A 144,179-nucleotide genomic window follows, 5' to 3' on the forward strand; every position below is an offset into this window, starting at 1 on the left:
AAATAACAAAACGACCAACACAGTCCCGTCAGGTACTTAGACTCGAACGGAAAACAACTACCCACAACCCCAAAGGAAAAACAGGCTGCCTAAGTATGGCTTCCAATCAGAGACAACGAAAGACACCTGCCTCTGATTGGAAACCATACCCGGCCGAACATGAAAACCAACACATAGAAATAGACAACTAGAACAAACCCACATAGAAACAGAAAACCCCAAATACCTACAAAACAAACCCCCCTGCCACGCCCTGACCACTCTACTATGGCAAATTACCTCTTTCCCTGGTTAGGACGTGACAAATAGCCTCTACTGGTAATCAACCTTTACCATAATTGGTGGAAAAAAATAACAAAATCTCCCTTGTAAATTATAATATCTGCTGGTCATAATTGTTAAAAAAAAAGCCAAGGTTAATTCATATGGAACAGAGATATACACGACCATTCAAAAGCCTTCCCTGTAGCTCAGTTGGTAGAGCATGGTGTTTGCAACGCCAGGGTTGTGGGTTCGATTCCCACAGGGGGCCAGCACAAAAAAAAAAAATTTAAAAAAAAAATGTATCAAGTGAAATGTATGCATTCACTACTGTAAGTCGCTCTGGATAAGAGCGTCTGCTAAATGTAAAATGTAAAATGTAAAAGTTTAGGGTCTCTTAGAAATGTCCTTGTTTTTTGAAAGACAATCACTTTTTTTTGGTCCATTAAAATAACATCAAAATGATCAGAAATACAGTGTAGACATTGTTAATGTTATAAATGACTATTGTAGATGGAAACGGCTGATTTTTTATGGATTATCTACACAGGCGTACAGAGGCCTATTATCAGCAACCATCACTCCTGTGTTCCAATGGCACGTTGTGTTAGCTAATCCAAGTTTATCATTTTCAAAGGCTAATTGATCATTATAAAACCCTTTTGAAATTATGTTATCACAGCTGAAAACTTTTGTCCTGATTAAATAAACAATAAAACTGGCCTTCTTTAGACTAGTTGAGTATCTGGAGCATCAGCATTTGTGGGTTCGATTACAGACTCAAAATGGCCAGAAACAAAGAACTTTCTTCTGAAACTTGTCAGTCTACTCTTGTTCTGAGAAATGAAGATCTCGTAGTTTGAGAAACAGACGACTCGAAAGTACTCAACTGGCAACTTCTTTAAATAGTACCCTCAAAACACCAATCAACAGTGAAGAGGCGACTCCAGGATGATAACATCATAACTATGTAATAACATATATGGAATCATTTAGTAACCAAAAAAGTGTTAAACAAATCCAAATATATTTTAAAATTGAGATTCTTCAAAGTAGTCACCCTTTGCCTTGATGACAGCTTTCAACACTCTTGTCATTCTCTCAACCAGATTCATGAGGTAGTCACATGGAATGCATTTGAATTAACAGGTGTGCCTTGTTAAAAGTTAATTTGTGGAATGTATTTTCTTCTTAATGAGTTTGAGCCAATCAGTTGTGACAAGGAACGGGTGGTATACAAAACATAGCCCTATTTGGTAAAAGACCAAGTCCATATTATGGCAAGAACAGCTCAAATAAGCAAAGAGAAATGACAGTCCATCATTACTTTAAGACATGATGTCAGTCAATCTGGAAAATCTCAAGAACTTTGAAAGTTTCTTCAAGTGCAGTCGCAAACACCAACAAGAGCTATGATGAAACTGGCTCTCAAGAGGACTGCCACAGGAAAGGAAGACCCAGAGTTACCTCTGCTGCAGAGGATAAGTTCATTAGAGTTAACTGCACCTCAAATTGCAGCCCAAATAAATGCTTCACAGAGTTCAAGTAACAGACACATCTCAACATCAACTTTTCAGAGACTGTGTGAATCAGGCCTTCATGGCCAAATTGCTGCAAAGAAACCACTACTTAAGGACACCAATAATAAGAAGAGACTTGCTTGGGCCAAGAAACACGAGCAATGGACATTAGACCGGTGGAAATCTGTCCTTTGGTCTGATGAGTCCAAATGTGAGGTTTTGGTTCCAACTGCCGTGTCTTTGTGAGACGCGGAGTAGGTGAACGGATGATCTCCGCATGTGAGGTTCCCACCGTGAAGCATGGAGGAGAAAGTGAGAAAAGCAGCCAACAAGTGCTCAGCATATGTGGGAACTCCTTCAAGACTCTTGGAAAAGCATTCCTTATGAAGCTGGTTGAGAGAATGGCAAAAACTGTCATCAAGGCAAAGGATGGCTACTTTTGAAGAATCTCAAATATAAAATATATTTTGATTTGTTACTACATGATTACATTTTATACGTTTTGATGTATTCACTATATTCTACAGTGTAGAAAATAGTGAAGTGGTATGTAAAATATTGTATTTTTTTAATTTTAATTTTGCTTTTTTATTCTGCTTTTTTTCCAGGGATGCTGCAGTACCCTCTATGCCTTCATCTATATTAAAGGATATGCACCTTGTGAGCTTTCCTTAGCATATTACAAGCACAGGATCTAACACAGCCACCAAGCCAACCAGCCTTATTTTAACAATGCTCCACTCACTGTGTCCTACAAAACACTTGGGAACACCAAAGTAAATATGATAAGAACACAACAACATTACGCACCGTGCTGGGGGTCGGCACCGAGGCAGAATTAGCACCTGCCTCGTGGAATTAATTAGATATTTTGCGGTGTGAAATGAGAGAGAGATAGAAAGATAGAGAGAGAAAGAGAGCTAAAGAGAGAGAAGGAGAGAGGCAGAGAGAGAGGCAGAGAGAGAAAGAGAGAAAGAGAGAGAGAGAGACAGAGAGAAAGAGAGAGAGGTGGGCAGAGAGACAGAGAGAGCGAAATAGAGAGAGAGAGGCAGAGAGGCAGAGAGAGAGAGAGAGAGGCAGAGAGAGAGAGAGAGAGGCAGAGATGAGCGAGAAAGAGAGAGAGAGAAAGAGAGAGAGAGACAGAGAGAGAGAGGCAGAGATGAGCGAGAAAGAGAGAGAGAGAAAGAGAGAGAGAGACAGAGAGACAGAGAGAGAGAGAGAGAGAGAGAGAGAGAGAGAGAGAGACAGAGCGTGTGTAAGAGAGAGAGTCATCACTAGCGCAGCGAAGCAGCGTGAGGCCAACACATGCCAGATGACTACCAGCACCTGTTATCTGAGACAGAACAGAGCTACAGATCCTCTCAAAAACATCTCTCGCTCTCTTAGCTACACAAAATAACGTTTTTAAATAACTCCTAACTCCAACAGAAACAATCCACATGCAGGAAATCGAAACGTAATTTTAACGCAGTTGTTGAGAGACAAAGATACATTAAATGATAGTCCATCTAAAAGCCCAGATACCAGCAACTGTAGCGTAGTATTTGAAGTTTATTGTACCTGTGTCTTGGCCGCCTAGCCATGCGAAGGTTGGTTTCTGTAGAGAGCAACTCTATGTCCGTGTCCTCTCTGAGCGCTGCGCTGCGGTTCTGTTCTGACTGTCTCTCCTGTCTGCCGAGGAAGAAGGAGCAGGTTGACATTAAAAGAGTGAAGGATCACGCAGGCTTGTAAACAGAGCGGAAAGCCACGAGTCCCGCTATAGCCCCTCCTCCTCCTCCTCCTCCTCCTCACCCTCCTCCTCCTCTTCCTCCTCCTGCAACCCGCTCCGTTTGGCGCCTCGACATAGGCGCGTATTCCTTACCCTTTCCGCGCTAAACTCTGTCGCTACTTTTCAAGAGGTTCATTCTCGTTTTTTCTTGGAGGCAAAAACATAAAAAAAGTAATTTGTGGACAGGGAAGGGGGTTTATTGTATCTGAGGACAATGTAAACAATTGTGGACGTAATGTTTTTGGCATGGAGTTGAGTGGACCTCGTGGTGAAGCAAGGTGGCATGGTGGTTTCTCCTCTCTCTACCTGTTGCTGGGCTGCTGCTGCTGTTGAATACTAGTTTACTACAGTTATTTTACTATTTATCGTGCTACCGAAGTAGGCTACTGCCTCTATTCATATCGATGTCGCGTCGTATTGATAACGCCTAAAATGATTAACCCTGGTGCGTTTTTTTGTTATTGTTGTTGTTGAACGGCGGTCGTACAAAACATTTTGTGTCCTAAATGAAGGATAAAAGTGCTCTTGTATCGTGAGATGAGTCATTCAAGTGAATTTTATGACCGTAGCCTATTCCCCTAGGCTACTGTAACCTATTTCATGTCGCGTATCGATAAGCTAAAATGATCAGTGAGTTTGTAAACAGCAGTGGTCTAACGTCAACAGGGAAAACATTCTCTAGTAATGAAAGGAGATTCATTTCAACTCTATAATTATGAATAATTAGATCGTAGTTACCTATTTATAAACTAGGTTATTGTAGCCGTATCGGGGTATTGATCAAAAATGAGGGAGTTTGTGAAAAGTACTGATAAATTACGTGTGTGACTTTATGTCAGTAGGGAGAGTGTTGTTGTAGCCTAAAGATGAGAAAATTAGTCATCGTTGACTTTCACTTTGAGGTGAAATGACATGCTAATGTTAATTACCTTCAGATAGCACCATCTTCTCATGATCACTCAGGCAACGTGTTTGGGTTAACTTCATGTCACATTGTGGATATTATTTGATCTATATATATGTGTGTGTGTTTTACAGGTCCATTAAAAAACAAGCCAGTCTGGGACAACCGGTTTTTCCTCATAAACACAAAACTAGAAGTCAAGTTTGTTTTTGTAAAGCCACATAACCATGATGTAATCTCAGGGCCTGTCTCTTCAGTGTGGCCTAGAGGAGAGGAGTCCGATGGTCACACTTACTTGTATAAATGTATGTTCTCATAGGTATTGTTCTTCCCGATACACTATCGTATTGTCTCAGTCACTTACAATTACCGTCAATCCCCCCCCCCAAAAAAAAAAAAAAACACGCTATTGTCCCCGGGTCACTCATCCAGGCGTGATGGGGGTCAATTCACCGAACAAAACTTTGCATGCGGCGTGGACAGACACCGCGCACGTAGTTAAACCGTTTTATAGTAGGCAGGTACTCATTAGTCCTGAAATTAGAGAGTTAACATCTTTAAAACACTATTTTGGTATTAAGGTTAGATTGTTTGACACAAGCAAACTTTTTTTTTTAACAAATCTAATTAAACACGTTTACCTTTTATTTGGTCTTTGCTTAGTTTCCTGCATAAAAAGTGTTTTTCTGATTATGTTTATTAAAAAAATGCATCCGAATTATGTAAATGAATAAATTCAAAAAAAAATTCATAGTGTATGACTCATACTGTACCTACAATACATTAACATTTGAGTCATGAAGCAGATGCTTATCCAGAGTGACTTACAGTTCGTTCCCTCATCTTATGATGGGGCTACCTGTTGCCTGGATACATTTCCCTGCAGCACACACCTGAGTGTACCTGTGTGTTGTGAGACACTCAGGTACGGCTTTCTAAGTCAAAGTCTGGTGTTTTTCTTCTCCCTAGAGGGCAGTAGTAAAAATGACATCTTGATAAAGCCCTGACTAACACACACACACACACACTTTCACTCTGGCTCTCTCTCTCACACACACACACTCCCGAGGTAACTCCCTCAGCTCCTAGGGGTTAGAGACAGACCTGTTGTCAAATCTACCACATTAGGACCACTGCAAATAGAAATGTCATGACTAGAACTCACCAAATTCCTTATTTTACATGTTAGGTAGGCATGTTTATTCTATGTGGTATAGTTCTATGACTATGTCCCAAATTGCACACCATGGGCCCTGGACAAAAGTAGTGCACTATATATAGGGAATAGGGTGCCATATAGCTCTGGTCTAAAGTAGTGCACTATATAGGGAATAGGGTGCCATAGGGCTCTGGTCTAAAGTAGTGCACTATATAGGGAATAGGATGCCATTGGGGAGTAATTCTATCTGAACGTTCCACAACGTTTGACCTGGCATGCACAGAGCCTGTCTGTCTGTCTCCTGGCCAGTGGGATGAGGTCATTTGCATGAGCACGATTGGACAGGTTAGTGCTGCCATTGTCAAGGCAGCCCTCTTTGCAAAGCATTGTGTGGTCGGGTAGGGTTATTTGAATACTTCTTAGCCCTGAGATGTTGAGCTATAGTCAGGTTTTCAAAGCTACTGTGAGATATATCATAGGTTGGGGTGAGGAGGGGATGGGAGGGGAGGGAAGGAAAAAAGAGGAGAGGAGAAGAGAGGAGGGGAGAGGAGAGTGGAGGAGAGGGGTGAGGAGAGGAGGTGGGGAGGAGTGGGGGGAGGAGAGGGGAGAAGAGAAATGGAGGGGAGAGGAGATGGGGAGGAGAAGAGGGGAGAGAGGTGAGGAGAGTAGGGGAGAGGAGGGGAGGATAGGTAGGGAGGAGAGATGGGGGAGGAGAGGGGGATAGGAGAAGAGAAGAGAGGAGGGGAGGGGAAGGGAGAGGAGAGGAGAGTGGAGGAGAGGGGCGAGGAGAGGAGAGGAGGTGGGGAGGAGAGGGGAGAAGAGAAATGGAGGGGAGAGGAGAAGAGGGGAGAGAGGTGAGGAGAGGAGGGGAGGATAGGGAGGAGGAGGGGAGGAGAGGAGGTAGGGAGGAGAGATGGGGGAGGAGAGGCGGGGAGAGGGGGGATAGGAGAAGAGGGGAGTGGAGAGAGGAGAGTGGAGGAGAGGGGCGAGGAGAGGAGGTGGGGAGGAGAGGGGGGAGGGGAGGAGAGTCTTTAATTCAGTCTATAATTCAGTTTATAATTCAGTCTGTAATTCAGTCTTTAATTCAGTCTATAATTCAGTTTATTATTCAGTCTATAATTCAGTCTATAATTCAGTTTATAATTCAGTTTATAATTCAGTCTATAATTCAGTTTATAATTCAGTCTATAATTCTGTCTATAATTCAGTCTATAATTCAGTTTGTAATTCAGTCTGTAATTCAGTTTATAATTCAGTCTATAATTCAGTTTATAATTCAGTCTATAATTCTATAATTCTGTTCTGATGAGGTAAAACAGTTGAACTAAACTCATGGGGCATCCCCCCCCAAGCATACAGTGAGACACCCCCCACCCGAGGTGAGTCCGGAGGCACCCGACCGTTTACCTCTGTTTACCCCAACTGTTTACCTCTTCAGATCAGATCTCTCCTTTCTCTGTTTACTCTGTCATTCCACTCCTCTCCCACACCATCTCTCTGCTGTCTCCCAAATGACCCCTACTCCTCTCCCACACCATCTCTCTGCTGTCTCCCAAATGGCTCCATACTCCTCTCCCACACCATCTCTCTGCTGTCTCCCAAATGGCACCATATTCCCTATTGAGTGCACTACTTAAAGAAAGTTGTGCACTATTAAGGGAATAGGGTGGCATTTGAGAGAAAATCATAGGTTAATATGGTGCAGTCCTGCCAGATACGGTGAGCAGCACATCTGTAGTGTATATGAAACCTGAGTCTGAGAATCTATCCTGTATGGCCCTGTCAGATACGGTGACAGTCTGAATCTTCCCTGTATGTGTCACGGGCTGGCTCGAGGAACAACAGGAGAGGTAGAGTCAGGCGCAGGAGACAGAGAGAGTTCGTGACCACCCTTCTTTATTTGAAGCACTGTACGTGGTCGACAAGGTATAGGGGCGCAGCCCTGAACGATTCTGCGGTGGTGTACACAAAATAAAAGAAACCACTGGCAGAAGGAGAAACTAAATACACGTTCTTACGAACACACAAAACCCGGACAAGCAACACAATCACGTACAACCACATACATCCTACGCTAACCTAAATAACCCCCCCTTACTAATGACTAACCCAAAACAGGTGTGTGCCTACCTAGACCTAACCAAACGAAAGTGAAACAAAAAGGGATCGATGGTAGCTAGTAGGCCGGCGACGACGACCGCCGAGCTCCGCCCGGCCGAGGAGGGGCGCCACCATCCGTCACTGTCGTGACAGTACTCCCCCCTGACGCGCGGCTCCCGCAGCGCGCCGACGCCGGCCTCGAGGACGCCCGGAGGGCGAGGCGCAGGGCAATCCAGATGGAGGCTGTGGAACTCCCGGATGAGCGCTGGGTCCAGTATGTCCTCCACCGGTACCCAGCACCTCTCCTCCGGGCCGTACCCCTCCCAGTCCACGAGGTACTGCAGGCCCCTCGCCCGGCGTCTGGAGTCCAAGATGGACCGGACTGTGTACGCCGGGGCCCCCCGATGTCCAGGGGGGGTGGAGGGACCTCCCGTACCTCATTTTCCTGCAGCGGACCAGCTACCACCGGCCTGAGGAGAGACACATGAAACGAGGGGTTAATGCGATAATAAGAAGGAAGTTGTAATCTGTAACACACCTCGTTTATTCTCCTCAGGACTTTAAATGGCCCCACAAACCGCGGACCCAGCTTCCGGCAGGGCAGGCGGAGGGGCAGGTTCCGGGTCGAGAGCCAGACTCTCTCCCCTGGGGTGAACACCGGGGCCTCGCTGCGGTGCCGGTCAGCGCTCGCTTTTTGTCGTACCCTGGTTCGTTCCAGGGATTCCTGCACAGCGTTCCAGGTCTCCCTTGAGCGCTGAACCCATTCCTCCACCGCAGGGGCCTCCGTCTGGCTCTGATGCCATGGCCCCAGGACCGGCTGATAACCCAACACACATTGGAATGGTGATATGTTGGTGGAGGAGTGGCGCAAAGAGTTCTGAGCCATTTCGGCCCATGGCACGAACCTTGCCCACTCCCCTGGCCGGTCCTGGCAGTAGGACCGCAGGAACCTGCCCACCTCCTGGTTTACCCTTTCCACCTGCCCATTACTTTCGGGGTGAAACCCCGAGGTCAGACTGACCGAAACCCCCAGTCGCTCCATAAACGCCCGCCACACTCTGGACGTGAACTGGGGGCCTCGATCTGAGACGATATCCTCGGGCACCCCGTAGTGCCGGAAGACGTGGGTGAATAAGGCTTCTGCGGTCTGCAGGGCCGTAGGAAGACCGGGTAACGGAAGCAGACGGCAGGACTTAGAAAACCGGTCCACAACGACCAGGATCGTAGTGTTGCCCTGAGACGGCGGGAGATCGGTCAAGAAATCCACCGCCAGGTGGGACCATGGTCGTTGTGGAACCGGGAGGGGTTGTAATTTCCCTCTAGGCAGGTGCCTGGGAGCCTTACTCTGAGCGCACACCGAACAGGAGGAGACATAGTGCCTCACGTCCCTCACCAAGGTGGGCCACCAGTATCTCCCACTAAGACCACGCACTGTCCGCTCAACCCCTGGGTGACCCGAGGAGGGAAGCGTGTGAGCCCACCGAATCAGCCGATCGCGAACATCGAGCGGAACGTACTTACGACCCACTGGACACTGCGGAGGAGTAGGCTCCGTCCGTAACGCCCGCTCGATGTCCGCGTCCACCTCCCAGACCACCGGTGCCACCAGGCAGGAGGCTGGAAGTATGGGCGTGGGATCGGTGGACCGTTCCTCGGCGTCATGGAGACGAGACAGTGCGTCGGCCTTAGTGTTCCGGGAACCTGGGATATACGAGATGTTAAACCGAAATCTCGTAAAGAACATCGCCCACCTGGCTTGACGCGGGTTCAGTCTCCTCGCCGCCCGGATGTACTCCAGATTGCGGTGGTCAGTCCAGATGAGAAAAGGGTGACGTGCCCCCTCAAGCCAATGTCTCCACACCTTCAGGGCTCTGACCACAGCCAACAGCTCCCTGTCCCCCACATCATAGTTACGCTCCGCCGGACTCAACTTCCTAGAGAAGAAGGCGCAGGGGCGGAGCTTTGGGGGGCGCCCGAGCGCTGGGACAGCACGGCTCCTACCCCAGCCTCGGACGCGTCCACCTCCACTATGAAGGGCAAAGAGGGGTCCGGGTGCGCCAGCACCGGAGCGTCGGTGAACAAAACCTTCAGACGACTAAAGGCCCTGTCCGCCTCCGCGGACCACTGCAACCGCACCGGGCCCCCCTTCAACAGTGAGGTAATGGGAGCCGCCACCTGACCAAAGCCCCGGATAAACCTCCGGTAGTAATTGGCAAATCCCAAAAACCGCTGCACCTCCTTCACCGTGGTGGGAGTCGGCCAATTACGCACGGCTGAAACGCGGTCACATTCCATCACTACCCCTGATGAGGAAATGCGATACCCCAAGAAAGAGACGGCTGGTTTGGAAAACTCACATTTCTCAGCCTTGACGTATAGGTCATGCTCCACCAGTCGCCCAAGCACTTTACGCACCAGAGACACATGCTCGGCGCGTGTAGTGGAGTAGACCAGAATGTCATCGATGTACACCACTACACCCTGACCGAGCAGGTCCCGTAGAATCTCATCCACAAAGGATTGAAAGACTGCGGGAGCATTCTTTAACCCATACGGCATGACGAGGTACTCATAATGGCCAGATGTGGTACTAAATGCCGTTTTCCACTCGTCCCCTCCTCGGATACGCACCAGATTATATGCGCTCCTGAGATCCAATTTCGTGAAGAAGCGCGCCCCGTGAAATGACTCCATCGCCGAGGCGATGAGAGGTAGTGGGTAACTGAAACCCACTGTGATGGCATTTAGACCTCTATAGTCAATGCACGGGCGCAGACCTCCCTCCTTCTTCTTCACGAAAAAGAAGCTCGAGGAGACGGGTGAGTGAGATGGCCGAATGTATCCCTGCCTCAAGGACTCAGTGACGTATGTCTCCATAGCCGCTGTTTCCTCCTGAGACAGGGGATAAACGTGACTACGAGGAAGGGCAGCGCCCACCTGGAGGTTTATCGCACAGTCTCCTCGTCGATGAGGTGGTAATTGGGTCGCCTTCGTTTTACTGAAGGCGATAGCCAAATCGGCATACTCTGAGGGAATGTGCACGGTGGATACTTGGTCTGGACTCTCCACCGTAGTCGCACCGATGGAAACTCCTATGCACCTGCCCGAGCACTCATTTGACCACCCCTTAAGAGCCCTCTGTCCCCACGAAATCTTAGGGTTGTGAGTGGCTAGCCAGGGAATCCCTAGAACCACTGGAAATGCTGGGGAATCGATGAGGAAAAGACTAATCCATTCCTCATGACCCCCCGCATTACCATGACCAGAGGCACAGTGACCTCCCTGACCAGCCCTGACCCTAGTGGTCGACTGTCTAGGGCGTGCACGGGGAAGGGTTGGTCCAACTGGACCAGGGGAATCCCCTAACTTAGCCGCGACCCCACGGTCCATAAAACTCCCTGCTGCGCCTGAATCGACTAGCGCCTTAAACCGGGAGTGAGGGGAGAAACAAGGAAAGGACACTGACACATACATGTGACGGACAGGGGGCTCTGGGTGAGGCTGGTGCTGACTCACCTGAGGTGTCAAAGGAGCGCTCTGCCTGCCCTCTGGACTCCTAGGGGAGTCTCCCCAGCACCGGTCCACAGTGTGCCCTCTGCGACCACATGAGGTGCAGGAGCGACCTCCCCCTCCAGTCTTCCTGGCTGCTGCCCCCCTATCTCCATAGGCGTGGGAGCAGGAGGACTGGAGGGTGGAATGAGCAGGGCCCGGGTCGGACGTCCGCGGGCGGCCAGCAGATTGTCCAGTCGGATGGACAGATCCACCAGTTGGTCCAGTGTGTGGGTCGTGTCCCGACAGGCTAATTCCCGGCGGACGTCCTCCCTCAAACTACAACGGTAGTGATCTATAAGGGCCCTCTCATTCCACCCTGCTCCCGCGGCCAGGGTCCGGAACTCGAGAGCGAAGTCCTGCGCGCTCCTCGTCTCCTGCCTCAGGTGAAACAGCCGCTCACCCGCCGCTCTCCCCTCCGGGGATGATCGAATACTGCCCGAAAGCGGCGGGTGAACTCTGGGTAGTTGTCCCTGGCTGAGTCCGGACTGTCCCACACGGCGTTTGCCCATTCCAGGGCCTTACCCGTGAGGCAGGAGACGAGACGCTGACGCTCTCCTCCCCCGAGGGAGAGGGACGAACGGTCGCCAGGTATAACTCCAACTGGAGCAAGAAGCCCTTACACCCAGCGGCCGTTCCATCGTACTCCCTGGGGGAGCGAGTTTCACCCCACTGGTACTGGGTGCTGTGGGTGCTGGTGGGGGCGCAGGCTGTTGGCCTGCCGAGTTCAGGGGGCCGAGAGCGCGTCGGTCCCAGCTCTCCAGGCGCGCCAACACCTGATCCATGGCGTTCCCCAGCCGGTGGAGCAGGGTGGAGTGTTGGTCGACGGTTTCCTCCATGGACATGGCTGGCGCTGAAGCTCCTGCTGACTCCATTTAGTTACGGTACGTGATTTCTGTCACGGGCTGGCTCGAGGAACAACAGGAGAGGTAGAGTCAGGCGCAGGAGACAGAGAGAGTTCGTGACCACCCTTCTTTATTTGAAGCACTGTACGTGGTCGACAAGGTATAGGGGCGCAGCCCCTGAACGATTCTGCGGTGGTGTACACAAAATAAAAGAAACCACTGGCAGAAGGAGAAACTAAATACACGTTCTTACGAACACACAAAACCCGGACAAGCAACACAATCACGTACAACCACACATACATCCTACGCTAACCTAAATAACCCCCTTACTAATGACTAACCCAAAACAGGTGTGTGCCTACCTAGACCTAACCAAACGAAAGTGAAACAAAAAGGGATCGATGGTAGCTAGTAGGCCGGCGACGACGACCGCCGAGCTCCGCCCGGCCGAGGAGGGGCGCCACCATCCGTCACTGTCGTGACAGTATGGCCCTGTCAGATACGGTGACAGTCTGAATCTACCCTGTATGGCCCTGTCAGATACACTGACAGTCTGAATCTACCCTGTATGGCCCTGTCAGATACACTGACAGTCTGAATCTACCCTGTATGGCCCTGTCAGATACGGTGACAGTCTGAATCTACCCTGTATGGCCCTGTCAGATACACTGACAGTCTGAATCTACCCTGTATGGCCCTGTCAGATACACTGACAGTCTGAATCTACCCTGTATGGCCCTGTCAGATACGGTGACAGTCTGAATCTACCGTCTATGGCCCTGTCAGATATAGTGACAGTCTGAATCTTCCCTGTATGGCCCTGTCAGATACACTGACATACGGTGACAGTCTGAATCTACCCTGTATGGCCCTGTCAGATACACTGACAGTCTGAATCTACCCTGTATGGCTAAATAAAGAGCAGGCACCTGGTAAACGCTGGAGACCTTTACAATGAACATGCTTCTGTTCCAGGTGACAGTTTGTCAGAAAGTTGCCTAGATATAGAAGGGTGTATCCCAAATGACACCATATTCCCTATATAGTGCACTACTTTAGACCAGAGCCCTATTCCCTATATAGTGCACTACTATAGACCAGAGCCCTATTTCCTATATAGTGCACTACTTTAGACTAGAGCCCTATTCCCTATATAGTGCACTACTTTAGACCAGAGCCTCAGATGGTGCACTTGTGTAGGGTATAGGGTGCCATTCTGGAATCAGACGTGTTCACTCCCTCAACTCAACTCACCCCCCCTCCCCCCCCCACCCACCCCTCGGTGATGGAAATAAAGTGATGTCACTGGGTCCATCTGAAACGCTTTCTCTGTCTGGGTGTTGTGGTCAGGGTGGGCTCACAGGGCTGGGTTGACCTTTGAAGGGTGTGTGTGTGTGTGTGTGTGTGTGTGTGTGTGTGTGTGTGTGTGTGTGTGTGTGTGTGGCTGCACACACACTTCTAGAACACAGGTGGGTCTGGGTTGGAGGCTTTGTTTGTGCATGCGTGTGTGTGTGTGTGTGTGTGTGTGCGTGCGTGCGTGCGTGCGTGTGTGTGTGTGGTGTTGGTATTGTCATACAATTTCCATGCACAGCTTGCGACCCCGTTACATCAAATCTCATTTCTTGAGTCATTGTTCCTAAGCCTGACTTTTAAAACCTGTCTCAATATTGAAGTGTGCAACAAAAAAAAGCAACAACTAATTTGAACTTAATTCTTATCCTTTACATGTAGCTGGTTTTGGTAGATATGTTTATTTTTTATTAAATAGAAGGGGATTAAAGATCCAATGCAGTCATTTTTAATCTCAATATCAAATCATTTCTGGGTAAAAAAAAAGAAGAAGAAGTATCTTACTGTGATTGTTTAAAATAAAATTGTCAAAAACAAAACAAAAATAGCTTCTTAGCAAAATTAAATTACTCAGGCAAGAAATGTTGCTGGGATTGTCGGCCTAATGGGAGAGATGTGTAACCTGAAAACTATCTGTTATTGACAGAGAGGAGGGCAAAACTCTCTTTGTTATTGGTCTAACAACTAATTCTAAAAGTGCATTATCGTCATTTTCACAGTATTATTCCAACCCCATAAACTCCATTCGGACAGGATTAGTTGTACTGGGTGAGGTCAGGTAATTTTAGTCCCGTCCGAATCTGCCATGTCAATCATTTTTACATGGCAGGGGAGTAACAATTCCAGCCAGAATAACCTACGGGTTTTTTTGTCAACTCCAAGGTAACCTCTGATAATGCTAGTAGCAGTGAAGAGGTGACTCCGGGATGCTGGCCTTCTAGTTCCTCTGTCCAGTGAAGCGGGGACTCCGGGATGCTGGCCTTCTAGTTCCTCTGTCCAGTGAAGAGGTGACTCCGGGATGCTGGCCTTCTAGTTCCTCTGTCCAGTGAAGAGGTGACTCCGGGATGCTGGCCTTCTAGTTCCTCTGTCCAGTGAAGCGGCGACTCCGGGATGCTGGCCTTCTAGTTCCTCTGTCCAGTGAAGCGGGGACTCCGGGATGCTGGCCTTCTAGTTCCTCTGTCCAGTGAAGAGGTGACTCCGGGATGCTGGCCTTCTAGTTCCTCTGTCCAGTGAAGGGGTGACTCCGGGATGCTGGCCTTCTAGTTCCTCTGTCCAGTGAAGGGGTGACTCCGGGATGCTGGCCTTCTAGGCAGAGTTCCTCTGTCCAGTATCTTAATCTTTTCTTTTTATTGGCCAGTCTGAGATATGGCTTTTTCTTTGCAACTCTACTACTGCCTAGAAAGCCAGCATCCCGGAGTTGCTTCTTCACTGTTGATGTTGAGACTGGTGTTTTGTGGGTAATATTTAATTAAGCTGCCAGTTGAGGACTTGTGAGGCGTCTGTTTCTCAAACTAGACACTCTAATGTACTTGTCCTCTTGCTCAGTGGTGCACCGGGGCCTCCCACTCCTCTTTCTATTCTGGTTAGAGCCTGTCTGCGCTGTTCTATGAAGGGAGTAGTACACAGCAGAGTACGAGATCTTCAGTTTCTTGGCAATTTCTCGCATGGAATAGCCTTCAATTCTCAGAACAAGAATAGACTGACGAGTTTCAGAAGAAAGGTCTTTGTTTCTGGCCATTTTGAGCCTGTAATCGAATGCACAAATGATGATGCTCCAGATACTCAACTAGTCTAAAGAAGGCCAGTTTTATTGCTTCTTTAATCAGGACAAACGTTTTAAGCTGTGATAACTTAATAGTAAAAGGGTTTTCTAATGATCAATTAGCCTTTTAAAATGATAAACTTGGATTGGCTAACACAATGTGCCATTGGAACACAGGAGTAATGGTTGCTGATAATGGGCCTCTGTACACCTATGTAGATATTCCATAAAAAATCAGCCGTTTCCAGCTACAATAGTCATTTATAACATTAACAATATCTACAGTGTATTGCTGATAAATGTGATGTTATTTTAATGGACAAAAAAAAAGTGCTTTTCTTTCAAAAACAAGGAACATTTCTAAGAGACCCTAAACTTTTGAATGGTAGTGTCACGTCCTGACCATAGAGAGCTCTTATTTTGTATAGTAGAGTAGGTCAGGGCGTGACTGGGGGGGGGGGGTTTATTTAGTTCTATGTTGTTTTGGTTCTAGTTTATTTTTTCTATGTTGGGATTTTTGTATGATCCCCAATTAGAGGCAGCTGGTCATCGTTGTCTCTAATTGGGGATCATATTTAAGTAGTTGTTTTTCCCACCTGTGTTTGTGGGAGATTATTTTGAGTTAGTGCATGTTACACCTCTTTCGTCACGGTTTGTGTTTTGTTTGTAGTTTATTGTTTGTTTTTGTAAAGTTTCACATTAAAATAAAAGATGTGGAACGACACCTTCGCAGCACTTTGGTCTCCTTCCTATGACGAACGTGACAGGGTAGTGTACACATATAGACCTAGTTAGTTATCCGGTGGTGGTGGTAACTTAGCAGTTATCTCATCATCCTCTTCCATTATCATCATCATCATCACCACCGCTTTACATACCATTCAGCCAGGGCAGTGGGTGGGTGTTAGCACCAGATTGGCAGACACACTCAGTTTCTAAAGGGGTTTTGGCTAGATGGAGTTGGACAGAAGCAGGTTAGGAAAAGTAAAGGAGTAGGTTAGGAGAATTAAGTTAAGGTTAGGATAACTAAAGGAGTGGGTTAGGAGAATTAGGTTAAGGTTAGGAAAACTAAAGGACCAGGTTAGGAGAACTAGGTTAAGGTTAGGATAACTAAAGGACCAGGTTAGGAGAATTAGGTTAAGGTTAGGAAAACTAAAGGAGTAGGTTAGGAGAACTAGGTTAAGGTTAGGATAACTAAAGGAGTAGGTTAGGAGAACTAGGTTAAGGTTAGGATAACTAAAGGAGCAGGTTAGGAGAACTAGGTTAAGGTTAGGATAACTAAAGGAGTGGGTTAGGAGAACTAGGTTAAGGTTAGGAAAACTAAAGGACCAGGTTAGGAGAATTAGGTTAAGATTAGGAAAAGGGTTAGGTTTAGCTAAAGTTCTAACCCTAGCCCTAACCCTGCCACGACTCAAACAGGCAACTTTTGGTCCATAGCTGTACTTTTTTCTAGTCACAACCGTCAAACGGGTGGTTTCCAGAAACACAGGCCGAAGCTGCATGAGCTCAGAAGGTGAAGTTTCCTTGGAAAAGGCTACAGAAAACGACCTTCACAGTAATGTGGGGTTTCCTGTTTTTCATAAATGGAAAAAAGAAAGAAAGATGGAGCTGTTTTTTTAAATGATTTGATGAGGGAATATAATTGTCTTTGGAACAGCTTTGATGTTAGAATATTTTCTTCTAATTTTTAATTGATCAAAGTTAAAGTAAATGTTCGTATTGTTGTTGGAATAGATGTATTGTAGCGTAGCCGTAATGCTACTGAAGAGGTTTCACCCTACCGTATTTTAACGTTGCTCTGACAGTGAATCCGGTTTTATCTTTCGCCATGCCAGGATTTCAGTTTAGGATTGGAGCAGTGTGACAGACCCTAGCTCTGCATTTAGAAGTAACTTAAATTACCATTTTAATTTAAAGAGGCTTTATTGGCATGGGATATATATGTTTACATTGCCAAAGCAAGTAAAATAGATCATAAACAAAAGTGAAATAAACAATAAATAAATAAAACAGTAAACATTACACTCACAAAAATTCCAAAAGAATAAAGACATTTCAAATGTCATATTATGTCTATATACAGTGTCGTAACGATGTGAAAATAGTTAAAGTACAAATGGTAACGTCGATGTCACGTAGCAAGCTGCCTCACTGTAACCTCTCTTGTTTTGAACCTCTCAACAGCAGAACCCTCTACTCTACAGTCTGTGCAGAGGTGTGTATCCAGCCAGACATACTGGTTATAATGGGCTTGTTCGACAGTGCAGGAGACTGCCGACTGACTGGTCTACAAATCACCTGGCATTATAAATAACTACTCATTAGATCTACAAATCACCTTGCATCATAAATAACTACTCATTAGATCTACTAATCACCTGGCGTCATAAATAACTACTCATTAGATCTACAAATCACCTTGCATCATAAATAACTACTCATTAGATCTACAAATCACCTGGCATCATAAATAAACTACTCATTAAATCTACAAATCACCTGGCATCATAAATAACTACTCATTAGATCTACAAATCACCTGGCGTCATAAATAACTACTCATTATTATTGGTATCATCAGTCAATCAGTCACCGTTTACCCACAATGCTTCATGGATTTGTATGCTCTCTAAACGCGGCCATTGACTGGACGCCCACGTCTCTGCCCTAATAATGGGATTCGTTGTCCACAGAGCAGGAAGGCTTTTTCCTCTCTTCGGATTGGTGGAATTCCACCCAGCTCACACCAGGCATTATTCTGCACTGTTTTAGTTAAAGTGGTGTCACGATATCTATGAATGTAAACACTTTTGCAGTAAAATAATATTTACACAACCGTCCATTTCACATATGGGGGGGACCTTAGAGATCAGGGAAAACAATTTTCGGTTTGGTTTAAACTCGGGTAGGGGTATCTAAATGGGGTTTATGGCTCTAGGAAAGTCAAAAGATTGTCTATTATATTATAGATATTCGAGGCACCGCTCTAACAATGGAATTACATGTCCGAAAAGATAGAAGGGAAGGCGAGGTCAGGTGGGACCATTCTAGCCAATGAGAGGGAAGATAAAAGAGTGTGAACAACAGGCCATAGAGATAGATAGTTGACTCCTCTTTGTCTCTGTACCATTACAGGGTCTGTGACAACACGGGTAGCGCCATTGACGCAATTTCCATTTTAAAATAGTCACTGTGATTCTTCTTCACTGGCTGATTGCTCTCAACTCGTAGGAGTCTTCACCCAGTTGAATACTTTAAAATAGTGGAAACCCTCAATGACAATGCAAAAACGAGTTATAATCCATTAGGAGTCATCTATCTATCTCTATGACAAGAGGAACTCTAAAATAAAGTCGTCCATTCATAACAATCTAGTCATTACGATAATTCTATTTGATCAAATAATCTCACGTAGCAAATTAGTAATTATATATATTTTTTTGTTGTTGACCAAATTCAACATTTTTTTTTCTCCATTGACCTCCATACAAACTATTCCTCACTTCGTGGCCAGATTTCGAGCGGAGTAAAACCTCTCGCTTCGCCCATATGGACGCATGACATGTTACAACAAACACTGTGAGCCCCCAAAAAACCCTCCTCTACACGGCCGAAAGGACAAGTATAAGGCAACATGTCCCGGCACAGAAATGTCCGAGGATACAACTATGATGAAGGTTAGAATCTGTGAAAAGTGCTAGTGATGAAAAGGCCTGAACTAACCCAACTTGTTATCTAGCTAGCGAGCTAGCTAACGTTAGCCGACTAGCTTGATAAGCGTCGATTTATTTTGCTGTCGTGTCCTATTTGGGCTGTTATATGTCGTAATATTAACATTAAAGGAATATATTTCAGAGAACTAAGTCTAACTATTTAGCTAATTTAACTAAAGCTACTCTATCGCCTGTATGTGTTCATATTATTGTTTAGTTAGCTAGCTAGCTCGGGATACTCATGAGTATCCTACTGGCCAGCTTCAGTGAGTGGAACTTGAAAAGCTAACTAGCCTAGCTAGGATATCGGGATACTCATGAGTATCGGGGCAAGGAAACGAACCATGAAACGTATTTAAAGCTGCGCTATGTAGAAATAGCTCCACCGTTTCCTGGTTGCTAAATTTCTAATAGTTTGCCTTATTTCAGTTAATGTGGCAAAACAAGGGTGTATAATGTAGAGAATCATTCAACCATCTAAACGTCTGCGAAATCTATTTTCCATAACCAAAAGTATAGTATTTTCAGCTGTTTAGAGCTGGTGTACAAAACTTAAAAGTAAAAGAAGCAAAAACGAAACTTAAGAACAGGAAGCGTAGAAATAGCGCACATAGAACAGATCTACCCCTTCTTAGACTTGCTTTCGATGAGAATGACCGATCTATAACTCCCATTTCTATGTGAATTTGGTCGAATTGCCCCAAAATGTTAATTCTATACAGTGCATTCAGAAAGTATTCAGACCCCTTCCCCTTTTCCACATTTTTGTCACGTTACAACCTTAATCTAAAATGGATTAAATTATTATTATTATACCTCATCAATACAATACCTCATAATGACAAAGCGAAAACTCGCTGTTTATTATCTATGCATAGTCACTTTAGAAATTACCTTGACTAACCTGTACCCCCACACATCGACTCGCTACAGGTATCCTCTGTATATAGCCTTGTCATTGTTGTGTAATTTTCTTGTTACTTTTTGATTTAATTATGTTTGTTTTACTTTAGTTTATTTAGTAACTCTTTCTTGAACTGCGCTGTTGGTTAAGGGCTTGTAGGTAAGCGTTTCACGGTAAGGTGATGCACCTGTTGTATTCGGCTCGTGACAAATACAATTTGAGTTGAAATTCGGTTTGAAAACAGGTTTTTAGAACATTTTGCAAATTTATTACAAATAAAAGAACAAATACCTTATTTACATAAGTATGCAGACCCTTTGCTACGAGACTTGAAATTGAACTCAGGTGCATCCTGTTTCAATTGGTCATCCTTGAAATGTTTCTACAACTTGATTGGAGTCCACCTGTGGTAAATTCAATTGATTGGACATGATTTGGAAAGGCACACACCTGGCTATATAAGGTCTCACAGCTGACAGTGCATGTCAGAGCAAAAACCAAGCCATGAGGTCGAAGAAATTGTCTGTAGAGCTCCGAGACAGGATTGTGTCGAGGCACAGATCTGGGGAAGGGCACCACAAAATGTCTGCAGCGTTGAAGGTCCCCAAGAACACAGTGGCCTCCATCATTCTTAAATTGAAGAAGTTTGGAATCACCAAGACTCTTCCCAGAGCTGGCCGCCCGGCCAAACTGAGCAATCGGGGAAGAAGGGCCTTGGTCAGGGAGGTGACCAATAACCCGATGGTCACTGACAGAGCTCCAGAGTTCCTCTGTGGAGATGGGAGAACCTTCCAGAAGGACAACCATCTCTGCAGCACTCCACCAATCAGGCCTTTATGGCCGAGTGGACAGACAGAAGCCACTCCTCAGTAAAAGGCACATGACAGTCCGCTTGGAGTTTGCCAAAAGGCACCTAAAGGACTCTCAGACCATGAGAGACAAGATTCTCTGGTCAGATGAACTCTTTGGCCTGAATGTCAACCGTCATGTCTGCAGGAAACCTGGCACCATCTCTACGGGGAAACATGGTGGTGGCAGCATCATGCTGTGGGGATGTTTTTCAGTTGCAGGGACACTAGTCGGGATCGAGGCAAAGATGAATGGAGCAAAGTACAGAGAGAACCTTGATGAAAACCTGCTCCAGAGCCCTCAGGACCTCAGACTGGGGCGGAGGTTCACCTTCCAACAGGACAATGACCCTAAGCACACAGCCAAGACAACACAGGAGTGGCTTGGCTTCAGGAGACTGAATGTCCTTGAGTGGCCCAGCCAGAGCCTGGACTTGAATCCGATCGAAAACATCTCTGCAGAGACCTGAAAATAGCTGTGCAGCGACACTCCCCATCCAACCTGACAGAGCTTGAGAGGATCTGCAGAGAAGAATGGGAGAAACTCCCCAAATACAGGTGTACCAAGCTTGTAGCGTCTTACCCAAGAAGACTCAAGGCTGTAATCGCTGCCAAAGGTGCTTCAACAAAGTACTGAGTAAAGCGTCTGAATACTTACATAAATGTAGCATTTCAGTTTTAATTTCAATACATTTTCTAAAATGTCTAAAAACCTCGTTTTGCTTCCATCATTATGGGGTATTGTGATGTCATTATGGGGTATTGTGATGTCATTATGAGGTACTGTGTGTAGATTGATGAGGAAAAAAATCAAATTTAATACATTTTATAATAAGGCTGTAACGTAACAAAATGAGGAAAAAGTCAAGGGGTCTGAATACTTTCTGAATGCACTGTAGTTAATTGTTTATTTGCAGCATTCAATTCCAGCATTTTAATAAATGTCTTAATTTCTTTCACTGATGCGTTATCATTTACACTGTCACGTTTTTTTTTATCTTAGTATGCCTAATATATATATATATATTTTTATATGTGTATTTATTCGTTGACAGAATAATTATTCTCCTCTTTGACTAAGCAGTTCAAGGGATCTGTACTCCCAAAGTTGTGCTTGGTAGTTAGTTATCACTTCTCAGCAGCCAATGACTAGCAGTTTCTTACTGGCGATTTAAAAAAAAATGGATGATTGGCATTTTTCCCCAGTCATTACTTAATGTAACAAATTCATGGTAATTCACGGTAACCTGGTAAACAGTTGATTTAGAAATGGCCGTTTATGTGCCATTGCCCGGCTATTAAAAAGGACGGGCGGCTATTAGCAATTTAGTAAAATTTTTACAGTATAGTCATTATTCAATGTTAGGTGATTGTTTCACTATTGAAAGATATTGTTGTGTATCCAGTCCACCAGTAAAGGCCTCGTACGAGCTGTCAGCCAGCCAGGCAGAGTTGCTGACTAGGCCAAGTGATAGGCAGCCATTTCAATGAAAGCATACTGTCTGTGTGTTTGTGTTTGTGTGTGTGTGAGTGATTACGATGTGTGTTTATGTGGGACCTAGCTAGCTACCTGCCACTGTTAACTGTACCACTTTTTCTGGTGTTTCTGCAGACCTTGACGATGACGACATGTATGGACAGTCTGTTGATGATGACTACTGTATCTCTCCTGCTACAGGTCTGTCACACCAATCTAGTACAGTACACAAGTTCTTTATACTGTATCTCTCCTGCTACAGGTCTGTCACACCAATCTAGTATAGTACACAAGTTCTTTATACTGTATCTCCCCTGCTACAGGTCTGTCACACCACCCTAGTACAGTACACAAGTTCTTTATACTGTATCTCCCCTGCTACAGGTCTGTCACACCACCCTAGTACAGTACACAAGTTCTTTATACTGTATCTCCCCTGCTACAGGTCTGTCTGTCACACCACCCTAGTACAGTACACAAGTTCTTTATACTGTATCTCCCCTGCTACAGGTCTGTCACCTAGTACAGTACACATGTTCTTTATACTGTATCTCCCCTGCTACAGGTCTGTCACAACACCCTAGTACAGTACACAAGTTCTTTATACTGTATCTCCCCTGCTACAGGTCTGTCACATCACCCTAGTACAGTACACAAGTTCTTTATACTGTATCTCTCCTGCTACAGGTCTGTCACACCACCCTAGTACAGTACACAAGTTCTTTATACTGTATCTCCCCTGCTACAGGTCTGTCTGTCACACCACCCTAGTACAGTACACAAGTTCTTTATACTGTATCTCCCCTGCTACAGGTCTGTCACACCAATCTAGTACAGTACACAAGTTCTTTATACTGTATCTCCCCTGCTACAGGTCTGTCACACCAATCTAGTATAGTACACAAGTTCTTTATACTGTATCTCCCCTGCTACAGGTCTGTCACACCAATCTAGTACAGTACACAAGTTCTTTATACTGTATCTCTCCTGCTACAGGTCTGTCTGTCACACCAACCTAGTACAGTACACAAGTTCTTAATACTATATCTCCCCTGCTACAGGTCTGTCTGTCACAACACCCTAGTACAGTACACAAGTTCTTTATACTGTATCTCTCCTGCTACAGGTCTTTCACACCAATCTAGTACAGTACACAAGTTCTTTATACTGTATCTCCCCTGCTACAGGTCTGTCACACCACCCTAGTACAGTACACAAGTTCTTTATACTGTATCTCCCTTGCTACAGGTCTGTCACACCACCCTAGTACAGTACACAAGTTCTTTATACTGTATCTCTCCTGCTACAGGTCTGTCACACCACCCTAGTACAGTACACAAGTTCTTTATACTGTATCTCCCCTGCTACAGGTCTGTCACACCAATCTAGTACAGTACACAAGTTCTTTATACTGTACCTCCCCTGCTACAGGTCTGTCTGTCACACCACCCTCCTACAGTACACAAGTTCTTTATACTGTATCTCTCCTGCTACAGGTCTGTCTGTCACACCAACCTAGTACAGTTCACAAGTTCTTAATACTGTATCTCTCCTGCTACAGGTCTGTCACACCACCCTAGTACAGTACACAAGTTCTTTATACTGTATCTCTCCTGCTACAGGTCTTTCACACCAATCTAGTACAGTACACAAGTTCTTTATACGGTATCTCCCCTGCTACAGGTCTGTCACACCACCCTAGTACAGTACACAAGTTCTTTATACTGTATCTCCCCTGCTACAGGTCTGTCTGTCACACCACCCTAGTACAGTACACAAGTTCTTTATACTATATCTCCCCTGCTACAGGTCTGTCACATCACCCTAGTACAGTACACAAGTTCTTTATACTGTATCTCCCCTGCTACAGGTCTGTCTGTCACACCAACCTTGTACAGTAACAAGTTCTTTATACTGTATCTCCCCTGCTACAGGTCTGTCACATCACCCTAGTACAGTACACAAGTTCTTTATACTGTATCTCCCCTGCTACAGGTCTGTCACACCACCCTAGTACAGTACACAAGTTCTTTATACTGTATCTCCCCTGCTACAGGTCTGTCACACCAATCTAGTACAGTACACAAGTTCTTTATACTGTATCTCCCCTGCTACAGGTCTGTCACACCACCCTAGTACAGTACACAAGTTCTTTATACTGTATCTCCCCTGCTACAGGTCTTCACACTAGTACAGTACACAAGTTCTTTATACTGTATCTCCCCTGCTACAGGTCTGTCTGTCACACCACCCTAGTACAGTACACAAGTTCTTTATACTGTATCTCCCCTGCTACAGGTCTTCTGTCACACCACCCTAGTACAGTACACAAGTTCTTTATACTGTATCTCCCCTGCTACAGGTCTGTCACACCAAGCTAGTACAGTACACAAGTTCTTTATACTGTATCTCCCCTGCTACAGGTCTGTCACACCAACCTAGTACAGTACACAAGTTCTTTATACTGTATCTCCCCTGCTACAGGTCTGTCACACCAATCTAGTACAGTACACAAGTTCTTTATACTGTATCTCCCCTGCTACAGTTCTGTCACACCAACCTAGTACAGTACACAAGTTCTTTATACTGTATCTCCCCTGCTACAGTTCTGTCACACCACCCTAGTACAGTACACAAGTTCTTTATACTGTATCTCCCCTGCTACAGGTCTGTCTGTCACACCAATCTAGTACAGTACACAAGTTCTTTATACTGTATCTCCCCTGCTACAGGTCTGTCACACTACCCAAGTACTCTATACTGTCAAATCGAGTCAAAATGGTATTCGTCACATGCTTGGTAAACAGCAGGTCTGGACTAAGAGTAAATGCTTAGTTACGGGTTGTTCCCATCCACGCTGAGAGAAGGAAAAGAGATAAATAATAGAAAAGTAATAGCATGTAATAATAAATACATAATGAGTAACCTTAAATCAGGGATCATCAACTAGATTCATTCATTCAACAGCGGGTTAACTGCCTTGTTCAGGGGCAGAACTACAGATTTGTACCTTGTCAGCTCGGGGATTCGATCTTGCAACCTTTCATATGATAGAAACTTTGGTTTGTGGAGAATTCTTACTTAACTCAACCTTTTAATATCAGATCAGTCAATATGGAAGATGTCTAGTTTACTTAACATTATCATGGGGCGGCAGGTAGCCTAGTGGTTAGAGCGTTGGACTAGTAACTGAAAGGTTGCTGGATTGAATCCCTGAGCTGACGAGGGACAAATCTGTTGTTTCTGCCCCTGAACAAGGCAGTTAACCCACTGTTCCCCGGTAGGCCATCATTGTAAATAATACATTTGTTCTTAACTGACTTGTGACCCATTGTTGACATTCCCAAGCACTGTGATTGGCTCTTGAGTGATCCGTTGTGTGTTCTGTGGTATCCATAGCGGCCCAGTTCATCTACTCCAGCAGGCAGGAGAGGCCCAACGTTGAGCCTCCCCTAGAGGAAGAGGAGATGGAGGAGGCCATACCCACCTCTCCCACCCTCACACACAACCTCAACCCCCTGGACCAAGGTACCCTTACCCCCACCACCCCCCTGGACCAAGGTACCCTTACCCCCACCAAGCCCCTGGACCAAGGTACCCTTACCCCCACAAACCCCCTGGACCAAGGTACCCTTACCCCCACCACCCCCCTGGACCAAGGTACCCTTACCCCCACCAAGCCCCTGGACCAAGGTACCCTTACCCCCACAAACCCCCTGGACCAAGGTACCCTTACCCCCACCAATCCCCTGGACCAAGGTACCCTTACCCCCACCACCCCCTGGACCAAGGTACCCTTTCCCCCACCACCCCCCTGGACCAAGGTACCCTTACCCCCACCAAGCCCCTGGACCAAGGTACCCTTACCCCCACAAACCCCCTGGACCAAGGTACCCTTACCCCCACCAAGCCCCTGGACCAAGGTACCCTTACCCCCACAACCCCCCTGGACCAAGGTACCCTTACCCCCACCACCCCCTGGACCAAGGTACCCTTACCCCCACCACCACCCCTGGACCAAGGTACCCTTACCCCCACCACCCCCTGGACCACCCTTACCCCCACCAACCCCCCAACCTCAACCCCCTGGACCAAGGTACCCTTACCCCCACCAACCCCCTGGACCAAGGTACCCTTACCCCCACCACCCCCCTGGACCAAGGTACCCTTACCCCCACCACCCCCCTGGACCAAGGTACCCTTACCCCCACCAACCCCCCTGGACCAAGGTACCCTTACCCCCACCAACCCCCCTGGACCAAGGTACCCTTACCCCCACCCACCCCCTGGACCAAGGTACCCATACCCCCACCCACCCCCCTGGACCAAGGTACCCATACCCCCACCAACCCCCCTGGACCAAGGTACCCTTACCCCTACCAACCCCTGGACCAAGGTACCCTTACCCCCACCCACCCCCACCACCCCCCTGGAAGGTGACTTTCAGCTGTAACATGATTCAACTCTTATTGGAACCCCTGAATGAACATTGTGTGTGTCTCCACAGGCAAATTGTACTCGTGTCTGGACCAGATGCGTGCGGTGCTGGGTGATGCCGTGCCAGAGTCGGTCCTTACCCAGGCTGCCTTGCGGTGCGCCTTCGACCCTCAGAGAGCCTTGGATGCCGTTCTATCAGACGAGAGCGCCGGGCTGCCGGCCCCCCTGGACGCCAGAACCAATAACGACGCACCACTGCCGCAGAGAGCGAATAAGGAGACGGCAGTTGTACCAAGAGCCAATCAGGAAGCCTCAGCTGCACCGCGACCAGAGAAAGGTATGGTTTTTTACTCCAGGGCCCGGTTTCCAAATGGCCAATTTAGGTTTACAGGGAATATTAACGATGCGTCTTTCCTACAACGGCCGAAGATCAGCTTTTTCAGTTCAAATCTTTCCTTAATTAACTATTTTAAAAAAAAAATGTTTTTATCATTATTTCACAATATTGACGGTGGATCAGCTCCTAGAGATATTAACCTTAGTCTTGTGAACGCGCATCTCCAGTGTCACTGTCCCCAGGCTGACCACTTACAAATACTCCTGCTGTTCTTCGCCCAGAGACAGCAGACACCCCATTCCACTTTCTGGCGGCTTTAGAGAGCCAATGGAAGCCTTAGAAAATGTCACGTTACAGCACAGATGCTGTATTTTCGATAGAGATGCAACAGAAGGACTACAAATTGTCAGACAGGGCACTTCCTGTATGGAATCTTCTCAGGTTTTGGCCTGCCATATGAGTTCTGTTATACTCACAGACACCATTCAAACAGTTTTAGAAACTTTAGAGTGTTTTCTACCCAAAGCCACTAATTATATGCATATTCTAGTTTCTGGGCAGGAGTAGTAACCAGATTAAATCGGGTATGTTTTTTTATCCGGCCGTGAAAATACTGCCACCTATCCCAAACGAAGTTAATACCACCTACAGCTGCAAATATTGATTAGGCTTATTCTAACGCTTAGCCAGTAATAATGCTCTGAATCACAGAGTTGACACATCGTTGCTCACGTTAGGCTACACGTCATGAATTGTATTGAGACCAATTAGACAAGTAGCCTACAAGTAGCAATATGTCAGTATGGTTGAAATAGGCCCCCCACCTAGGTAGTGACAGTGCTGGCAACACTAGCTGCAGTAACCCATGGAGAGACGGAGGGAGGGGGTCACACTAGGACAATCAGAGAGCGGGTATATTATGGTGGCCCTGGTGGCACAATAATAAGCAAATGTGTGATTGTACAGAGGTGCTTAGGGAGATGGGTTGACAACGGGGGGAGCAGCGTGTGTGGGTGAAGAGGGGAAGAGGGGTGTATCTGAACTCCTGTCAGCAAGGACATGACATTGGTTAATCAAATCTCCCCATTCTTGCTCCGTGTCGCATGCCTTCTCAAACAGCTACAACTCTATATGCATTCAAGTCTTCTGTTGAGTTGGGCTCAGGGATGGAACAGCTGTTGAACATCTGAGCTTGTGGTTGTTTGTGGGGTGTGTGTGTGTGTGTGTGTGTGTGTGTGTGTGTGCCGTCTGTTTGGTGAGTGGTCCACATCTGTTGGGATAAAAGTAGGATGAATCACAATTGTTTTCTAAAATGTTTGTAATGCTGATCCTGGTTAAAGGTAACAATCCTTCGTATGAACCGCCAACATTAAAACTCATATTGTTTGTTAATTGTAGAAATAAATTAAGATATGCAAGATTTTTTTAGTATGTACAGTGCCTTCAGAAAGTTTTCAGACCTCTTGACTTTTTACACATTTTGTCACGTTACAGCCTTATTCTAAAATGGATTAAATAAATGCATATCCTCAACAATCTACACACAATACCCCATAATGACATCACAATACCCCATAATGACATCACAATACTCCATAATGACATCACAATACCCCCATAATGACATCACAATACCCCATAATGACATCACAATACCCCATAACGACATCACAATACTCCATAACGATATCACAATACCCCATAACGACATCACAATACCCCATAATGACATCACAATACCTCATAATGACATCACAATACCCCATAATGACATCACAATACCCCATAATGACATCACAATACCCCATAATGACATCACAATACCTCATAATGACATCACAATACCCCATAATGACAGCACAATACTCCATAATGACTACACAATACCCCATAACGACATCACAATACCCCATAACGACATCACAATACCCCATAACGACATCACAATACCCCATAACGACATCACAATACTCCATAAAGACAAAGTGAAAAGTTTTTTTTGCAAATTTATTACAAATAAAAACAAATACCTTATTTACATAAGTATTCAGACCCTTTGCTATGAGACTTGAAATTGAGCTCAGGTGCATCCTGTTTCCGTTGATCCTCCTTGAGATGTTTCTACAACTGGATTGGAGTCCACCTGTGGTAAATTCAATTGATTGAACATGATTTGGAAAGGCACATACCTGTCTAATATAAGGTCCCACAGTTGACAGTGCATGTCTGAGCAAAAAACCAAGCCATGAGGTGGAAAGGAATTGTCCGTAGAGCGCTGAGACAGTGTCGAGGAACAGAAGGAACAATATATCGTTATCTTTTTTAAAACAAGCCATAGAAAGTTGGTTGCAATTTCAGTTTAATACACCAGTAAAGACAGAACAAATATTACGAATAAACTCAAATATACTAATTGATTAAAAAAAATCAAAATAATAATAGTCTTTGTAAATAATATCATAACAGGGACTGGTGGAGTTATGTTACACATGCAGCTAATAAACATATATATATGGAAATGTCTGCTCTACCCAAAATTACAACCAACGAATTGCAGCATTACAGCAGAAATGGAAGAGACAAGTGGAAGGGGGACAAAGTAAGGAACTTGTCTGTCGGCACCAGAAATAAAGACCAAAATTGGTTAAAGAAAATTGTGATAAATTAAAAAGTATTCCAGTTTCATTTAAGGACCAAAAAATGTACAGCTGTGACATGTAGATTGCAAAATAGTAGGGAAGAGATTTTCAATGGCACAACTGGTACACGAAACAACGCTGGATTCAAACCTTTGTTTTCAAGTCAAATTTGTAGAATAATAGTGAAGACATCAAAACAAGGAAAGAGAATGTCAAGAGTGTGCAAAGCTGTCATCAAGAGAAAAGGGTTGGCTACTTTGAAGACTCTAACATCTAAAATATATTTTGATTTGTTAAACACTTTTTTTGGTTACTACATGATTCCATACGTGTTATTTCATAGTTTTGATGTCTTCACTGTTATTCTACAATGTTGAAAATATTGAAAATAAAGACAAACCCTGGAATGAGTAGCTGTCAAATTTTGACTGGTACTGTATGTTTGTTGTTGTTAATTTTTGAGATTTGAGATATGAAATGTAGGCTATGACTCAACTCTAGAATAGTCAATTTCGTTTTCATGCCAATGGTTCGTTTTCTGACTGTTTTATTGGTTCCATTGCTCCAGGCAAGCTCAATCAAGCTCAGATAAAGTATTTGAAATGATTTGAAATAGTATTCAAAGGTCTGGTTGTCAAACAGCAGAGAGGTTCAGTTTGAAATTAAAAGTGCTTGTTAAAAACCTCTATGGGACCCCTTCCCGTTCTCATCCCGGTAACGGGATTGCTTGACAAGATAGCAAAAATCTAATAATTTCAATTTCTCAAACAATCAACTATTTTACACCATTTGAAAGATAAACATCTCCTTAACCTCTCTAGGGCCGGCGGGACGAAATCGTCCCACCTACGTAACAGCCAGTGGAATCCTGTGGCGCGTTATTCAAATACCTTAGAAATGCTATTACTTCAATTTCTCAAACATATTACTATTTTACACCATTTTAAAGACAAGACTCTCGTTAATCTAACCACACTGTCCGATTTCAAAAAGGCTTTACAACGAAAGCAAAACATTAGATTATGTCAGCAGAGTACACAGCCAGAAATAATCAGACACCCATTTTTCAAGCTAGCATATAATGTCACAAAAACCCAGAAGACAGCTAAATGCAGCACTAACCTTTGATGATCTTCATCAGATGACACACCTAGGACATTGTTATACAATACATGCATGTTTTGTTCAATCAAGTTCATATTTATATCAAAAACCAGCTTTTTACATTAGCATGTGACGTTCAGAACTAGCAAACTTCCGGTGAATTTACAAAAAATGTACTAAATTACTCACGATAAAAGTTCACAAAAAGCATAACAATTATTTTAAGAATTATAGATACAGAACTCCTCTATGCACTCGATATGTCTGATTTTAAAATAGCTTTTCGGTGAAAGCACATTTTGCAATATTCTCAGTAGATAGCCCGGCATCACAGGGCTAGCTATTTAGACACCCAGCAAGTTTAGCACTCACCAAAGTCAGATTTACTATAAGAAAAATGTTATTACCTTTGGTGTTCTTCGTCAGAATGCACTCCCAGGACTTCTACTTCAATAACAAATGTTGGTTTGGTCCCAAATAATCCATTGTTATATCCAAATATCCTCTGTTTTGTTCGTGCGTTCAAGACACTATCCGAAAGGGTAAATAAGGGTGACGAGCACGGCGCATTTCGTGACAAAAAAATCCTAAATATTCCATTACCGTACTTCGAAGCATGTCAACCGCTGTTTAAAATCAATTTTTATGCCATTTTTATCGTAAAAAAGCGATAATATTCCGACCGGGAATCTGCGTTTAGGTAAAAAGACGAAAGAAAATAAAGCACGGGGTCGACTCGTGCATGCGCCTAAGCCCATTGTCCTCTGATCGGCCACTTGCCAAACGCGCAAATGTGTCTCAGCCTGGGGCTGCCTCGATATCATTCAGCTTTTTCCCGGGCTCTGAGAGCCTATGGGAGCCGTAGGAAGTGTCACGTTACAGCAAAGATCCTCAGTCTTCAATAAACAGAGACAAGAAGAACAAGATCTTGTCAGAGAGGGCACTTCCTGTAAGGAATCTTCTCAGGTTTTTGCCTGCCATATGAGTTCTGTTATACTCACAGACACCATTCAAACAGTTTTAGAAACTTTAGGGTGTTTTCTATCCAAAGCCAATAATTATATGCATATTCTAGTTACTGGGCAGGAGTAGTAACCAGATTAAATCGGGTACGTTTTTTATCCGGCCGTGTCAATACTGCCCCCTACCCCCAACAGGTTTTAAAGAAACTAGGGATGCAAATTTCGGTCATATTTGGTTCCGACTAACTGACCCTCATTAACCATCAACAAATGGTTAAAAAAAATATTCAAACAGTAAAAGGACGTGACCAACAGAAAATACTGTCAGAGATCTGTATATAATGACAAGATGCTTGTGTTTCAGCCCTAACAATGGGAGTCGTCCGAAGGTGGGAAGGCAGGCGACACTTAGGCCCAAAATAAGCCCATAGAAACGCATTGGATTTATTTCGGAGAGAGTGAATCCTCTCGCTTTGTATCTTCCTCACATTATACATTATACTGCCTCTAGTTCACATTCCATTATACTGCCTCTTGTTCACATTACATTATACTGCCTCTAGTTCACATTCCATTATACTTCCTCTAGTTCACATTCCATTATACTGCCTCTAGTTCATTATACATTATACTGCCTCTAGTTCACATTCCATTATACTGCCTCTTGTTCACATTACATTATACTGCCTCTAGTTCACATTCCATTATACTGCCTCTAGTTCACGTTCCATTATACTGCCTCTAGTTCACATTCCATTATACTTCCTCTAGTTCACATTCCATTATACTGCCTCTTGTTCACATTACATTATACTGCCTCTAGTTCACATTCCATTATACTTCCTCTAGTTCACATTCCATTATACTGCCTCTAGTTCATTATACATTATACTGCCTCTAGTTCACATTCCATTATACTGCCTCTTGTTCACATTACATTATACTGCCTCTAGTTCACGTTCCATTATACTGCCTCTAGTTCACGTTCCATTATACTGCCTCTAGTTCACGTTCCATTATACTTCCTCTAGTTCACGTTCCATTATACTGCCTCTAGTTCACGTTCCATTATACTTCCTCTAGTTCACATTCCATTATACTGCCTCTAGTTCACATTCCATTATACTGCCTCTAGTTCATTATACATTATACTGCCTCTAGTTCACATTCCATTATACTTCCTCTAGTTCACATTACATTATACTGCCTCTAGTTCACGTTCCATTATACTTCCTCTAGTTCACATTCCATTATACTGCCTCTAGTTCATTATATATTATACTGCCTCTAGTTCACATTCCATTATACTTCCTCTAGTTCACATTCCATTATACTGCCTCTTGTTCACATTACATTATACTGCCTCTAGTTCACATTCCATTATACTTCCTCTAGTTCACATTCCATTATACTGCCTCTAGTTCATTATACATTATACTTCCTCTAGTTCACATTCCATTATACTGCCTCTAGTTCATTATACATTATACTGCCTCTAGTTCACATTACATTATACGGCCTCTAGTTCACATTCCATTTTACTGCCTCTAGTTCATTATACATTATACTTCCTCTAGTTCACATTCCATTTTACTGCCTCTAGTTCATTATACATTATACTTCCTCTAGTTCACATTCCATTATACTGCCTCTAGTTCACATTCCATTATACTTCCTCTAGTTCACATTCCATTATACTGCCTCTAGTTCACATTACATTATACTTCCTCTAGTTCACATTCCATTTTACTGCCTCTAGTTCATTATACATTATACTTCCTCTAGTTCACATTCCATTATACTGCCTCTAGTTCACGTTCCATTATACTGCCTCTAGTTCACATTCCATTATACTGCCTCTAGTTCACATTCCATTATACTGCCTCTTGTTCACTTTCCATTATACTGCCTCTAGTTCACATTTCTACTGCCTCTAGTTCACGTTCCATTATACTGCCTCTAGTTCATTATATATTATACTGCCTCTAGTTCACATTCCATTATACTGCCTCTAGTTCACATTCCATTATACTTCCTCTAGTTCACATTCCATTATACTGCCTCTTGTTCACGTTCCATTATACTGCCTCTAGTTCACATTTCATTATACTGCATCTAGTTCACATTCCATTATACTGCCTCTAGTTCATTATATATTATACTGCCTCTAGTTCACATTCCATTATACTGCCTCTAGTTCATTCTATATTATACTGCCTCTAGTTCACATTCCATTATACTGCCTCTAGTTCACATTCCATTATACTGCCTCTAGTTCACTTTCCATTATACTGCCTCTAGTTCATTCTACTGCCTCTAGTTCACGTTCCATTATACTGCCTCTAGCTCACGTTCCATTATACTGCCTCTAGCTCACGTTCCATTATACTTCCTCTAGCTTACGTTCCATTATACTGCCTCTAGTTCACGTTGCAAACTGGAGGGTGACGGTAGGCAGGGTTTTGCATCCGAATGGGAGGCGCGCTTTTCGAGTTGAGATTGAGAAATACATTTCTTTTAAATCGTGGCCACCAAAGTTTTTAACACGCAATTGAATTTAGAATTGTTATTTGTTGCGGAACGGCGGTTTATAAAAGCAGGTTTTACTCCAGTGAGGAGCCACTCTGGCGCTGTCTGAGAAGTGACAAACCAGAAAGCGTGGATAGATGGCAGCATTTGTGCAGAACTGAAAGAGCGAACCACCCCATTTAACCATGGCAAGGTGACTGGGAATATGGCCGAATACAAAAAAGTGTAGATATTCCCTCCGTAAGGCAATCACACAGGCAAACCGTCAGTACCGAGACAAAGTGGAGTCGCAATTCAACGGCTCAGACACGAGTCGTACGTGGCAGGGTCTACAGACAATCACGGACTACAAAGGGAAAACCAGCCACGTCACGGACACCGACGTCTTGCTTCCGGACAAGCTAAACACCTTCTTCACCCGCTTTGAGGATAACACAGTGCCACCAACGTAGCCAGCTACCAAGGACTGTGGGCTCTCCTTCTCCGGGGGCCGACGTGAGTACGACATTTAAGTGTGTTAACCCTCGCAAGGCTGCCGGCCCAGATGGCATCCCTAGCCGCGTCCTCAGAGCATGCGCAGAGCAGCTGGCTGGAGTGTTTACGGACATATTCAATCTCTCCCTATCCCAGTCTGCTGTCCCCACATGCTTCAAGATGTCCACCATTGTTCCTGTACCCAAGAGGGCAAAGATAACTGAACTAAATAACTATCGCCCCGTAGCACTCACTTCTGTCATCATGAAGTGCTTTGAGAGGCTAGTTAAGGATCATATCACCTCTACCTTACCTGACACCCTAGACCCACTTCCATTTGCTTACCACCCCAATAGATCCACAGACAATGCAAACGCCATCACACTGCACACTGCCCTGTCCCATCTGGACAAGAGGAATACCTATGTAAGAATGCTGTTCATTGACAATAACTCAGCATTCAACACCATAGTACCTTCCAAGCTCATCATTAAGCTTGAAGCCCTGGGTCTGAACCCCGCCCTGTGCAACTGGGTCCTGGACTTCCTGATGGGCCACCCCCAGGTGGTGAAGGTAGGAAACAACACCTCCACTTTACTGATCCTCAACACAGGGGCCCCACAAGGGTGCGTGCTCAGCCCTCTGCTATACTCCCTGTCCACCCATGACTGCGTGGCCAGACGCACCTCCAACTCAAACATCAAGTTTGCAGACGACACAACAGTAGTAGGCCTGATTACCAACAATGACGTGACAGCCTACAGGGAGGAGGTGAGGGCCCTGGGAGTGTGGTGCCAGGAAAATAACCTGGAGCTGATCGTGGACTTCAGGAAACAGTGGAGTGCCCCCTTATCCACATCGACGGGACCTTGGCGTACACATCACTGAAATGGTCCACCCACACAGACCGTGTGGTGAAGAAGGCGCAGCAACACATCTTCAACCTCAGGAGGCTGAAGACATTTGGATTGGCACCTAAAACCCTCACAAACCTTTACAAATTCACAATTGAGAGCATCTTTTCGGGCTGCATCACCGCCTGGTACGGCAACTGTACCGCCTGCAACCGCAGGGCTCTCCAACACATCACCGGGGGCAAACTACCTGCCCTCCAGGACACCTACAACACTCGATGTCACAGGAAGGCCAAAAAGATCATCAAGGACAACAACCACCCGAGCCACTGCCTGTTCACCCCGCAATCATCCAGAAAGCGAGATCAGTACAGGTGCATCAAAGCTGGGACCGAAAGACTGAAAAACAGCTTCTATCTCAAGGCCATCAGACTGTTAAGTAGCCATCACTAGGCGGTTTTAGCCCGGTTACTCAACCCTGCACCTAAGAGTCTGCTGCCCCATATAGATAGACTTGGAATCACTGGCCAGTTTAATAAATGGAACACTAGTCACTTTAATAATGTTTACATACTGCTTTACTCATCTCATATGTATATACTGTATTCTATTCTACTGTATCTTAGTCTATGCGGCTCTGACATTGCTCGTCCATATATTTATATTTTCTTAATTCCATTCCTTTACTTTATATTTGTGTATATTGTGTGTATTGTTGTGAAATTGTTAGATATTACTGCACTGTTGGAGCAAGAAACACCCGCAATAACATCTACTAAACATGTGTATGTGACCAATAAAATTTGATTTGGTAGGACATTCCTCTCCTCGAACTAGGCCCTTGAGCTCCTCTGGTGCTGCCTGATAGGTGGTAGGATATTCCTCACCTTTCACCTTTCGACACGCCCTCCCCCCCGACGACATCGTACGAGCCAATCAGAAGAAGGCCTTCACCCCAAGTAGAGGTTGCTAAGGAAGTGGACTGCCTGTTGCTAGGTTACCTCACATGTTCTAGGGAGTAGGGTAAAGACCCCTAGATGCTGATCTGGGGTCAGTTATGCATTTTCACCACTAATGGTTAAGGTTATTGCTTGAGGAAGGGGAAGCTGATACTAGATGTGTACGTAGGGGAAACTTCACCCTGGAGTGTAGGTGCTACGGAAGTGGACTGACTGTCTGACTATAGGCTGCCTCGTACGCCAAGCAAGGAACGTGGATTCATGGATTCAAGCACAACAACATGGATACATTTGAACATCTTGGCCATGGTCTGTCATAATCTCCACCCGGCACAGCCAGAAGAGGACTGGCCACCCCTCAGAGCCTGGTTCCTCTCTAGGTTTCTTCCTAGGTTTTGGCCTTTCTAGGGAGGTTTTTCCTGGCCACCGTGCTTCTACACCTGCATTGCTTGCTGTTTGGGGTTTTAGGCTGGGTTTCTGTACAGCACTTTGAGGTATCAGCTGATGTAAGAAGGGCTATATAAATACATTTGATTTGATTTGATACTCGGCAGTTGTAGGTTTAGAAAAGAAAGTGAATTTCCCAAAACTGCTCTTTTGAAAGTATTCTGAGAATTTTATTGAGAGAGAAAAAAAAAGATTTGGATTGTGTTTTTTTTGTAATTAGGAATAGAGGCTTTTTGTTGGATTTTTGTCTATAATTCTAGCATCTTTTTGAGTGTGAATCTCTTTTACGGTAAGTCTTTTACGGTATCTCTTTTACGGTATCTCTTTTACGGTATCTCTTTTACGGTAGCTCTTTTACGGTAACTCTTTTACGGTAACTCTTTTCAAGAAAGATAAGCGAAATCATCTTCAGAAGGAAAGAATAGTGATATAGGCTAGAGGGGTTGTACAGCTGGAATTGGAAATATGCATCTGTTAACCTTTGTTCTGGCTTACCACCTGTGTGTGTGGTGTGTGCGTGCGTGTGCATGTGTGTGTGTGTGTGTGTGTGTTTGGAGGGGGAGACGTTTGAGTTTACAGGACACCTGGAGTTTTTCCCATGACTGAACACACACACACACACACACACACACACACACACACACACACACACACACACACACACACACACACACAATTGTTTCACTAACCTTGTCGGGACACACAATTTATAACCATTCAAAGTACTATTTTCCCTAACCTTAACCCCAAAACCTAACCTAATTCTAACCCAGATTCTAATTCTAACCCTAAACCTAATTTTAAACCTAATTCTAACCCTGACACTAATTCTAAACCTAATTCAAACCCTAAACCTAATTCTAACCCTGACACTAATTCTAACCCTAAACCTCATTTTAAACCTAATTCTAACCCTGACACTAATTCAAACCCTAAACCTCATTTTAAACCTAATTCTAACCCTGACACTAATTCAAACCCTAAACCTAATTTTAAACCTGACCCTAGCTCCTAACACTAAACCCCCTTGAAATAGTATTTGACCCTGTGGGGACCAACAAAATGTCCCCAGTTGGTCAAATGTTTGTTAGTTTACTATTCTAGTGGGGACTTCTGGTCCCTACAAATATAGTAAAACACGTCCACACACCAGTGGTTTTAAAATACTTTAAAGTACTACTTAAGTAGTTTTTGGGGGTATCTGTACTTTACTATTTATATTTTTGACAACTTTTACTTTTACTTCAATAAATTCCTAAAGAAAATAATGTACTTTTTACTCCATACATTTTCCCTGACAACCTAAAGTACTCGTTACATTTTGACAGGAAAATGGCCCAATTCACACACTTAAATAGAACATCCCTGGTCATCATACTACCTTTGGCCTTAAGGACTCACTAAACACAAATACTTTGTTTGTAAATTATGTCTAAGTGTTGGAGTGGGCCCCTGGCTATCTGTAAATTAAAAAAACAAGGAAATCGTGCTGTCTGGTTTGCTTAATATAAGTAATTTGAAATTATTTATATTTTTACTTTTGATACATAAGTATATTTTCGCAATTACATTTACTGTTGATACTTAAGTATATTTAAAACCAAATACTTTTAGACTTTTACTCAAGTAGTATTTTACTGGGTGACTTTCACTTTTACTTGAGTCATTTTTCTATTAAGGTATCTATACTTTCATCTTTACTTTTACTCAAGTATGTGCACACACATATATATATACACACACACACACACACACACACACACACCACTCTTGAACCTCTTTAATGGTTTGCATGATCGTAAGTATGACATGAAGCACTAATGAAATAAAAATAATGTGTTAAACTGAAGGCCTTTTGTCCATCAAAACAATTAAGCTTTTCACTGTCTTTTAAAGAGGTGATGTCGAGTTGTTTCCATTGACACAAATGGCACCCTAATTCCCTATGAAGTGCACTATTGACTAGGGCCCTTAGGGCTTGGACTATAAGTTATAGGGAAAAGATTTAGTGTAAAATAGTGCATAATATAGGGAATAGCATCCCGTTTGGGACACTCGCAGGCAGACAACGGCTAGGCTACCTGGGGAGACAGGGTAGCCTAGTGGTTAGAGCGTTGGACTAGTAACCGAAAGGTTGCAAGTTCGAATCCCCGAGCTGAAAAGGTACAAATCTGTCGTTCTGCCCCTGAACAAGGCAGTTAACCCACTGTTCCTAGGCCGTCATTATAAATAATAATTTGTTCTTAACTGAGTAAAAAAAAAAAAATTGCTTGAGGTTTGTGTTTTTTAATAACACTGAAATAAAGATGTTCATTTCTGTACTCTGATCAGGCCTCTCTGATCTGGGTGATCAGTCCTCTCTCTCTCTCTGTGATCAGGCCTCTCTCTCTGTGATCAGGCCTCTCTCTCTCTGGGTGATCAGTCCTCTCTCTCTCTGGGTGATCAGTCCTCTCTCTCTCTGGGTGATCAGGCCTCTCTCTCTCTGGGTGATCAGTCCTCTCTCTCTCTGGGTGATCAGTCCAGTCCTCTGGGTGATCAGTGATCAGTCCTCTCTCTCTCTGGGTGATGTGTGTGTATTTGAAATGTTTTGACTGTTTTAAGTACTCACATAATTATTTTTCAGAGTCCTCCAGAACTGGAATGGAAAAATATATATTTTTAGAACACAAAGCCCACACTGGAATTTGTTTTTGCACAGTGTGCAACAATGCCTCATTTATCATAACCGTGACAGATAACACATCTGTCTTATTCAGAGTTATTATCAGAGTGAACATTTTGAAACAGGTCTCAATTGGGTGAGTTAATCACATTTTGTAGCTTGTGTGTCACATCAGATACGTTTTTAATAGGTATTTATTTCTGTAGGCTTACGGGGAGCCGTCAGAACGTAATCGAGTGAGACACGAAGGGGAAAGGGAATTTAGGAAGAACGACTGTGCACAAAGAACATTCCAACAAATAGTTTTTACAGTATTAAGAAAAAGAAACATCTCTGGTTAAAGATTTTGACGTCCGTTAGAGTACGGGATCCCTACTGTGTGTATAACTCGTGTGTTTGTGTGGAAAGTGTGTGTTTTCTCATGGACCACAACAAGGTGTGGCATAGCTGTGCTACCATGGGTTTCCACCCGTTAATTCACTCTAGAAAACATTCTTCACCACTAAAACCAGCTTAAACCTACATGCTACCAGGTGCCGGGTGAAAAACCTGAATACCAGGTGAAAAACCTGACTACCAGGTCGAAAAACCTGACTACCAGGTCGAAAAACCTGACTACCAGGTCGAAAAACCTGACTACCAGGTCGGAAAACCTGACTACCAGGTCGGAAAACCTGACTTACCAGGTGGAAAACCTGACTTACCAGGTCGGAAAACCTGACTACCAGGTCGGAAAACCTGACTACCAGGTCGGAAAACCTGACTACCAGGTCGGAAAATCTGACTACCAGGTTTTTACCAGGTGGAAAAACCTGACTACCAAAAACCTGACTACCAGCTGTCTATAACTAGCTGTATGTCCAGCTGTCTATAACTAGCTGTCTATAACTAGCTGTCTATAACTAGCTGTATGTCCAGCTGTCTATAACTAGCTGTATATCCAGCTGTCTATAACTAGCTGTCTATAACTAGCTGTATGTCCAGCTGTCTATAAGTAGATGTCTATAACTAGCTGTATGTCCAGCTGTCTATAACTAGCTGTCTATAACTAGCTGTATGTCCAGCTGTCTATAACTAGCTGTCTATAACTAGCTGTATGTCCAGCTGTCTATAACTAGCTGTCTATAACTAGCTGTATGTCCAGCTGTCTATAACTAGCTGTATGTCCAGCTGTCTATAACCTCTTACATCTAGACGTTCTGCTAGCGGAACACCTGCTCCAATATCCAATGATAGGCGTGGTGCGAAATACAAACTCCTCGAAAATCCGAAAACTTCAATTTTTCATACATATGACTATTTTACACCATTTTAAAGACAAGACTCTCCTTTATCTAACCACACTGTCCGATTTCAAAAAGGCTTTACAGCGAAAGCAAAACATTAGATTGTCAGCAGAGTACCCAGCCAGAAATAATCAGACACCCATTTTTCAAGCTAGCATATAATGTCACAAAAACCAAAACCACAGCTAAATGCAGCACTAACCTTTGATGATCTTCATCAGATGACACTCCTAGGACATTATGTTATACAATACATGCATGTTTTGTTCAATCAAGTTCATATTTATATCAAAAACCAGCTTTTTACATTAGCATGTGACGTTCAGAACTAGCATTCCCACCGAACACTTCCGGTGAATTTACTAAATTACTCACGATAAACGTTCACAAAAAACATAACAATTATTTTAAGAATTATAGATACAGAACTCCTTTATGCAATCGCGGTGTCCGATTTTAAAATAGCTTTTCGGTGAAAGCACATTTTGCAATATTCTGAGTACATAGCTATTTTGACACCCACCAAGTTTGGTACTCACCAAACTCAGATTTACTATAAGAAAAATTGGATTACCTTTGCTGTTCTTCGTCAGAATGCACTCCCAGGACTTCTACTTCAATAACAAATGTTGGTTTGGTTCCAAATAATACATAGTTATATCCAAATAGCGGCGTTTTGTTGTGCGTTCAAGACACTATCCGAAGGGTAAAGAAGGGTGACGCGCCCGGCGCGTTTCGTGACAAAAAAATTCAAAATATTCCATTACCGTACTTCGAAGCATGTCAAACGCTGTTTAAAATAAAAAAAATTGTGATTTTTCTCGTAAAAAAGTGATAATATTCCGACCGGGAAACCTTGTTTTCGTTCAAAGACTGAAAATAAAAACATGGAGTCGTCTCGTGCATGCGCGCGCCAGTCTCATTGTTCTCAGATCGACCACTTACCAAATGCGCTACTGTTTTTCAGCCATGGCCTGCAAAGTCATCATTCAACGTTCTGGCGCCTTCTGAGAGCCTATGGGAGCGTTAGAAAATGTCACGTTACAGCAGAGATCCCCTGCTTTGGATAGAGATGATCAAGAAGGCCAAGAAATAGTCAGAGAGGGCGCTTCCTGTTTGGAATCTTCTCAGGTTTTGGCCTGCCAAATGAATTCTGTTATACTCACAGACACCATTCAAACAGTTTTAGAAACTTTGGAGTGTTTTCTATCCAAAGCTAATAATTATATGCATATTCTAGTTTCTGGGCAGGAGTAATAATCAGATTAAATCGGGTACGTTTTTTATCCGGCCGTGAAAATACTGCCCCCTATCCATAACAAGATAACTAGCTGTCTATAACTAGCTGTATGTCCAGCTGTCTATAACTAGCTGTATGTCCAGCTGTCTATAACTAGCTGTATGTCCAGCTGTCTCTAACTAGCTGTATGTCCAGCTGTCTCTAACTAGCTGTATGTCCAGCTGTCTCTAACTAGCTGTATGTCCAGCTGTCTCTAACTAGCTGTATATCCAGCTGTCTATAACTAGCTGTATATCCAGCTGTCTATAACTAGCTGTCTATAACTAGCTGTCTATAACTAGCTGTATGTCCAGCTGTCTATAACTAGCTTTCTATAACTAGCTGTATGTCCAGCTGTCTATAACTAGCTGTCTATAACTAGCTGTATGTCCAGCTGTCTATAACTAGCTGTCTATAACTAGCTGCATGTCCAGCTGTCTATAACTAGCTGTCTATAACTAGCTGTCTATAACTAGCTGCATGTCCAGCTGTCTATAACTAGCTGTATGTCCAGCTGTCTATAACTAGCTGTCTATAACTAGCTGTATATCCAGCTGTCTATAACTAGCTGTATATCCAGCTGTCTATAACTAGCTGTATATCCAGCTGTCTATAACTAGCTGTATATCCAGCTGTCTATAACTAGCTGTATATCCAGCTGTCTATAACTAGCTGTATATCCAGCTGTCTATAACTAGCTGTATATCCAGCTGTCTCTCTAGCTGTATATCCAGCTGTCTCTCTAGCTGAATGTCCAGCTGTCTCTCTAGCTGTATGTCCAGCTGTCTCTCTAGCTGTATGTCCAGCTGTCCATCTCTAGCTGTATGTCCAGCTGTCTCTCTAGCTGTATGTCCAGCTGTCTCTCTAGCTGTATGTCCAGCTGTCTCTCTAGCTGTATGTCCAGCTGTCTCTCTAGCTGTATGTCCAGCTGTCTCTCTAGCTGTATGTTTATGCTCTTCAGACAGTGCTAGCGTGGTTTGCTGCAGGAATGCAAATGTCACAGCACACACACACACACACACACACACACACACACACACACACACACACACACAAATTCCTGATCACTTTGCGCTTCTCCTCTCTCTCTCTCTCTTTTCTCTCTTCACCACCTACGTAGGAAAAAGTGATTGTGCGTCAATCACCAGGCCATCGTCATTGGTCTCTGTTCTGCAGTCTTGGTTTTGCAGATAGATGCAGGTGTTGCATTCCTTGTCGCAAGCTTTGACATCATCCCTCAAGGCACATTTCTCAATGCAAACTCATCGACAAGTAGCAAGTAACCTAGCAAGTAGATATTTATAGCCTTTTTATTATATCGTGTAAATAATCAATATTTAGTATTTCTCGTGTGTATTCTTGTTTATAATTTTTCTAATTACCTGGTCTTCCCTGTGGCTCAGTTGGTAGAGCATGGTGTTTGCAACGCCAGCATGGTGTGTGCAACGCCAGGGTTGTGGGTTCGATTCCCACGGGGGGCCAGTACAAAATAAATAAAAAAATACATGAAATGAAATGCATGCATTCACTACTGTAAGTCGCTCTGGATAAGAGCGTCTGCTAAATGACTAAAATGTAAATGTAAATGTAATTCCTGCAGAAAGATGGATGCTGGTGTTGCATTCCTGCAGATAGATAGATGCTGGTGTCGCATTCCTGCAGATAAATAGATGCTGGTGTCGCATTCCTGCAGATAGATGCTGGTGTCACATTCCTGCAGATAGATGGATGCTGGTGTCGCATTCCTGCAGATAAATAGATGCTGGTGTTGCATTCCTGCAGATAGATAGATGCTGGTGTCGCATTCCTGCAGATAGATGCTGGTGTCGCATTCCTGCAGATAGATAGATGCTGGTGTCGCATTCCTGCAGATAGATAGATGCTGGTGTCGCATTCCTGCAGATAGATAGATGCTGGTGTCGCATTCCTGCAGATAGATAGATGCTGGTGTCGCATTCCTGCAGATAGATAGATGCTGGTGTCGCATTCCTGCAGATAGATAGATGCTGGTGTCGCATTCCTGCAGATAGATAGATGCTGGTGTCGCATTCCTGCAGACAGATAGATGCTGGTGTCGCATTCCTGCAGACAGATAGATTCTGGTGTCGCATTCCTGCAGACAGATAGATGCTGGTGTCGCATTCCTGCAGATAGATAGATGCTGGTGTCGCATTCCTGCAGATAGATGGATGCTGGTGTCGCATTCCTGCAGATAGATGGATGCTGGTGTTGCATTCCTGCAGATAGATAGATGCTGGTGTTGCATTCCTGCAGATAGATAGGTGCTGGTGTTGCATTCCTGCACATAGATAGATGCTGGTGTTGCATTCCTGCAGAAATATGCTCTTGTTGCATTCCTGCAGAAATATGCTCTTGTTGCATTCCTGCAGATAGATGCTGGTGTTGCATTCCTGCAGATAGATGCTGGTGTTGCATTCCTGCAGATAGATGCTGGTGTTGCATTCCTGCAGACAGATAGATGCTGGTGTTGCATTCCTGCAGATTGATGCTGGTGTTGCATTCCTGCAGATGGGTAGGAAAAGTAGCATCACTCCAGCAAGAGGTCAGGAGGTCAGGAGATTGGAAGACGCATCAGACTGAGTCTCAAATGGCACCCTATTCCCTATACAGTGCACTATAGACCAGGGCCCTATTCCCTTTATAGTGCACTACTTTAGCTGCACAACTGTAGCCTGTGCTTATGGAGGAAGCAGTTTGTTTTGTATCTTTAACTCAGTAGACGTGTTGCTACGACCTTGTACCTGATGCCTTCTGCATCTGCATTCAGTACATGTTCGATCATATCAAAAATTGCAGCTTGGAGAATTCAATAACGTGCTTTTCTATTCTATCCGTTCACCCTGTGACTATGGCTTTGACTGTCTGGTGAGTGGCTGGTTGACAGGCTAGGGCTTTGACTGTGTGGTGAGTGGCTGGTTGACAGACGAGGGCTTTGACTGTGTGGTGAGTTTTGACTGTGTGGTGAGTGGCTGGTTGACAGACGAGGGCTTTGACTCTGTGGTGAGTTTTGACTGTCTGGTGAGTGGCTGGTTGACAGACGAGGGCTTTGACTGTGTGGTGAGTTTTGACTGTCTGGTGAGTGGCTGGTTGACAGACGAGGGCTTTGACTGTGTGGTGAGTTTTGACTGTCTGGTGAGTGGCTCGTTGACAGATGACGGTTTTGACTGTCTGTTGAGTGGCTGGTTGACAGACTTCAAGGGGATGTCTTTTTACATTCAGGTCCTTTAATAAGTACTGAAAGCTTATTGATATGTCTGTAGCATTTCCCCTGTGTGCGTGCGTGCGTGCGTGGGTGTGTGTGTGTGTGTGTGTGTGAGTCATCCGAGGAGAGGTTATATGTGTCAGTCAGACAGCTCCCCTCACTAGTAACGAAGTGAAATATTCACTGTACAGTACTACCTGTAAATCATGTCCTTTCTCATCTAAATTGCCTTTGGAAAATATTCAGACCCCATTGACTTTTTCCACATTTTGTTACGGTACAGCCTTATTCTAAAATGGATTGAATTTATTTTAATTTTTTTCTCTCATTAATCTACACACAATACCCCATAATGACATCACAATACCCCATAATGACATCACAATACCCCATAATGACATCGCAATACCCCATAATGACATCACAATACCCCATAATGACAAAGCAAAAACAGGTTTAAAGAAATGTCCTGTCCCGTCCAAAAAAATTGAATAAAGAAATATCACATTTACATATGTAAGTCTGAGGTCCTGAAAGCTCTGGAGTAGGTTTTCATCAAGGATCTCTCTGTACTTTTCTCCGTTCATCTTTCCCTCGATCCTGACTAGTCTCCCAGTCCCTGCCGCTGAAAAATATCCCCACAAGTCAAGGGGTCTGAATATTTTCCGAAGGCACTGTGAAAGACTGTTTAATAGGGGCTAGGGGTTGTTTCTGTCCCTAATGGAACCCCTTATTCTTTATATAGAGGGGCCAAGGGTGCAGAGCGCAGGGCCCAGGGCCACGTGTTTGTACATTCAAACAGGTATTCTCTCTTGTGATTGAACAGATGGTAGCCTCCTAAACTCCCCAACCCTATTGTGAATACCCTGCTTTCAACACATGTAAATGTTTTATTCAAATAGATAAGCGTATACTAAATTACTACGAGGGCTGTTGTTGATGACATGATGGGTTTGTTAGTTTTACAGCAGTTAATTACTATACTTTACTCTGCCACAGCCTCTACTGCACCCTAGTGGCAAGGAGGGAGATTACAGTGGAGATTATTATAGATTCACATGTTCTGTCTCTCTCCTCTCGGGCTCTCTCCTCTCTGTTTCTCTCCTCTCTGTCTCGGCCTCTCTCTTCCTCTGTCCCTCTCTTTCTCTCTCTCCTCTCGGCCTCTCCTCTCTGTCTCTGTCCTCTCTGTCTCTCTCCTCTGTCTCTCTCCTCTCTGTTTCTCTCCTCTCTGTCTCGGCCTCTCTCTTCCTCTGTCCCTCTCTTTCTCTCTCTCCTCTCGGCCTCTCCTCTCTGTCTCTGTCCTCTCTGTCTCTCTCCTCTGTCTCTCTCCTCTCTGTTTCTCTCCTCTCTGTCTCGGCCTCTCTCTTCCTCTGTCCCTCTCTTTCTCTCTCTCCTCTCGGCCTCTCCTCTCTGTCTCTGTCCTCTCTGTCTCTCTCCTCTGTCTCTCTCCTCTCTGTTTCTCTCCTCTCTGTCTCGGCCTCTCTCTTCCTCTGTCTCTCTCTTTCTCTCGGCCTCTCCTCTCTGTCTCTGTCCTCTCTGTCTCTCTCCTCTCTGTTTCTCTCCTCTCTGTCTCGGCCTCTCTCTTCCTCTGTCTCTCTCTTTCTCTCTCTCCTCTCGGCCTCTCCTCTCTGTCTCTGTCCTCTCTGTCTCTCTCCTCTGTCTCTCTCCTCTCTGTTTCTCTCCTCTCTGTCTCGGCCTCTCTCTTCCTCTGTCTCTCTCTTTCTCTCTCTCCTCTCGGCCTCTCTGTCTCTGTCCTCTCTGTCTCTCTCCTCTCTGTCTCTCTCCTCTCTGTCTCTCTCCTCTCTGTCTCGGCCTCTCTGTCTCTCTCTCATCTCTGCCTCGGCCTCTCTGTCTCTCTCTCCTCTCTGTCTCTCTCTCCTCTCTGTCTCTCTCTCTTTCTCTCCTCTCTCTTTCTCTCCTGTCTTTCTCTTTCTCTCCTTCTGCCTTTCTCTCTTTCTCTCTCTCCTCTGTCTCTCTGTCTCTATCTCTCACACCTGTCCATTCTCCGTATTGCAGTCATTCCCTCGGTGCAGTTGCATCCACTTTGAAGTAAATATGCTCTAATATTAGGTTACATTTTGAATGCCCAGAACTGTACATGCTTGACTTCCTGTTATTTGCTCAGTGTGTTAGGAAGGCAAACACAGCTGACTGACGGATGGATTCTGGTCATTAACTATAACCCTCAGGGTTGGAACCTTTTGTCCAAAACCTACCTCCAGGCCGTGTGTGTGTGTGTGTGTGTGTGTGTGTGTGTGTGTGTGTGTGTGTGTGTGTGTGTGTGTGTGTGGTCAATGGGAGGAGAGAACAGGTGTTGTAAGAGGGTAGATGAAGCCTGCGACTACCATCCTGATCAGATGGGGCTTTCTGTAATCCTAGAAGGAGAGGGTTTGCATATCCTGCTTCCTCTCCCTCCCTCGCTCCCCCCTGCTCCTTCCCTCCATCCCTGCCCTCTCCCCCTGCTCCCTCTTCCTCCCTCTCTCCCTCCCTCCCTTGCTCCCCCCGCCCTCTCCCCCTGCTCCCTCTTCCTCCCTCCCTCCCTTGCTCCCCCTGCCCTCTCCTCCTGCTCCCTCTCTCCCTTGCTCCCCCCGCCCTCTCCCCCTGCTCCCTCTTCCTCCCTTCCTCCCTCGCTCTCCCTTCCTCCTTGCTCCCCCTGCCCTCTCCCTCTGCTCCCTATTCCTCCCTCTCTCCCTCTTCCGCTCTCCCTTGCTCCCCCTGCTCTCTCCCTCCTTCCGTCCCTGCTCCCTCTTCCTCCCTTCCTCCCTCGCTCCCCCTGCCTCCCTTCCTCCCTCGCTCCCCCTGCTCTCTCCCTCCCTCTCTCCCTCTTCCGCCCTCCCTCGCTCCCCCCTGCTCCCTCCCTCCCTCCCTCCCGGCTCCCTCTTCCTCCCTTCCTCCCTCACTCCCTAACTCTCTCCCTCCCTCCCTGCTTCCTCCCTCCCTCCCTGCCTCCCTTCCTCCCTCCCTCCCTCCCTTTTTCCCTCCCTGCCTGCCATCATTGTGATGCAGGCTGTTTAGGTTCTGTGTGATGGGCAGGGCAGGTCAACAGTAGTAACACTGTATTCTTCAGGATTTAGCTGAATGACAACAGGAGACCCTAAACAGGAGACCCTTAACCTTTAACCCTAACACTAAACCTTAAACTTTAAAAAATATATTTTTAAATCACCTTTATTTAACCAGGTAGGCCAGTTGATAACAAGTTCTCATTTACAATTGCGTCCTGGCCAACATAAAGCAAAGCAGTTCGACACAAACAACAACACAGAGTTACACATGGAATAAACAAACATACAGTCAATAATACAGTAGAAAAATGAGTCTATATACAGTGTGTGCCACTGGCATGAGGAGGTAAGGCAATAAATAGTCCTTAGTAGCGAAGTAATTACAATTTAGCAGATTAACACGAGTGATAGATGAGCAGATGATGGTGTGCAAGTAGAAATACTGGTGTGCAAAAGAGCAGAAAAGTAAATAAAAACAATATGGGGATAAGGTAGGAAGATGTGGTGGGCTATTCACAGATGGACTATGTACAGCTGCAGCGATCGGTTAGCTGCTCAGATAGCTGATGTTTAAAGTTAGTGAGGGAAATATAAGTCTCCAGCTTCAGCGATCAGGGTTCTAATTCTAACCTTAACCCTAAACCTAGCTCCTAACCCTAAACCTAACCCTAAACCTAGCTCCTAACCCTAAACCTAACCCTAAACCTAGCTCCTAACCCTAAACCTAACCCTAAACCTAGCTCCTAAACCTAACCCTAAACCTAGCTCCTAACTCTAAACCTAACCCTAGCTCCTAAACCTAGCCCTAAACCCCCTTGAAATAGCATTTGACCTCGTGGGGGACCAACAAAATGTCCCCAGTTGGTCAAATGTTTGTTTGTTTAGTTTGACGTCTGGTCCCCACAAGAATAGCCACCACCTAACACACACACACACACACACACACACACACACAGACACACACACACACACACACACACACACACACACACACACAGACACAGACACAGACACAGACACAGACACACACACACACGACACAGACACAGACAGAGAGAGGTGGCTACTGGGTGGTTTTCGTGAATCAGTCTTATTTCAGCAGAGGGTTTTTCCTGTCCTCCAGAAAGACTCATTCAGAGAAACCTCAGTTAGAAAACAATCTGTGTGTCCCCACAAACTTAGCTGTACAAGAGAGTGTGTGTGTGTGTGTGTGTGTGTGTGTGTGTGTGTGTGTTAGTTGGGTAAAAAACAGAAGAGACATTTCCCTCTCGTTTGGACTAATAAAGTGAACCTGAAAGGGAAAGCTCAGCCAAATGCCATTGGTTTCCTTCAGTGCTCTGCATGGTCATCCTGCTATCTGCTACTGTCTCTGTAGTAGTCAGGACATTCATCCTGCTGTCTGAATGGCCTCTGCAGTATTCAGGGCATTCATACTTCTGATACTGTCTCTGCAGTATTAGGGTTCACCACTGGGGCGATGCAGATCAGAGCTCAGTTTGGTCTCTGCGTTTCGGTTCTTACTGTCTCTGCAGAGGGTTCACCACTGGGGCGATGCAGATCAGAGCTCAGTTTGGTCTCTGCGTTCCTCCAGAGGGTTCACCACTGGGGCGATGCAGATCAGAGCTCAGTTTGGTCTCTGCGTTCCTCCAGAGGGTTCACCACTGGGGCGATGCAGATCAGAGCTCAGTTTGGTCTCTGCGTTCCTCCAGAGGGTTCACCACTGGGGCGATGCAGATCAGAGCTCAGTTTGGTCTCTGCGTTCCTCCAGAGGGTTCACCACTGGGGCGATGCAGATCTCAGCTCAGTTTGGTCTCTGCGTTCCTCCAGAGGGTTCACCACTGGGGCGATGCAGATCTCAGCTCAGTTTGGTCTCTGCGTTTCTCTCCGTGTGTGGACAAGGTGTGATAAATATCTGGATCATACCATCTCTCCTCCTCTCTCTGAAACATCTCTCCCTGTGTGTGTGAGAGAGACAGTGTGTGTGTGTGTGTGTGTGTGTGTGTGTGTGTGTGTGTGTGTGTGTGTGTGTGTGTGTGTGTGTGTGTGTGTGTGTGTGTGAGAGACTGTGTGTGTGTGAGTGAGAGACTGTGTGTGTGTGTGTGTGAGAGACTGTGTGTGTGTGAGAGAGACTGTGTGTGTGTGTGTGTGAGAGACTGTGTGTGAGAGAGAGAGACGGTGTGTGTGAGAGACATTGTTGTGTGTGTGTGTGAGAGACATTGTTGTGTGTGTGTGTGAGAGACATTGTTGTGTGTGTGTGTGAGAGAGACATTGTTGTGTGTGTGTGTGAGAGAGAGACATTGTTGTGTGTGTGTGTGTGAGAGAGAGAGACATTGTTGTGTGTGTGTGTGTGTTGTGTGTGTGTGTGTGTGTGTGTGAGAGAGAGAGACATTGTTGTGTGTGTGTGAGAGAGAGACACTGGCTGTGAGTGTGTGTGCACATTTGTGTTCATGACAAGGTATTGCGTTTGTTTAGTTGGCGCCCCAAGAATCATTCTGCGAAAATGTATCACCGTTCTATTTCCACAGCAACTGCCAGTTCTGAAATTAACCCTTTACCGACCAGGCTACCAGTGTTCCCAGTCAAATACCAGTCATACCAGCACATCACTGACTCATCTAGCTAGACCCAGCCCAGGCTCTGGAGCAGACTGCTGCACACTCATCAGTCAAGGGTTCATTTCAGAGAGGAATGACAAAGCACAAATCATCCAGTCAATATACTAATGGACTGTTATATCCACAGTCTCTACACTAATACTAATGGGCTGTTATATCCACAGTCTCTATACTAATGAACTGTTATATCCACAGTCTCAATACTAATGGACTGTTACATCCACAGTCTCTATACTAATGGACTGTTATATCCACAGTCTCAATACTAATGGACTGTTACATCCACAGTCTCTATACTAATGAACTGTTATATCCACAGTCTCAATACTAATGGACTGTTACATCCACAGTCTCTATACTAATGGGCTGTTACATCCACAGTCTCTATACTAATGGACTGTTACATCCACAGTCTCTATACTAATGGACTGTTACATCCACAGTCTCTATACTAATGGACTGTTACATCCACAGTCTCTATACTAATGGACTGTTACATCCACAGTCTATACTAATGGACTGTTACATCCACAGTCTCTATACTAATGGACTGGTATATCCACAGTCTCTATACTAATGGACTGTTACATCCACCGTCTCTATACTAATGGACTGTTACATCCACAGTCTCTATACTAATCTTGGACTGTTACATCCACAGTCTCTATACTAATGGACTGTTACATCCACAGTCTCTATACTAATGGACTGTTACATCCACAGTCTCTATACTAATGGGCTGTTACATCCACAGTCTCTATACTAATGGGCTGTTACATCCACAGTCTCTATACTAATGGACTGTTACATCCACAGTCTCTATACTAATGGGCTGTTATATCCACAGTCTCTATACTAATGGACTGTTACATCCACAGTCTCTATACTAATGGGCTGTTATATCCACAGTCTCTATACTAATGGACTCTTACATCCACAGTCTCTATACTAATGGGCTGTTACATCCACAGTCTCTATACTAATGGACTGTTACATCCACAGTCTCTATACTAATGGGCTGTTACATCCACAGTCTCTATACTAATGGACTGTTACATCCACAGTCTCTATACTAATGGGCTGTTACATCCACAGTCTCTATACTAATGGACTGTTACATCCACAGTCTCTATACTAATGGGCTGTTACATCCACAGTCTCTATACTAATGGACTGTTACATCCAAAGTCTCTATACTAATGGGCTGTTACATCCACAGTCTCTATACTAATGGACTGTTACATCCACAGTCTCTATACTAATGGACTGGTATATCCACAGTCTCTATACTAATGGACTGGTATATCCACAGTCTCTATACTAATGGACTGGTATATCCACAGTCTCTATACTAATGGACTGGTATATCCACAGTCTCTATACTAATGGACTGTTACATCCACAGTCTCTATACTAATGGACTGTTACATCCACAGTCTCTATACTAATGGACTGTTACATCCACAGTCTCTATACTAATACTAATGGGCTGTTACATCCACAGTCTCTATACTAATGGACTGGTATATCCACAGTCTCTATACTAATGGACTGTTACATCCACAGTCTCTATACTAATACTAATGGACTGTTATATCCACAGTCTCTATACTAATGGACTGTTACATCCACAGTCTCTATACTAATGGACTGTTACATCTACAGTCTCTATACTAATGGACTGTTACATCCACAGTCTCTATACTAATGGGCTGTTACATCCACAGTCTCTATACTAATGTACTGTTACATCCACAGTCTCTATACTAATGGACTGTTACATCCACAGTCTCTATACTAATGGACTGTTACATCCACAGTCTCTATACTAATGGGCTGTTACATCCACAGTCTCTATACTAATGGGTTGTTACATCCACAGTCTCTATACTAATGCACTGTTACATCCACAGTCTCTATACTAATGGGCTGTTACATCCACAGTCTCTATACTAATGGGCTGTTATATCCACAGTCTCTATACTAATGGACTGTTACATCCACAGTCTCTATACTAATGGGCTGTTACATCCACAGTCTCTATACTAATGGACTGTTACATCCACAGTCTCTATACTAATGGACTGTTATATCCACAGTCTCTATACTAATGCACTGTTACATCCACAGTCTCTATACTAATGGACTGTTACATCCACAGTCTCTATACTAATACTAATGGGCTGTTACATCCACAGTCTCTATACTAATGGACTGTTATATCCACAGTCTCTATACTGATACTAATGGACTGTTACATCCACAGTCTCTATACTAATGGACTGTTATATCCACAGTCTCTATACTGATACTAATGGACTGTTACATCCACAGTCTCTATACTAATGGACTGTTATATCTACAGTCTCTATACTAATGGGCTGCTACATCCACAGTCTCTATACTAATGGGCTGTTACATCTACAGTCTCTATACTAATGGACTGGTATATCCACAGTCTCTATACTAATGGGCTGTTACATCTACAGTCTCTATACTAATGGACTGTTATATCCACAGTCTCTATACTAATGGGCTGTTATATCCACAGTCTCTATACTAATACTAATGGACTGTTACATCCACAGTCTCTATACTAATGGACTGTTATATCCACAGTCTCTATACTAATGGGCTGTTACATCTACAGTCTCTATACTAATGGGCTGTTACATCCACAGTCTCTATACTAATGGGCTGTTACATCTACAGTCTCTATACTAATGGAGTGTTACATCCACAGTCTCTATACTAATGGGCTGTTACATCCACAGTCTCTATACTAATGGGCTGTTACATCTACAGTCTCTATACTAATGGAGTGTTACATCCACAGTCTCTATACTAATGGAGTGTTACATCCACAGTCTCTATACTAATGGACTGTTATATCCACAGTCTCTATACTAATGGACTGTTATATCCACAGTCTCTATACTAATACTAATGGACTGTTACATCCACAGTCTCTATACTAATGGACTGTTACATCCACAGTCTCTATACTAATGGACTGTTACATCCACAGTCTCTATACTAATGGGCTGTTACATCCACAGTCTCTATACTAATCGACTGTTACATCCACAGTCTCTATACTAATGGACTGTTACATCCACAGTCTCTATACTTATACTAATGGGCTGTTATATTCAAAGATTTACAAACACGAATGAATGAGTTAACACCATCTACAATTATGTTGATGAAGCCTGCTGTATCTGGTGATGAAGCCTGCTGTATCTGGTGATGAAGCCTGCTGTATCTGGTGATGAAGCCTGCTGTATCTGTTGATGAAGCCAGCTGTATCTGTCATAAGCCTCTGTATCTGTCATAATCTGTCTGGTGATGAAGCCTGCTGTATCTGGTGATGAAGCCTGCTGTATCTGTCGATGAAGCCAGCTGTATCTGTCGATGAAGCCTGCTGTATCTGTCGATGAAGCCTGCTGTATCTGTCGATGAAGCCTGCTGTATCTGGTGATGAAGCCTGCTGTATCTGGTGATGAAGCCTGCTGTATCTGGTGATGAAGCCTGCTGTATCTGGTGATGAAGCCTCCTGTATCTGGTGATGAAGCTTCCTGTATCTGTTGATGAAGCCTGCTGTATCTGTTGATGAAGCCAGCTGTATCTGTTGATGAAGCCAGCTGTATCTGGTGATGAAGCCTGCTGTATCTGTTGATGAAGCCTGCTGTATCTGTTGATGAAGCCAGCTGTATCTGTTGATGAAGCCAGCTGTATCTGTTGATGAAGCCTGCTGTATCTGGTGATGAAGCCTGCTGTATCTGATACACACCTTGTGTATTTGCTAATGGTTCTGCACATGTTGTGCTTTACTAGTTCACTCAAATTAATTTGCTAAGTTATACATTAAAATTGCATGATGAAACTGTGTATACTGTGTTTTGTTGTATTCCTGTGTGTGAGAGAATATTATTGTGTGTGTGTGTTTGTACGGAGTTGCATGAAGTGTGTGTGTGTGTGTGTGTGTTAGTGTGTGAGAGAGAGAGACTGTGTGTGTGTGTGTGTATATTACTGAGTGTGTCTCTCTCTCTCCCAGCTAAGGGCCGTGAGGCGGGGAAATGTCAACTGGACTCAGAGGTTCTGCCTAAAGTGGCCCGCATGACCGTCTCGGGGAAGAAACAGACCATGGGCTTTGACGTGCCGAGGTATAACACACACACACACACACACACACACAATGTTCATCAGCTTTTCTCTGGAGCAGACTGGAGAGATAACGACTATAGTAGTTGGGGACAGGAACTGGAGTAGTTGGGGACAGGAACAGGAGCAGTTGGGAACGGGAACAGGAACAGGAGCAGTTGGGGACGGGAACAGGAACAGTTGGGGACGGGAACAGGAACAGTTGGGGACGGGAACGGGAACAGTTGGGGACGGGAACGGGAACAGTTGGGGACGGGAACGGGAACAGGAATAGTTGGAGACGGGAACAGGAACAGTTGGGGACGGGAACAGGAACAGTTGGGGACGGGAACGGGAACAGGAACAGTTGGGAACGGGAACGGTTGGGGACGGGAACGGGAACAGTTGGGGACGGGAACAGGAATAGTTGGGGACGGGAACAGTTGGGAACGGGAACAGTTGGGGACGGGAACGGGAACAGGAATAGTTGGAGACGGGAACAGGAACAGTTGGGGACGGGAACAGGAACAGTTGGGGACGGGAACGGGAACAGTTGGGATAAACGGGAACAGTTGGGGACGGGAACAGGAACAGTTGGGGACGGGAACAGGAACAGTTGGGAACGGGAACGGGAACAGGAACAGTTGGAGACGGGAACAGGAACAGTTGGAGACGGGAACAGGAACAGTTGGGGACGGGAACAGTTGGGGATGGGAACAGGAACAGTTGGGGACGGAACAGTGGGGTGGGAACAGGAACAGTTGGGGACGGGAACAGTTGGGGACGGGAACAGGAACAGTTGGGAACGGGAACAGTTGGGGATGGGAACAGGAACAGTTGGGGACGGGAACAGGAACAGTTGGAGACGGGAACAGGAACAGTTGGGGACGGGAACAGTTGGGGACGGGAACAGGAACAGTTGGGGACGGGAACAGTTGGGGACGGGAACAGGAACAGTTGGGAACGGGAACAGGAACAGTTGGAGACGGGAACGGGAACAGTTGGGGACGGGAACAGGAACAGTTGGGAACGGGAACAGTTGGGGATGGGAACGGGAACAGTTGGGGACGGGAACGGGAACAGGAACAGTTGGGGACGGGACGGGAACGGGAACAGTTGGGGACGGGAACGGGAACAGTTGGGGACGGGAACGGGAACAGTTGGGGACGGGAACGGGAACAGTTGGGGACGGGAACAGTTGGGGACGGGAACAGTTGGGGACGGGAACAGTTGGGGACAGGAACAGTTGGGGACAGGAACAGTTGGGGACGGGAACAGTTGGGGACGGGAACAGTTGGGGACGGGGTCAGTTTGAGACTGAAATGGGGACATTAGGGGACAGGGTCAGTTTGAGACAAGAACAGAGACATTAGGGGACAGGGTCAGTTTGAGACAAGAACAGAGACATTAGGGGACAGGGTCAGTTTGAGACAGGAACAGAGACAATAGGGGACAGGGTCAGTTTGAGACAAGAACAGAGACATTAGGGGACAGGGTCAGTTTGAGACAAGAACAGAGACATTAGGGGACAGGGTCAGTTTGAGACAGGAACAGAGACAATAGGGGACAGGGTCAGTTTGAGACAAGAACAGAGACATTAGGGGACAGGGTCAGTTTGAGACTGAAATGGGGACATTAGGGGACAGGGTCAGTTTGAGACAAGAACAGAGACATTAGGGGACAGGGTCAGTTTGAGACAAGAACAGAGACAATAGGGGACAGGGACAGACAACACACCCTGATCTCCTTCCTATGCCACTACTGTACATCTAAAAGGCCTGGTTGGGGGGGGGTGTAGTACTTAGCTAACAGAATTGTTTTAAGATCCTCAAGCTCTTTGATTTGGAATTTTAGGACCCCTTTTGATATCCCCAAAAAATTAAATATTGCATTTTGCCTTTGCTACTATAGGCCTACTCATTCAAGGGTTTTTCTTTATTTTACTTTTTTCTACATTGTAGAATAATATTGAAGACATTAAAACTATGAAATAACACATATGGAATCATTTACTAACCCAAAAAATATTCAACAAATAAAAATATATTTTATATTTGTGGTTCTTCAAATAGTCACCCTTTGCCTTGATGACAGCTTTCAACACTCTTGGCATTCTCTCAACCAACTTCATGAGTATGTCACCTGGAATGCATTTCAATTAACAGGTGTTCCTTGTTAAAAGTTAATTTGTGGAATTTCTTTCCTTCTTAATGCGTTTGAGCCAATCAGTTGTGTTGTGACAAGGTACGGGTGGTATACAGAAGATAGCCCTATTTGGTAAAAGACCAAGTCCATATTATGTCAAGAACAGCTCAAAAAACAGTCCATCATTACTTTAAGACATGAGGTCAGTCAGTCCGGAAAATTCCAAGAACTTTGAATGTTTCTTCAAGTGCAGTCGCAAACACCATCAAGTGCTGTGATGAAACTGGCTCTCATGAGGACCGCCACAGGAAAGGAAGACCCAGAGTTACCTTTGCTGCAGAGGGTAAGTTCATTAGAGTTAACTTTACCTCAGATTGCAGCCCAAATAAATGCTTCGAAGAGTACAAGTAACAGACACATCTCAAAATCAACTGTTCAGAGGAGACTGCGTGAATCAGGCCTTCATGGTCGAATTGCTACAGAGAAACCACTACTAAAGGACACCAATAAGAAGAACAGACTTGCTTGGGCCAAGAAACACGAGCAATGGACATTAGACCGGTGGAAATTTGTCCTTTGATTTGATGAGTCCAAATGTGAGATTTTTGGTTCCAACCGCCGTGTCTTTGTGAGACGCAGAGTAGGTGAATTGATGATCTCCGCATGTGTGGTTCCCACTGTGAAGCATGGAGGAGGAGATGTACTGGTGACACTGTCTGTGATTTATTTAGAATTCAAGGCACAATTAACCAGCATGGCTACCACAGCATTCTGTATCGAAACACCATCCCATCTGGTTTGGGTTTAGTGGGACTATCATTTGTTTTTCAACAGGACAATGACCCAACACACCTCCAGGCTGTGTAAGCGATATTTGACCAAGAAGGAGAGTGATGGAGTGCTGCATCAGATGACCTGGCCTCCACAATACCCCGACCTCAACCCAATTGAGATGGTTTGGGATGAGTTGGACCGCAGAGTGAAGGAAAAGCAGCCAACATGTGCTCAGCATATGTGGGAAATCCTTCAAGACTGTTGGAAAGCATTCCAGGTGAAGCTGGTTGAGAGAATGCCAAGTGTGTGCAAAGCTGTCATCATGGCAAAGGGTGGCTACTTGAAGAATTTCAAATATAAAATATACAGTTGAAGTGGGAAGTTTACATACACTTAGGTTGGAGTCATTAAAACTTGTTTTTAAACCACTCCCACAAATTTCTTGTTAACAAACTATAGTTTTGGCAAGTCGGTTAGGACATCTACTTTGTGCATGACACAAGTCATTTTTCCAACAATTGTTTACAGACATATTATTTCACTTATAATTATTTGTATCACAATTCCAGTGGGTCAGAAGTTTACATACACTAAGTTGACTGTGCCTTTAAACAGCTTATAAAATTCCAGAAAATGATGTCATGGCTTTAGAAGCTTCTGATAGGCTAATTGACATAATTTGAGTCAATTGGAGATGTACCTGTGGATGTATTTTCAAGGCCTACCTTCAAACGCAGTGCCTCTTTGCTGGACATCAAGGGAAAATCAAAAGAAATCAGCCAGACCTCAGAAAAAATATAGATCTCCACAAGTCTGGTTCATCCTTGGGAGCAATTTCTAAACGCCTGAAGGTACCACGTTCATCTGTACAAACAATAGTACACAAGTATAAACACCATGGGACCACGCAGCCGTCATACCGCTCAGGAAGGAGACGCGTTCTGTCTCCTAGAGATGAACGTACTTTGGTGCGAAATGTGCAAATGAATCCCAGAACAACAGCAAAGGACCTTGTGAAGATGCTTGAGGAAACAGGTACAAAAGTATCTATATCCACAGTAAAACGAGTCCTATATTGACATAGCCTGAAAGGCCGCTCAGCAAGGAAGAAGCCACTGCTCCAAAACCGCCATGAAAAAGACAAACTACGGTTTGCAACTGCACATGGGGACAAAGATCGTACTTTTTGGAAAAATGTCCTCTGGTCTGATGAAACAAAAATCTAACTGTTTGGCCATAATGACCATTGTTATTTGGAGGAAAAAGGGGACGCTTGCAAGCTGAAGAACACCATCCCAACCGTGAAGCACGAGGGTGGCAGCATCATGTTGTGGGGTGCTTTGCTGCAGGAGGGACTAGTGCACTTCACAAGATAGATGGCATCATGAGGTAGGACAATAATGTGGATATATTGAAGCAACATCTCAAGACATCAGTCAGAAAGTTAAAGCTTGGTTGCAAATGGGTCTTCCAAATGGACAATGACCTCAAGCATACTTCCAAAGTTGTGGCAAAATGGCTTAAGGACAACAAAGTCAAGGTATTGGAGTGGCCATCACCATAGCCCTGACCTCAATCCCATAGAAATTTGTGGGCAGAACTGAAAAAGTGTGTGTGAGCAAGGAGGCCTGCAAACCTGACTCACTTACACCAGCTCTGTCAGGAGGAATGGGCCAAAATTCACCCAACTTATTGTGGGAAGCTTGTGGAAGGCTACCTGAAACGTTTGACCCAAGTTAAACAATTTAAAGGCAATGCTACCAAATACTAATTGAGAGTATGCAAACTTCTGACCCACTGGAAATAAAAGCTGAAATAAATCATTCTCTCTACTATTATTCTGACATTTCACATTCTTAAAGTAAAGTGGTGATCCCAACTGACCTAAGACAGGGAATTTTTTACTAGTATTAAATGTCAGGAATTGTGAAACTGAGTTTAAATGTATTTGGCTAAGGTGTAAGTAAACTTCCGACTTCAACTGTATTTTGATTTGTTTAACACTTTTTTTGGTTACTATATGATTCCATATGTGTTATTTGATAGATTTGAAGTCTTCACTATTATTCTACAATGTAGAAAATAGTAAAAATAAGAAAAGCCCTTGAATGAGTAGGTGTTCTAAAACTTTTGACTGGTACTGTATGTATATTTGTGTATATATCTGTGTGTGTATATATATTTGTGTATATATGTGTATATATATTTTTTGGACACATATTTTAACCCCTTATTTTTGTTGGCACAAAACTGCGTTCATACTTCCCTTCATTTGTGTGGGTTAACTTCAGACGAGTCCCGTGTCACTTAGTCATCTACCCTCTATCCTATCCCCTCTTCCTTGTCTCCTCTTCTCTGTCCCCTCTTCTCTGTCCCCTCTTCCCTGTCCCCTCTTCCTTGTCTCCTCTTCTCTGTCCCCTCTTCCCTGTCTCCTCTTCCCTGTCCCCTCTTCCTTGCCTCCTCTTCCCTGTCTCCTCTTCCCTGTCCCCTCTTCCTTGCCTCCTCTTCCCTGTCCCCTCTTCTCTGTCCCCTTTTCTCTGTTTCCTCCTCCCTGTCCCCTCTTCCCTGTCCCCTCTTCCTTGCCTCCTCTTCCCTGTCTCCTCTTCCCTGTCCCCTCTTCCTTGCCTCCTCTTCCCTGTCCCCTCTTCCTTGCCTCCTCTTCCCGGTCCCCTCTTCTCTGTCCCCTTTTCTCTGTTTCCTCCTCCCTGTTCCCTCTTCCTTGTCTCCACTTCCCTGTCTCCCCTGTCCCCTCTTCCCTGTCCCCTCTTCCCTGTCCCCTCTTCCCTGTCCCCTCTTCCCTGTCTCCTCTGTCCCCTTTTCCCTGTCTCATCTGTCCCCACTTCCCTGTCCTCTCTTCCCTGTCCCCTCTTCCCAGTCCCCTCTTCCCAGTCCCCTCTTCCCAGTCCCCTCTTCCCAGTCCCCTCTTCCCTGTCCCCTCTTCCCTGTCCCCTCTTCCCTGTCCCCTCTTCCCTGTCCCCTCTTTCCTGTCCCCTCTTTCCTGTCCCCTCTTCTCTGTCCCCTCTTCTCTGTCCCCTCTTCCCTGTCCCCTCATCCCTGTCCCCTCTTCCCTGTCCCCTCTTCCCTGTCCCCTCTTCTCTGTCCCCTCTTCCCTGTCCCCTCTTCCCTGTCCCTTCTTCTCTGTCCCCTCTTCTCTGTCCCCTCTTCCCTGTCCCCTCATCCCTGTCCCCTCTTCCCTGTCCCCTCTTCCCTGTCCCCTCTTCTCTGTCCCCTCTTCCCTGTCGCCTCTTCCTGTCCCCTCTTCTCTGTCCCCTCTTCCCTGTCCCCTCTGTCCCCTCTTCTCTCTGTCCCCTCTTCTCTGTCCCCTCTTCCGTGTCCCCTCTGTCCCCTCTTCTCTCTCTCCCCTTCTCTGTCCCCTCTTCCCTGTCCCCTCTTCTCTGTCGCCTCTTCCCTGTCCCCTCTTCCCTGTCCCCTCTTCCCTGTCCCCTCTTCCGTGTCCCCTCTGTCCCCTCTTCTCTCTCTCCCCTTCTCTGTCCCCTCTTCTCTGTCCCCTCTTCTTCCCCTCTGTCCCCTCTTCTCTCTCTCCCCTTCCCTGTCTCCTCTTCCCTGTCTCCACTTCTCTGTCCCCTCTTCCCTGTCCCCTCTTCCCAGTCCCCTCTTCCCAGTCCCCTCTTCCCTGTCCCCTCTTCCCAGTCCCCTCTTCTCTGTCCCCTCTTCTCTGTCCCCTCTTCTCTGTCCCCTCTTCCCTGTCCCCTCTTCTCTTTCCCCTCTTCCCTATCTCTCCTTCTCTCTCTCCTCTTCACTGTCCCCTCTTCCCTGTCTCCCCTTCTGTCTCCCCTTCTGTCTCCCCTTCTGTCTCCCCTTCCCTGTCCCCTCTTCCCTGTCCCCTCTTCCCTGTCCCCTCTTCACTGTCCCCTCTTCCCTGTCCCCTCTTCCCTGTCCCCGCTTCCCTGTCCCCGCTTCCCTCTCTCCTCTTCCCTGTCTTCTCTGCCCCCCTTCCCTGTCCCCTCTTCCCTCTCTCCTCTTCTGTCTCCACTTCTCTGTCTCCCCTTCCCTCTCTCCTCTTCCCTGTCCCCTCTTCCCTCTCTCCTCTTCCCTCTCTCCTCTTCCCTCTCTCCTCTTCTCTGTCCCCTCTTCTCTGTCTCCACTTCTCTGTCTCCTCTTCTCTGTCTCCTCTTCTCTGTCCCCTCTTCCCTCTCTCCTCTTCCCTCTCTCCTCTGTCCACTCTTCTGTCCCCTCTTCCCTGTCCCCTCTTCTCTGTCCCCTCTTCTCTGTCCCCTCTTCTCTGTCCCCTCTTCTCTGTCCCCTCTTCTCTGTCCCCTCTTCTCTGTCTCCTCTTCCCTGTCCCCTCTTCTCTGTCTCCTCTTCCCTGTCCCCTCTTCTCTGTCCCCTCTTCTCTGTCTCCTCTTCTCTGTCCCCTCTTCTCTGTCTCCACTTCTCTGTCTCCTCTTCTCTGTCCCCTCTTCCCTCTCTCCTCTTCCCTCTCTCCTCTGTCCACTCTTCTGTCCCCTCTTCCCTCTCTCCTCTTCCCTGTCCCCTCTTCTCTGTCCCCTCTTCTCTGTCCCCTCTTCTCTGTCCCCTCTTCTCTGTCTCCTCTTCCCTGTCTCCTCTTCCCTGTCCCCTCTTCTCTGTCTCCCCTTCTGTCTCCTCTTCTCTGTCCCCTCTCTTCTGTCCCCTCTTCCCTGTCTCCTCTTCTCTGTCCCCTCTTCTCTGTCCCCTCTTCTCTGTCCCCTCTTCTCTGTCTCCTCTTCCCTGTCCCCTCTTCTGTCTCCCCTTCTTTCTCCTCTTCTCTGTCCCCTCTTCTCTGTCCCCTCTCTTCTGTCCCCTCTTCCCTGTCTCCTCTTCTCTGTCCCCTCTTCTCTGTCTCCCCTTCTGTCTCCTCTTCTCTGTCCCCTCTTCTCTGTCCCCTCTCTTCTGTCCCCTCTTCTCTGTCTCCCCTTCTGTCTCCTCTTCTCTGTCTCCTCTTCTCTGTCCCCTCTTCCCTCTCTCCTCTTCCCTCTCTCCTCTGTCCACTCTTCTGTCCCCTCTTCCCTGTCCCCTCTTCTCTGTCCCCTCTTCTCTGTCCCCTCTTCTCTGTCCCCTCTTCTCTGTCCCCTCTTCTCTGTCTCCTCTTCCCTGTCCCCTCTTCTCTGTCTCCTCTTCCCTGTCCCCTCTTCTCTGTCCCCTCTTCTCTGTCTCCTCTTCTCTGTCCCCTCTTCTCTGTCTCCACTTCTCTGTCTCCTCTTCTCTGTCCCCTCTTCCCTCTCTCCTCTTCCCTCTCTCCTCTGTCCACTCTTCTGTCCCCTCTTCCCTCTCTCCTCTTCCCTGTCCCCTCTTCTCTGTCTCCCCTTCTTTCTCCTCTTCTCTGTCCCCTCTTCTCTGTCCCCTCTTCTCTGTCCCCTCTTCTCTGTCTCCTCTTCCCTGTCCCCTCTTCTCTGTCTCCCCTTCTGTCCCCTCTTCTCTGTCTCCTCTTCACTGTCCTATCAAAACAAACTAATTTGATTGTAGCGTGTCTTACCAGGGTTATACTGAAGATTTCCTTAAAAAGAAGAAGAGTTAAATAAATGCTCCCTCTTCTTGTTGTCCTGTCCGTCCAGTACAGAGGAGAACGGGGTTGTCCCCAGCCCCTCCGTGCATCGCGGAGGTAGCCCTGATGACATGACCGCGAAAACCAGCCCTGACACTCCCTCCAAGCGGCCGGAGACACCCTCTAAAGGGTTCGGGGGGGCCGAGGAGCCCCCTACCGTCCCCACCCCAGGACGTACCCCGGGGAAGGCCAAGCAACAGCTGAACGTCAGGGCAGAGCTGGAGAAGAGACAAGGGGGCAAGTCTCTACTCAACCTGGTGGTTATAGGTACATAAACGCACGTACACATTCCTCTGAGGCACACACACACTCACGCATGGACTGAATCACATAGACTACACTGTCGGCGTGGTTACAGAGATTGAACAGAACATTTTCAGTATGATTCCTGTTTTCACTTCACCCTCCTCTCCAGGTCATGTGGATGCTGGGAAGAGCACTCTGATGGGTCACCTGCTGTACCTGTTGGGAAACGTCAATAAACGCACCATGCACAAGTACGAACAGGAGTCCAAGAAGGCCGGCAAGGCCTCGTTCGCCTACGCATGGGTTCTGGATGAGACCGGAGAGGAGAGGAACAGGTGTGTGTGTACAGACGGAGACGGTTCCACGCACATACCGACCTACTCTGCTAAAACACCCACTGAATCCGTGTGTGTGTGTGTGTGTGCGTGTGCGTGTGCGTGCGTGCGTGTGTTTTCCAGGGGTGTAACCATGGATGTGGGGATGACCAAGTTTGAGACGGCCTCTAAGGTGGTGACTCTGATGGACGCTCCTGGACACAAAGACTTCATCCCTAACATGATCACCGGAGCGGCCCAGGTACATCCAGACTTCACCCCTAACATGCGTGTGTACTCATCAGAAATATCGCCACCCTTGACATGATTCAGTATTTGATTCACTATCTTGTGAAATAAGTTGCAATCAAAAACTTTTATTTGTTTGATTTACAACTGAACAAGATAAAAGAAAATATAATAAACTGAAAAATGACCTGGACTAAATGATTCGATATGAATTTGGGTTGGAGTGTTATTCATACTACTGGTGGGAAGTTACAGGTGCCTACAGGGAGAACATCGACATTCAAACAGTTCAAAAAACAAAGGAACATTCTGCTTCATTCCACTCCATTTGTAAAGTGCAAGGTGTGCCAATGTATTATATCTCACCTGGAGCTGCCAGAGGTTCCTAAATGTCCCCTTCTGTGACTTTGGGTTGAGGTCTTCTCCTCATTCACCAGATGAATTGTAATCTTTGACTATCTACGGGGCTTGTTCTATGGTATTGTGTGTCTGCCATGACTAAGGGCGTTCTATATTACCGAAAGGGGTAGACTCAGTGAATCTCCTCACTTAGTTCCACAGTCGTTATACAGGACACCTTCATTTAGTTATACAGTAGCTTATACAGGACACCTTCATTTAGTTCCACAGTAGTTATACAGGACACCTTCAGTTAGTTCCACAGTAGTTTATACAGGACACACCTTCATTTAGTTCCACAGTAGTTATATAGGACACCTTCATTTAGTTCCACAGTAGTTATACAGGACACCTTCAGTTAATTCCACAGTAGTTTATACAGGACACCTTCATTTAGTTCCACAGTAGCTTATACAGGACACCTTCATTTAGTTCCACAGTAGTTTATACAGGACACACCTTCATTTAGTTCCACAGTAGTTATACAGGACACCTTCATTTAGTTCCACAGTAGTTTATACAGGACACACCTTCATTTAGTTCCACAGTAGTTATACAGGACACCTTCAGTTAGTTCCACAGTAGTTTATACAGGACACACCTTCATTTAGTTCCACAGTAGTTATACAGGACACCTTCAGTTAGTTCCACAGTAGTTTATACAGGACACACCTTCATTTAGTTCCACAGTAGTTATACAGCACACCTTCATTTAGTTCCACAGTAGTTATACAGGACACCTTCAGTTAATTCCACAGTAGTTTATACAGGACACCTTCATTTAGTTCCACAGTAGTTTATACAGGACACCTTCATTTAGTTCCACAGTAGTTTATACAGGACACACCTTCATTTAGTTCCACAGTAGTTTATACAGCACACCTTCATTTAGTTCCACAGTAGTTTATACAGGACACCTTCACTTAGTTCCCCAGTAGCTCATACCAGGGGACGTGGAGAGGGTCTGTGGCTGCACCACGGACTCTCACTACTGGTGTCCCCCAGGGCTTGGTTCCAGTCCCTCTCCTCTTCTCTCTATAGACCAAGTCGCTGGTCATATCCTCTCATGGTCTCTCCTATCACTGCTATGAGGATGGACCTCTCCTCTTCTCTCTATAGACCAAGTCACTGGTCATATCCTCTCATGGTCTCTCCTATCACTGCTATGAGGATGGAACTCTCCTCTTCTCTCTACACACCAAGTCGCTCAGCTCTGTCATATCCTCTCATGGTCTCTCCTATCACTGCTATGAGGATGGACCTCTCCTCTTCTCTCTACACACCAAGTCGCTCAGCTCTGTCATATCCTCTCATGGTCTCTCCTATCACTGCTATGAGGATGGACCTCTCCTCTTCTCTCTACAGACCAAGTCACTCGTTGTCATATCCTCTCATGGTCTCTCCTATCACTGCTATGAGGATGGACCTCTCTTCTTCTCTCTATAGACCAAGTCACTGGTCATATCCTCTCATGGTCTCTCCTATCACTGCTATGAGGATGGACCTCTCCTCTTCTCTCTACACACCAAGTCGCTCAGCTCTGTCATATCCTCTCATGGTCTCTCCTATCACTGCTATGAGGATGGACCTCTCCTCTTCTCTCTATAGACCAAGTCGCTGGTCATATCCTCTCATGGTCTCTCCTATCACTGCTATGAGGATGGACCTCTCCTCTTCTCTCTATAGACCAAGTCACTGGTCATATCCTCTCATGGTCTCTCCTATCACTGCTATGAGGATGGACCTCTCCTCTTCTCTCTATACACCAAGTCGCTCAGCTTGTCATATCCTCTCATGGTCTCTCCTATCACTGCTATGAGGATGGACCTCTCTTCTTCTCTCTATAGACCAAGTCACTGGTCATATCCTCTCATGGTCTCTCCTATCACTGCTATGAGGATGGACCTCTCTTCTTCTCTCTATAGACCAAGTCACTCAGCTCTGTCATATCCTCTCATGGTCTCTCCTATCACTGCTATGAGGATGGACCTCTCTTCTTCTCTCTATAGACCAAGTCACTCAGCTCTGTCATGTCCTCACATGGTCTCTCCTATCACTGCTATGCGGATGACAATCTACTACTTTCCTCCTTCCCCCTTCTGACACCCAGGTGGCGACACACATCTATGCGTGCCTGGCAGCTATCTCAACTTGGATGTTGGCCCACCAACCTCAAGCTCAACCTCGACAAGACGGAGCTGCTCTTACTCCCGGGACGGCCTGCCCACTCAAAGACCTCTCCACACAGTCAACAACTCCACAGTGTCGCCCTCCTAGAGAGCAAAGAACCTTGGTTTGACCCTGGACAACACCCTGTCATTCTCTGCAAACATCAAAGCATCAAACAACACCTGCTCCTGCAGGTTCATGCTCTACAACATCCGTAGGGTACGGCCCTACCTCACACAGGAAGAGGAACATCCGTAGGGTACGGCCCTACTTCACACAGGAAGAGGAACATCCGTAGGGTACGGCCCTACCTCACACAGGAAGAGGAACATCCGTAGGGCTGCCCTACGAAGGAAGAGGAACATCCCTAGGGTACGACCCTACCTCACACAGGAAGAGGAACATCCGTAGGGTACGGCCCTACCTCACACAGGAAGAGGAACATCTGTAGGGTACGGCCCTACCTCACACAGGAAGAGGAACATCTGTAGGGTACGGCCCTACCTCACACAGGAAGCTCACAGGTCCTAATCCAGACTTTTATCATCACCCGTCTGGACTACTGCAACTCGCTGTTGGCTGGACCCCTGCAACTGATCCAGAACTCTGCAGCCCACCTGGTTTTCAACCTTCCCAAGTTCTCTCATATCACCCCACTCCTCCAGACACTCCACTACCAGACCATGGTGTTTACCTACGGAACAGCAAGAGGAACTTCCCCTTCCTACCTTCAGCCTAGGCTCAAACACAACACCCCAACCTGAGCTCTCTGTTCCTCCACCTCTGGTCTCTTGGCCCGCCCACCTCTACAGGAAGGCAGCTCCCGCTCAGCCCAGTCCAGAGCTCTTCTCTGTCCTGGCACCCCACAACCTGTTCTGCCACCTCTGGTCTCTTGGCCCGCCCACCTCTACAGGAAGGCAGCTCCCGCTCAGCCCAGTCCAGAGCTCTTCTCTGTCCTGGCACCCCACAACCTGTTCTGCCACCTCTGGTGTCTTGGCCCACCCACCTCTAAAGTCCAAGCTTTAAACTGTCCTTGCTCTCCAATGGTGGAACCAGCCCCCCTCCCCCTCTTGCTCTGACTTTGCTGATAGCTACTTTGAGGAAAAGTGAACTTTTGATATGTGATTGTCCCACCTAGCTATATTAAGATGAAGTCGCTTAACTGTAAGTCGCTACTGTGGAACTAAACTGAAGAAAGAAGGGATACTGGATCTACACATTTTGCCTTGGGGCGTAGAGAAAATGTTGCAGTTTTAAATACGTTTGCTGCAATTCTACGCATTTTGCCATGGGGTGGATTCGACCACGATTACCACAAGTTTAGATTGCTACATTTGTCTAGGCAGCTATCTAAAACATGTTAGCTGACATGGGCTAATTGAGTGACTGACATAATAAGAGAAATACTTCTGATGCACACATTTCTAAATTGCACGTTGTGTATTGTACTATTCTATCTCTCAACAGTAAGTTCAGATCCCGATTTGAGTTCCCCAAAAAACATATATACACTGCTTTCATAAAGTATTCATACCTCTTGACTTATTCCACATTTTGTTGTTAGTTTGAATTCAAAATGGATTAAATAGATTACTCCATGATGACAGTGAAATCATAAATATTACATTTACATAAATAAAAGATCCCAGAAATGTTCCATTTTGTGAACACATTTGTTTACATCCCTGTTAGTGAGTATTTCTCCTTTGCCAAGATAATTAATCCACCTGACAGGTGTGGAATATCAAGAAGCTGATTAAACAGTATGATCATTACGCAAGTGCACCTTGTGCTGGGGACAATAAAAGGCCACTTTAAAATGTTCAGTTTTGTCACACAACACAATGCCACAGATGTCTCAAGTTGAGGGAGCGTGCAACTGGCATGCTGACTGCAGGAATGTCCACCAGAGCTGTTGCCAGAGAATTTCATCTTCATTTATCTATCATAAGCCACCTCCAAAGTCGTTTTAGAGAATTTGTTAGTACGTCCAACTGGCCTCATAACCACAGACCATGTATAACCACGCCATCCCAGGACCTCCACATCCAGCTTTTTCACCTGCGGGATCGTCTGAAACCAGCCGCCTGGACAGCTGATGAAATTGTGGGTTTGCACAACCTAAGAATTTCTGCACAAACTGTAAGAAACCGTCTCAGGGAAGCTCATCTGCGTGTTCGTCGTCCTCACTGGAGTCTTGGCCTGACTGCAGTTTAGCATCGTAACCGACTTGTGGGCAAATGCTCACCTTGGATGGCCACTGGCACGCTGGAGAAGTGTGCTCTTCACAGATGAATCCCGGGTTTCAAATGCACTGGGCAGATGGCAGTGTGTATTGCATCCGTGTGGGCGAGCGATTTGCTGTTGGCAACGTTGTGAACAGAATGCCCCATGGTGGCGGTGGGGTTATAGTATGGGCAGGCATAAGCTACAGAAAATAAACACAATTGCATTTTATCGACGAGATCCTGAGGCCCGTTGTCGTGCCATTTCATCCACCACCATCACCTCATGATTCAGCATGATAATGGACGGCCCCATATCGCAAGGATCTGTACACAATTCCTGGAAGCTGAAAATGTCCCACTTCTTCCATGGCCTGCATACTCACCAGACATGTCACCGCGTTGAGCATGTTTTGGGATGCTCTGAATCGACGTGTACGACAGCCTCTTCCAGTTCCCGCCAATATCCAGCAACTTCACACAGCCATTGAAGAGGAGTCGGACAATATTCCACAGGCCACAATCAACAGCCTGATCAACTCTATGTGAAGGAGATGTGTCACGCTGCATGAGCCCAATGGTGGTCACACCAGATACTGACTATTTTTTTCTGATTCACACCCCTATTTTTTATTTTTTTTAAAGGCATTTGTTACAAACAGATGCATATCGGTATTCCCAATCGTGTGAAATCAATAGATAAGAGCCTAATGGATTTATTTCAATTGACTGATTTGCTGATATGAACTGACAGAGAATGGCGTCGGAGGGGATGGCTTTTACGGGCTCCTAACCAACTGTGCTATTTTGTACGTTTTTTTGCGTTGTTTATAACTTTTTTTTTTTAAACTTATTTTGTACATAATGTTGCTGCTACCGTCTCCGAAAATAACTTCTGGACATCAGAACAGAGATTGCTCACCTCGAATTAAACAAAGATTTTTCTTTAACGAATCCGACGCAAAGGATATACTGCTTTCTCGGGAACGTGCCCAAATCCCCGTCATTTGCTTGATGAAAAGACAGAGACAAAGGGGGAGGAGATCGGGCTGCCTTCTGAGAATTCGTAGGCAAGTGAGTAAATCTCCTCTACCATCCGTTCTATTGGCAAAATGGATGATATACGATTAAGACTATCCTACCATCAAGACATTAAAAACTGTAATTTCTTATGTTTCACCGAGTCGTGGCTGAACAGCGACACGGATAATATAGAGCTGCCGGGCATTTCCATGCATCGGCAGGACAGAGAAGCTACGTCTGGTAAGACTATTTGTCTATTTGTCAATAACAGCTGGTGCGCGATGTCTAATATTAAAGAAGTCTCGAGGCATTGCTTGTCTGAGGTAGAGTACCTCATGATAAGCTGTAGACCACACTATCTACCAAGAGAGTTTCGATCTATATTATTCCGTAGCCATCTATTTACCACCACAAACCGATGCTGGCACTAAGACCGCACTCAACGAGCTGTATAAGGTCATAAGCAAACAAGAAATTGTCATCCAGATGCGGCGCTCCTAGTGGCCGTGGACTTTAATGCAGGCAAACTTTAATCTGTTCTACCTCATTTTTACCAGTATGTCACATGATCAACCAGAGGGGGAAAAAAATTCTAGACCACCTTTACTCCACACACAGAGACGGGTACAAAGCTTTCCCTCGCCCTCCATTTGGCAAATCTGACCATAATTCTATCTTACAAGCAAAAACTAAAGCAGGGAGTACCAGTGACTCGCTCAGTACGGAAGTGGTCAAATGACGCAGATGCTAAACTACAGGACTGTTTTGCTAGCACAGACTGGAATATGTCCTGGGATTCATCCAATGGCATTGAGGAGTATACCACCTCAGTCATTGGCTTCATCATGGCGATGTCATAGGAAAGCCCAAAAAGTCAGACTGTTCTCTGCTACCGCACGGCAAGCGGTACCAGTGCGCCAAGTCTAGGTCCAAAAGGCTCCTTAACAGCTTCTACCCCCAAGCCATAAGACTGCTGAACAATTTTATCAAAATGGCCACCGGACTATTTACATTTGACTGCTGCTACTCGCTGTTTCTTATCTATGCATAGTCACTTCACCCCTACCTACATGTACATATTACCTCGACTAACCTGTACCCCCATAGTCACTTCACCCTTACCTACATGTACATATTACCTCAACTAACCTGTACCCCCACACACTGACTCAGTACCCTGTATATACCTTCATTATTGTTATTTAGTGTTACTTTTTATTTTATTTTTTACTTTAGTTTATTTGGTAAATATTTTCTTAACCAACAATGCAGTTCAAGAAATAGAGTTAAGGGCTTGTAAGTAAGCATTTCACGGTAAAGTCTACAGTTGTTGTATTCGGCACATGTGGCAAAGTTTGATTTGATTTGAACTGAAGTTAGGTAAATCTTTGAAATTGTTGCATGTTACGTTTATATTTTAGTTCAGTATAAATACGGCTTATACAGATCAGAATGTCCTCATTATGGCCTTTAATACAGATCACAATGTCCTCATTATGGCCTGTTATACAGATCAGAATGTCCTCATTATGGCCTGTAATACAGATCAGAATGTCCTCATTATGGCCTGTAATACAGATCAGAATGTCCTCATTATGGCCTGTAATACAGATCAGAATGTCCTCATTATGGCCTGTAATACAGATCAGAATGTCCTCATTATGGCCTGTAATACAGATCAGAATATCCTCATTATGGCCTGTAATACAGATCAGAATATCCTCATTATGGCCTGTAATACAGATCAGAATATGTCCTCATTATGGCCTGTAATACAGATCAGAGAATGTCCTCATTATGGCCTGTAATACAGATCAGAATGTCCTCATTATGGCCTGTAATACAGATCAGAATGTCCTCATTATGGCCTGTAATACAGATCAGAATATGTCCTCATTATGGCCTGTAATACAGATCAGAATATGTCCTCATTATGGCCTGTAATGCAGATCAGAATGTCCTCATTATGGCCTGTAATGCAGATCAGAATGTCCTCATTATGGCCTGTAATACAGATCAGAGAATGTCCTCATTATGGCCTGTAATACAGATCAGAGAATGTCCTCATTATGGCCTGTGATACAGCTGGTGTTTGTATAACCTGTGTGTGTCTCTCCTCACAGGCGGACGTGGCGGTGTTAGTGGTTGATGCCAGCAGAGGTGAGTTTGAGGCAGGGTTCGAGGCGGGTGGTCAGACGCGAGAGCACGGCCTTCTGGTCCGTTCGTTGGGCGTCACGCAGCTCGCTGTTGCCGTCAACAAGATGGACCAGGTGAGAACAAAGTTATCACTACTAATAGGTGTAGCCACGGCAACGCCCGTTACTCTGACAACAGTGTAATTTATGGTACAATCGTATTGGAACAGATATGGAAATGTTTAACAAGGAACTGTGTGTGTGTGTGTGTGTGTGTGTGTGTGTGTGTGTGTGTGTGTGTGTGTGTGTGTGTGTGTGTGTGTGTGTGTGTGTGTGTGTGTGTGTGTGTGTGTGTGTGTGTGTGTGTGTGTGTGTATAACAGGTAAACTGGCAACAGGAGCGATTCAAAGAGATCATCTCCAAACTTGGACATTTCCTGAAACAGGCTGGATTTAAGGTGGGTGGTTAGGACCTTTGACCTGGAGCTAGGGTTAGGACCTGGAGCTAGGGTTAGGACCTTTGACCTGGAGCTAGGGTTAGGACCTTGGACCTTTGACCTGGAGCTAGGGTTAGGACCTTTGACCTGGAGCTAGGGTTAGGACCTTTAACCTTTGACCTGGAGCTAGGGTTAGGACCTTTGACCTGGAGCTAGGGTTAGGACCTTTGACCTGGAGCTAGGGTTAGGACCTTTGACCTGGAGCTAGGGTTAGGACCTTTGACCTGGAGCTAGGGTTAGGACCTTTGACCTGGAGCTAGGGTTAGGACCTTTGACCTGGAGCTAGGGTTAGGACCTTTGACCTTTGACCTGGAGCTAGGGTTAGGACCTTTAACCTTTGATCTGGAGCTAGGGTTAGGACCTTTGACCTTTGACCTGGAGCTAGGGTTAGGACCTTTAACCTTTGATCTGGAGCTAGGGTTAGGACCTTTGACCTGGAGCTAGGGTTAGGACCTTTGACCTGGAGCTAGGGTTAGGACCTCTGTCCTTTGACCTGGAGCTAGTGTTAGTGAACACTGAAATAAGACAATCAAGCTAACCTAAACTACAGTTTTATTGTGTTTCTAATAGTGTTATAGCAGATTTCTAAAGCTTTTCTAGCAGTTTTAAGTGTTATATTTATAGAGATCCTCTGTCTATTTTGTAGCCTAATTCTATGGTTCTGCTCTTTCCCAGGACTCTGTGTTCTACATTAGTTATTGCAGTGTTATGTAGTATTATAAGTGTGTTGTCTGTCCCGACCCGTAGGCTATCAGGAGAGAACCTGACCACTAAGGGTTCTATAACAGTGTTATGCAGCGGACAGATTAGGAGAGGATGTTGAGATCAAATCAGATTTTATTTGTCACATGCGCCGAATACAACAGGTTGAGGAGAGTGAACAGTGAAATGCTTCCTTACAAGCCCTTAACCAACAATTCAGTTTTAAGAAAAATTCAAAAAAAAGAAAGAAATAAAAGTAACAAATAATTAAAGAGCAGCAGTAAAACAACAATAGCGAGGCAATATACAGTGAGGGGAAAAAGTATTTGATCCCCTGCTGATTTTGTTCGTTTGCCCACTTACAAAGAAATGATCAGTCTATAATTTTAATAGTAGGTTTATTTGAACAGTGAGAGACAGAATAACAACAAAATAATCCAGAAAAACGCATGTCAAAAATGTTATAAAATGATTTGCATTTTAAATGAGGGAAGTAACTATTTGACCCCTCTGCAAAACATGACTTAGTACTTGGTGGCAAAACCCTTGTTGGCAATCACAGAGGTCAGACGTTTCTTGTAGTTGGCCACCAGGTTTGCACACATCTCAGGAGGGATTTTGTCCCCACTCCTCTTTGCAGATCTTCTCCAGGTCATTAAGGTTTCGAGGCTGACGTTTGGCAACTCGAACCTTCAGCTCCCTCCACAGATTTTCTATGGGATTAAGGTCTGGAGACTGGCTAGGCCACTCCAGGACCTTAATGTGCTTCTTCTTGAGCCACTCCTTTGTTGCTTTGGCCATGTGTTTTGGGTCATTGTCATGCTGGAATACCCATCCACGACCCATTTTCAATGCCCTGGCTGAGGGAAGGAGGTTCTCACCCAAGATTTGACGGTACATGGCCCCGTCCATCGTCCCTTTGATGCGGTGAAGTTGTCCTGTCCCCTTAGCAGAAAAACACCCCCAAAGCATAATGTTTCCACCTCCATGTTTGACGGTGGAGATGGTGTTCTTGGGGTCATAGGCAGCGTTCCTCCTCCTCCAAACACGGTGAGTTGAGTTGATGTCAAAGAGCTCCATTTTGGTCTCATCTGACCACAACACTTTCACCAGTTGTCCTCTGAGTCATTCAGATGTTCATTGGCAGACTTCAGACGGGCCTGTATATGTATTCTTGAGCAGGGGGACCTTGCGGGCGCTGCAGGATTTCAGTCCTTCACGGCGTAGTGTGTTACCAATTGTTTTCTTGGTGACTATGGTCCCAGCTGCCTTGAGATCATTGACAAGATCCTCCCGTGTAGTTCTGGGCTGATTCCTCACCGTTCTCATGATCATTGCAACTCCACGAGGTGAGATCTTGCATGGAACCCCAGGCCGAGGGATATTGACAGTTCTTTTGTGTTTCTTCCATTTGTGAGTAATCGCACCAAATGTTGTCACCTTCTCACCAAGCTGCTTGGTGATGGTCTTGTAGCCCATTCCAGCCTTGTGTAGGTCTACAATCTTGTCCCTGACATCCTTGGAGAGCTCTTTGGTCTTGGCCATGGTGGAGAGTTTGGAATCTGATTGATTGATTGCTTCTGTGGACATGTCTTTTTTACAGGTAACAAGCTGCGGTTAGGAGCACTCCCTTTAAGAGTGTGCTCCTAATCTCAGCTCGTTACCTGTATAAAAGACACCTGGGAGCCAGAAATCTTTCTGATTGAGAGGGGGTCAAATACTTATTTCCCTCATTAAAATGCAAATCAATTTATAACATTTTTGAGATGCGTTTTTCTGGATATTTTTGTTGTTATTCTGTCTCTCACTGTTCAAATAAAACTACCATTAAAATTATAGACTGATCCTTTCTTTGTCAGTGACCAAACGTACAAAATCAGCAGGGGATCAAATACTTTTTTCCCCCACTGTACAGGGGGTACCGGTACAGAGTCAATGTGCGGGGCACCGGTTAGTCGAGGTAATTGAGGTAATATGTACATGTAGGTAGAGTTATTAAAGTGACTATGCATGGATAATAAACAGAGAGTAGCAGCAGTGTAAGGGGGGGGGGGCAGTTGAAATAGTCTGGGTAGCCATTTGATTAGATGTTCAGGAGTCTTATGGCTTGTGGGTAGAAGCTGTTTAGAAGCCTCTTGGACCTAGACTTGGCGCTCCGGTACCGCTTGCCGTGCGGTAACAGAGTCTATGACTAGGGTGGCTGGAGTCTTTGACAATTTTTAGGGCCTTCCTCTGACACCGCCTGGTATAGAGATCCTGGTTCGCAGGAAGCTTGGCCCCAGTGATGCACTGGGCCGTAAGCACTACCCTCTGTAGTGTCTTGCATTCGGAGGCCAAGCAGTTTCCATACCAGGCAGTGATGCAAGCCGTCAGGAAGCTCTTGATGGTGCAGCTGTAGAACCTTTTGAGGATCTGGGGACCCATGCCAAATCTTTTCAGTCTCCTGAGGGGGAATAGGTTTTGTCGTGCCCTCTTCACAACTGTCTTGGTGTGCTTGGACCATGTTAGTTTGTTGGTGATGTGGACACCAAGGAACTTGAAGCTCTCAACCTGCTCCACTACAGCCCTGTCAATGAGAATGGGGGCGTGCTCGGTCCTCCTTTTCCTGTAGTCCACAATCATATCCTTTTGTCTTGATCACGTTGAGGGAAAGGTTGTTGTCCTGGCACCACACGGCCAAGTCTCTGACCTCCCTATAGGCTGTCTCATCGTTGTCGGTGATCAGGCCTACCACTGTTGTGTCATCAGCAAACTTAATGATGGTGTTGGGGTAGTGTTTGGCCACGGAGTCGTGGGTGAACAGGGAGTACAGGAGGGGACTAAGTACACACCCCTGAGGGGCACCTGTGTTGAGGATCAGTGTGGCAGATGTGTTGTTGCCTTCCGTTACCACCTGGGGGCGACCCGTCAGGAAGTCCAGGATCCAGTTGCAGAGGGAGGTGTTTAGTCCCAGGGTCCTTAGCTTATTGATGAGCTTTGTGGGCACTATGGTGTTGAATGCTGAGCTGTAGTCAATGAATAGCATTCTCACATAGATGTTCCTTTTGTCCAGGTGGGAAAGGGGAGTACTATTGAGATTGTGTCATCTGTGGATCTGTTGGGGTGGTATGCAAATTGGAGTGGGTCTAGGGTTTCTGGGATAATGGTGTTGATGTGAGCCATGACCAGCCTTTCAAAGCACTTCATGGCTGCAGATGTGAGTGCTACGGGTCGGTAGTCATTTAGGCAGGTTACCTTAGTGTTCTTGTGCACAGGGACTATCGTGGTCTGCTTGAAACATGTATATATTACAGACTCGGTCAGGGAGAGGTTGAAAATGTCAGTGAAGACACTTGCCAGTTGGTCTGCACATGCTTTGAGTACACGTCCTGGTAATCCATCTGGCCCAGCGGCTTTGTGTATGTTGACCTGTTTAAATGTCTTGCTCCCATTGGCTACCGAGAGCGTTACCACACGGTCATCCAGAACAGCTGGTGCTCTCGTGCATGGACTGCTGGGTTTCCCTTTGTAGTCCGTAATAGTTTTCAAGCCTTGACACATCCGACGAGCGGTCAGAGCCGGCGTAGTAGGATTCAATCTTAATCCTGTATTGATGCTTTGCCTGTTTGATGGTTTGTCTGAGGGTATAGCGGGATTTCTTATTGGCGTCCGGATTAGTATCCCGCTCCTTGAAAACGGCAGCTCTAGCCTTTAGCTCAGTGCGGATCTCAGGATATAAAATTTACTTGGAAAAACCTGAAATAATGTCAATAGGAAAAATGAAAAATACTAACTCATCATCTACATCCTTTCAGTGGACCATAAAATGTATAAAATAATTAGGATGCTTAATAATTGACAACAAACAACAAATATATAACGATAACTTTATCCAGTTACTCAACGATATGAAAGAACATCTAATTAAATGGAAAAATGTTCCGCTAAATTTTACAGGGAGAATAAGCCTCTTAGGAATGGCTTGGCTCCTAAAGTTTTCATACTTATTATCGGTAATAAGACATTGCTTAAAGAACTATACTCAGTCATAACAGATTTTATATGGGAAAATACAACTCATAGAATAAAAAGGAATGTTTTACACCTTCGTGAGTCTGAGGCTGGTTTTAACCTTCGTTGAGTCTGAGGCTGGTTTTAACCTTCCTGAGTCTGAGGCTGGTTTTAACCTTCCTGAGTCTGAGGCTGGTTTTAACCTTCCTGAGTCTGAGGCTGGTTTTAACCTTCCTGAGTCTGAGGCTGGTTTTAACCTTCCTGAGTCTGAGGCTGGTTTTAACCTTCCTGAGTCTGAGGCTGGTTTTAACCTTCCTGAGTCTGAGGCTGGTTTTAACCTTCCTGAGTCTGAGGCTGGTTTTAACCTTCCTGAGTCTGAGGCTGGTTTTAACCTTCCTGAGTCTGAGGCTGGTTTTAACCTTCCTGAGTCTGAGGCTGGTTTTAACCTTCCTGAGTCTGAGGCTGGTTTTAACCTTCCTGAGTCTGAGGCTGGTTTTAACCTTCCTGAGTCTGAGGCTGGTTTTAACCTTCCTGAGTCTGAGGCTGGTTTTAACCTTCCTGAGTCTGAGGCTGGTTTTAACCTTCCTGAGTCTGAGGCTGGTTTTAACCTTCGTGAGTCTGAGACTGGTTTTAACCTTTGTGAGTCTGAGGCTGGTTTTAACCTTCCTGAGTCTGAGGCTGGTTTTAACCTTCCTGAGTCTGAGGCTGGTTTTAACCTTCCTGAGTCTGAGGCTGGTTTTAACCTTCCTGAGTCTGAGGCTGGTTTTAACCTTCCTGAGTCTGAGGCTGGTTTTAACCTTCCTGAGTCTGAGGCTGGTTTTAACCTTCGTGAGTCTGAGGCTGGTTTTAACCTTCGTGAGTCTGAGACTGGTTTTAACCTTCGTGAGTCTGAGACTGGTTTTAACCTTCGTGAGTCTGAGACTGGTTTTAACCTTTGTGAGTCTGAGACTGGTTTTAACCTTTGTGAGTCTGAGACTGGTTTTAACCTTTGTGAGTCTGAGACTGGTTTTAACCTTTGTGAGTCTGAGACTGGTTTTAACCTTTGTGAGTCTGAGACTGGTTTTAACCTTTGTGAGTCTGAGACTGGTTTTAACCTTTGTGAGTCTGAGACTGGTTTTAACCTTTGTGAGTCTGAGACTGGTTTTAACCTTTGTGAGTCTGAGACTGGTTTTAACCTTTGTGAGTCTGAGACTGGTTTTAACCTTTGTGAGTCTGAGACTGGTTTTAACCTTTGTGAGTCTGAGACTGGTTTTAACCTTTGTGAGTCTGAGACTGGTTTTAACCTTTGTGAGTCTGAGACTGGTTTTAACCTTTGTGAGTCTGAGACTGGTTTTAACCTTTGTGAGTCTGAGACTGGTTTTAACCTTTGTGAGTCTGAGACTGGTTTTAACCTTTGTGAGTCTGAGACTGGTTTTAACCTTTGTGAGTCTGAGACTGGTTTTAACCTTTGTGAGTCTGAGGCTGGTTTTAACCTTCCTGAGTCTGAGGCTGGTTTTAACCTTCCTGAGTCTGAGGCTGGTTTTAACCTTCCTGAGTCTGAGGCTGGTTTTAACCTTCCTGAGTCTGAGGCTGGTTTTAACCTTCCTGAGTCTGAGGCTGGTTTTAACCTTCCTGAGTCTGAGGCTGGTTTTAACCTTCCTGAGTCTGAGGCTGGTTTTAACCTTCCTGAGTCTGAGGCTGGTTTTAACCTTCCTGAGTCTGAGGCTGGTTTTAACCTTCCTGAGTCTGAGGCTGGTTTTAACCTTCCTGAGTCTGAGGCTGGTTTTAACCTTCCTGAGTCTGAGGCTGGTTTTAACCTTCCTGAGTCTGAGGCTGGTTTTAACCTTCCTGAGTCTGAGGCTGGTTTTAACCTTCCTGAGTCTGAGGCTGGTTTTAACCTTCCTGAGTCTGAGGCTGGTTTTAACCTTCCTGAGTCTGAGGCTGGTTTTAACCTTCCTGAGTCTGAGGCTGGTTTTAACCTTCCTGAGTCTGAGGCTGGTTTTAACCTTCCTGAGTCTGAGGCTGGTTTTAACCTTCCTGAGTCTGAGGCTGGTTTTAACCTTCCTGAGTCTGAGGCTGGTTTTAACCTTCCTGAGTCTGAGGCTGGTTTTAACCTTCCTGAGTCTGAGGCTGGTTTTAACCTTCCTGAGTCTGAGGCTGGTTTTAACCTTCCTGAGTCTGAGGCTGGTTTTAACCTTCCTGAGTCTGAGGCTGGTTTTAACCTTCCTGAGTCTGAGGCTGGTTTTAACCTTCCTGAGTCTGAGGCTGGTTTTAACCTTCCTGAGTCTGAGGCTGGTTTTAACCTTCCTGAGTCTGAGGCTGGTTTTAACCTTCCTGAGTCTGAGGCTGGTTTTAACCTTCCTGAGTCTGAGGCTGGTTTTAACCTTCCTGAGTCTGAGGCTGGTTTTAACCTTCCTGAGTCTGAGGCTGGTTTTAACCTTCCTGAGTCTGAGGCTGGTTTTAACCTTCCTGAGTCTGAGGCTGGTTTTAACCTTCCTGAGTCTGAGGCTGGTTTTAACCTTCCTGAGTCTGAGGCTGGTTTTAACCTTCCTGAGTCTGAGGCTGGTTTTAACCTTCCTGAGTCTGAGACTGGTTTTAACCTTCCTGAGTCTGAGACTGGTTTTAACCTTCCTGAGTCTGAGACTGGTTTTAACCTTCGTGAGTCTGAGACTGGTTTTAACCTTTGTGAGTCTGAGACTGGTTTTAACCTTCGTGAGTCTGAGACTGGTTTTAACCTTTGTGAGTCTGAGACTGGTTTTAACCTTTGTGAGTCTGAGACTGGTTTTAACCTTTGTGAGTCTGAGACTGGTTTTAACCTTTGTGAGTCTGAGACTGGTTTTAACCTTTGTGAGTCTGAGACTGGTTTTAACCTTTGTGAGTCTGAGACTGGTTTTAACCTTTGTGAGTCTGAGACTGGTTTTAACCTTTGTGAGTCTGAGACTGGTTTTAACCTTTGTGAGTCTGAGACTGGTTTTAACCTTTGTGAGTCTGAGACTGGTTTTAACCTTTGAGTCTGAGACTGGTTTTAACCTTTGTGAGTCTGAGACTGGTTTTAACCTTTGTGAGTCTGAGACTGGTTTTAACCTTTGTGAGTCTGAGACTGGTTTTAACCTTCGTGAGTCTGAGGCTGGTTTTAACCTTCGTGAGGCTGGTGTAATAGCTGTTCTATGTTCTCTCCCAGGACTCTGATGTGTTCTACGTGCCGACCAGTGGCCTATCAGGAGAGAACCTGACCACTAAGAGTTCTGCTCTGATGCTAACATCCTGGTACTCTGGACCCTGTCTGCTGGAACAGATCGGTAGACACACACACACACACACACTCTTAATCAAGTCCACAAAGCTTTAGAAAATAACGAGACAACTCATCAATGTTTAACATTAAAACACCCGTTATGTACATGGCTGTTGGACAAGTGTATTTAACGAAGACAGAATGATTTCCGTCTTCAGAGAGAGCAGAGTAGCTGAGACATATTGACTGTTTGATTTAGCCTCCGCTCTCTCCTGTAATGATCTGGAAGTGTGTGTCTTAAGTAGTGTTATGACTGTGACAATAGTAAAAGTAGTAATCATTGTGATGTTGCTATGGTATTAGTCAGCATGGTAACAGAGTAACTCAGTGGTAGCAGTCAACAGTCTGATATGAAGATAACAGCTCACTATTTTTCATGCTCTCTCTCTCTCTGCTCCCTCCCTCCATATCTCTCTCCCTCCCTCTCTCCCTCCCTCCATATCTATTCTCTCTCTCTCTCTCTGCTCCCTCCCTCCATATCTCTCTCTCTCGCCCTCCCTCTCTCCATATCTATTCTATCTCTGTCCCTCCCTCCCTCCATATCTATTCTATCTCTCTCCCTCTGTCCCTCTCTCCATATCTATTCTATCTCTCTCTGTCCCTCCCTCCCTCCATATCTATTCTCTCTCTCTCTCTCTCTCTCTCTCTCTCTTGTCCCTCCCTCCATATCTATTATCTCTCTCTCTCTGTCCCTCCCTCTCTCCCTCCCTCCATATCTATTCTCTCTCTCTCTCTCTCCCTCCATATATATTCTATCTCTCTCTGTCCCTCCCTCCCTCCCTCCCTTATATCTACTCTCTCTCTCTCTCTCTCTCTCTCTCTCTCTCTCTCTGTCCCTCCCTCTCTCCCTCCATATCTATTCTATCTCTCTCTCTCTCCCTCCATATCTATTCTATCTCTCTCTCCCTCCATATCTATTCTATCTCTCTCCCTCCCTCCCTCCATATCTATTCTATCTCTCTGCCTCCCTCCCTCCCTCCATATCTATTATATCTCCCTCCCTCCCTCCCTCCATATCTATTCTATCTCTCTGTCCCTCCCTCCCTCCCCTCCATATGTATTCTATCTCTCTCTGTCCCTCCCTCCCTCCCTCCATATCTATTCTATCTCTCTCTCTCCCTCCATATCTATTCTATCTCTCTCTCCCTCCATATCTATTCTATCTCTCTCTCTCTCCCTCCATATCTATTCTATCTCTCTCTCCCTCCCTCCATATCTATTCTATCTCTCCCTCCCTCCATATCTATTCTATCTCTCTCTCCCTCCATATCTATTCTCTCTCTCCCTCCCTCCATATCTATTCTATCTCTCTCTCCCTCCCTCCCTCCATATCTATTCTATCTCTCTGTCCCTCCCTCCCTCCCTCCATATCTATTATATCTCCCTCCCTCCCTCCATATCTATTCTATCTCTCTCTGTCCCTCCCTCCCTCCCTCCATATCTATTATATCTCCCTCCCTCCATATCTATTCTATCTCTCTCTGTCCCTCCCTCCCTCCATATCTATCTCTCTCTCCCTCTCTCCCTCCATATCTATTCTATCTCTCTCTCTCTCTCTCCCTCCATATCTATTATATCTCTCTCTCCCTCCATATCTATTATATCTCTCTCCCTCCCTCCATATCTATTCTCTCTCTCTCCCTCCCTCCCTCCATATCTATTCTATCTCTCTCTCTCTCTCTCCCTCCATATCTATTCTATCTCTGTCCCTCCATATCTATTCTCTCCGTCCACCTCCTCTCTCTTCCTCATCCTCTCTCTCCATAGATTATTTCAAACCACCCCAGAGGTCGATAGAAAAGCCCTTCCGACTGTGTGTCTCGGACGTCTTCAAAGGTGAGATCACACTCTGTTCTGTGGTTCTAGATCAGGGTTCTGTGTGGGTCTACATAGATATAGATACATTACATAGATATAGATACATTACATAGATACATTACATAGATATTGATACATTACATAGATATAGATACATTACATAGATATAGATACATTACATAGATATAGATACATTACATAGATATAGATACAGATACATTACATAGATATAGATACATTACATAGATACATTACATAGATATAGATACATTACAGAGATACATTACATAGATATAGATACATTACATAGACATAGATATAGATACATTACATAGACATATATACATTACAGAGATACAAATACATTACATAGATACATTACAGAGATACATTACATATATACAGATACATTACATAGATACATTACATAGATACATTACAGATATAGATACATTACATAGATACAGATACATTACATGGATATAGATACATTACAGAGATATAGATACATTACATAGATATAGATACATTACATAGATACATTACATAGATACAGATACATTACATAGATACAGATACATTACATAGATACAGATACATTACATAGACATAGATACATTACAGAGATATAGATACATTACATAGATATAGATACATTACAGAGATATAGATACATTACATAGATATAGATACATTACATAGACATAGATACATTACAGAGATATAGATACATTACAGAGATATAGATACATTACATAGATATAGATACATTACATAGATACAGATACATTACATAGATACAGATACATTACATAGACATAGATACATTAGAGATATAGATACATTACATAGATACATTACATACATATAGATACATTACATCGATACAGATACATTACATAGATACAGATACATTACATAGATACAGATACATTACATAGATATAGATACATTACACAGATACATTACATAGATACAGATACATTACATAGATACATTACATAGATACATTACATAGATACAGATACATTACATAGATATAGATACAGATACATTACATAGATACAGATACATTACATAGATATAGATACATTACATAGATACATATACATTACATAGATCAATTACATAGATACAGATACATTACATAGATACAGATACATTACATAGATATAGATACAGATACATTACATAGATACAGATACATTACATAGACATAGATACATTACAGAGATATAGATACATTACATAGATACATTACATAGATACATTACATAGATATAGATACATTACATCGATACAGATACATTACATAGATATATTACATAGATATAGATACATTACATAGATATATTACATAGATACAGATACAGATACATTACATAGATATAGATACATTACATAGATATAGATACATTACATAGAAATAGATACATTACATAGATATAGATACATTACATAGATACAGATACATTACATAGATACAGATACATTACATAGATACATTACAGACATACATTACATAGATACAGATACATTACATAGATACAGATACATTACAGAGATACATTACATAGATACATTACATAGATATAGATACATTACATACATATATATCTATATCTCTGTAATCTATATCTCTCTGCTATTGCCTATATCATAGATGATAGAAAAAGTAACATATTGGCCTTTGGTAATGTTCACAGAGAGAGAGGGAGAGAGAGAGCAGAGCATAACAGACAGGAGAGCCCATTAGTTGTCAACCACCCAGTCATTCAACTGCAATGGAAAACACCCAAAGCAGTGTTGGGAAGAAACAATAAATAAAGAATAACTTGGCGCTTTTTGATGAATTAATCATGGCACTCCTTAACTGTAATACATTACATAGATACATTACATAGATATAGATACATTACAGAGATATAGATATATAGATACATTACATAGATATAGATACATTACAGAGATATAGATATATAGATACATTACATAGATATAGATACATTACAGAGATACATTGCAGAGATACTAACCTTGTGCTGAACAAGGGATTCCCTAAAATGGGAAGCCTGGGGAAGTTCTATTGCAGAAATCCCCTATAGAGGGTCGGAACCAGTTGTAAATCTGTGACTCCTCGCGTCACGTTAAACCAATGAAATGCCTTGCTTGGTCAGAGCTCCGACGTTGCTCATCGTATTAGTGCTGTAGGAGCAAGTGTGTGAGGACTAAAGTGTGTGAGGACTAAAGATGTTTCCGCATTTCTCTGCTATTTCGATATGAGCTAAAGCTGCAGTAAGATAGGAGAAATGTTCTACAATGTTGGCCGTATCAATATTTTTTTTTAATTTAGACGTTTCTAAAGTGATATTTGGCTGTAAAGGCTAGCATAAGGGACAATAACTAGCTAGCCACAAGGAGGTTAGTTTTGAGAAAAGTCAGCTTAACCTTGTATGCTACCTAGGTATAACTAACTAGCTAGCTACTAGCTAGTTACATTTTCTCTCACGATTATAAAGCCAACAATTTTTTGTTTATTAAAAAAACTGCATATTATTGACCTAAAAGGTCGCTAGCTTATCCGGTACATGGTTGCTATGGGAACAACTGCGATCATTTTTGTAAGTGACATTGCTAAAAAAAAGATAATGAACTAAAGTGATATTTACAAAATAATATATTGAACCTGTAATGCAAATCTCCAGTAGTCTAATTATCTTCTCCTTATTTCCATACTGGACCTAAATTACAAGGGTTGGATTTGTACTAAACAATTTTAAATGTCATTTTTAAAAGGCAACATCTGGTTTATGGTTTGTCTCGTATACACATTGTCTGCAGGTATCATTTTAAATTGAGAACATACGATGCCATCAAAAAGTATTCACACCCCTTGACTTATTCCACATTTTGTTGTGTTACAGCCTGAATTCAGAATGGATAGCATTGATTTTTCTCTCAACCATCTACACACAATACCCCATAATGACAGAGAAAATGTAAAAAAGAAAATAATCAAATCTAATGAAAATGAAATACAGAAATATCTCATTTACATTTTAGTCATTTATCAGATGTCTTATCCAGAGCGACTTACAGGAGCAATTAGGGTTAAGTGCTTTGCTCAAGAGCACATCGAAATATTTGTCACCAAGTTGGCTGAGGTATTTACAGAGTTACAGTTCATAAAAGGAAATCAGTCAATTTAAATAATTTCATTAGGCCCTAATCTATGGATTTTAGATGACTGAGCAGTGGCACGGCCAAGGGTGGGCCTGAGAGGGCATAGGGCCACCTACTTGGGAGCCAGGCCCAGCCAATCAGAATTAGTTTTTCCCCACAAAAGGGTCCCCGTCAGACGATCCCGCAGGTGAAAAAGCCGGATGTGGAGGTCCTGTACTGGCATGGTTATACGTGGTCTGCAGTTGTGAGGCTGGTTGGGACATACTGCCAAATTCTCTAAAATGATATTGGAGGCGGCTTATGGTAGAGAACTGAACATTAAATTATCTGGCAACAGCTCTGGTGGACATTCCTGCAGTCAGCATGCCAATTGCACACTCCCTCAACTTAAGACATCTGTGGTGTTGTGTGACAAAACTGCACATTTTAAAGTGGCCTTTTATTGTCCCAAGCTCAAGGTGCACCTGTGTAATAATCATGCTGTTTAATCAGCTTCATGATTTGCCACACCTGCCAGGTAGATGGATTATCTTGACAAAGGAGAAATGCTCACTAACAGGAATGTAAACACAACATTGGAGAGAAATAAGCTTTTTGTGCTCGATCAGCTGTTGATATTATTTTTAAAGATCTGTGTTCTAACCCTGTTCTCTGTGTTCTAGATCAGGGTTCAGTGTTCTAACCCTGTTCTCTGTGGTTCTAGATCAGGGCGCATGGTCCTGTTTTCTAACCCTGTTCTCTGTGTTCTAGATCAGGGTTCAGTGTTCTAACCCTGTTCTCTGTGGTTCTAGATCAGGGTTCTGTGTTCTAACCCTGTTCTCTGTGGTTCTAGATCAGGGTGCATGGTTCTGTGGTTCTAGATCAGGGTTCTGTGTTCTAACCCTGTTCTCTATGGTTCTAGATCAGGGTTATGTGTCCTAACCCTGTTCTCTGTGGTTCTAGATCAGGGTTATGTGTTCTAACCCTGTTCTCTGTGGTTCTAGATCAGGGCTCAGGGTTCTGTATTCTAACCATGTTCACTGTGGTTCTAAATCAGGGTTCTGTGTTCTAACCCTGTTCTCTATGGTTCTAGATCAGGGTTCTGTGTTCTAACCCTGTTCTCTGTGGTTCTAGCCTTCCCTGTAGCTCAGTTGGTAGAGCATGGTGTTTGCAATGCCAGGGGTTGTGGGTTCGATTCCCACGGGGGGCCAGCACAGGAAAATAATTCTATGAAATGTATGCATTCACTAATGTAAGTCGCTCTGGATAAGAGCGTCTGCTAAATGACTAAAATGTAAAAAAATGTAAAATCTAGATCAGGGCTCAGGGTTCTGTGTTCTAACCCTGTTCTCTGTGGTTCTAGATCAGGCTCAGGGTTCTGTGTTCTAACCCTGTTCTCTGTGGTTATAGATCAAGGCACAGGGTTCTGTGTTCTAACCCTGTTCTCTGTGGTTCTAGATCAAGGCTCAGGGTTCTGTGTAACAGGGAAGATCGAGGCGGGCTACATTCAGACAGGAGACAGAGTACTGGCCATGCCCCCCAATGAGACATGCACTGTTAAAGGTACTGTATGTTTCTGTATGTCTGTATCTCTCTCTGTCTGTCTCTGTGTCTCTTGTCTCTCTGTGTCTATGTGTCTGTCTCTCTGTGTGTGTATGTTTCTCAATGTCTAATACACCAGTGCCACCTTGTGGACATACAACACATCTCTGTCACTCTCTCTCTCTCCCTCCCTCTCTCTGTCTTTCTCCCTCCCTCTCTGTCTCTCTCCCTATCTGTCTGTCTCTCTCCCTCCCTCTCTGTCTCTCTCTGTGTGTCTGTCTCTCGTCTCTCTCCCTCTGTCTCTCTCCTTCTCTCTCTCTCCCTCTCTCTCTCTGTCTCTCTCCCTCCCTCTCTCTCTGTCTCTCTCCCTATGTGTCTGTCTCTGTGTTGTCTCTGTGTAGGCATCACTCTCCACGATGAGCCTCTGGACTGGGCAGCAGCAGGAGATCATGTCAGTCTGACCGTCACTGGCATGGACATCATCAAGATTAAGTTAGTATATAACATAAACGCTATCCTTAACACGTGACCTCTATCCTCAACACGTGACCTCTATCCTTAACACGTGACCTCTATCCTTAACACGTGACCTCTATCCTTAACACGTGACCTCTATCCTTAACCCACTGGCATGGGCAGCATCTAGATTAAGTATAGAACCTAAACCCTAACCTTAACCTCTAACCCCTACCCTCTAACCCCTAACCCCTACCCTCTAACCCCTACCCTCTACCCTCTAACCCCTAACCCCTACCCTCTAACCCCTACCCCCTAACCCCTACCCTCTAACCCCTACCCTCTAACCCCTAACCCCTACCCTCTAACCCCTACCCTCTAACCCCTACCCTCTAACCCCTACCCTCTATCCCTACCCTCTAACCCCTAATCCCTACCCTCTAACCCCCTACCCTCTAACCCCCTACCCTCTAACCCCTACCCTCTAACCCCTACCCTCTAACCCCTACCCTCTAAACCCTAAGCCCTACCCTTTAACCATCTACCCCCTACCCTCTAACCCCTACCCTCTAACCCCTACCCTCTAACCCCTACCCTCTAAACTCTACCCTCTAAACCCCTACCCTCTAACCCCTACCCTCTAACCTCTAAACCCCTACCCTCTAACCCCTACCCTCTAACCCCTAACCCCTACCCTCTAACCCCTACCCTCTAACCCCTACCCTCTAACCCCTACCCTCTAACCCCTAACCTCTAACCCCTAACCTCTAACTCCAATGTTTCCCACAGTTGTGTCCAGTTGTCTGGATGTCCTTTGGGTGGTGGATCATTCTTGATACACAGGGGAAACTGTTGAGCGTGAAAAACCCAGCATCGTTGCAGTTCTTGACACAAGCCGGTGCGCTTGGCACCTACTACCATACCCTGTTCAAAGACACTTAAATATTTAGTCTTGCCCATTCACTCTCTGAATGACACACATACACAATCCATGTCTCAAGACTTAAAAATCCTTCTTTAACCTGTCTCCTCCCCTTCATCTACACTGATTGAAGTGGATTTAACAAGTGACATCAATAAGGGGTCATAACTTTCACCTGGATTCACCTGGTCAGTCTATGTCATGGGAAAAAGCAGGTGTTCCTAATGTTTTGTCCACTCAGTGTCTATAATCTCTCCTCCAGTGTGGGCTGTGTGTTCTGTGATATTAAGGAGCCAATCAGAGCGTGTTCCCGCTTCAGGGCCAGAGTCCTGCTCTTCAACATAGAGGTCCCCATCACACAGGGCTTCCCCGTGAGTACACACACAGACAATCTGTGTTCCGCGGGCGGTTCTAAGTAGCTCTAACAATATTGTCTGTGTGGTTCTAAGTCTGTTTGTAGCCGTAAGAATATTGTCTGTGTGGTTCTAAGTGTGTGGTTCCAAGTGTGTGGTTCTAAGTAGCTCTAAGAATATTGTCTGTGTGGTTCTAAGTGTGTGGTTCTAAGTAGCTCTAAGAATATTGTCTGTGTGGTTCTAAGTAGCTCTAAGAATATTGTCTGTTTGGTTCTAAGCCTGTTTGTAGCCACAAGAATATTGTCTGTGTGGTTCTAAGTGTGTGGTTCTAAGTAGCTCTAAGAATATTGTCTGTGTGGTTCTAAGTGTGTGGTTCTAAGTCTGTGAAGTGTGTGTGGTTCTAAGTGTGTGTTCTGTGTGTAGGTTGTGTTGCACTACCAGACGATCAGTGAACCTGCCACCATTAGGAAGCTTGTCAGTGTTCTGCACAAGAGCAGCGGGGAGGTGCTCAAGAAGAAACCAAAGTGAGTATCAAGGTTGAAGTCTTCATAGATAATGAAGCTGATTCATGCTGCCGAGGGACCATAACAGAAGAGAAGTTTAGCCTCGCTCATCACACGGTTTTGTTGTTGAGGGAGTCGGCCCGATATCGCTACGTCTGATTCTACCTTTAATGTCAATGCAGTATTCAGTTAACATTACATTAACATTGTGTTTTGGTTGGGTTTGTAACAGGAACATGTATTCGTACCGAATTGTTCGGCACAGGGACCTCGGTTCTGTCCTCACTGTGAACCCGAATGAAAACCTTTCAGACTATTCTGTTAAAGCAACGAGAGTCAACATACACGTTATCAAGATTCTAATCTTAATTGGCACATTTCAAACTGTCCTTTTTGTGATGTACAGGCAGGAACTATTTCTGTAAAATGGTGGAGTCGATAAACCAGAATCGGAGGATCCATCGTTAAAATCTCTAGTTTGGGAACATGTTGGGTTCACAGTAGAGATGGACAAGAGTGGTGGATAATACGTTAACAGTATGTCATCGCCACGCTCAACGAGAATAGCCTACGCAGCTGCCAACTCTTCATCACCCCAGTATATCGGGGCAAGACGGAAACACAGAGAAACAGCACAACGTCTGCCCTTTGCATTCATGCTGCCCTTGGCAGCTGATTCTGACCGGGCCAAAGAAGGTACAAGAGCGATAGATAGGTAGGCTATATTTAAATCTTTTACTGTCTTGATTATAGGTATGCTCCCATTCTCGGTGGTTGAGAATAGTTTAGGTTTCAGCACCAAATTTCTCGAGCCACGTTGCGAACCCATTTCAGTAAACAGGTAGGACCCGATCAGTACATTCAGAAAGTATTTAGACCCTTTCCCTATTTCCACATTTTGTTGCACAACAGCCTTATTCTAAAATGGATTCAATTATTTTTTTCCCTCATCAATCTACACAAAATGCCTCATAATGGTTAAGCGAAAACAGGTTTTTGCAAATTTATAACATTTTTAAATCAGAAGCTTATTTACATAAGTATTCAGACCCTTTTGTTATGAGACTCAGAATTGAGCTCAGGTGCATCCTGTTTCCATTGATCATTCTTGAGATGTTTCTACAACTTGATTGGAGTCAACCTGTGGTAAAATATATTGATTGGACATGATTTGGAAAGGCACACACCTGTCTATATAAGGTCCCACAGTTGACAGTGCATGTCAGGTCAAAAACCAAGCTATGAGGTCGAAGGAATTATCCGTAGAGCTCCGAGACAGGATTTTGTTGAGGCACAGATCTGGTTACCAAGAAATGTCTGCAGCGTTGAAGGACCCCAAGAACACAGTGGCCTCCATCATTAAATCGAAGAAGTTTGGAACCACCAAGACTCTTCCTAGAGCTGGCCGCCCGGCCAAACTGAGCAATCGGGGGAGAAAGGCCTTGGTCAGGGAGGTGACCAAGAACCCGATGGTCACTCTGACAGAGCTCCGGAGTTCCTCTGTGGAGATTGGAGAACCTTCCAGAAGGACAACCATGTCTGCAGCACTCCACCAATCAGGCCTTTTACGGTAGAGTGGCCAGACGGAAGCCACTCCTCAGTAAAAGGCACATGACAGCCCTCTTGGAGTTTGCCAAAAGGCACCTAAAGGACTCTCAGACCATGAGAAACAAGATTCTCTGGTCTGATGAAACCAAGATTGAACTCTTTGGCCTGAATGCCAAGCGTCACCTCTGGAGGAAACCTGGCACCATCCCTACGGTGAAGCATGGTGGTGGCAGCATCATGCTGTGGGGATGTTTTTCAGCGGCAGGGACTGGGAGACAAGTCAGGATCGAGGGAAAGTTGAAAGGAGAAAAGTACAGAGAAATCCTTGATGAAAACCTACTCCAGAGCTCTCAGGACCTCAGACTGGGGCGATAGTTCACCTTCCAACAGGACAACAACCCTAAGCACACAGCCAAGACAACGCAGGAGTGGCTTCAGGACAAGTCTCTGAATGTCCTTGAGCGGCCCAGCCAGAGCCTGAACTTGAACCCGATCTCACAAAACTCTGGAGAGACCTGGAAATAGTTCTGCAGCAACGCTCCCCATCCAACCTGACAGCGCTTGAGAGGATCTGCAAAGAAGAATGGGAGAAACTCCCCAAATACAGGTGTATTACCCAAGCGTCATACCCCAGAAGACTCAAAGGTGCTTCAACACAGTACTGAGTAAAGGGTCTGAATACTTATGTAAATGTTATATTTCTGTTTTTAATTTCCAATAAATTAGCAAACATTTCTAAAAACATGTTTTCCCTTTGTCATTATGGGGTATTTTGTGTAGATGGGTGAGAATATATATATTTTTTTTTATCCATTTTTGAATTCAGGCTGTAGCACTACAAAATGTGGAATAAGTCACGGGGTATGAATACTTTCTGAAGGAACATGTACCTACTGTATTCTAGCCATACCGTCTAACTACTGTTGTACACACCTTTTCTATCATATACTGTCCATACTGTCTATACACTCCATCCTGTATAACTACTGTCTATACACACCATCCTATATAACTACTGTCTATACACACCATCCTATATAACTACTGTCTATACACATCATCCTATATAACTACTGTCTATACACACCAACCTATATAACTACTGTCTATAAACACCATCCTATATAACTACTGTCTATACACACCATCCTATATAACTACTGTATATACACACCATCCTATATAACTACTGTCTATACACACCATCCTATATAACTACTGTCTATACACACCATCCTATATAACTACTGTCTATACACACCACCCTATATAACTACTGTCTATAAACACCATCCTATATAACTACTGTCTATACTGTCTATACACACCACCCTATATAACTACTGTCGTTACACACCATCCTATATAACTACTGTGTATACTGTCTATACACACCATCCTATATAACTACTGTCTATACTGTCTATACACACCATCCTATATAACTGTCTATACTGTCTATACACACCATCCTATATAACTACTGTGTATACACACCATCCTATATAACTACTGTCTATACTGTCTATACACACCATCCTATATAACTACTGTCGTTACACACCATCCTATATAACTACTGTCTATACACACCACCCTATATAACTACTGTCTGTACACACCACCCTATATAACTACTGTCGTTACACACCATCCTATATAACTACTGTCTATACTGTCCATACACACCATCCTATATAACTACTGTCTATACTGTCTATACACACCATCCTATATAACTACTGTCTATACTGTCTATACACACCATCCTATATAACTACTGTCTATACACACCATCCTATATAACTACTGTCGTTACACACCATCCTATATAACTACTGTCTATACTGTCCATACACACCATCCTATATAACTACTGTCTATACTGTCTATACACACCATCCTATATAACTACTGTCTATACTGTCTATACACACCATCCTATATAACTACTGTCTATACACACCATCCTATATAACTACTGTCTATACACATCATCCTATATAACTACTGTCTATACACACCATCCTATATAACTACTGTCTATACACACCATCCTATATAACTACTGTCTATACACACCATCCTATATAACTACTGTCTATACACACCATCCTATATAACTACTGTCTATACACACCATCCTATATAACTACTGTCTATACACACCATACTATATAACTACTGTCTATACTGTCTATACACACCATCCTATATAACTACTGTGTATACACACCATCCTATATAACTACTGTCTATACACATCATCCTATATAACTACTGTCTATACACACCATCCTATATAACTACTGTCTATACACACCATCCTGTATAACTACTGTCTATACACACCATCCTATATAACTACTGTCGTTACACACCATCCTATATAACTACTGTCTATACTGTCTATACAACCCATCCTATATAACTACTGTCTATACTGTCTATACACACCATCCTATATAACTACTGTCTATACACACCATCCTATATAACTACTGTCTATACTGTCTATACACACCATCCTATATAACTACTGTCTATACACACCATCCTATATAACTACTGTCTATACTGACTATACACACCATCCTATATAACTACTGTCTATACACACCATCCTATATAACTACTGTCTATACACACCATCCTATATAACTGTCTAAACTGTCTATACACACCGTCCTATATAACTACTGTCTATACACACCATCCTATATAACTACTGTGTATACACACCATCCTATATAACTACTGTCTATACACATCATCCTATATAACTACTGTCTATACACACCATCCTATATAACTACTGTCTATACACACCATCCTGTATAACTACTGTCTATACACACCATCCTATATAACTACTGTCTATACACACCATCCTATATAACTACTGTCGTTACACACCATCCTATATAACTACTGTCTATACTGTCTATACACACCATCCTATATAACTACTGTCTATACTGTCTATACACACCATCCTATATAACTACTGTCTATACACACCATCCTATATAACTACTGTCTATACTGTCTATACACACCATCCTATATAACTACTGTCTATACTGTCTATACACACCATCCTATATAACTACTGTCTATACACACCATCCTATATAACTACTGTCTATACTGACTATACACACCATCCTATATAACTACTGTCTATACACACCATCCTATATAACTGTCTAAACTGTCTATACACACCGTCCTATATAACTACTGTCTATACACACCATCCTTTATAACTACTGTCTATACACACCATCCTTTATAACTACTGTCTATACACACCATCCTTTATAACTACTGTCTATACACACCATCCTATATAACTACTGTCTATACACACCATCCTATATAACTACTGTCTATACACGCCATCCTATATAACTACTGTCTATACTGTCTATACACACCATCCTGTATAACTACTGTCTATACACACCATCCTATATAACTACAGTCTATACACACCAACCTATATAACTACTGTCTATACACACCATCCCATATAACTGTCTATACACACCAACCTATATAACTACTGTCTATACACACACCATCCTATATAACTGTCCATACTGTCTATACACACCATCCTATATAACTACTGTCTATACACACCATCCTATATAACTACTGTCTATACTGTCTATACACACCATCCTATATAACTACTGTCTATACACACCATCCCATATAACTACTGTCTAAACACACCATCCCATATAACTACTGTCTATACACACCATCCAATATAACCACTGTCTATACTGTCTTTTCACACCATCCTGTATAACTACTGTCTATACACACCATCCTATATAACTACTGTCTATACACACCATCCTATATAACTACTGTCTATACACACCATCCTATATAACTACTGTCTATACACACCATACTATATAACTACTGTCTATACACACCATACTATATAACTACTGTCTATACTGTCTATACACACCATCTTATATAACTACTGTGTATACACACCATCCTATATAACTACTGTCTATACTGTCTATACACACCATCCTATATAACTACTGTCTATACACACCATCCTATATAACTACTGTCTATACACACCATCCTATATAACTACTGTCTATACACACCATCCTATATAACTACTGTCTATACACACCATCCTATATAACTGTCTTTACACACCATCATATATAACTACTGTGTATACACACCATCCTATATAACTACTGTCTATACACATCATCCTATATAACTACTGTCTATACACACCATCCTATATAACTACTGTCTATACACACCATCCTGTATAACTACTGTCTATACACACCATCCTATATAACTACTGTCTATACACACCATCCTATATAACTACTGTCGTTACACACCATCCTATATAACTACTGTCTATACTGTCTATACACACCATCCTATATAACTACTGTCTATACTGTCTATACACACCATCCTATATAACTACTGTCTATACACACCATCCTATATAACTACTGTCTATACTGTCTATACACACCATCCTATATAACTACTGTCTATACTGTCTATACACACCATCCTATATAACTACTGTCTATACACACCATCCTATATAACTACTGTCTATACTGACTATACACACCATCCTATATAACTACTGTCTATACACACCATCCTATATAACTGTCTAAACTGTCTATACACACCGTCCTATATAACTACTGTCTATACACACCATCCTTTATAACTACTGTCTATACACACCATCCTTTATAACTACTGTCTATACACACCATCCTTTATAACTACTGTCTATACACACCATCCTATATAACTACTGTCTATACACACCATCCTATATAACTACTGTCTATACACGCCATCCTATATAACTACTGTCTATACTGTCTATACACACCATCCTGTATAACTACTGTCTATACACACCATCCTATATAACTACAGTCTATACACACCAACCTATATAACTACTGTCTATACACACCATCCCATATAACTGTCTATACACACCAACCTATATAACTACTGTCTATACACACACCATCCTATATAACTGTCCATACTGTCTATACACACCATCCTATATAACTACTGTCTATACACACCATCCTATATAACTACTGTCTATACTGTCTATACACACCATCCTATATAACTACTGTCTATACACACCATCCCATATAACTACTGTCTAAACACACCATCCCATATAACTACTGTCTATACACACCATCCAATATAACCACTGTCTATACTGTCTTTTCACACCATCCTGTATAACTACTGTCTATACACACCATCCTATATAACTACTGTCTATACACACCATCCTATATAACTACTGTCTATACACACCATCCTATATAACTACTGTCTATACACACCATACTATATAACTACTGTCTATACACACCATACTATATAACTACTGTCTATACTGTCTATACACACCATCTTATATAACTACTGTGTATACACACCATCCTATATAACTACTGTCTATACTGTCTATACACACCATCCTATATAACTACTGTCTATACACACCATCCTATATAACTACTGTCTATACACACCATCCTATATAACTACTGTCTATACACACCATCCTATATAACTACTGTCTATACACACCATCCTATATAACTACTGTCTATACACACCATCCTATATAACTGTCTTTACACACCATCATATATAACTACTGTCTATACACACCATTCTATATAACTACTGTCTATACACACCATCCTGTATAACTACTGTCTATAAACACCATCCTATATAACTGCTGTCTATACACACAATCCTGTATAACTACTGTCTATACACACCATCATATATAACTACTATCTTTACACACCATCATATATAACTACTGTCTATACACACCATTCTATATAACTACTGTCTATACACACCATCATATATAACTACTGTCTATACACACCATCCTATATAACTACTGTCTATACACACCATCATATATAACTACTGTCTATACTGTCCATACACACCATCCTATATATCTACTGTCTATGCACACCATCCTATCATAACTACTGTCTATACACACCATACTATATAACTACTGTCTGTACACACCATCCTGTATAACTACTGTCTATACACACCATCCTATATAACTACTGTCCATACTGTATTTACAGTACTTATCAGTGACAGCCCATCACATTACCCCGAAGTAGGAGATGTACCAAGTGCTCACCTGACACTGAAGGAGGCATGATGCGTTTGTAATCCAGTGTGGATTTACCAATTACGACTCGGGGGGGAATCTATTTTAAATGGCCCTCCAACTGACTATTACTAGTGGGGAAACTTGAGCTTCCTTCATCCTTGAGCTTCTTTCATCCTTGAGCTCCCTTCATCCTTGAGCTTCCTTCATCCTTGAGCTCCCTTCATCCTTGAGCTTCCTTCATCCTTGAGCTTCCTTCATCCTTGAGCTCCCTTCATCCTTGAGCTCCCTTCATCCTTGAGCTCCCTTCATCCTTGAGCTCCCGTCATTCTTCCACATGGTGGTACTAAGGAAATGGCCTCTATAACAGCAGTTAAAAACATTTATAAAAAAAAAAACAATCCTGTTTTTTGAACTCGATAATTTGTTTTCGATCGCCGTACTTTTAGTTTACGGTTGTCACATGTCACATGAATGCATCCGACTGGTATTTACGACTTCACAACTGGTAAATTCCTCACCTCCCACATGGTTACGAACGCAGCATCAGAGTGGAAACTTAACCCAATATAACAATCCTGTCACAACAGACAATGCCAGGGACATTTGTGAATGGCTTTTCATTTTCCCGATGTACAAAAGCCAAACCCTGGTCACCCCCCCCAAAACCGCAATACGTACAGAATCAGGGGTTTGGTGAACCGTTACCCCCCCCTACTGTTGGGAAAGAATCTGAATGTTGTATAAATGTTTGTTTAATGTTGTGTAGGTGTCTGGGTAAGGGTATGAACGCGATGGTGGAGATCCAGACCCAGAGGCCCGTGGCGTTGGAGCTTTATAAGGACTTCAAGGAACTGGGACGCTTCATGCTGAGATACGTAGGGTCAACCATCGCTGCCGGGGTCGTCACCGAGGTAACCAGGCACCGGCCTTCTCCTCTTGCTACCTGAGGAAAATATATCTACATTGTAGGCTTTTGTCCCAAACGGCGACCTATGGGCTCTGGTATAATGTAGTGCACTATATAGGGAATAGGGCCCTGGTCTATAGTAGTGTACTATATAGGGAATAGGGCTCTGGTCTATAGTAGTGCACTATATAGGGAATAGGGCTGTGGTCTAAAGTAGTGCACTATATAGGGAATAGGGCCCTGGTCTATAGTAGTGTACTATATAGGGAATAGGGCTCTGGTCTAAAGTAGTGCACTGTATAGGGAATAGGGCTCTGGTCTAAAGTAGTGCACTATATAGGGAATAGGGCCCTGGTCTATAGTAGTGCACTATGTAGGGAATAGAGCTCTGGTCTATAGTAGTGCACTATATAGGGAATAGGGTTCTGGTCTATAGTAGTGCACTATGTAGGGAATAGGGCTCTGGTCTATAGTAGTGCACTATATAGGGAATAGGGTTCTGGTCTAAAGTAGTGCACTATATAGGGAATAGGGCCCTGGTCTATAGTAGTGCACTATGTAGGGAATAGAGCTCTGGTCTATAGTAGTGCACTATATAGGGAATAGGGCTCTGGTCTATAGTAGTGCACTATGTAGGGAATAGGGCCCCATTTGGGATACAACCCTAATGCTCTATCTGAGCAAACAGAACAGGGGTCCCCAAACCTGCTGGAGTTACAGGCTGTTCATCTCTCTGTTGTGAAGGATATGGTGTTCATAAACTTTAGAGTTCAATGTTTTAACCTAGTCTTGGTTTTGTGTTATTTTCTCGGTAGATCAAAGAATGACGAGCGGTCTGATCCAGCTTGATCAAGTCAAGAACTGGACCCAGAGACTGCATGACAGACGGCTAGCTGCAGACTGACAGACAGACAGACAAAGTGCAATTCCTTCAGAGATTGACAGAAGTGTCATTCACAGACTGAGTGTTCACATCCATCCCTCTATCTATCTATCTATCCATCCCTCTATCTATCCATCCATCCATCCAGGGCAGAAGCTATCGAACAAGATGAAGTAAACAATGAACCAATAAAATGTCCAATCCAGCTGTTTTTATCTCGATATCAAATCATTTCTGGGTAACAATTAAGTATCTTACTGTGATTGTTTTTCAATTAAAATGGTCAAAAAGAAACAAAAGATTTTCTTCATAGAAAATAGTAATTTCTCAAGCAAGAACTGTCTGGAAGTTGTGTGAGTGGGGAGGGGAAAATTGAAAAATAGCTGTTATTGGCAGAGAGGTTTGGAACTCTTTCTTATTGGTCTATTGACTAATTTACCCAGAATTCTGTCCTACCAAAACGGTCAGAATTTTCAGGTAGCTTTTTTAAACTGCTCTTTTCAGTGTTATTCCAACCTCATGATATATAAATACTGTATATATTAAACACAGGAAAATCATGTTTTTGACTGCATTGGCTCTAGGGCTGTGGTGGTCATGAAATGTTGTCAGCCGGTTATTGACAAGCAAATAACTGTCGGTCTCACGGTAATTGATGTAATATAGTCTACACCTTCACAATAAATCCATGTAATATAGCACCTACATCTTCACAATAAATCCATGTAATATAGCCTCCACCTTCACAATAAATCCATGTAATATAGCACCTACACCTTCACAATAAATACATTATTTATTTTAGACAGGTCTAAAGAAACATGATATGAAGAAAATGTAGTCTATTTCAGAAGAACAGAATAGCATACTCTGAGTTGTCCTTATGTTAGGTCCTGATCTGGCTGTGCCATGTGGCTGTGGGCGACACTAGTTAATTTAGCAGGTCCTGATCTGGCTATGCTATATGGCTGTGGGGCTACACTAGTTAATTTAGCAGGTCCTGATCTGGCTATGCCATATGGCTGTGGGGCTACACTAGTTAATTTAGCAGACAAGATTTGCTTAGAATTCCATTGTTATTTTATGTTATTTTATAGTATGAAGAAAACAATTGAACGATGCTGAATAAAATAGAAAGGTCATTTTTCTCCAAATGATTTGAGGGAGTGTGTGAAGCGGTTAACAAAGAAATAGGTATTCCTATTATTAATTATTAATGTAACTTTAGTTGTTCTACAAACGTTGGTCTTTATGTTTTGATGTTTAATACATTCTAAGGCTGCATAAAGCGACTTTAATGATGATTTGGAAAAAGTCGCTTGAAAGGCATGAGCTCTGCTTTTTTTGGGGGCGCAGGCTGTACACACTTCATCAGTCTCTCATTCACAATTTGACAAACACTTGATAATACCTAGAATTTCCGGGCGGCATCCCCTTTGTGTGGCGGTAATGCCCCCTTAAATAATCCATGTATTTTGCGGCCGGTGGTCGTTGTGCCCTTAGGCTGAATATAATAATTATAATTCCCTTCTACCAGCTGCCGTGCTCCGAAGCACCTCGCACTCACATTGTTCTCTCAGATATCTAAATTCTTATTAGTCCATGCCCGTCACGTGATTGTTTCCTTCTCAAAGGCTACAAGTGAAGACAGACACATCGGGGACCCAACTGCGCACGTCCTTATCCAATTCCGAAGTGCATATTGAATACGTTGGAAGAACTGTCCACATTTACTTTTCGTCAGTAAAAACACTAGCCTATGTCAATCTACTATCCCCCATAGTACAAAAGTTGAACTATCCTGTGCAAGAAATAATTATTCCAGACATATTTTGGGACAGTTGTGGGATGCGATAGATCCCAAATTAATACAACCACAAGCATCAAAACACCTTTTAAAAGCAATGAAACTGATGCAACAGATCAGAACGTTTTGCTTAAATGTCGATAAATTATTAGGCTCTTTCGCCACGTTTAATTGCCATACTGTAATTACTTCGCCACCATGGCCTATTTATTGCCTTAATTCCCTTAACTTACCTAATTTGCACTCACTGTATATAGACTTTTTGTTTAATTTTTTTCTACTGTATTATTGACTGTATGTTTTTGGTCATTCCATGTGTAACTCTGTGTTGTTGTATGTGTCGAACTGCATTGCTTTATCTTGGCCAGGTCACAGTTGTAAATGAGAACTTGTTCTCAACTAGCCTTCCTGGTTAAATAAAGGTGAAATACATTTTTTTAAAACATAAGTGCAGCAATGCGCACATGGCAGTAGGCTATAATGTTTCAAAAATTATATCAATTAGCGTGAAATAAACCTTTTTTCAGAAGTGTCCGCAAATGCGATTATGCATGTAATGCTTTTATTATAAAGGTGAATTTTTATGGTGAAAATGATCTCTCCCCAAACTTGAACCTCACTACAACTACAATATAGACATTAGTCAGTACAACTACAATAAAGACATTAGTCAGTACAACTACAATAAAGACATTAGACAGTACAACTACAATAAAGACAGTCACTACAACTACAATAAAGACAGTCACTACAACTACAATAAAGACATCAGTCAATACAACTACAATAAAGACATCAGTCAATACAACTACAGTAAAGACATTAGTCACTACAACTACAATAAAGACATTAGTCACTACAACTACACTACTGACTGTCTAAGTTACAGTGCATTCAGAAAGTATTCAGACCCGTTGACTTTTTCCACATGTTGTAACGTTACAGCCTTATTATAAAATGGATTAAATGGATTGTTTTTCTCTCATTAATCTACACACAATACACCATAATGACAAAGCAAAAATATTTTTCGAAATGTATTAAAAAAAAAAAACTGCTATCACATTTACATAAGTATTCAGACCCTTTACTCAGTACTTTGTTGAAGCGCCTTTGGCAGCGATTACAGCCTTGAGTCTTCTTGGGTATGACGCTACAATCTTGGAACACCTGTATTTGGGGAGTTTCTCCCATTCTTCTCTGCAGATCCTCTCAAGCTCTGTCAGGTTGGATGGGGAGCGTTGCTGCACAGCTATTTCCAGGTCTCTCCAGAGATGTTCGATCAGGTTCCAGTCCAAGCTCTGGCTGGGCCACTCAAGGACATTCAGAGACTTGTCCCGAAGCCACTCCTGTGTTGTCTTGGCTGTGTGCTTCAGGTTGTTGTCCTGTTTGCTTCAGGTTGTTGTCCTCCGCCCCAGTCTGAGGTCCTGAGAGCTCTGGAGCAGGTTTTCATCATAGATCTCTCTATACTTTGCTCCATTCATCTTTCCCTCGACCCTGACTAGTCTCCCAGTCCCTGCCGCTGAAAAACATCCCCACAGCATGATGCTGATCAGTTTGGCTGGGCGGCCAGATCTTGGAAGAGTCTTTGTGGTTCCAAACTTCTTCGATTTAATGATGGATGCCACTGTGTTCTTGGGGACCTTCAACACTGCAGACATGTTTTGGTGCCCTTCCCCAGATATGTACCTCGACACAATCCTGTCTCGGAGCTCTACGGCCAATTCCTTCAACCTCATGGCTTGGTTTTTGCTCTGACATGCACTGTCAACTGTTGGACCTTGTATAAACAGGTGTGTTCCTTTTCAAATCATGTCCAATCAATTGAATTTACCACAGGTTGACTCCAATCAAGTTGTAGAAACATCTCAAGGATGATCAATGGAAACAGGATGCCCCTGAGCTCAATTTAGTCTCATAACAAAGGGTCTGAAAACTTATGTAAATAATGTATTTCTGTGTTTTTAACTTTGTGATTATGAGGTATTGTGTGTAGATTAGTGAGGGAAATGTTTTATTTAATCCATTTTAGAATAAGGCTGTAATGTATCAAAATGCGGAAAAAGTAAAGGGGTCTGAATACTTTGTATCTGGACCATATAGTGAAAAATAATTGTCAAATTAAAAGGTTCAGCCCAGGTCCACATACTGTTCAAAGGTACGGCTGAGTTCCCACCTAGGTCCCCGGCCCAGAAGGGGGGGCCAGATACAGGCTGCCCTACAGACCTTATATGGGGCCATGGCTGAGTTCCCACCAAAGGTCTCTGGGCCGGATGCAGACTGCCCTACAGACCTTATATGGGGCCATGGCTGAGTTCCCACCAGAGGTCTCTGGGCCGGATGCAGACTGCCCTACAGACCTTATATGGGGCCATGGCTGAGTTCCCACCAGAGGTCTCTGGGCCAGATGCAGACTGCCCTACAGACCTTATATGGGGCCATGGCTGAGTTCCCACCAGAGGTCTCAGGGCCAGATACAGGCTGCCCTACACACCTTATATGGGGCCATGGCTGAGTTCCCACCAGAGGTCTCTGGCCCGGATGCAGGCTGCCCTACAGACCTTTATATGGGGCCATGGCTGAGTTCCCACCAGAGGTCTCTGGGCCGGAAGCAGACTGCCCTACAGACCTTATATGAGGCCATGGCTGAGTTCCCACCAGAGGTCTCTGGGCCGGATGCAGGCTGCCCTACACACCTTATATGGGGCCATGGCTGAGTTCCCACCAGAGGTCTCTGGGCCGGATACAGGCTGCCCTACAGACCTTATATGGGGCCATGGCTGAGTTCCCACCAGAGGTCTCTGGGCCGGAAACAGACTGCCCTACAGACCTTATATGAGGCCATGGCTGAGTTCCCACCAGAGGTCTCTGGGCCGGATACAGGCTGCCCTACAGACCTTATATGGGGCCATGGCTGAGTTCCCACCAGAGGTCTCTGGGCCGGATACAGGCTGCCCTACAGACCTTCTATGGGGCCATGGCTGAGTTCCCACCAGAGGTCTCTGGGCCGGATGCAGGCTGCCCTACAGACCTTATGGGGCCATGGCTGAGTTCCCACCAGAGCTCTCTGGGCCGGATGCAGACTGCCCTACAGACCTTATATGGGGCCATGGCTGAGTTCCCACCAGAGGTCTCTGGGCCAGATACAGGCTGCCCTACAGACCTTATATGGGGCCATGGCTGAGTTCCCACCAGAGGTCTCTGGGCCGGATACAGACTGCCCTACAGACCTTATATGGGGCCATGGCTGAGTTCCCACCAGAGGTCTCTGGGCCAGATACAGGCTGCCCTACAGACGTTATATGGGGCCATGGCTGAGTTCTCACCAGAGGTCTCTGGGCCGGATGCAGACTGCCCTACAGACCTTATATGGGGCCACATTAAACCAGCTATACAAACAAATAAACGCAACGTGCAAGAATTTCTAAGATTTTACTGAGTTACAGTTCATATGAGGAAATCAGTCAATTGAAATCAATTCATTAGGTCCTAATCTATGGATTTCACATGACTGGGAATACAGATATGCATCTGTTGGTCACTGATACCTTTAAAAAAACAAAAAAATGTAGGGGCGTGGATCAGAAAAACCAGTCAGTATCTGGTGTGACCACCATTTGCCTCATGCAGTACAACACATCTCCTTCACATAGAGTTGATCAGGCTGTTGATTGTGGCCTGGAGAATGTTGTCCCACTCCTCTTCAATGGCTGAGCGAAGTTGCTGGATATTGGCGGGAACTGGAACACGCTGTCGTGCACGTCGATCCAGAGCATCCCAAACATGCTCAACGCGGTGACATGTCTGGTGAGTATGCAGGCCATGGAAGAACTGGGACATTTTCAGCTTCCAGTAATTGTGTACAGATCCCTTGTTGACATGGGGGCCGTGCATTATCATGCTGAAACATGAGGTGATGGAGACAGATGAATGGCACGACAATGGGCCTCAGGATCTCATCACGGTGTCTCTGTACATTCAAATTTCCATCGATAAAATGCAATTGTGTTCGTTGTCCGTAGTTTATGCCTGCCCATATCATAACCCCACCCTTACCACGGGGCACTCTGTTCACAACGTTGACTTCAGCAAACCGTACACACTGTCTGCCGTCTGCTGTCTGCCCGGTACAGAGCACCCTTCGCTGGAGTTTCTTACCAAGAAGACATTGATTGTTCCTGAGTGGCCGATTTACAGTTTTGACTTAAATCTACTTGAAAATCTATGGCAAGACCTGAAAATATTTGTCTAGCAATGATCAACATCTAATTTGACGAGCCGTTTATTCTGATTTGAATAGAATAATGGGCAAATATCCAGAAAAGACTCAGCTGTTTTATCGGATTACAGTTGAACAACATAAAAGTTATAACCTTTGTGTGTGGTTGTTTCTGTCCAATTACAGGCAGTCCTATTGCCTCATCTCTCCCCTGCCCCATCTCGTCACCTCTCACATGTCCTCTCTTCTCACCTCTCACCTACCGCCTCTCCTCATCTCTCCCCTGCCCCATCTCGTCACCTCTCACATGTCCTCACCTCTCTCCAGCCTCTTCTCCACTCACCGTCATCACCAAACTTTCCTTCTTATCACCCCTCACCTTCACGTCCCTCACTATCTCCCTCACCTTCACCTCCCTCATCTTCTCCCCTTACCTTCACCTCCCTCACCATCTCCCTCACCTTCACCTACCTCATCTTCTCCCTCACCTTCACCTCCCTCAACTTCTCCCTTCCACCTCCCTCATCTTCTCCCTTACCTTCACCTCCCTCATCTTCTCCCTCACCTTCACCTCCCTCAACTTCTCCCTTCACCTCCCTCATCTTCTCCCTTACCTTCACCTACCTCATCTTCTCCCTCACCTTCACCTCCCTCATCTTCTCCCTTACCTTCACCTCCCTCACCTTCACCTCCCTCATCTTCTCCCTCACTTTCACCTCCCTCACCATCTCCCTCACCTTCACCTCTGTACGCTTTGGAGCTGAGCAGACCAGGACAACTGCCCCATCGCCCACATGATAAAAGCCCATCGCCCACATGATAAAAGCCCATCGCCAATTTGATTAAAGCCCCATCGCCCACATGATAAAAGCCCCATCGCCCACATGATAAAAGCCCCATCGCCAACATGACAAAAGCCCCATCGCCCACGTGACGAAAGCCCCATCGCCCACATGATAAAAGCCCCATCGCCAACTTGATAAAAGCCCCATCGCCCACATGATAAAAGCCCCATCGCCAACATGACAAAAGCCCCATCGCCAATATGATAAAAGTCCCCATCGCCAACATGATAAAAGCCCCATCGCCAACATGATAAAAGTCCCATCGCCAATTTGATTAAAGCCCCATCGCCCACATGATAAAAGCCCCATCGCCCATATGATAAAAGCCCCATCGCCAATATGATTAAAGCCCCATCGCCAACATGATAAAAGCCCCATCGCCAACATGATAAAAGCCCCATCGCCCATATGATAAAAGCCCCATCGCCAATATGATTAACGCCCCATCGCCAACATGATAAAAGCCCCATCGCCAACATGATAAAAGCCCCATCGCCAACATGATAAAAGCCCCATCGCCAACATGATAAAAGCCCCATCGCCAACATGATAAAATCCCCATTGCCAATATGATAAAAGCCCCATCGCCAACATGATAAAAGCCCCATCGCCAATATGATAAAAGCCCCATCGCCAACATGATAAAAGCCCCATCGCCAACATGATAAAAGCCCCATCGCCAACATAAAAGCCCCATCGCCAACATGATTAAAGCCCCATCGCCAACATGATAAAAGCCCCATCGCCAACATGATAAAAGCCCCATCGCCAATATGATAAAAGCCCCATCGCCAACATGATTAAAGCCCCATCGCCAACATGATTAAAGCCCCATCGCCAATATGATTAAAGCCCCATCGCCAATATGATTAAAGCCCCATCGCCAACATGATTAAAGCCCCATCGCCAATATGATTAAAGCCCCATCGCCAACATGACAAAAGCCCCATCGCCAACATGACAAAAGCCCCATCGCCAACATGATAAAAGCCCCATCGCCAACATGATAAAAGCCCCATCGCCAACATGATAAAAGCCCCATCGCCAACATGACAAAAGCCCCATTGCCAACATGACAAAAGCCCTATCGCCAACATGACAAAAGCCCCATCGCCAACATGATAAAAGCCCCGTCGCCAACTTGATAAAAGCTCCGTCGCCAACATGATAAAAGCCCCGTCGCCCATATGATAAAAGCCCCGTCGCCCATATGATAAAAGCCCCGTCGCCAACATGATAAAAGCCCCGTCGCCAACATGATAAAAGCCCCGTCGCCAACATGACAAAAGCCCCGTTGCCAACATGACAAAAGCCCCATCGTTAACATGATAAAAGCCCCATCGCCAACTTGATAAAAGCCCCATCGCCAACTTGATAAAAGCCCCATCGCCAACATGGTAAAAGCCCCATCGCCCATATGGTAAAAGCCCCATCGCCAATATGTTTAAAGCCCCATCGCCAACCTGATTAAAGCCCCATCGCCAATATGATTAAAGCCCCATCGTCAACCTGATAAAAGCCCCATCGCCAACATGATAAAGTCCCATCGCCAACATGATAAAAGCCCCATCGTCAACATGACAAAAGCCCCATCGTCAACATGATAAAAGCCCCATCGCCAACATGATAAAAGCCCCATTGCCCATATGATAAAAGCCCCATCGCAAATATGATAAAAGCCCCATCGTCAACCTGATAAAAGCCCCATTGCCAACATGACAAAAGCCCCATCGCCAACATGATTAAAGCCCCATCGCCAACATGATAAAGTCCCATCGCCAACATGATAAAGGCCATCGCCAACATGACAAAAGCCCCATCGCCCACATGATAAAAGCCCACATGGGGCAACGTCCTAGAGAGTAGGGTAGAGGGGGTAGTTGACCAAGGGGGTCCCTCCAGGGAGTAATAGTAGAGGGGGTAGTTGACCAAGGGGGTCCCTCCAGGGAGTAATACGGGCTCCTCATGAGGCACATCAGGGACTCTGCCATCTTCGAGGGTCCGGAATGAACAAAACAGCTGTCTCTTGATGTTCATGGTAAATGCCGGTCCCTTGATGTCCATGGTACATGGCTTAATGTCCATGGTACAGGACAGTTGTTCCCCAGGAACAGGGCTGGAGAGCCCTGGTGTAAACCTACAGGAGGGTAGCTCTACAGGAACAGGGTAGGAGAGCCCTGGTGTTAACCTACAGGACAGTAGTTCTCCAGGAACAGGGTAGGAGAGCCCTGGTGTTAACCTACAGGACAGTAGCTCTCCAGGAACAGGGTTGGAGAGCCCTGGTGTTAACCTACAGGACAGTAGCTCTCCAGGAACAGGGTTGGAGAGCCCTGGTGTTAACCTACAGGACAGTAGCTCTCCAGGAACAGGGTAGGAGAGCCCTGGTGTAAACCTACAGGACAGTAGCTCTCCAGGAACAGGGTAGAAGAGCCCTGGTGTTAACCTTCAGGACAGTAGTTCTCCTGGAACAGGGCTGGAGAGCCCTGGTGTTAACCTTCAGGACAGTAGCTCTCCAGGAACAGGGCTGGAGAGTCCTGGTGTAAACCTACAGGGCTGGAGAGCCCTTCTCTAGCCCATCTTCCACCACATTATTTGAGCTGTCACAATGTGTCAACAACGTTCTGTTACTAACAGTAACAGGCTGCATGTTAATCACAATGATATATCCCTATCTTGATTTTGTTTTTGTTTTTACGTTGAGGAACAGACTATAGAGCATTCGACACAATTATTTATTTTAACAATTTATAAAAGTCACAATTGTTTTAACGTCCATTCAGAATTTTCTGTTTGTCCTGTTTCCACAGCATGGACGCTCTGAAGGCTCTAATCTAGATTTTGCGGTAGGCCTCTCCACGGCCGTGTTGTACAGAGTGGAAGACAAACATTCTGTCAGCAGATGGAGATGTTGTGCTAAAATACATTAGAGGTCAACCATAGGCCGTACATGTTAAAAGTACCTGACTCTCTCCAAATAGGATCAAACAAATTCTGAATGGATAAGTACATCACTTTTTTTTCTTCCAAATTCTGGTCCCCATCCGTTTAGAGTTGAAGATGTCTGTAGTACCTTTCTAGAGACCAAATCAGTGTGTGTGCAATAGGCTGGAGGGTGGAAAGGGTTTCCAAAGGGGGAATACAGTAATGGTAAAGAAGGAATACAGTAATGGTAAAGCAGGAATACAGTAATGGTAAAGCAGGACTACAGTAATGGTAAAGCAGGACTACAGTAATGGTAAAACAGGAATACAGTAATGGTAAAGCAGGAATACAGTAATGGTAAAGCAGAAATACAGTAATGGTAAAACAGGAATACAGTAATGGTAAAGCAGGAATACAGTAATGGTAAAGCAGGAATACAGTAATGGTAAAGCAGAAATACAGTAATGGTAAAGCAGGAATACAGTAATGGTAAAGCAGAAATACAGTAATGGTAAAGCAGGAATACAGTAATGGTAAAGCAGGAATACAGTAATGGCAAAGCAGGAATACAAATCAAATCAATTTGTATTTGTCACATGCGCTAAATACAACAGGTGTAGACCTTACAGTGAAATGCTGAATACAACAGGTATAGTAGACCTCACAGTGAAATGCTGAATACAACATGTGTAGTAGACCTCACAGTGAAATGCTGAATACAACAGGTGTAGACCTCACAGTGAAATAATGAATACAACAGGTGTAGTAGACCTTACAGTGAAATGCTGAATACAACATGTGTAGTAGACCTCACAGTGAAATGCTGAATACAACAGGTGTCGACCTCACAGTGAAATGCTGAATACAACAGGTGTAGACCTCACAGTGAAATGCTGAATACAACAGGTGTAGTAGACCTCACAGTGAAATGCTGAATACAACAGGTGTAGACCTCACAGTGAAATGCTGAATACAACATGTGTAGTAGACCTTACAGTGAAATGCTGAATACAACAGGTATAGTAGACCTCACAGTGAAATGCTGAATACAACAGGTAGTAGACCTCACAGTGAAATGCTGAATACAACAGGTGTAGACCTCACAGTGAAATGCTGAATACAACATGTGTAGTAGACCTCACAGTGAAATGCTGAATACAACAGGTGTAGACCTCACAGTGAAATGCTGAATACAACAGATGTAGTAGACCTTACAGTGAAATGCTGAATACACAACAGGTGCAGACCTTACAGTGAAATGCTGACTTACAGGCTCTAACCAATAGTGCAAAACAGGTGTTAGGTGAACAATAGGTAGGTAAAGAAATACAAACAACAGTAAAAAGACAGGCTATATACAGTAGAGAGGCTATATACAGTAGAGAGGCTATATACAGTAGGGAGGCTATATACAGTAGGGAGGCTATATACAGTAGAGAGGCTATATACAGTAGCGAGGCTATATACAGTAGAGAGGCTGTATACAGGAGAGGCTATAGACAGTAGAGAGGCTATAGACAGTAGAGAGGCTATAGACAGTACAGAGGCTATAGACAGTACAGAGGCTATATACAGTAGAGAGGCTATATACAGTAGGGAAAAAGCCCTTAACCAACAATGCAGTTTTAATAAAATCCTCCCCCCAAAAAAGTTACCGGTACCCCCCTGTATATAGCCTCCACATTGACTCTGTACCGGTACCCCCTGTATATAGCCTCCACATTGACTCTGTACCAGTACCCCCTGTATATAGCCTCCACATTGACTCTGTACCGGTACCCCCTGTATATAGCCTCCACATTGACTCTGTACCGGTATCCCCTGTATATAGCCTCCACATTGACTCTGTACCGGTACCCCCTGTATATAGCCTCCACATTGACTCTGTACCGGTACCCCCTGTATATAGCCTCCACATTGACTCTGTACCGGTACCCCCTGTATATAGCCTCCACATTGACTCTGTACCGGTACCCCCCTGTATATGGCCTCCACATTGACTCTGTACCGGTACCCCCCTGTATATGGCCTCCACATTGACTCTGTACCGGTACCCCCTATTGTTATTTCACTGCTGCTCTTTAATTATTGTTACTTTTATTTCTTATTTTTTTGTAGGTATTTTTCTTAACTGCATTGTTGTTTCAGGGCTTGTAAGTAAGCATTTCACTGTAAGGTCTACCCCTGTTGTATTCAGCATATCACTGTGAGGTCTACTACACCTGTTGTATTCAGCATTTCACTGTAAGGTCTACTACACCTGTTGTATTCGGCGCATGTGACAAATAACATTTGATTTGATTAATGTAATAAATAAAACACACCAACAAAAGAAATATGGCAAAGTTGCTTAGGAGCTAGAAGCAGAGCTGCCATGTCTGTCGGCACCGTCTTCTCAGTTAGATATTATTAAAACAAATTGGCTCATATTGCATTGAATGTATTTCCTGAGAGAGGACACCCATATATAGGGCTATATATCAATCTAAAACAGGGAAATCTATTTTAGATGCAATTTGAATGGAGTTGATGGAGAGAGAGAAAGACTGAGAGTCTAGAGAGGAACGCTCGTGCACTGATTGAAAGCAACTATATTAGAGTGAGATGCTGTTTTAAAAATCTGCAGCTGCAGTTAAATACAAAAATCATCTGTACAAATTAAAAGACGAGGTGACCCCCGAAAGACAGATAGAGATGTGTAAATTAAAGATTCGGTCTTTACAGTTCATTACTGTAGCATGCATGCAGTGATATGCTGCGGCAAATACAGATCTACCTGTAAACAAGAAAATAAGTGACTGTGATGGAATGATAAGTTAACATGTGAATTGTCCCTCCACCCTGAGATGGCTGTCTGTCCTCCATATTGAGATGGGCTGTCTGTCCTCCATACTGAGATGGGCTGTCTGTCCTCCACCCTGAGATGGGCTGTCTGTCCTCCACCCTGAGATGGGCTGTCTGTCCTCCATATTGAGATGGCTGTCTGTCCCCCACCCTGAGATGGCTGTCTGTCCCCCACCCTGAGATGGGCTGTCTGTCCTCCATATTGAGATGGCTGTCTGTCCTCCACCCTGAGATGGCTGTCTTTCGTCCATATTGAGATTTGCTGTCTGTCTCCACCCTGAGCGTTGATGATTCATCATGCAGAGGCTGTAGAGAGGCCAGATTTAGACATTACATCCCGCCATTCAACCCTAATGTGTTTGTGCTCCACCCAGCACATTACCCACCACACCCCCTTTCTGTCCCCCACCCTCTTTGTTTTGGCTAAGAAGGGGATAATATGGTATGCCCCTCTGCGGTTACACACACACGCACACATTTCTATTAGATAATGCCCTTGGCACCACACCTCTCTCTCTCACACGAACTGAGGAACAGGAAATAAAATGTCAGCATTCTTTCTCTGTCTCTCTTTCTCTCTCTCTCTCTCTCTCTCTCTCTCTCTCTCTCTCTCTTCCGTCTCTATTTTGGGTGCCATTTTGGGACGCAGAGTAAGTCTACCTCTGTAGTGTGTCTTTGTCTCTCTCTATGTGTGTGTGTGTGTGTGTGTGTGTGTGTGTGTGTGTGTGTGTGTTTGTGTGTTACGTGACAGATAAAAGAGATCAGCAACAGACCAAGCCAAGCATATTGCTTTCACCTTTTTTTTTTATCAGAGCCTGCCAAAGTAAAAACACTTTAATAACTTAAATATACTATTCTATAGCACAGAAGTGCCTGCGACGTGTCCCAAATGGCACCCTATTCCATATTCCTATTAGTGCAATAGGGTCCCTGGTCAAAAGGAGTGCACTACACACACCGTTTGGATAAGTGTTACTGTTACTTTAGTTTGAATGATGATAAATGTTATGAAAGATAACTGACCTGACCTCGGCCCTCTATCAAGACGCTGTCTCTGTCCCTGAGTTGTGACAGGGTCAGGCCTCTATCAAGACGCTGTCTCTGTCCCTGAGTTGTGACAGGGTCAGGCCTCTATCAAGACGCTGTCTCTGTCCCTGAGTTGTGATAGGGTCAGGATTCTTCTGATGATTTGGTTCTTTTCATGATGTGTGATTATAATTGACCTCCCTGTGGCTCAGTTGGTAGAGCATGGTGTTTGCAACGCCAGGGTTGTGGGTTCGATTCCCACGGGGGACCAGTACAATTATTATAATTTTTTTTAAATGCATTAAATGAAATGAGATGTATGAAATGTATGCATTCACTACTGTAAGTCGCTCTGGATAAGAGCGTCTGCTAAATGACTAAAATGTAAATGTAATTATTATTTATCTTCTCTTTCTCAGTCTCCCTCTCTCTCTCTGTCTGTTGATGTTGGCACAGAGTTCCCCCAACCAGAGGGAGGGAAGGAAAGATATGACAGATAGCGCTGAGTAGTGTGAAACTCCTGAGTTGAATCAGGTTAAACAAACCAGTGTGTGGGTCTTTGTGTGTGTGTGTGTGTGTGTGTGTGTGTGTGTGTGTGTGTGTGTCTATGTAATCAGAGCGTGTTACCTAACGGATGCTCATCACATGAACCAAAAAGGGTGGAATGTTGAACAACCTGACAGTCAGATAAATGTAGGACAGTGTGTCTGTCTGTGTGTGAGCTGTAAATGTGTGTGTGTGCATGTGTCTGTATCGTGTGTGTGTGTGTGTGTGTGTGTTCATCAAATAGCAGCAGCAACAGGTCAAGCTAGCTGAGGCCTCAACCTCTCCTCTATGTTTGTCCTAGCCTGAGTTGTCATGGCCTGACTTGTCCTGGCCTGAGTTGTCATGGCCTGACTTGTCCTGGCCTGAGTTGTCATGGCCTGACTTGTCCTGGCCTGACTTGTCCTGGCCTGACTCGTCCTGGCCTGACTCTTCCTGGCCTGACTCTTCCTGGCCTGACTTGTCCTGGCCTTACTTGTCCTGGCCTGACTCGTCCTGGCTTGACTTGTCCCGGCCTGACTTTGATGTTGTGAATTGGGCAGTTGCGGTGACCGTACCACCGCCACACCGGCGGTAACGGGTCATGAAGGCAGTCAAATTAGCCACGGTAATAAGGCTTCTTCAAGCTCTATAAATGATCCATTCTAAATTAAAACAAATGTCACACATATATTATTTAGTATACACTTGTAACAATGCCTCCTAGTAGGAGGGGGGAGGGGGGGGGTGCAGGAATCAGGAGCAGGAGAGCAGAGAAGTTCCAGTGGCACAAAACGTTTAATAAGGTGGTCCCGAACTCACAATACAAACAAGAGGGAAAAACACGCACAAAACGTAGTCGCACCCACAGGGAAACTAACTACACACGGAGGAGAAACCTCGACTCCAAAAAACAAAGTCTCGAAAGCACACGGTAACATCTACCCGTAGTGCAGGCACGCACACCTAACATGCAATACACACAAATAATCCCGTACAAAGCCTAGCATGCAGCGGGGTGTATATAAACCCACAGAAATCAACTTAACTGAACACAGGTGGGAAAAAAACAGACAGACACAAACGAGAAGGAAAATGGGATCGGTGGCAGCTAGTAGGCCGGCGACGACGACCGCCGAGCACCGCCCGAACAGGGAGAAGTGCCACCTTCGGTGGAAGTCATGACAACATTACCGTTCAAAAGTTTGGGGTCACTTAGAAATGTCCTTGTTTTTGATAGAAAAGCACATTTTTTGTCTATTAAATAAACATCAAATTGATCAGAAATACAGTGTAGACACTCTTGATGTTGTAAATGACTATTGTAGCTGGAAATGGCAGATTTTTTATGGAATATCTACATAGGCGTACAGAGGCCCATTATCAGCAACCATCACTCCTGTGTTCCAATGGCACGTTGTGTTAGCTAATCCAAGTTTATCATTTTAAAAGGCTAATTGATCGTTAGAAAACCCTTTTGCAATTATGTTAGCACAGCTGAAAACTGTTGTCCTGTTTAAAGAAGCAATAAAACTGGCCAGGCTCAAAATGGCCAGAAACAAAGACCTTTCTTCTGAAACTCGTCAGTCTATTCTTGTTCTGAGAAATGAAGGCTATTCCATGTGAGAAATTGCCAAGAAACTGAAGATCTCGTACAACGCTGTGTACTACTCCCTTCACAGAACAGCGCAAACTGGCTCTAACCAGAATAGAAAGAGGAGTGGGAGGCCCTGGTGCACAACTGAGCAAGACGACAAGTACATTAGAGTGTCTAGTTTGAGAAACAGACGCCTCACAAGTCCTCAACTGGCAGCTTCATTAAATAGTACCCGCAAAACACCAGTGTCAACGTCAACAGTGAAGAGGCGACTCCGGGATGCTGGCCTTCTAGGCAGAGCTCCTCTGTCCAGTGTCTGTGTTCTTTTGCCCATCTTAATCTTTTTATCGGCCAGTCTGAGATATGGCTTTTTCTTTGCAATCTGGTAAAAGGGCACAACACAGCACTCCGGGCCATTGGCCGCAAAAGGCATGTTTTTTTTGGGGTGCATTACCGCCACACAAAGGGGATGCCGCCGGGAAATTCGAGGTATTATCAAGTGTTTGTCAAATTGTGAATGAGAGACTGATGAAGTGTGTACAGCCTGCGCAAAAAAACAAAAGCAGAGCTCATGCCTTTCAAGCAACTTTTTTCAAATCATCATTAAAGTCGCTTCATGCAGCCTTACAATGTATTAAACATCAAAACATAAAGACCAACGTTTGTAGAACAACTAAAGTTACATTAATAATTAATAATAGGAATACCTATTTCTTTGTTAACCGCTTCACACACTCCCTCAAATCGTTTGAAGAAAATTACCTTTCTATTTTATTCAGCATTGTTCAATTGTTTTCTTCATACTATAAAATAACATAAAATAATGCCACGGAATTCTAAGCAAATCTTGTCTGCTAAATTAACTAGTGTAGCCCCACAGCCATTTGGCACAGCCACATCAGGACCTGCCAAATTAACTAGTGTAGCCCCACAGCCATTTGGCACAGCCAGATCAGGACCTAACATAAGGACAACTCAGAGTATGCTATTCTGTTCTTCTGAAATAGACTACATTTTCTTCATATCATGTTTCTTTAGACCTGTCTAAAATAAATAATGGATTTATTGTGAATGTGTAGGCTTTATTACATGGATTTATTAGACTTTTTAAAATGTAGACGTTCCAAAGGTCTGCATCATGTGGCTTGTTGTCTGTGTGTGGAAGCCAGGAGATGCTAAATGTGTTGATGTTAATTAATGGTCAATTACCATGAGACCGACAGTTATTTGCTTGACAATCACCGGCTGATGAAATTTTGTGACCGCCACAGCCCTAGTTTTGAGTCATAGTTAGTAACTTGTATCCACCCAATCAGGTCACTGTAAAATACTGATCCAAAAACAGTAGGTGGGCTCTTCTCTTATCGATCAGTGTGATTCTTCAGAGAGACAGTAGGGTCAGTGTGATTCTTCAGAGAGACAGTAGGGTCAGTACGGAGAGACAGTAGGGTCAGTACAGAGAGACAGTAGGGTCAGTACAGAGAGACAGTAGGGTCAGTACAGAGAGACAGTAGGGTCAGTACAGAGAGACAGTAGGGTACAGAGAGACGGTAGGGTCAGTACAGAGCAACAGTAGGGTCAGTGCAGAGAGACAGTAGGGTCAGTACAGAGAGACAGTAGGGTCAGTGTGATTCTTCAGAGAGACAGTAGGGTTAGTACAGAGAGACAGTAGGGTCAGTACAGAGAGACAGCACAGTAAGGGAATTATGTGTAACTGCTTTTCCTAGTTCTGTACTATCAGAAGTCAGATCCCTGACAAACCTAAAAATACTGCAGTGTCATCCTGCAGCCTGTCACTATGGGGGACCCTATTCCCTATATAGTGCACTACCTTGACCAGGACCCACAGGGCTCGATTTGCTGTAGAGGAAGTGAGCTGCTCTTTTGGATGCATCTCTGGGCTTGTTACCCCAAGCGCTGAGATTTCATATTGATCAGATATTAGCAGCTACATTATAGCATGCTAAATGTGTCTGGTAAGATATTAGCAGCTACATTATAGCATGCTAAATGAGTCTGATCAGATATTAGCAGCTACATTATAGCATGCTAAATGAGTCTGGTAAGATATTAGCAGCTACGTTATAGCATGCTAAATGTGTCTGGTCAGATATTAGCAGCTACATTATAGCATGCTAAATGAGTCTGATCAGATATTAGCAGCTACATTATAGCATGTTAAATGAGTCTGATCAGATATTAGCAGCTACATTATAGCATGTTAAATGAGTCTGATCAGATATTAGGAGCTACATTATAGCATGCTAAATGAGTCTGATCAGATATGTCGTGTCTATGGTATCATTAAAAGTGAAGACTTGTTTTATCAAATCAATTCTCTGTAATTATTATTACGTAATTAAACAAACTAATTAACTAGGGAGTCGGGGCAACAAGGAAAATCTTCAGATTACAAAGTTATAATTTTCCCAAATATAACTCTTCAGATATTTTAATATCTGATCAATTAGTCTTCTAATTAATGCATTATTCTTTACCTCACGTTAGTCTCATTCCAAATGTCGTAAATTGTTGGTTATCTGCACGAACCAAGCCTTTACTATGAATCATCCATACACCAATTGTCTTAATCATTTATTAGCTAACTAACTAAATAATCACAGAAATTCATAAACAAACTAATAGTAGATAGGTTACTAACAAGGATAGGGAAGATTCCCAAGTGGGCTAAACCGATATGACGGCTTGGTGGACAAAGGGAAGTGGGTGTGGACTGAGAGAGAGCGGGAAAGACCAGAGGGATCACTACATACAGTTGATAATTATATTAATTGAAATTCTAACCCTTTGCATGTGAACGCCCACTCATTCGGGAATAACTGCAATCAATATATATTTACGCCCAGTGTGTCGTAGCGATTTCTGTTGGAATCGTCAGTCCGTCTGCTGGAGCATTCATCCGACTCTCTACCTCTTTCTGTTTCCCTAAAGATCAAAGTCTTTCATGGTTAGAATGGATACTTCAGAGTACCATTCAGAAATGTTCTCATAGAATAGATGTTTTGGTGGTTGTCGGTCATCGCATCCCAGGTTTACATAATTTATAGCTACAGACTAGTAATTAGTATCTAAGATTTTTTCTTATTCTGTAGGGATCGATAGTCTCAGAGTTGAACTATTTCCAGCCGTGTAGCCAATGCTCCACGTGGTATGGTTAGGAATTCAATAACTATTCGCAATCACAGCTCACGCTGTGGGTTTGCTCAGTCTTGGTACTCCAACCTGTGCCACCTCAGCTGACACCGAGGTACGCGTGGTCTGAAGAGGATTTCCTCAGGAGGGGTTTTATTCGTAACAGTAGAAAAGGCAGTTCTATGTTGCCTGATCGTGTCTGTGCTCACGGGGGCCGGGCCAATGACTTAGTTAAAGAGAATACAATTCTCTCACATTAAAAAAATCTGACATTGATTGATTTTATCAAGATGAGTCTCCACGCTTGTCTCAAAGCAGAGCAATAACGCTTTCCCAATCATAACGGTGCTGAAATTATAGTTGATCAGACACGGATATTTAAAATGGTTTGATGACTTTGGGAGTTTCATTAAGCAACGGTATGATAAATGCCTTCAATGGCGTAAGCCTACTTTTGATCACATTACTCCAGTGCTAGCCAATCTACACTTTCTTCCTGTTAAGGCTAGGGCTGATTTCAAGATTTTACTGCTAACCTACAAAGCATTACATGGGCTTGCTCCTACCTATCTTTCCGATTTGGTCCTGCCGTACATACCAACACGTACGCAACGGTCACAAGACGCAGGCCTCCTTACTGTCCCTAGAATTTCTCAGCAAACAGCTGGAGGCAGGGTTTTCTCCTATAGAGCTCCATTTTTATGGAATGGTCTGCCTACCCATGTGAGAGGCGCAGACTCGGTCTCAACCTTTAAGTCTTTATTGAAGGGTTGGCGCCCCCCTTGGGTTGTGCCGTGGCGGAGATCTTTTTGGGCTATACTCGGCCTTGTCTCAGGATGGTAAGTTGGTGGTTGAAGATATCCCTCTAGTGGTGTGGGGGCTGTGCTTTGGCAAAGTGGGTTGGGTTATATCCTGCCTTATGAAGCATCAAATCTCATGAATACGCATTGCTTATGCCGGGCTTACCTTCGACAAGTCTTATTTTTGGTTGGTGCAACAAGTTTAAATTCTGATCCCAAAGTCGGACGTAGCTACGACATAAAATAATGCAATATATGTCACAACAGGTGACTTGTCACAGGCCGGCTCATAGCCTGTGGCAAAAATGAGGGGACATCAACAACAGGTATAGGCCAATTCAAAAGGTTCTTTATTGTAAACAAAACTAACTCTAAACAAAGAAAAAGGAATGAGGTGTGGAAATGTCATAATGTAGGGTGTATGTAAAGTGCATGGATGCGTGAATATGTGTGTGTGAACATGACTGAGTGGAAACTACGTAAAACTACAAAGGAACAAACAAAACGGGATCATACCTGGAGGAGCAGGGAGAGAGAGAGAGAGAGAGAAGAGTGGTTAGTGGAGCAGTTTTATACCCTGAGCCCAGGTGGCTCCAATCACGCCAGCTCCAATCACTAACGACCCTCCTCTGCCTGCAGGAGGAACCGCCCCTGCACTGCAGAGGAGGGGCCGTAACACCCCCCTCCTTAAAATTATCCAAATTACGACCCAACATATTCAAAACAATCCAAAATTCCCCCCAAAAACAAAAACAAACAGATACCAGTCCCGGCTCCTAGCAGTAGCCCCGTGTCCCCTAGCTGACTGTCCGTCCTCAAGCTCAGCAGCCCTGGTACCTGGGGAGCAATTTAAGAGGAAAGAGGCGCAGACAGCCGCAGGGTTCAGCAGAGAGAAAATACAAACTAGGTTAAAGGAGCACGAGACAGAGCATCAGCAATGATATTATCCTTACCACTAATGTGTCTAATATCCAGGTTGAATGGTTGGAAGAACAAAGCCCAACGCATCAGGTGCTGGTTGGGATTTTGCAGGGACTTCAGAAAAATAAGGGGGTTGTGGTCAGTGAACACAGTTAAAGGGGTTAAACCAGAACCAACATAGACCTCGAAGTGCTGTAAAGCCCAAATGAGACCTAAAGCCTCCTTTTCAATTACAGAATCGTTTTTCTGATACTTTTTAAATTTCCGGGAAAAGAAACTGACTGGACACTCAACATTGTCATCATTTTCCTGGAGAAGCACAGCCCCAGCATCGATTTGACTGGCGTCTACCTGCAATTTGAAAGGTTTCCCAAAATTTGGTGCTGCCAACACGGGTGCCAAACACAAAAGAGCCTTAACTGCATCAAATGCCTCTTGACACTGGGTGGACCAGAGAAATTCAGCCTTGGCCTTCAACAGATTGGTCAGCGGGGACACTACTACCGAAAAGTTTTTACAGAAAGCACGGTAGTACCCCGCCATTCCCAGGAAGCGCATCAGTTCTTTCTTTGTGGAGGGCTGTGGGAACTGCTTCACAGCCTGAACCTTGGCTTCCACGGGACAGACAACACCCTGACCAACAACCTTGCCTAGGTATGTGACTGTAGCTTTGGCAAACTCACACTTTTCCAAATTGATAGTCAACCTGGCCCACACCAGTCTTTCAAACAGGGCTTGCACTCTACAGACATGCTCCTCCCAGGAGTCTGAGTAGACGACCACGTCGTCCAATTGCAGTCTCTTCTCCTGAGATCATGTGATTTGACAGGTTATGTCAGTTGTTTTTTATTTTATTATTTAACCTTTATTTAACTAGGCAAGTCAGTTAAGAACAAATTCTTATTTACAATGATGGCCTACCCCGGCCAAATCCGGACCAGTTGTTAGCCGCCCTATGGGACTCCCAATCACGGTCGGATGTGATACAGCCTGGATTCAAACCAGTGACGCTTCTTGCATTGAGATGCAGTGTCTTAGACCACTGCGCCACTCAGCAGCCCTAAATCATGACATATTATGACACCGTTATGACTGTGTCATAACGTGTTATGACACTGGGTGTCAAGTAAAGTGTTACCCAAAAGGTATATGGTGTGTGAATGGAGAAAGGTCTAGCTGCCTTTTTCAAAATAATTTTCATTATTATATTGTTTTTTTTAGATATTGAGATGGGAAGACAGAGGGGAAAGATAGAGGTCATGTCAAAGGGAAGAAGGCCGTATTCAAAATAATGTCGACACTGTAGACATGTTTACCAGAGGCGCTAGACCAGCCAGTCCCCATAACTCTATCGCAGCTCCCCCTCTCTCTCTTCTGAAGGGGGCTTGTTTCATTTCCTGTCTCCGTATTGGTCCGACACACCTCCTGAGGTAGACTAAACAGGAGGGAGGGAGGGAGGGAGAGAGAGGGAGGGAGGGAGGGAGGTAGAAAGAGAGAGGGGTAAGTGACCTCCGCAGCACATGACCAAGGTCACAGGCATAGTATTTGGTACATGTGTTTGTAGTTTGCAGTTAACAAAGGCCATTGACCCACAGGAAACAAGTCCAACTGTCAATGTTGGGGAATCTACTCTAAATCTACTCTATAGAGTTGACCAAGCTGGGCGAAGTTAAGCTATACTAAGGCTATATAGTTTACTTAACTAGAGCTACATTCAAAAAGAGGTTCACTACATTTAAATTACTAAGTGAAAAATTGTCATATGTAAATCTGAAATGTCATGGACAACAAATTGCAAGAACAGATTACTTTGTGGTCATATGTTAACAGAATGTGTTATTGAGCCTATTAAACACAAAAACAATGTTGTTTTTCCAGTAGTTAGCTACACCGCTACATGGTAAAACAGTAGTGTGTATTTCCAGTAGTTAGCTACACCGCTACATGGTAAAACAGTAGTGTGTAGTTCCAGTAGTTAGCTACACCGCTACATGGTAAAACAGTAGTGTGTAGTTCCAGTAGTTAGCTACACTGCTACATGGTAAAACAGTAGTGTGTAGTTCCAGTAGTTAGCTACACCGCTACATGGTAAAACAGTAGTGTGTAGTTCCAGTAGTTAGCTACACCGCTACATGGTAAAACAGTAGTGTGTAGTTCCAGTAGTTAGCTACACCACTACATGGTAAAACAGTAGTGTGTAGTTCCAGTAGTTCGCTATACCGCTACATGGTAAAACAGTAGTGTGTAGTTCCAGTAGTTAGCTACACCAGTACTACACAGCAATAACGGGAAATACAGAACTACACTGGGTCTATAACAGGAAAAACAGAACTGCACTGGGTCTATAACAGGAAATACAGAACTGCACTGGGTCTAAAACAGGAAATACAGAACTACACTGGGTCTATAACAGGAAAAACAGAACTGAACTGGGTCTATAACAGGAAATACAGAACTGAACTGGGTCTATAATGGGAAAAACCACGCAGGAAAAACAGAACTGTACTGGGTCTATAAAAGGAAAAACAGAACTGAACTGGGTCTATAATGGGAAAAACCAAACTGCACTGGGTCTATAACAGGAAAAACATTGACCTGTATGGGCTTTCTCTCTCTGACTGCCGCCCCAAGTGTGCAAACAAACACACACATACGCATGCACACAGATATACACACACACACAAACACACACACAGACAGACACACACACACACACACACACATCCACAGGCCCATTCAGACCCCGTGGTCGGAGTCTGCTTCTACCTACGGGAGAGTAGAGAGAAGGGAATGGTTTCCGTGGATTCTTCTGACCCAGCTTGTCCTGTCCAAAACATACATACACACACACACACACACACACACACACACACACACACATACACACACACACACACACACACATGCATACTCCTTCCTCTTCCTCCTCTTCCCTTGTCCGAAGAGTGAAGTGAATAAATTGTGCTGGGGTTCTGTCAGTTGTGCCGCTGGAACCAAGACACAGTGGGAGAAAGACTAGGACAGAGAGAAAGAAAGACCGGGAGAGAAAGAGAGAGAGAGTGGTGGATGGGGAGAGAGGAGAGAAAGAGAGAGAGACAGGGGGAGAGGGGGAGAGAGAGCAGAGAGTGGTGGATGGGGAGAGAGGAAAGAAAGAGAGAGAGACGGGGAGAGAGGGGTGGAGGGGGAGAGAGTGGTGGATGGGGAGAGAGGAGAGAAAGACGGGGAGAGAGGGGTGGAGGGGAGAGAGTGGTGGATGGGAGAGAGGAGAGAAAGACGGGGAGAGAGGGGTGAGAGTGGTGGATGGGGAGAGAGGAGAAAGACGGGGAGAGAGGGGTGGAGAGGAAAGAAAGAGAGAGAGACGGGGGGAGAGGGAGCCAGCTGCTCCTCCTTAGCCTTCAAGTTCTAAAGTTTGCTTCTTCTTTAGAGATGCTTTGTGTTCTGCCTCTTCTTTTAGGCAGGCTGAACCTGAGGAGCTGATTGGTGGAGGAAGCTACTGAGCTCCATCCAGTAACAGGCTTGTTGATACTTGCTGATTTAGGGTTGAACCAGTTAAGTTCCATCCATATTCTTCTCATCTTCAGGTAAGCTAGCTAGTACTTTTTAAACTCTCCATATTTTAGCAGATGCTCTTATCCAGAGCAACTTACAGTAGTGAGGGCATACATTTTAATTATATATATTTGTTTCTTCGTACTAGTCCCCCATGGGAATCAAACCCACAACCCTGGTGCTGCAAGTGCCATGCTCTACCAACTGAGCTAAATGGAACCATATAGTTTGGCAAAGTCTTGTAGATGTAAGTCTTCCACTGTCTCCAAATTACCTTAATAATCTTCTTTAAGACAATCCACTTCCTTCATTTTGCTAGTAAACTGACCAAGCTTTACTCTTCTTGACCCTATGAGCCTGTGGAGCTTGTCCTCCATTGGTTTTTCTGTTGTCTTTGCTGCCCTCTTGTGGACGTTTTTAGCCTGTGGCTAAATCTGCTGTGACGTCCGCCATTTTGTTTACCTCAGTGCACAAAAAACTATTGCAAAAAAAAAAAATACACTGTCTCCAAAAAAAATCTCTTATTTCTAGCTTCTGGCGTGACTAGGCAAAACGAATGTAGCACACTGCTGAGTTAGCTTGGTGGCTAACAGGCCTCAATGGTAGATCATAGTAGCATTAACTTTGTCATTCCCTTTTGCTAGTAATCCTTCACAGAAATCTTAATTTCTATAACAACAACCATCAATGTACTTTTTTGTCTTACCAATCACGTTTTTTTTATTTTATTTTTTTTTATGATTTAATTTTTTATTTTATAAACAAAATGAAACATACATATACAAACCACAACATCATACAAAACATCAACTACATCACACCTGTCCAGACACACCTGCTCACACGCCCATCTCCAGCGCCTGTATCACTCTCCGCCACATGGCCTCAAACGGCACCATTTTGTTTCTCTCCATCTCCCACACACTTTCAATTTGTCGATAATAAAGTACTTGACCTTTCCGTTGTGTTAACAATGGAGGATTGGTTGATTTCCAGTTTTTAAGTTTATGTTTTTTTAAAGATGATTTATGAGATGAGAATCACCTAGCCCATCTGGTATCTCACTACACCCTCATATGCCATGTCATGAAATATGCAGACAGACGGATTAAAGTTATAGACTGTTTTCTCTGCTACCGCACGGCAAGCGGTACCGGAGCGCCAAGTCTAGGACCAAAAGGCTCCTCAACAGCTTCTACCTCCAAGCCATTACACTGCTGAACAATTAATAAAAGTCGCCTTACATTGACCCCCCCCCTTGTACACTGCTGCTACTCGCTGTTTGTTTGTTACCTATGCATATTCACTTCACCCCCACCTACATGTACAGATTACCTCAACTAGCCTGTATCCCCGCACACTAACTCTGCGCCGGTACCCCCTGTATATAGTCTCATGTTGACCCAGTACCGTAATACCCTGTATATAGCCTCCACATTGACTCTGTACCGTAATACCCTGTATATAGCCTCCACATTGACTCTGTACCGTAATACCCTGTATATAGCCTCCACATTGACTCTGTACCGGTACCCCCTGTATATAGTCTCCACATTGACTCTGTACCGGTACCCCCTGTATATAGCCTCCACATTGACTCTGTACCGGTACCCCCTGTATATAGCCTCCACATTGACTCTGTACCGGTACCCCCCTGTATATAGTCTCCACATTGACTCTGTACCGGTACCCCCTGTATATAGCCTCCACATTGACTCTGTACCGGTACCCCCTGTATATAGCCTCCACATTGACTCTGTACCGGTACCCCCCTGTATATAGCCTCCACATTGACTCTGTACCAGTACCCCCTGTATATAGCCTCCACATTGACTCTGTACCGGTACCCCCTGTGTATAGTCTCCACATTGACTCTGTACCGGTACCCCCTGTATATAGCCTCCACATTGACTCTGTACTGTAACACCCTGTATATAGCCTCCACACTGACTCTGTACCGGTACCCCCTGTATATAGTCTCCACATTTACTCTGTACCGTAACACCCTGTATATAGCCTCCACATTGACTCTGTACCGTAACACCCTGTATATAGCCTCCACATGGACTCTGTACCGGTACCCCCTGTATATAGTCTCCACATTGACTCTGTACCGGTACCCCCTGTTTATAGCCTCCACATTGACTCTGTACCGGTACCCCCTGTATATAGTCTCCACATTGACTCTGTACCGGTACCCCCCTGTATATAGCCTCCACATTGACTCTGTACCGTAATACCCTGTATATATCCTCCACTATGACTCTGTACCGTAATACCCTGTATATAGCCTCCACATTGACTCGGTACCGGTACACCATCTATATAGCCTCGACATTGACTCTGTACCGGTACCCCCCTGAAAATATTCTCCACATTGAATCTGTACCGGTACCTCCTGTATATAGTCTCCACATTGACTCTGTACCGGTACCCCCTGTATATAGCCTGCACATTGACTCTGTACCGGTACCCCCTGTATATAGCCTCCACATTGACTCTGTACCGTAATACCCTGTATATAGCCTCCACATTGACTCGGTACCGGTACACCATCTATATAGCCTCCACATTGACTCTGTACCGTAACACCCTGTATATAGCCTCCACACTGACTCTGTACCGTAACACCCTGTATATTTCCTCCACACTGACTCTGTACCGGTACCCCCTGTATATAGTCTCCACATTTACTCTGTACCGTAACACCCTGTATATAGTCTCCACATTGACTCTGAACCGTAACACCCTGTATAGAGTCTCCACATTGACTCTGTACCGGTACCCCCTGTATATAGCCTCCACATTGACTCTGTACCGGTACACCCTGTATATAGCCTCCACATTGACTCGGTACCGGTACCCCCTGTATATAGCCTCCACATTGTCTCTGTACCGGTACCCCCCTGTATATAGTCTCCACATTGACTCTGTACCGGTACCCCCCTGTATATAGCCTCCACATTGACTCTGTACCGGTACTCTTGTATATAGCCTCCACGTTGACTCTGTACCGGTACACCCTGTATATAGCCTCCACATTGACTCTGTACCGGTACCCCCTGTATATAGCCTCCACATTGACTCTGTACCGGTACCCCCCTGTATATAGCCTCCACATTGACTCTGTACCGGTAGCCCCTGTATATAGCCTCCACATTGACTCTGTACCGGTACACCCTGTATATAGCCTTCACATTGACTCTGTACCGGTACCCCCCTGTATATAGCCTCCACATTGACTCTGTACCAGTACCCCGTGTATATAACCTCCACACTGACTCGGTACCGGTACCGCCTGTATATAGCCTCCACATTGACTCTGTACCAGTACCCCCTGTATATAGCCTCCACATTGACTCTGTACCGGTACCCCCTGTATAATAGCTCCACATTGACTTGGTGCCGGTGCCCCCTGTATATAGCCTTCACATTGACTCTGTACCGGTACCCCCTGTATATAGCCTCCACATTGACTCTGTACCGGTACCCCCTGTATATAGCCTCCACATTGACTCGGTACCAGTACCGCCTGTATATAGCCTCCACATTGACGCTGTACCGGTACCCCCTGTATATAGCCTCCACATTGACTCTGTACCGTAATACCCTGTATATATCCTCCACATTGACTCTGTACCGTAATACCCTGTATATAGCCTCCACATTGACTCTGTACCGGTACACCCTGTATATAGCCTCCACATTGACTCTGTACCGGTACCCCCTGTATATAGCCTCCACATTGACTCGGTACCGGTACCGCCTGTATATAGCCTCCACATTGACTCTGTACCGGTACCCCCTGTATATAGCCTCCACATTGACTCTGTACCGTAATACCCTGTATATAGCCTCCACATTGACTCTGTACCGGTTCACCCTGTATATAGCCTCCACACTGACTCTGTACCGGTACCCCCTGTATAATACCTCCACATTGAATTGGTGCCGGTGCCCCCTGTATATAGCTTCCACATTGACTCTGTACCGGTACCCCCTGTATATAGCCTCCACATTGACCCTGTACCGGTACCCCCTGTATATAGCCTCCACATTGACTCTGTACCGGTACCCCCTGTCTATAGCCTCCACATTGACTCTGTACCGGTACCCCCTGTATATAGCCTCCACATTGACTCTCTACCAGTACCCCCTGCATATAGCCTCCACATTGACTCTGTACCAGTACCCCCTGTATATAGCCTCCACATTGACTCTGTACCGGTACCCCCTGTGTATAGTCTCCACATTGACTCTGTACCGGTACCCCCTGTATATAGCCTCCACATTGATTCTGTACTGTAACACCCTGTATATAGCCTCCACACTGACTCTGTACCGGTACCCCCTGTATATAGTCTCCACATTTACTCTGTACCGTAACACCCTGTATATAGCCTCCACATTGACTCTGTACCGTAACACCCTGTATATAGCCTCCACGTGGACTCTGTACCGGTACCCCCTGTATATAGTCTCCACATTGACTCTGTACCGGTACCCCCTGTTTATAGCCTCCACATTGACTCTGTACCGGTACCCCCTGTATATAGTCTCCACATTGACTCTGTACCGGTACCCCCTGTATATAGTCTCCACATTGACTCTGTACCGTAATACCCTGTATATAGCCTCCACATTGACTCTGTACCGTAATACCCTGTATATATATCCTCCACATTGACTCTGTACCGTAATACCCTGTATAAAGCCTCTACATTGACTCTGTACCGTAACACCCTGTATATAGCCTCCACATTGACTCAGTAACGGTACCCCCTCTATATAGCCTCCACATTGACTCTGTACCGGTACCCCCTGTATAATAGCTCCACATTGACTTGGTGCCGGTGCCCCCTGTATATAGCCTTCACATTGACTCTGTACCGGTACCCCCTGTATATAGCCTCCACATTGACTCTGTACCGGTACCCCCTGTATATAGCCTCCACATTGACTCGGTACCAGTACCGCCTGTATATAGCCTCCACATTGACGCTGTACCGGTACCCCCTGTATATAGCCTCCACATTGACTCTGTACCGTAATACCCTGTATATATCCTCCACATTGACTCTGTACCGTAATACCCTGTATATAGCCTCCACATTGACTCTGTACCGGTACACCCTGTATATAGCCTCCACATTGACTCTGTACCGGTACCCCCTGTATATAGCCTCCACATTGACTCGGTACCGGTACCGCCTGTATATAGCCTCCACATTGACTCTGTACCGGTACCCCCTGTATATAGCCTCCACATTGACTCTGTACCGTAATACCCTGTATATAGCCTCCACATTGACTCTGTACCGGTTCACCCTGTATATAGCCTCCACACTGACTCTGTACCGGTACCCCCCTGTATAATACCTCCACATTGAATTGGTGCCGGTGCCCCCTGTATATAGCTTCCACATTGACTCTGTACCGGTACCCCCTGTATATAGCCTCCACATTGACCCTGTACCGGTACCCCCTGTATATAGCCTCCACATTGACTCTGTACCGGTACCCCCTGTCTATAGCCTCCACATTGACTCTGTACCGGTACCCCCCTGTATATAGCCTCCACATTGACTCTCTACCAGTACCCCCTGCATATAGCCTCCACATTGACTCTGTACCAGTACCCCTGTATATAGCCTCCACATTGACTCTGTACCGGTACCCCCTGTGTATAGTCTCCACATTGACTCTGTACCGGTACCCCCTGTATATAGCCTCCACATTGATTCTGTACTGTAACACCCTGTATATAGCCTCCACACTGACTCTGTACCGGTACCCCCTGTATATAGTCTCCACATTTACTCTGTACCGTAACACCCTGTATATAGCCTCCACATTGACTCTGTACCGTAACACCCTGTATATAGCCTCCACGTGGACTCTGTACCGGTACCCCCTGTATATAGTCTCCACATTGACTCTGTACCGGTACCCCCTGTTTATAGCCTCCACATTGACTCTGTACCGGTACCCCCTGTATATAGCCTCCACATTGACTCTGTACCGGTACCCCCTGTATATAGTCTCCACATTGACTCTGTACCGTAATACCCTGTATATAGCCTCCACATTGACTCTGTACCGTAATACCCTGTATATATCCTCCACATTGACTCTGTACCGTAATACCCTGTATAAAGCCTCTACATTGACTCTGTACCGTAACACCCTGTATATAGCCTCCACATTGACTCAGTAACGGTACCCCCTCTATATAGCCTCCACATTGACTCTGTACCGGTACCCCCTGTATAATACCTCCACATTGAATTGGTGCCGGTGCGCCCTGTATATAGCTTCCACATTGACTCTGTACCGGTACCCCCTGTATATAGCCTCCACATTGACTCTGTACCGGTACCCCCTGTATATAGCCTCCACATTGACTCTGTACCGGTACCCCCTGTATATAGCCTCCACATTGACTCTGTACCAGTACCCCCTGTATATAGCCTCCACATTGACTCTGTACCGGTACCCCCTGTGTATAGGCTCCACATTGACTCTGTACCGGTACCCCCTGTATATAGCCTCCACATTGACTCTGTACTGTAACACCCTGTATATAGCCTCCACACTGACTCTGTACCGGTACCCCCTGTATATAGTCTCCACATTTACTCTGTACCGTAACACCCTGTATATAGCCTCCACATTGACTCTGTACCGTAACACCCTGTATATAGCCTCCACATGGACTCTGTACCGGTACCCCCTGTATATAGTCTCCACATTGACTCTGTACCGGTACCCCCTGTTTATAGCCTCCACATTGACTCTGTACCGGTACCCCCTGTATATAGTCTCCACATTGACTCTGTACCGGTACCCCCCTGTATATAGCCTCCACATTGACTCTGTACTGTAATACCCTGTATATATCCTCCACTATGACTCTGTACCGTAATACCCTGTATATAGCCTCCACATTGACTCGGTACCGGTACACCATCTATATAGCCTCGACATTGACTCTGTACCGGTACCCCCCTGAAAATATTCTCCACATTGACTCTGTACCGGTACCTCCTGTATATAGTCTCCACATTGACTCTGTACCGATACCCCCTGTATATAGCCTGCACATTGACTCTGTACCGGTACCCCCTGTATATAGCCTCCACATTGATTCTGTACCGTAATACCCTGTATATAGCCTCCACATTGACTCGGTACCGGTACACCATCTATATAGCCTCCACATTGACTCTGTACCGTAACACCCTGTATATAGCCTCCACACTGACTCTGTACCGTAACACCCTGTATATTTCCTCCACACTGACTCTGTACCGGTACCCCCTGTATATAGTCTCCACATTTACTCTGTACCGTAACACCCTGTATATAGTCTCCACATTGACTCTGAACCGTAACACCCTGTATAGAGTCTCCACATTGAGTCTGTACCGGTACCCCCTGTATATAGCCTCCACATTGACTCTGTACCGGTACACCCTGTATATAGCCTCCACACTGACTCGGTACCGGTACCCCCTGTATATAGCCTCCACATTGTCTCTGTACCGGTACCCCCTGTATATAGTCTCCACATTGACTCTGTACCGGTACCCCCTGTATATAGCCTCCACATTGACTCTGTACCGGTACTCTTGTATATAGCCTCCACGTTGACTCTGTACCGGTACACCCTGTATATAGCCTCCACATTGACTCTGTACCGGTACCCCCTGTATATAGCCTCCACATTGACTCTGTACCGGTACCCCCCTGTATATAGCCTCCACATTGACTCTGTACCGGTAGCCCCTGTATATAGCCTCCACATTGACTCTGTACCGGTACACCCTGTATATAGCCTTCACATTGACTCTGTACCGGTACCCCCTGTATATAGCCTCCACATTGACTCTGTACCAGTACCCCGTGTATATAACCTCCACACTGACTCGGTACCAGTACCGCCTGTATATAGCCTCCACATTGACTCTGTACCAGTACCCCCTGTATATAGCCTCCACATTGACTCTGTACCGGTACCCCTGTATAATAGCTCCACATTGACTTGGTGCCGGTGCCCCCCTGTATATAGCCTTCACATTGACTCTGTACCGGTACCCCCTGTATATAGCCTCCACATTGACTCTGTACCGGTACCCCCTGTATATAGCCTCCACATTGACTCGGTACCAGTACCGCCTGTATATAGCCTCCACATTGACGCTGTACCGGTACCCCCTGTATATAGCCTCCACATTGACTCTGTACCGTAATACCCTGTATATATCCTCCACATTGACTCTGTACCGTAATACCCTGTATATAGCCTCCACATTGACTCTGTACCGGTACACCCTGTATATAGCCTCCACATTGACTCTGTACCGGTACCCCCTGTATATAGCCTCCACATTGACTCGGTACTGGTACCGCCTGTATATAGCCTCCACATTGACTCTGTACCGGTACCCCCTGTATATAGCCTCCACATTGACTCTGTACCGTAATACCCTGTATATAGCCTCCACATTGACTCTGTACCGTTTCACCCTGTATATAGCCTCCACACTGACTCTGTACCGGTACCCCCTGTATAATACCTCCACATTGAATTGGTGCCGGTGCCCCCTGTATATAGCTTCCACATTGACTCTGTACCGGTACCCCCCTGTATATAGCCTCCACATTGACCCTGTACCGGTACCCCCTGTATATAGCCTCCACATTGACTCTGTACCGGTACCCCCTGTCTATAGCCTCCACATTGACTCTGTACCGGTACCCCCTGTATATAGCCTCCACATTGACTCTCTACCAGTACCCCCTGCATATAGCCTCCACATTGACTCTGTACCAGTACCCCCTGTATATAGCCTCCACATTGACTCTGTACCGGTACCCCCTGTGTATAGTCTCCACATTGACTCTGTACCGGTACCCCCTGTATATAGCCTCCACATTGATTCTGTACTGTAACACCCTGTATATAGCCTCCACACTGACTCTGTACCGGTACCCCCTGTATATAGTCTCCACATTTACTCTGTACCGTAACACCCTGTATATAGCCTCCACATTGACTCTGTACCGTAACACCCTGTATATAGCCTCCACGTGGACTCTGTACCGGTACCCCCTGTATATAGTCTCCACATTGACTCTGTACCGGTACCCCCCTGTATATAGCCTCCACATTGACTCTGTACCGTAATACCCTGTATATATCCTCCACTATGACTCTGTACCGTAATACCCTGTATATAGCCTCCACATTGACTCGGTACCGGTACACCATCTATATAGCCTCGACATTGACTCTGTACCGGTACCCCCCTGAAAATATTCTCCACATTGACTCTGTACCGGTACCTCCTGTATATATAGTCTCCACATTGACTCTGTACCGGTACCCCCTGTATATAGCCTGCACATTGACTCTGTACCGGTACCCCCTGTATATAGCCTCCACATTGACTCTGTACCGTAATACCCTGTATATAGCCTCCACATTGACTCGGTACCGATACACCATCTATATAGCCTCCACATTGACTCTGTACCGTAACACCCTGTATATAGCCTCCACACTGACTCTGTACCGTAACACCCTGTATATTTCCTCCACACTGACTCTGTACCGGTACCCCCTGTATATAGTCTCCACATTTACTCTGTACCGTAACACCCTGTATATAGTCTCCACATTGACTCTGTACCGTAACACCCTGTATAGAGTCTCCACATTGAGTCTGTACCGGTACCCCCTGTATATAGCCTCCACATTGACTCTGTACCGGTACACCCTGTATATAGCCTCCACACTGACTCGGTACCGGTACCCCCTGTATATAGCCTCCACATTGTCTCTGTACCGGTACCCCCTGTATATAGTCTCCACATTGACTCTGTACCGGTACCCCCTGTATATAGCCTCCACATTGACTTTGTACCGGTACTCTTGTATATAGCCTCCACGTTGACTCTGTACCGGTACACCCTGTATATAGCCTCCACATTGACTCTGTACCGGTACCCCCTGTATATAGCCTCCACATTGACTCTGTACCGGTACCCCCCTGTATATAGCCTCCACATTGACTCTGTACCGGTAGCCCCTGTATATAGCCTCCACATTGACTCTGTACCGGTACACCCTGTATATAGCCTCCACATTGACTCTGTACCGGTACCCCCTGTATATAGCCTCCACATTGACTCTGTACCAGTACCCCGTGTATATAACCTCCACACTGACTCGGTACCGGTACCGCCTGTATATAGCCTCCACATTGACTCTGTACCAGTACCCCCTGTATATAGCCTCCACATTGACTCTGTACCGGTACCCCTGTATAATAGCTCCACATTGACTTGGTGCCGGTGCCCCCTGTATATAGCCTTCACATTGACTCTGTACCGGTACCCCCTGTATATAGCCTCCACATTGACTCTGTACCGGTACCCCCTGTATATAGCCTCCACATTGACTTGGTACCAGTACCGCCTGTATATAGCCTCCACATTGACGCTGTACCGGTACCCCCTGTATATAGCCTCCACATTGACTCTGTACTGTAATACCCTGTATATATCCTCCACATTGACTCTGTACCGTAATACCCTGTATATAGCCTCCACATTGACTCTGTACCGGTACACCCTGTATATAGCCTCCACATTGACTCTGTACCGGTACCCCCTGTATATAGCCTCCACATTGACTCTGTACCAGTACCCCCTGTATATAGCCTCCACATTGACTCTGTACCGGTACCCCCTGTATAATTGCTCCACATTGACTTGGTGCCGGTGCCCCCTGTATATAGCCTCCACATTGACTCTGTACCAGTACCCCGTGTATATAACCTCCACACTGACTCGGTACCGGTACCGCCTGTATATAGCCTCCACATTGACTCTGTACCAGTACCCCCTGTATATAGCCTCCACATTGACTCTGTACCGGTACCCCCTGTATATAGCCTCCACATTGACTCTGTACCGTAATACCCTGTATATAGCCTCCACATTGACTCTGTACCGGTTCACCCTGTATATAGCCTCCACATTGACTCTGTACCGGTAACCCCTGTATATAGCCTCCACATTGACTCTGTAACGTTACCCCCTGTATATAGCCTCCACATTGACTCTGTACCAGTACCCCTGTACATTGCCTCCACATTGACTCTGTACCGGTACGGAGCCGTGAGGGGAACGGCACCTCCGTACCTTCAGGCTCTGATCAGTCCCTACACCCAAACGAGGGCACTGCACTCATCCACCTCTGGCCTGCTCGCCCCCCCTACCTCTGAGGAAGCACAGTTCCCGCTCAGCCCAGTCAAAACTGTTCGCTGCTCTGGCACCCCTATGGTGGAACAAACTCCCTCACAACGCCAGGACAGCAGAGTCAATCACCACCTTCCGGAGACACCTGAAACCCCACCTCTTTAAGGAATACCTGGGATAGGATAAAGTAATCCTTCTAAACCCCCCCCAAAAGATTTAGGTGCACTATTGTAAAGTGGTTGTTCCACTGGATATCATAAGGTGAATGCACCAATTTGTAAGTCGCTCTGGATAAGAGCGTCTGCTAAATGACTTAAATGTAAATGTAAATGTACCCCCTGTATATAGCATCCACATTGACTCTGTACCGGTACCCCCTGTATAGAGCCTCCACATTGACTCTGTACTGGTACCCCTGTATATAGCCTCCACATTGACTCTGTACCGGTACCCCCTGTATATAGCCTCCACATTGACTCGGTACCAGTACCCCTGTATATAGCCTCCACATTGACTCTGTACCGGTACCCCCTGTATATAACCTCCACACTGACTCTGTACCGGTACCCCCTGTATATAGCCTCCACATTGACTCTGTACCGGTACCCCCTGTATATAGTCTCCACATTGACTCTGTACCGGTACCCCCTGTATATAGCCTCCACATTGACTCTGTACCAGTACCCCCTGTATATAACCTCCACACTGACTCTGTACCGGTACCCCCTGTATTTAGCCTCCACATTGACTCTGTACCGGTACCCCTGTATATAACCTCCACACTGACTCTGTACCGGTACCCCCTGTATTTAGCCTCCACATTTACTCTGTACCGGTACCCCTGTATATAACCTCCACACTGACTCTGTACCGGTACCCCCCTGTATTTAGCCTCCACATTGACTCTGTACCGGTACCCCTGTATATAACCTCCACACTGACTCTGTACCGGTACCCCCTGTATATAACCTCCACACTGACTCTGTACCTGTACCCCCTGTATATAACCTCCACACTGACTCTGTACCGGTACCCCCTGTATATAGCCTCCACATTGACTTTGTACCAGTACCCCCTGTATATAACCTCCACACTGACTCTGTACCGGTACCCCCTGTATTTACCCTCCACACTGACTCTGTACCGGTACCCCCTGTTTATAACCTCCACACTGACTCTGTACCGGTACCCCCTGTATTTAGCCTCCACATTGACTCTGTACCGGTACCCCTGTATATAACCTCCACACTGACTCTGTACCGGTACCCCCTGTATATAGCCTCCACATTGACTCTGTACCGGTACACCCTGTATATAGCCTCCACACTGACTCGGTACCGGTACCCCCTGTATATAGCCTCCACATTGTCTCTGTACCGGTACCCCCTGTATATAGTCTCCACATTGACTCTGTACCGGTACCCCCTGTATATAGCCTCCACATTGACTCTGTACCGGTACTCTTGTATATAGCCTCCACGTTGACTCTGTACCGGTACACCCTGTATATAGCCTCCACATTGACTCTGTACCGGTACCCCCTGTATATAGCCTCCACATTGACTCTGTACCGGTACCCCCTGTATATAGCCTCCACATTGACTCTGTACCGGTAGCCCCTGTATATAGCCTCCACATTGACTCTGTACCGGTACACCCTGTATATAGCCTTCACATTGACTCTGTACCGGTACCCCCTGTATATAGCCTCCACATTGACTCTGTACCAGTACCCCGTGTATATAACCTCCACACTGACTCGGTACCGTACCGCCTGTATATAGCCTCCACATTGACTCTGTACCAGTACCCCCTGTATATAGCCTCCACATTGACTCTGTACCGGTACCCCCTGTATAATAGCTCCACATTGACTTGGTGCCGGTGCCCCCTGTATATAGCCTTCACATTGACTCTGTACCGGTACCCCCTGTATATAGCCTCCACATTGACTCTGTACCGGTACCCCCCTGTATATAGCCTCCACATTGACTCGGTACCAGTACCGCCTGTATATAGCCTCCACATTGACGCTGTACCGGTACCCCATGTATATAGCCTCCACATTGACTCTGTACCGTAATACCCCTGTATATATCCTCCACATTGACTCTGTACCGTAATACCCTGTATATAGCCTCCACATTGACTCTGTACCGGTACACCCTGTATATAGCCTCCACATTGACTCTGTACCGGTACCCCCTGTATATAGCCTCCACATTGACTCGGTACCGGTACCGCCTGTATATAGCCTCCACATTGACTCTGTACCGGTACCCCCTGTATATAGCCTCCACATTGACTCTGTACCGTAATACCCTGTATATAGCCTCCACATTGACTCTGTACCGTTTCACCCTGTATATAGCCTCCACACTGACTCTGTACCGTTACCCCCTGTATAATACCTCCACATTGACTTGGTGCCGGTACCCCCTGTATATAGCTTCCACATTGACTCTGTACCGGTACCCCCCTGTATATAGCCTCCACATTGACTCTGTACCGGTACCCCCTGTATATAGCCTCCACACTGACTCTGTACCGGTACCCCCTGTATATAGCCTCCACATTGACTCTGTACCGGTACCCCCTGTATATAGCCTCCACATTGACTCTCTACCAGTACCCCCTGCATATAGCCTCCACATTGACTCTGTACCGGTACCCCCTGTATATAGCCTCCACATTGACTCTGTACCGGTACCCCCTGTGTATAGTCTCCACATTGACTCTGTACCGGTACCCCCTGTATATAGCCTCCACATTGACTCTGTACCGTACCCCCCTGTATATAGCCTCCACATTGACTCTGTACCGGTACCCCCTGTATATAGCCTCCACATTGACTCTGTACCGTAACACCCTGTATATAGCCTCCACATTGACTCTGTACCGGTACCCCCTGTATATAGCCTCCACATTGACTCTGTACCAGTACCCCCTGTATATAGCCTCCACATTGACTCTGTACCGGTACCCCCTGTATATAGCCTCCACATTGACTCTGTACCAGTACCCCCTGTATATAGCCTCCACATTGACTCTGTACCGGTACCCCCCTGTATATAGCCTCCACATTGACTCTGTACCGTAATACCCTGTATATAGCCTCCACATTGACTCTGTACAGGTTCACCCTGTATATAGCCTCCACATTGACTCTGTACCGGTAACCCCCTGTATATAGCCTCCACATTGACTCTGTACCGTTACCCCCTGTATATAGCCTCCACATTGACTCTGTACCAGTACCCCTGTACATTGCCTCCACATTGACTCTGTACCGGTACGGAGCCGTGAGGGGAACGGCACCTCCGTACCTTCAGGCTCTGATCAGTCCCTACACCCAAACGAGGGCACTGCACTCATCCACCTCTGGCCTGCTCGCCCCCCTACCTCTGAGGAAGCACAGTTCCCGCTCAGCCCAGTCAAAACTGTTCGCTGCTCTGGCACCCCTATGGTGGAACAAACTCCCTCACGACGCCAGGACAGCAGAGTCAATCACCACCTTCCGGAGACACCTGAAACCCCACCTCTTTAAGGAATACCTGGGATAGGATAAAGTAATCCTTCTAACCCCCCCCCCCAAAAAAGATTTAGGTGCACTATTGTAAAGTGGTTGTTCCACTGGATATCATAAGGTGAATGCACCAATTTGTAAGTCGCTCTGGATAAGAGCGTCTGCTAAATGACTTAAATGTAAATGTAAATGTACCCCCTGTATATAGCATCCACATTGACTCTGTACCGGTACCCCCTGTATAGAGCCTCCACATTGACTCTGTACTGGTACCCCCTGTATATAGCCTCCACATTGACTCTGTACCGGTACCCCCTGTATATAGCCTCCACATTGACTCGGTACCAGTACCCCTGTATATAGCCTCCACATTGACTCTGTACCGGTACCCCCTGTATATAACCTCCACACTGACTCTGTACCGGTACCCCCTGTATATAGCCTCCACATTGACTCTGTACCGGTACCCCCTGTATATAGTCTCCACATTGACTCTGTACCGGTACCCCCTGTATATAGCCTCCACATTGACTCTGTACCAGTACCCCCTGTATATAACCTCCACACTGACTCTGTACCGGTACCCCCTGTATTTAGCCTCCACATTGACTCTGTACCGGTACCCCTGTATATAACCTCCACACTGACTCTGTACCGGTACCCCCTGTATTTAGCCTCCACATTTACTCTGTACCGGTACCCCTGTATATAACCTCCACACTGACTCTGTACCGGTACCCCCTGTATTTAGCCTCCACATTGACTCTGTACCGGTACCCCTGTATATAACCTCCACACTGACTCTGTACCGGTACCCCCTGTATATAACCTCCACACTGACTCTGTACCTGTACCCCCTGTATATAACCTCCACACTGACTCTGTACCGGTACCCCCTGTATATAGCCTCCACATTGACTTTGTACCAGTACCCCCTGTATATAACCTCCACACTGACTCTGTACCGGTACCCCCTGTATTTAGCCTCCACACTGACTCTGTACCGGTACCCCCTGTATATAACCTCCACACTGACTCTGTACCGGTACCCCCTGTATTTAGCCTCCACATTGACTCTGTACCGGTACCCCTGTATATAACCTCCACACTGACTCTGTACCGGTACCCCCTGTATTTAGCCTCCACATTGACTCTGTACCGGTACCCCCTGTATATAGCCTCCACACTGACTCTGTACCGGTACCCCCTGTATATAACCTCCACATTGACTCTGTACCGGTACCCCCTGTATATAACCTCCACACTGACTCTGTACCGGTACCCCCTGTATATAGCCTCCACATTGACTCTGTACCGGTACCCCCTGTATACAGCCTCCACATTGACTCTGTACCGGTACCCCCTGTATATAACCTCCACACTGACTCTGTACCGGTACCCCCTGTATATATCCTCCACATTGACTCTGTACCGGTACCCCCCTGTATATAGCCTCCACACTGACTCTGTACCGGTACCCCCTGTATATAACCTCCACACTGACTCTGTACCGGTACCCCCTGTATATAACCTCCACACTGACTCGGTACCTGTACCCCCTGTATATAGCCTCCACACTGACTCTGTACCGGTACCCCCTGTATATAACCTCCACACTGACTCTGTACCGGTACCCCCTGTATATAACCTCCACACTGACTCTGTACCGGTACCCCCTGTATATAACCTCCACACTGACTCTGTACCGGTACCCCCTGTATTTAGCCTCCACATTGACTCTGTACCGGTACCCCCTGTATATAGCCTCCACACTGACTCTGTACCGGTACCCCCTGTATATAGCCTCCACATTGACTCTGTACCGGTACCCCCTGTATTTAGCCTCCACACTGACTCTGTACCGGTACCTCCTGTATATAGCCTCCACACTGACTCTGTACCGGTACCCCCTGTATATAACCTCCACACTGACTCTGTACCGGTACCCCCTGTATTTAGCCTCCACATTGACTCTGTACCGTACCACCCTGTATATAGCCTCCACATTGACTCTGTACCGGTACCCCCTGTATTTAGCCTCCACATTGACTCTGTACCGGTACCCCCCTGTATATAACCTCCACACTGACTCTGTCGGTACCCCCTGTATTTAGCCTCCACATTGACTCTGTACCGTAACACCCTGTATATAGCCTCCACATTGACTCTGTACCGGTACACCCTGTATTTAGCCTCCACACTGACTCTGTACCGGTACCCCCTGTATATAGCCTCGTTATTGTTATTCTTATTGTGTTACTTTTTTTTATTACTTTTTATTTTAGTCTACTTGGTAAGTATTTTCTTCTTCTTGAACTGCACTGTTGGTTAAGGGCTTGTAAGTAAGCATTTCACTGTAAAGTCTACTCTTGTTGTATTCGGCACATGTGGCAAATAAAGTTTGATTTGATTTGATACTTCTGACAGACAACTTATTAATTCTGCCCATAAGGCATGGATTTTAGAGTCATTACTCGTTTTACACTTCAGACGTGACTCTGTCATTGTGCTGTAGAATTTCAGAATTATGTCTCTTGTATAATAGATTCTATAAACGTATTTACACTGGATTAAGCGTACATTTTCGCTAACAATAATCTCGTTAGTTATATTCCAACATTCCATCAGTTCTTTTGTAGTCTTGGTTCCAATAGTTTTTTTTGTACGTTTTTTTTCCCTAAGAGATTGTCAGTTGAATAGGCTCTCTAGAAGGTTTAATATATCTTACCAATCAGGTAGCAGCAGGTAGCCTAGTGGTTAGAGCGTTGGACTAGTAACCGAAAGGTTGCAAGATCGAATCCCTGAGCTGACAAGGTACAAATCTGTCGTTCTGCTCCTGAACAAGGCAGTTAACCCACTGTTCCTAGGCCGTCATTGAAAATAAGAATCTTTTCTTGACTGACTTGCCTAGTTAAATAAATAAAATATGAAAATCCTGTCTCAAATAAGAGTCCCTCCAGATTGCTCTGATCTCCTAAATATTTCAAATGGAAATTTTGTGACACATAAAACTTTTATGTTACTTGTATTTGAAAATATCTACATTGGTCAGTCCAAAATTGCTTTTTAATTCTGTCATGGAAATAAATGTTTTTCCTATTACCAAGTAATTTCTGGTTTCTATGCCTTTAGTTTTCCATGTGGTCCATGAATTCTGAAAAGCCATGATAGTTTGTTGGTGATGTGGACACCAAGGAACTTGAAACTTGACCCGCTCCACTACAGCCCCGTCAATGTGAATGGGGTGTATTCGGTCCTCCGTTTCCTGTAGTCCACAATCATCTCCTTTGTCTTGATCACGTTGAGGGACAGGTTGTTATCCTGGCACCACACGGTCAGGTCTCTGACCTCCTCTCTATAGGCAGTCTCATCGTTGTCGGTGTCGTCAGCAAACTTAATGATGGTGTTGGAGTTGTGCTTGGCCAAGCAGTCGTGGGTGAACAGGGAGTACAGGAGGGGACTAAGCACGCGCCCCTGAGGGGCCCCTGTGTTGAGGATCAGCGTGGCAGATGTGTTGTTACCTACCCTCACCACCTGGGGCGGCTCGTCAGGAAGTCCAGGATCCAGTTGCAGAGGGAGGTGTTTAGTCCCAGGGTCCTTAGCTTATTGATGAGCTTTGAGCTTTGATAAATTACATCCAACAACAATATCACTGGGCCAGCTAAACAGCTTGATATAATTTACATCCAACAACAATATCACTAGACCAGCTAAACAGCTGGATATAAATTACATCCAACAACAATATAACTAGACCAGCTGGATATAAATTACATCCAACAACAATATAACTAGGCCAGCTAAACAGCTTGATATAAATTACACCCAACAACAATATCACTAAGCCAGTGTAACGCCCTGGCCATAGAGAGGGGTAGTTGTTCTTTATTTTGGTTAGGCCAGGGTGTTACATTGGGTGGGCGTTCTATGTTCATTTTTCTATGTTTTTGTATTTCTTTGTTTTGGGCCATGTGTGGCTTCCAATCAGGCACAGCTGTAGTTCGTTGTTGCTGATTGGGAGTCACACATAAGGAGCCTGTTTTTCCTTTGAGTTTTGTGGGGGATTGTCTTCTGTTAGTGTGTTTTCCTGACAGGACTGTTTTGCTGTCGTTTTTGTTTATTTTTGTGAAGTGTTCTCTTTTTCATTAAATACCAAAGATGAATACATCCTCCGCAGCACCTTGGTCTAATTCCGACGACGGCCGTTACAGCAAGCTAAACAGCTGGATATAAATTACATCCAACAACATTATCACTAGGCCAGCTAAACAGCTGGATATAAATTACATCCAACAACAATATCACTAGGCCAGCTAAACAGCTGGATATAAATGACATCCAACAACAATATCACTAGACCAGCTAAACAGCTGGATATAAATTACATCCAACAACAATATCACTAGACCAGCTAAACAGCTGGATATAAATTACATCCAACAACAATATAACTAGACCAGCTGGATATAAATTACATCCAACAACAATATCACTAGACCAGCTAAACAGCTGGATATAAATTACACCCAACAACATTATCACTAGGCCAGCTAAACAGCTGGATATACAGTGGGGGAAAAAAGTATTTAGTCAGCCACCAATTGTGCAAGTTCTCCCACTTAAAAAGATGAGAGAGGCCTGTAATTTTCATCATAGGTACACGTCAGCTATGACAGACAAAATGAGGAAAAACAATCCAGAAAATCACATTGTAGGATTTTTAATGAATTTATTTGCAAATTATGGTGGAAAATAAGTATTTGGTCACCTACAAACAAGCAAGATTTCTGGGTCTCACAGACCTGTATCTTCTTCTTTAAGAGGCTCCTCTGTCCTCCACTCGTTACATGTATTAATGGCACCTGTTTGAACTTGTTATCAGTATAAAAGACACCTGTCCACAACCTCAAACAGTCACACTCCAAACTCCACTATGGCCAAGACCAAAGAGCTGTCAAAGGACACCAGAAACAAAATTGTAGACCTGCACCAGGCTGGGAAGACTGAATCTGCAATAGGTAAGCAGCTTGGTTTGAAGAAATCAACTGTGGGAGCAATTATTAGGAAATGGAAGACATACAAGACCACTGATAATCTCCCTCGATCTGGGGCTCCACGAAAGATCTCACCCCGAGGGGTCAAAATTATCACAAGAACGGTGAGCAAAAATCCCATAACCACACGGGGGGACCTAGTGAATGACCTGCAGAGAGCTGGGACCAAAGTAACAAAGCCTACCATCAGTAACACACTACGCCGCCAGGGACTCAAATCCTGCAGTACCAGACGTGTCCCCCTGCTTAAGCCAGTACATGTCCAGGCCCATCTGAAGTTTGCTAGAGAGCATTTGGATGATCCAGAAGAGGATTGGGAGAATGTCATATGGTCAGATGAAACCAAAATATAACTTTTTGGTAAAAACTCAACTCGTCGTGTTTGGAGGACAAAGAATGCTGAGTTGCATCCAAAGAACACCATACCTACTGTGAAGCATGGGGGTGGAAACATCATGCTTTGTGGCTGTTTTTCTGCAAAGGGACCAGGACGACTGATCCGTGTAAAGGAAAGAATGAGTGGGGCCATGTATCGTGAGATTTTGAGTGAAAACCTCCTTCCATCAGCAAGGGCATTGAAGATGAAACATGGCTGGGTCTTTCAGCATGACAATGATCCCAAACACACCGCCCGGGCAACAAAGGAGTGGCTTCGTAAGAAGCATTTCAAGGTCCTGGAGTGGCCTAGCCAGTCTCCAGATCTCAACCCCATAGAAAATCTTTGGAGGGAGTTGAAAGTCAGTGTTGCCCAGCGACAGACCCAAAACATCACTGCTCTAGAGGAGATCTGCATGGCGGAATGGGCCAAAATACCAGCAACAGTGTGTGAAAACCTTGTGAAGACTTACAGAAAACGTTTGACCTGTGTCATTGCCAACAAAGGGTATATAACAAAGTATTGAGATACTTTTGTTATTGACCAAATACTTATTTTCCACCATAATTTGCAAATAAATTCATAAAAAATCCTACAATGTGATTTTCTGGATTTTTTCTAATTTTGTCTGTCATCGT

The 144,179-nt window shown here is 44.7% G+C and overlaps 2 protein-coding genes across 7 annotated transcripts in view; one reads left to right on the forward strand and one right to left on the reverse strand.

Moving 5' to 3' along the window:
* Nucleotides 1-3,531, reverse strand: part of LOC106571071 (transcriptional activator Myb) — a 110,220-nt gene extending 106,689 nt beyond the window's left edge. For all 4 annotated transcript variants that reach the window (XM_045695507.1, XM_045695506.1, XM_045695505.1 and 1 more), the window contains exon 1: nucleotides 3,342-3,531. In XM_045695507.1, the coding sequence (XP_045551463.1) occupies nucleotides 3,342-3,481 (140 nt within the window). In that variant the 5' untranslated portion in view covers nucleotides 3,482-3,531. The remainder of the gene's footprint in view (nucleotides 1-3,341) is intronic.
* A 15,232-nt stretch (nucleotides 3,532-18,763) lies between these two features.
* LOC100195249 (HBS1-like (S. cerevisiae)) lies at nucleotides 18,764-99,317 on the forward strand. 3 transcript variants are annotated; one of them, NM_001140278.1, is given in 18 exon segments: nucleotides 18,764-18,898; nucleotides 22,299-22,364; nucleotides 25,563-25,691; nucleotides 26,671-26,937; nucleotides 55,033-55,141; nucleotides 63,572-63,828; nucleotides 63,977-64,142; nucleotides 64,266-64,383; nucleotides 72,310-72,456; nucleotides 72,704-72,778; nucleotides 80,670-80,787; nucleotides 82,551-82,619; nucleotides 87,222-87,326; nucleotides 87,707-87,797; nucleotides 88,946-89,054; nucleotides 89,460-89,560; nucleotides 98,089-98,233; nucleotides 99,045-99,317. In NM_001140278.1, coding segments are annotated over 18 exon segments (2,127 nt in total). In that variant the 5' UTR covers nucleotides 18,764-18,855; the 3' UTR covers nucleotides 99,057-99,317.
* The last annotated feature ends 44,862 nt before the right edge of the window (nucleotides 99,318-144,179 follow it).

Source organism: Salmo salar, chromosome ssa15 (assembly GCF_905237065.1).
Source record: "Salmo salar chromosome ssa15, Ssal_v3.1, whole genome shotgun sequence".
NCBI classification, from domain to species: Eukaryota; Metazoa; Chordata; class Actinopteri; order Salmoniformes; family Salmonidae; genus Salmo; species Salmo salar.

Excerpts from the sequence above, each read along its gene's own strand:
- LOC100195249 (XM_045695171.1), top strand. The coding sequence starts at position 25,631 with ATGGAGGAGGCCATACCCACCTCTCCCACCCTCACACACAACCTCAAC. Across the intron at positions 64,384-72,309 it reads TGATCACCGGAGCGGCCCAG|GCGGACGTGGCGGTGTTAGT; the intron begins GTACATCCAGAC and ends CTCTCCTCACAG. Across the intron at positions 72,779-80,669 it reads TGAAACAGGCTGGATTTAAG|GACTCTGATGTGTTCTACGT; the intron begins GTGGGTGGTTAG and ends GTTCTCTCCCAG.